At 51.6% G+C, this 138,582-nt stretch overlaps 7 protein-coding genes and 2 non-coding genes across 16 annotated transcripts in view; 5 read left to right on the forward strand and 4 right to left on the reverse strand.

Moving 5' to 3' along the window:
• Positions 1–42,778: 42,778 nt before the first annotated feature.
• On the forward strand, positions 42,779–47,171 carry SHFL (shiftless antiviral inhibitor of ribosomal frameshifting). The gene is made up of 8 exons (XM_047845934.1): positions 42,779–43,098; positions 43,594–43,717; positions 43,912–43,961; positions 45,222–45,260; positions 45,455–45,604; positions 45,934–46,037; positions 46,168–46,322; positions 46,896–47,171. The coding sequence occupies exons 1-8, from the start codon at positions 43,078–43,080 to the stop codon at positions 47,123–47,125; spliced, it is 873 nt and encodes a 290-aa protein (XP_047701890.1). The 5' UTR covers positions 42,779–43,077; the 3' UTR covers positions 47,126–47,171.
• ANGPTL6 (angiopoietin like 6) lies at positions 47,161–55,523 on the reverse strand. Of its 3 annotated transcripts, XM_047845903.1 has the most exons (8): positions 55,411–55,523; positions 54,475–54,554; positions 53,314–53,417; positions 50,090–50,672; positions 49,217–49,394; positions 48,473–48,660; positions 48,134–48,404; positions 47,161–47,602 (listed from the first exon to the last, which is right to left on the reverse strand). In XM_047845903.1, the coding sequence occupies exons 4-8, from the start codon at positions 50,663–50,665 to the stop codon at positions 47,412–47,414; spliced, it is 1,404 nt and encodes a 467-aa protein (XP_047701859.1). In that variant the 5' UTR covers positions 50,666–50,672; positions 53,314–53,417; positions 54,475–54,554; positions 55,411–55,523; the 3' UTR covers positions 47,161–47,411. The 3 variants fall into 3 exon arrangements, with proteins under 3 accessions (XP_047701859.1, XP_047701867.1, XP_047701852.1); XM_047845911.1 differs by lacking the exon at positions 53,314–53,417; XM_047845896.1 differs by lacking the exons at positions 54,475–54,554; positions 55,411–55,523 and having other exon boundaries at positions 53,314–53,621.
• Positions 52,674–59,777, forward strand: PPAN (peter pan homolog). The gene is made up of 16 exons (XM_047845869.1): positions 52,674–52,844; positions 53,321–53,400; positions 53,540–53,596; positions 53,799–53,921; positions 55,578–55,760; positions 55,890–56,060; positions 56,551–56,652; positions 56,856–56,906; positions 57,010–57,180; positions 58,080–58,156; positions 58,358–58,465; positions 58,567–58,690; positions 58,804–58,882; positions 58,993–59,122; positions 59,199–59,359; positions 59,442–59,777. The coding sequence occupies exons 3-16, from the start codon at positions 53,552–53,554 to the stop codon at positions 59,651–59,653; spliced, it is 1,737 nt and encodes a 578-aa protein (XP_047701825.1). The 5' UTR covers positions 52,674–52,844; positions 53,321–53,400; positions 53,540–53,551; the 3' UTR covers positions 59,654–59,777.
• On the forward strand, positions 56,700–56,786 carry LOC125161404 (small nucleolar RNA SNORD105). Its single transcript, XR_007150607.1, has one exon. It is a non-coding gene; the product is annotated as a small nucleolar RNA SNORD105 (small nucleolar RNA).
• Positions 58,204–58,283, forward strand: LOC125161410 (small nucleolar RNA U105B). Its single transcript, XR_007150613.1, has one exon. It is a non-coding gene; the product is annotated as a small nucleolar RNA U105B (small nucleolar RNA).
• On the forward strand, positions 59,678–62,920 carry P2RY11 (purinergic receptor P2Y11). The gene is made up of 2 exons (XM_047845880.1): positions 59,678–60,296; positions 61,578–62,920. The coding sequence occupies exons 1-2, from the start codon at positions 59,678–59,680 to the stop codon at positions 62,663–62,665; spliced, it is 1,707 nt and encodes a 568-aa protein (XP_047701836.1). The 3' UTR covers positions 62,666–62,920.
• Positions 62,915–67,025, reverse strand: EIF3G (eukaryotic translation initiation factor 3 subunit G). The gene is made up of 11 exons (XM_047845923.1): positions 66,938–67,025; positions 66,756–66,802; positions 66,183–66,266; positions 65,990–66,078; positions 65,782–65,841; positions 64,854–64,958; positions 64,571–64,760; positions 63,735–63,842; positions 63,495–63,631; positions 63,308–63,414; positions 62,915–63,018 (listed from the first exon to the last, which is right to left on the reverse strand). Exons 1-11 carry the CDS (start codon positions 66,955–66,957, stop codon positions 63,003–63,005), a joined length of 963 nt encoding a protein of 320 aa, XP_047701879.1. The 5' UTR covers positions 66,958–67,025; the 3' UTR covers positions 62,915–63,002.
• Positions 67,026–72,922: 5,897 nt separating this feature from the next.
• DNMT1 (DNA methyltransferase 1) lies at positions 72,923–119,938 on the reverse strand. Of its 6 annotated transcripts, XM_047843343.1 has the most exons (41): positions 118,581–118,598; positions 118,180–118,346; positions 110,202–110,238; positions 109,109–109,216; positions 108,696–108,915; positions 107,979–108,054; positions 106,390–106,465; positions 102,659–102,693; positions 102,197–102,281; positions 100,302–100,336; positions 99,204–99,288; positions 97,285–97,319; positions 96,725–96,806; positions 94,919–94,953; positions 94,543–94,588; positions 94,368–94,448; positions 94,175–94,284; positions 91,353–91,471; positions 90,981–91,073; positions 90,094–90,245; positions 89,747–89,934; positions 89,458–89,641; positions 87,342–87,439; positions 87,000–87,147; positions 85,852–85,967; positions 85,465–85,669; positions 85,251–85,384; positions 83,600–83,773; positions 81,912–82,133; positions 80,569–80,761; positions 79,544–79,628; positions 79,242–79,370; positions 78,811–79,093; positions 78,358–78,499; positions 77,015–77,181; positions 76,426–76,603; positions 75,538–75,733; positions 75,032–75,198; positions 74,666–74,782; positions 73,762–73,852; positions 72,923–73,280 (listed from the first exon to the last, which is right to left on the reverse strand). In XM_047843343.1, the coding sequence occupies exons 1-41, from the start codon at positions 118,581–118,583 to the stop codon at positions 73,246–73,248; spliced, it is 4,932 nt and encodes a 1,643-aa protein (XP_047699299.1). In that variant the 5' UTR covers positions 118,584–118,598; the 3' UTR covers positions 72,923–73,245. The 6 variants fall into 6 exon arrangements, with proteins under 6 accessions (XP_047699299.1, XP_047699310.1, XP_047699318.1 ...); XM_047843354.1 differs by lacking the exons at positions 118,180–118,346; positions 118,581–118,598 and adding an exon at positions 119,784–119,938; XM_047843362.1 differs by lacking the exons at positions 118,180–118,346; positions 118,581–118,598 and adding an exon at positions 119,218–119,566.
• A 16,451-nt stretch (positions 119,939–136,389) lies between these two features.
• S1PR2 (sphingosine-1-phosphate receptor 2) overlaps positions 136,390–138,582 on the reverse strand; it is a 7,589-nt gene continuing 5,396 nt past the window's right edge. Inside the window, exon 2 of the mRNA XM_047851000.1 lies at positions 136,390–138,582. This exon is cut by the window's right edge and continues 296 nt beyond it. Within this exon, the coding sequence (XP_047706956.1) occupies positions 137,778–138,582 (805 nt within the window). The 3' untranslated portion in view covers positions 136,390–137,777.

Here is a 138,582-nt window from a genome sequence, read left to right on the forward strand (position 1 = left end):
GGCTAAGAGCCAGCTCATTCTCTCACCGGAAAAACCACTTTATGAAGCAGGCATCCGTGATGGTAGGTGATAGGCCAGCATGGGTGGCCACAAAGGGAGGCTCTGGATCAGAAGCAAGGATGGAGAGGGGCAGGCTCTAGAGGGACTCCACACGAGGGACACTGGGGAATAGATGCGGGGTTTAGATAGACTTACTGCGCCTCATATGTCCTGTCCAGGTAGAAATCCAAAGTCCCCTGAGTCTGGGCTCCAAGAAGGGCAGTGATGAGCGCTGGTGGTGCCTCTGTGGGAATTAATGGGAGGCGCCCTCTGCTGGTGGCTTGAGGAGCTGAACATGGACTGGATTGCATCCTTCTCTTGGCTGGAAGTCCTTTGCCAGATGTCCTTGTGCAGGAGCAACGGCAGAGCCAGAGGGCCCCCATTCGATTGTTTTTCCAAGATCTGGCCCAGGGCTTTGCTCCCAGGGATGGAGACCTCAGCAGAGCCTGGGGAGCGTGGGCATCTCTCCCCAGATATCCAAGAGCCTGGTGTACCCCCCACAAGCAGGGCAGCAGTCCATCATCATCCGGGCAAGCTGGGCACCCATCTCGGACTCTTCATTCATGGAGGAGATAGTGCTGGGGGCTCCCCACGCTGGCTACATTCGCCCAGACAGACAAGACTATCTACACCCCTGAGCACTCGGGTACAGCCCCCGGGCACTCGGCCTAGGGCAGATGCTGACTCTCATTCCCAGTCTCCCCAGCAATGCCTGAGATGTCCCACCTCTCGAGGTCTCCCTCTATCCAAAGTCCCCCTGCTGCAAAAGATCTGATGGCTACCTCCCTTTCCAGATTCTATCCAACACTCAGGGTTTTCCCTCTTCCTCCAGTTCAATACCGGGTGTTTGCTGCGAACCACAAGATGAATCCTGTGACCGGGACATTCACTCTGGACATCAAGGTGGCCTCTCCTGATGGGAAGGTGGCTCCCAGACACTGAGGTCATATCATGTGCTAAAGGCCTGGGGCATGAACCACCCACCCCGTCTCCCCACAGAACCCAGAAGGGATCACCGTGATCAGCCAGAATCTGCGGGCCAAGGAAGGTTTCTTCGCGATCTCACCTCCCAGAGATCGTCAGGTGCCCTGCTGGGAGCCTTATGGATGGAGGCTCTCCTTCTCAGTCTCCCTCTCTCCTCATTCTCTGTGTCTCAGTCTTGGGACCTGGAGCATCGAAGCCAGTTACCAAAGTGCAGCCAAGCAGCAGTTCAAGGCGGCCGTTGACATCAGGGATGACGTAGGGTGAGTAGGATGTGATGGGCAGGGCAAGGAGGGACATGCAGGGAGCAGGATTGGAAATAGAAAGGAAGGCTCATGGTGCACCTACTGTGCACCAGGGCCTAAGCTGTATGCTGGTGAACAGGACATGTGTTCCAGTCCTTGGGGATTGCCAGAGCCACTGAGGAGAGAGTGGACAGGGCGGGGACAGGGGAGACAGCAAAATGCTGAGGGCATCCACTGCTTGTGCTCCACCCAGTGCTCCCATCATTTGAGGTCCAGCTGATGCCAAATAAGATTTTCTTCTAACTCAACAATGAGGCTCTGGGTGTGGACATCCAGGCCCGGTGAGTCCCCTTATCCCCACCCTGACCAGAGGACCAGGAATGTCAAGAAACTGAATGGGTGGAGAAGCAGGCCACTTCTGTAGCACTTAAGGATGGTAAAGGTACTCTTTGCTACCCGTGAGATGTTCTTGGCCAACTACGTTGTTCCATCAGGTTGTCCAGACCACATCTGCCACCTGTAGGTAGTAGAGACCATCCCTTCAGGTCTCTGGGGTTGTACAGGCCACCTTCCCTACCTAATGGAGTTGCACCATTTCTCACGGTTCGCACCCTTTCTGAAGGTCCACAAGATGGCACAGGCACATTTGTCACCTCGCGGGGTTTGCAGATTGGCAATGAAACCATCCAAGTGTGCAGGGGCCACCTCTGCCCCTCCCAAAGATTTACCGTCATCTCTGCAACCACATGAGGTTGTGTGGGTGCTTCAGAGCCAATGGGATGACCCTCCACCCCCCAGGTACATATTCAACAAGCCAGTGGATGGACATGCTCTGGCCATCTTCGGGGTGAAGGTGGATTCCCACCGGATGCCCATCCAGAGTTCCCTGCAGAGAGTGGAGGTAACTGAGTCTTGACCTCTCCCCACCAGCTTCCCCCTCCATCAACTCTCCTCTATTCCCCCCAAGAAACCATCTCCTCTTCTCTCCCTGGTTCTGAGAGCAAATCTCAGAAGGCCTGGGCCACGTCTCCCTTCAGAAGGACACGCTGATGTCCACATTCCAAGGCCCAGAAGAGGACTTCATTGGGGACTCAATCTTTGTCAATGTCACCGTGTTCTCCACCGGTGCCACCCTCCCCCAAGCCACTGGCTGAGGTCTGGACCCTGTCCTTACCCAACCTAGACATTCCACCCATGTGACAATGGGCTACCTCCCAGCCTCAGTTTCCTCATCAGAGAAATGCAAAAATGCTAGAAAGACTGGGAGGAGCTGAGATTGTGCTATCGTCTTTCCCTGTCCTCACAAAGATGGGCCTCCCGTACCAGCAGCCCTGCCACTCCCAAGAAACTGACCCTCATCCATAGACCTCACAGTCACCCTGTCTCTCCAGGGGGTGAGATGGTCCAGGTTGAGACCTCCGGGGTGAAGATCGTCCGGAGCCCATACAACATCAAGTTCACCAGGACCCGCCCCAGTATTTCAAGCCAGGGATGCCCTTCCGCTTTAGGGTCAGAGTCTGACTTCACTCCATCCAGGGACTCAGGGCCCCTTTTCCCTAACAGACCCCTCTCAGGAGACAAAAACCCACATTGGACTCGCCTGCTATCCACAATCTATCTGTTTGAGAACTGAATCCATCATGCTCTCAGACCAACCCCAAGGCTCTATCAAGTCTCAGCCTAGGTCCCCCCAAAGCACTGTGATGGCTCCATAGTTTCTCTGTGAGGGGTTTAGTGGCCACAGTCAGCCTAGAAGGTAATGCTCAAGGGAGTATCCCAAGGCTACATTTGCACAGCAAGCATGCTGTTTTTACATGCATTCCTTTTGGGTAAACTTAAGATGTCTGATGGACATTAGGAAAACTAAAGACACCCTTTGATGTCAATCCTACTAAAATTTTCCCCAAGCCCTCCACATCTCTCCATTCTAATTCCCTCCACCTCCACCCTACCAGCACACCAACACCCAGGGCCACCACGTATGGTTGCACACTGCAAGACTTGAGGGGGTGCCTTTCTCAAAGACTCTAATATGAATGGTGCCCCTGGTGTTGTTCAGTGCACAACCTGTACAGCTATACAAGGCAGTCCTGTCCAGATCAGATTCCCAGTACTCCACCTCTTGTGCCAGGCCACCCCCAGGTCTGTCCTTCATCTTGCCCCAGAGTCCACCTCAGGTCTTTGTCTCAAATCCTGATGTGTCCCCAGCCTCTAGAGTCCTTGTCCAATGCCAAAACCATAAAGCGTACACTTCAGCCAGTGGAGTGGCCACTTTGACCATCAACACAGATGTAGATCTGGAGCAGCTCCCTATCTTGGTACCGACCTAATGGGGCAGGGATGGTGGGGCTGTGTGAGCTAGAAGGGCTGGGAATTTACTTGCCCATCACACTTCCCAGCTAGAAACCCATGAGCCTCTCCAGCCAGAAGAGCAGGCTTCAGCCAGGGTGACGGCATGGCCTTACTTGACTCAGGATGGGTCCAGGAACTTCCTGTACATTGAGGTAAAGATGTTAAGCACAGAAGTTGGCAGCAGCATCCAGTTGAGCCTTAACACGAGACATCAGAATCCTGCAACCAAGAACCAGATCACTCACGTCACCATCCTGGTGACTGTCTTGGACTAAAACCTAGGCCAAGAAATTCCTTCCTTGGAACATCCCTGGCTAGCTGGTTTGGAGGAACTGTGAACAGTGATATGAAGGTGGGAACCATCTGGGGTGGCCTCAGATGAAGGGGCTGAAGCAAAGGGAATGTGGGTCTCCCTTGTGAGCTGGGACAGCCTCAAGAAAAGGTTGACCTTACCTTTCTCATTCTTGGCCTCCCTTGTCTCCAAAGTCCTGAGTAAGGGCCAGATTGTGTATGCCAAACATCAGTTAAAAAGGCATGGGAGTGTCTACACATCAGCCATTACTGATGTGACTTCAGAGACGCTGACCTCCTTCTGCATCCTGGCCTTCTATTTACTGCCCAGGGCAAAAGGTCAGGACCCTGAACTGGTGGCTGACTCCATATGGATCGACGTGAATGACAGATGCATGGGGACGGTGAGCCAAATTCCTTAAAGTTGTACATCACCATCATAAAGCATAGACAGAGAGTCTGTCCAAGCTGAAGGGCTCCCAGTCGGGGGGCAGGGGAGAGGAAGAGGGCATGTGCCCTTAAAAGCTCAACCTTGGGCATGTAGACTATGCAAGTTAAATGTGTGGAGTTGGGATTGGCCTGGTGAAGTTCCTGGATGTTCCATCAGAGCCATAAGGAGAATAAACTTGAAAATTGACTTGGGAAAGCCCCTTGGTAGCATATGAGCCCCTTTTCTCTCTTTTTCCTGGCTCAGCTGAAAGTTGGTTTGAAGAATGAAGGACCCTTCCAGCCTTTGGAGCCCAACTGCCAGGTGGAAGTGAAGGTGATAGGTGGTGCTGAGGCCACAGTGAGGCTGGTGGCCATGGACAAGGCTGTCTATGTCTTGAACAGCAAACACAGCCCACACAGAAGAAGGTGAGAGAATGTGTGGGCTTTGGGCAAAGAGGTTGCCTGGAGGCTCTAACTGGGGCCTCAGCTTCTACATCTGCAAAATGGGATGCATTGATGGTTGCAAGTATTCAAGGAGCTAGTGCACAGCATAGAGATTGGAAGGTAATAAGAGCTCGACAAATGTGAGATGGTGTGAGAATTATTATTTGAGCTAGCAATTACAGTGCACCATTGTTCCTTCCCTGAAATTCCTGTTCCTCTCTTAACCCCCAGGTCTGGGATGTGGTGGAGGAACATGACATTGGCTGTACAGCAGGCAGTGGGAAAGACAGACTTGCTGTGTTCAACGATGCTGGGTTGGACCTGAGGATGAGCAGGGGGATAGACGCCTTGGCAAGATCAGGTTTGGGAAGGGCAGTGGTGGGGAAGGGGTGGGCAGTGCTGTCTAGTGTTGAGAACATGGGATTTGCTGTCAGGCTAAAATCTAGGACTCTCCCACTTACTGTGAGCCAGTTATATTTCCTCTTGGAGGCTTAATTTCTCCATCCATAAAATGGGGATAATAATAGAAATAACAAACCAACAGTAGCTTAAACAAGGTAGAAGTTTATTTCTCACTCAGTAACAGTTCTGAGGTCATTCTGGGACTCAAGCTCCTTCTAGTTTGTTGCCCTGATACATTACAAGGTGGTACCTCATTAGGACCTCATGCCAGGCAAGAGTATGAAGGGACTTGGGAGAGGGAGATATTTTCTCATATCTCATTTGCCAGAACTCAGTCATGTAGCCCCACCTAGTTGCAAGGGAGGCTGGGAAACGTAGTCTTCATTCTGAGTGATATGCAACAGAGGGAGGTTTCGTTGCCACAGTTCCGGGGGGGGGGGGGGCGGGGAGTGGATACCAGGGACAACTAGGAGTGTCCTTTCAGCTATAAATGGTGATCTCAATAATAGTTCCTGTCTACTACAAGCTGGACACTGTGTTAAGTACTTTTATATGCATAGTCTCATGGATAGAACTATGATTATACCATTTTACATAGCTGGAGAAATTAATGCTTAGAGAGGTTAAGCGACTTGCTGAAGACTGCACAGCTTTTAAGTGGTGAATCTTGAACGTGAGGAAACTATGGGATTCAGTGAAATGATGCATAGAAAGCACTGAGAATTCAGTAAGCATCCAATAAATATCAAGGGTGTTTATAATGATCTTGACAATGGCTCCCTCATTCTTCTCTCTGACCGCTGGACTGGCACTGCCCTCAGAGCCCCACTGCCACATGCCATCGCTGCTCCCTGAAGAGGCTGGGGACCAAGAGGAATGCAGGTCAGAGCTAAAGCTGGACATGCCCCTCCTGGCTCCCTAACCTACTGCATTCAGAAAACAAAAACCACTCTAGGTACCAGGAAACAAAAACCACTCTAGGTACTTCAAGTAGAGAGGGAAGGATTTAATGATGGGAGTTTGGTGCTCTCAAAACAATTAGATGGACTACAGAAGTGGAGGTGAAAAGCTGATTGCTGGGACTCAACATCACCTCACTGCAGTTCTTGCAATGCATGAAATCTCAGGAAATGACTGGTGATATCTCTGATGATGCTGGTGGGTAGATAATGAAGTACAGAATTGTGCCAATAACAGAAACACACATAGACCAGGGCTCACCTATCAACTACCATTGTTGTAGGGAAGACAGTCTCCACTTCTCCCACCTTCCAAATTTTACACAAGAGCATCTCAGTGGCAGAATCTAATCCCATCCAGAATCCTAGCAGCAAGAGAATCTGGGAAATGTAGCTTCTAGATGTCTAGAATATCCCTATGATACAAGAGGGAACATAGGCAGGGGCGCCTGAGTGGCTCCATCGGGTGAGCGTCCAACTTCAGCTCAGGTCACGATCTCACGGTTCATGGGTTCAAGCCCCGCCTCGGGCTCTGTGCTGACGGCTCAGAGCCTGGAGCCTGCTTCGGATTCTGTGTGTCTCTCTCTGCCCCTCCCCTGCTCGTGCACTGTCTCTGTCTGTCAATAAGAAATAAACAATTAAAAATGTATAAAAAGAGGGCAAAAGAAGAGATGGGTGCTGAGTGCCAGGTAGATAATAGCTAGCAAGCCTTGCCATCCCCAAGGCCAAGGTGTTGACCAGACAAAGAGTTCTGAGCCTGCAGTTCAAGGAAGATGGGAGTCAGCACCGAGTGATGTTGGAAGCATGGATTATATGAATATTAGATTTTTCAGTCTCTTCGAGCAATGCTAATGACTTTGTGGTTCTTTTATTATCTTTTTAAGTGTTTTATTTATTTTTTGAGAGAGAGAGAGCAAGCACAAGCAGAGGAGGGGCAGAGAGAGAGGGGGACAGAGGATCTGAAGCAGGTTCTGCACCAACTGGCTGACGGCAACAAGCCCGATACGGGGCTTGAACTCACAAATCACGAGTTCATGCCCCGAGCCGAAGCCAGACGTTCAACCAACTGAACCACCCAGGCGCCTATGACTTTGTGGTTCAACATAAAGAGAAGGTAAGTGAAGCCTAATAAAAATTGAAGTAAAACCTTGACTCTAATTTGATATTTAAAAAAAATCATGCTAGGGGCGCCTCACTGGCTCAGTCGGTAGAACACACTACTCTTGATCCCGGGGTCGTGAGTTCAAGCTCCACATTAGTTGTGGAACCTACTTTTTAAAAAAATCATGCTCACCTCCTTCGAAAAGTTTATGATATAAAGTGTTGTGTTATTCACAGCAATGATAAGTTATATTGTGTAAGTATAATCATGGCATACGGTAGACAACAAGATTTTCGAATTGCTATATTTTCATCTTTAAGCACATTTCTTCATTTTGCTAACTTAGAAGCATTCAACTTGACATCATGCTTTACAACAAGTTTTAGGCTTTCATTGTTATTTTATTTGTTTTATTTTTTAATGTTTATTTATTTTTGAGAGAGACAGAGCATGAGCGGGGAGGGGCAGAGAGAGAGGGAGACACAGAATCCGTAGCAGGCTCCGGGCTCCGAGCTGTCAGCACAGAGCCCGACGCGGGGCTCGAACCCACGAACCATGAGATCGTGACCTGAGCCGAAGTCGGACACTCAACCGACTGAGCCACCCAGGTGCCCCATCATGTTTAAAAAATACAAGATGAAAATCAGAAATTTTAACTGGTGTCTCCAATACATAAACACGGCATTACCAACCCCTGTCAAGAAGAAGGAAGAGAGGGGGCGGGGAAGAAGGAGAAGCAGAAGCAACAGAAACATGGATTTTAGTCCCAGGTCTGCCACCTGGGAGCTGTGTGACCTTGGGCCAGTGAGTTAACCTCTCTGTTGCTTAGCTCCCTCATCAGAACCCACCGCATGGGTTCAATGTGAGGCTTCGGAGGGACAATACAGGCAAAGTGCCAGAACCAGCACCTGCCAGAGTTATGGCTAAATCGAGGCAGGCTGTGCATGGCATCGAGGCATATGGGTTCCAGCTTCCTCCGGTCCCGCTCAACCCTTCCTCTGTCCCCCTAACTCTGGCCCACAGGGAACAAGTTCAAGATGGAGCTGGCACGAAAGTGCCGTGAGGCGGGGCTCCTGGAGAGCCCGGCGGGGCTGGCATATGAGGAGAGGACCTGTCTGAGACCCGGACTTGGGAGGCCCCGGAGGAACAGCTGCTTTGGGGGACATGTGAGGAGGTCATGGCCGGAGGCAGGGGGCTGGGGCTTGCTTGAGGGGCACGAAGTGCCATGGGACAAGTCAAGGGATGATATGGGCCATGCGGGAATGGGGTGGGAGGACCCCACTGAGGAGTCTGGCGGGCCATGGGACAGACACGTGGGAGAGACGCTGCCCCACATCTACCCCCCGCAGCCGATGAAGATGAGGACTTTGGTGACATCTTCATGGAGGACCAGCCTGTCCGGACCTTGTTCCCTGAGAGTTGGCTCTGAAAGAAGTTTACACTGCCAAAAAGTAAGTCAGGGTAGGACCACAGCCTCCACGCCAGCATCTGGTTCCTGGTCCTTCCGTGCATCAGTGGGTGCCAGTCAGAGCCAGCGTCCCCAGTGGTGACACTGAGCTCTCAGTATAGTCCCATGACAGGCACCTCCCTGTATGACGATACAAATCCGATGGTTCCTCCCAAAAGATGGCCTTCTAGTGACGGTGGCCTCCAATGGGGTGACCCACCGGCCCCCGGACAGTGACCCTCCCAATGCAGAGGCTCTGTCCGGGCAGCACGAACTCACTGATGTCCACCCCCGACCCCTGCCACTTTCAGAAGCCTCTCTTACAACAGCACCCTTGTGACTGTGACAGATTCCATCACCACGTGGCAGTTTGTGGCTGTCAGCCTCAAGGCTGGACAAGGTGACCCCACAAGCCCAGCGCCGAGGAGTTGGGAGAACGGTGGCCCTGCTCAGCCCTGGGACAGCTGGCCTCTGCTTAATGCCAAGGTACTCCCTTGGCTGTAGGTCTCTGCGTCTCAGATCCCTCTGAGCTGACAGTTATGAAATCGCTCTTGGTGGATCTCAAGTTGCCCTCCTCCGTGGTCAGGGATGAGCAGGTCCAGATCCAAGCCGTGCGTGCTGTACAATTTCAGCAGCCGCCAGGTCAAGGTGAAGCCCGAGCCCTCTCCTGCCCACAGACCGTCTGTCAGTGTATTTTATAAAGGGGCTGGAGTGTGTCCATCATTCAAAGGGGCCAGCGAGGTGGTTGTCCTTTTGAAAAGCTTCTGAGGTATTTTTCTCATAGAAAATGCACAATCACCCCAGCAAACGGCTGCTATCATTGCTTTTCGTTTCGATGGGAGGAAATTGAGGCACAAAGAGGTTAAGGGGCTTTCCTGAGGCCACACAGCACATCAGTGTCAGGCTTGAGACTGGCAAAGTGGACGTGGAGGCCAGGGTTGTGGGCTATGGGGTCGAGGACCACGTGAAGAAGACACTCCTGGTCAAGGTAATGGGTGCCCCCACTCCTGTTATTAGTGCAGACAGTGGGGCTTCCCCTGGGCCCAGGCTATGATCACAGGACAGACAGACGCCTGGGTGGCTCAGTCGGTTGAGCTCCCGACTTCGGTTCAGGTCATGATCTCACAGCTTGTGGGTTCAAGCCCTACGTCGGGCTCTATGCTGACAGCTCAGAGCCCGGAGCCTGCTCCGGATTCTGTGTCTCCCTCTGTCTCTGACCCTCCCCCACTCACGCTCTGTCTCTCTCTCTCTCTCTCAAAAACAAATAAACATTAAAACAAATGTTATTTAAAAAAATTTTTTTTAACGTTTATTTTTGAGACAGAGAGAGACAGAGCGTGAACAGGGGAGGAGCAGAGAGGGAGGGAGACACAGAATCTGAAACGGGCTCCAGGCTCTGAGCTGTCAGCACAGAGCCCGACGCGGGGCTCGAACTCACAGACCATGAGATCATGACCTGAGCCGAAGTTGGACGCTTAACCGACCAAGCCACCCAGGCGCCCCAACAAATGTTATTTTAAAAAGCAACCAGGCCTCTTCAATGCGAGTGAGGTGCAAGGGAATGAATTTGAAAGTTCAGTCACCCAGCCCCCACTTTGGGACTTTGTTGTCAGACTTGGGCTCAAGCTTTGTCTCTGCCATGTGACCTTGGACAACTTACTCAACTTTTCTGAGGCTTCATGTCCTCATTTGCACGATGGGAATAATCATCACTCCCAGGAAGAATCAGAGAGCTGGGAAAATTATTTATATTTCACATAAAAAATTATTTATATTTAGATTTCACAACTGGGTGGCTCAGTCAGTTAAGCGTCCGGCTTCAGCTCAGGTCATGATCTCACCATTCATGGGCTCAAGCCCCGCGTCGGAGTCTGTGCTGACAGCTCAGAGCCTGGAGCCTCCTTCAGATTCTGTGTCTCCCTCTCTATGCCCCTTCTCCGCTCACGCTCTGTCTCTCAAAAATAAACTTAAAAACAATTAGCAACTCATTGAGCTGTTAGAACAACCATATGAGGTAGGCACCTTTTATGTATGAGAAAACCGAGGCACAGAGAAGTTAAGTAATTTGCCCAAGGCCACACAGCTAGGACACAGAAGGGTTGGGATTTGAACCCAGATATTTGGGATACAGAGTCTGTGCTCTTCATGGCTAACCAATGCCTCTTCCTACTGTCATTGTGATTGTCATTATTACTATCATTGCTGTTGTTTTTAACTTGCTTCGTCATTGTGTCTCACAGACAGGAGGGCAGATACAGCAAATATCCCATAGCATCCTTCTGAACCCCCAAGGTTTGTGGGTGGGGGCATGTGGGATCCTGGGGCCACACCAGGATGGAGGGAGGGGCTGAAAGACAGGACTTTTTTTTTTTTTCAACATTTTTTTATTTATTTTTGGGACAGAGAGAGACAGAGCATGAACGGGGGAGGGGCAGAGAGAGAGGGAGACACAGAATCGGAAACAGGCTCCAGGCTCTGAGCCATCAGCCCAGAGCCCGACGCGGGGCTCGAACTCCCGGACCGCGAGATCGTGACCTGGCTGAAGTCGGACGCTTAACCGACTGCGCCACCCAGGCGCCCCTGAAAGACAGGACTTTTTGAACAAGGTGCCCAATACAGAGGCAGAAATGTTTGTCAGTGTCCAAGGTGCTTAGGACAGAGGTGACTCCTAGGTGAGGGGGTGGGAGACCAGGGAGCTGGGCCTGCCCCGGCCTGCCCAGGCACAGGGAAAGGATGGGATGTCCGTGTGGGGTCATCAGGGAGCCACGTCGGCTTAAGTCATTCCTGAGATGACTCTGCCCACCAGACAGGTGACATCCTTGGTGAGAAAATCCTGGGCACCCTGACACCTAAAAGAACGTGGAGGCTGCTGAGGGTCCCGACTGGTTGCTCTGAGCAGATGCTGAGCTCCTTGGCACCTGTGATCATCCTGACCTGCTTTTTGGATGCCGCCGGCCAGTGGGGCAAGGTTGGAGTGGAACTCAAGGACAAGGTGATAGAGAACATCATCAGCGGTGAGACTGGGTTCCCTCCTGGGACCGCAGTGAGAGTGGGACTCTCTGGAAGGGTGGCTGGGGGCACCCCCAGGGCTGGGGGCGGTCCCCATGGGACTCTCCCAGACAAGAATATTCACACTCTGACTCAACTCCCAGATTATACCCTGTTACCAAGTCCCCCAGGTGACCCCCAACAGTGACCCCCACATTACTCCTTCATTTGGACCCCTCTTCCAGGCTATAGCCTGACAACAGACACCCTGCTTTACCCCAAAGCAGCCACCCCCAGAGTATACCCAGTCACTGTCCTAGGTTACACCCAATCAATGCCATGCCTTGGGTTGCACCCTTAGGGAACGCCAAGCAGAAAACTCCAGAATAATCCCAGGCGGTGGTCTCCCCATTACACCTTCCCAGGTTATAGCCAAACTTCCCAGGCAACAACCAGAGATTCACGTGCCTGCTTATACCCAGACAGAGACGCTCACGTTAGTTTGGGCACTGACCCCTCTTCCCAGTTACGCTCAGACGCCAACTTTCCATCCAGGTGCTCTCAACAATAACCCTCAGGTAACACGCAGACGCTGTCACCCCCAAAGTCACACCCAAACCATAAGCCCCCAAGCAACCTTCAGGTAATACTCAAGTAGCAGTGTTCACAATGCATCCGAGAGGTGCCCTTCCAAGATGACACCCAGGGGTAGACTCCCCTAAGCTAAAAAGACACGGTGACACCCCTAGTTTATAGCCAAGAAACAGCCCCCGAGGAAACCCCCAGGTAGTGGCCCCCAGGGTACCCCTTTTCCTGGGTTTCACCTTCCACAATCCCTCTGACAATTCCCAGTCACACCCTTCCCCAGAGTACCCCGATGGGGCGATTTCCCAGGCTCCTCCCAGATAACACAGCACACTGGCTCCCACGGTCGCACCTGGGCCCTGCGGCCACCTCCTGATATACCTAGACAAGTTCCCTTGTATGGTTACATCTAGACGTGATGCACCCCCAAGTCACACCCATACCTTGCCCCTCCCCCAGATTATGCCTGACAACTGCCCCCCCTTCATAGCCACACCCAAATGCCAAATCTCCCCGAAAGTTCTCCGCCACCTGTTTCTCCAGGTTACACCCGGATGCTGACCCACCGGAGTGCAGACGGCACCTACCACACCAGCAAGGGAAATCCGGGAGGCACCTGGTAAGGACGAGGAGGTTGGGAGTCCTGCCGGCACCGTCCTGAATGAAGCTCGGGGACCAGCCTGCGGCTTGATGACCCCAGGAGCACCCATACCACAGGTCTTGGGGCAGGCAGCCTTCGGGCCAGAGCTATTGCTACTTGGGTATTCCCTGAAGGTTACCTGGGAGTCTACGGTGTAGGGGTCACTTTGGGGATGACAGTGCCTGAGTGTTACTTGAAGGTTATTGTTGAACAGAGAGCTGGTGTCTGAATGTCAGAGAGAAAGGTTGTTAGTGCCCGTGCTGCAGACCTGGGGAGCAGCGAAGGAAGGGTCAGGCTGGAGCAGTGGGGTCCATTGTGCAGACTCCCCCTGGTGTAGAGGCCCCTGTCCTAGAATCCCCTTGGCTGTGATTCCCAGTCATCACCTGCCCTGCCTCCCCCCGCCCCCAACACGCTCACGAGCTACGTGCTCCGGGTCTTTGTCCTGGTCTACTCCACCATGACAACCCGTGTCTCTCTGTGCCACTGACAACTGGATCATCACCCAGAGGCAGGCGGAAGATGGGCACTTCTTGGGGAAGGGCCCTGTAACCGTGGTGCCCACTGCCCCCCTGCCTGGGCTGCCCCAATAAAACCCAGGGCTCTGTGCAGGGATAGGCAAATCTCAGGTCCCCGACCTGTTTATGGGTAAAACAAGAACAAGAAAAAGCCAGGGCCCGGCACCCAGCATCACTCCCTCTGCTCTGGACCACCCTGCGCTCTGTTACAATGTCCAAGAGGCTGGGCATGTCTGGGACGCCATCTCTCTCTCACCCCCACTTGCAGTAGGCTCCACTTCTTGGCTGTCTTCGCTCTGGGCTTGGGCCTTCGCAGCTCCCCAGCCAACACACCCATCCCTACCAGGCGTACCTCCACATCAGCCTCCAGAAGTAGCTTTCAAACAGCCTGGGATGTCTCGTCCCTGCTCAAACACCTTCCATGGCTCCCAAGTGTCTATGCCAACATCTCTCTATTATATCCTCTCTTCTGTGTCTCCTCCCAAGCCTTGCCCCTCACTACTCCCTGATCACAGATCCCTTTGCTTATGAGACCCTCTCTGCACGGAATAGCCACACTCCATCCCCTTTCTTTTCTTTGCCTGGCCAAATTCTGTTTTCTCTTTAGACTTAGCTCAGACTCACCTCCTCCAGAAGTCTTCCTTGAATACCAGCCCTGTGCCTGTCTCTATTATCATACCTATGACAGTAGGGTTATCATTCACTGATTGAACAGATATTTACCCAGCAACTGCTGTGTTCCAACCATGCTTTGTACTAGACACAGGGGAGATGTGGCAGTAAACAAGACATTTACAGCCTCTTCCTTGTAGTACTCACAAGCTGGGGTGTGGGAGGAAGACAGAAATTCACCAAATAATTATAACCAGTGATTGTTTTTTTTTTTTTTAACGTTTATTTATTTTTGAGACAGAGACAAAGCATGAACGGGGGAGGTCACAGAGAGAGGGAGACACAGAATCTGAAACAGGCTCCAGGCTCTGAGCTGTCAGCACAGAGCCCGACGCGGGGCTCGAACCCACGGACCGTGAGATCATGACCTGAGCCGAAGTCGGCCGCTTAACCGACCAAGCCACCCAGGCGCCCCTAACCGGTGATTGTTTAAATCACAATTGTGCTAAGTTCCATGGGAAAGAAATACCAGGAGAGGGGCCATTTCTGGTCAGGGAAACCTGCGAGAGGAAGTGACAACCAAGCAGCAAGCTGATGAAGGAACACAGTTGGTGGGAGAAGAATGGCAAAGAGAGCGCCAGGCAAAAGGAGCAGCATGTGCAAAGGCCCTGAGGCTCTGGCACGTTTGAGGAAAAGGAAGGGAACAGAACCCAAAGTTGGGGAAGGGGATAGCTTGTCCTGAGGCCTGAGAAGGAGGAGAGATGCCAGGCCCTGAAACCCACAGGGTCTTGGGGGGCCTTAGGATTTGAAATAGTCTGTTCAGGGTTTGCTTTCCCTGCTCTGTGAGCCCTTCCAGGGAGGTGAGCAGATCTGATTTATCACAGTTGGCAAATGTTTGCTGAACAAAACTCTGGGTGAATGCAGGAACTCAGCAAAGACAGATTGCGTCCCCAGATGAAACAGGGAGTTAGGGAGTGTGGAGGCCTGTGTGAGCAAGAGCCAGATGCTGTACAGGAAGGTGGTACAGAGGAGGGTTACACAGGTTTCACAGGCTCACAGATCAGAGTTTCTTTCCACCAGCAAACATTTCTCAGGCACCTGCAGTGTGCTGGGCACTGCTTTAAACACCGAGGACCTGGGGCAAACAAAATAGACAAAAATCTCTGCTCTCATGGTGTGGCGATAAGCATGATAGACACCTAAAAGACATGACTTGTTAAAAGTGATATGGGGAGGGGCACCTGGGTGGCTTGGTCGGTTAAGCGGCCGACTTCGGCTCAGGTCACGATCTCGTGGTCCGTGAGTTCGAGCCCCGCGTCGGGCTCTGTGCTGACAGCTCAGAGCCTGGAGCCTGTTTCGGATTCTGTGTCTCCCTCTCTCTGACCCTCCCCCATTCATGCTCTGTCTCTCTCTGTCTCAAAAATAAATAAACGTTAAAAAAATTAAAAAAGAAAAGAAAAGAAAAAAAGTGATATGGGGAAAGATGCGGGGGAAGGGGAACCAAGGTGGTGGGGCGGTAATTTTGGAAGGCTTCATGAAAAGATGATATTTGTATGGACCTGAGGAGGTGAGGAGGTGAGGGAGCAAGTCATGTGGATAATTAGGAAAACAGTGTTCCAAGCAGAGGGAACAGCAGGTGCCAAGGCCCTGAGACTGGAAGCGCCCAATATGTTTGAGGAATAGTGAGGAGTCCCCTGTGGCTGGGACAGAATGAGCAACAGGAGAGAAGGAGGAGAAGGTGAGGGAGGGGATGGGACAGATTGCACAGGGCCTTTTGGGCTGCAGGGAGGACTTGAGCTTTTCCTCCCAGTGAGATGGGAGCCATGGAAGGTTCCAAACTGAGGAGGGGCACAATCTGATTCAAGAGTCCACAGGCTTCTTTGGCCACTGTGGGGTGGGAATTAATTCCCTGGGACTCCTGTAAAAAGTACCACAAACTGGATGGCTCCAAACAACAGAAATGTATTTATTTTGTCACAGTTCTGAAGACCAGAAGTCCCAGATCAAGGCATCAGCAGGGCCATGCTCTTTCTGAAGGCTCTAAGGGGGAATGCTTCCTTGTCTCTTCTGGCTTGATGACTTCTGGCAGTCCTTAGCATTCCTTGACCGGTAGCTGCAACCCTCCCACCTCTGTCCATCCTTCTTTTTGTGTGTCTTCATATGGCCTTCTTATAAGTACACTAATCCCTGGATAGGGCCCACTCTGATAAGTATGACGTCTTCTTAGCTTAACCAATTACATCTGCAAAGACCCCATTTCCAAGTAAGATCATATTCTGAGGCTCTGAGTGGACATGAGTTTTTTTCAGGGGAGGGAGGGACACTATTCAACCCAGCACAGACGCTGAAGGTAGAGGTAGCAGACTAAAGAGGAACTCACACCTTAAGTCAGTCATTTACCACCAATGGGGAGACCACCTCTCTGACCGTCGCTTTCCTTATCAGGAAAATGGAGCTGCTGGAAGAGTGCTCTGAGATAGTGTAGAGTTTAGCGCATCACCTTCCGTGGCTGTTGGCTTTGGTTCATGATGCAGACCCCCACACAGGCAGATTTCTGGGTGGTTCCTCCTCCTCCTCTCTCCCTATCCTGTTTCCAGCATCCTTCAGCCCAGAGCCGAGCACCTGGGAGTTTGTCAAGGTCATGCGGGAGAGGTTGGGGAAAGTCTCTCCAAGACACTGGGGAGCATGGGTGTGATCCTGCGTCCACAGGGTGGCTACCGAGGCTCTGAAGCAGACATATCTCTCACAGCTCTTGTCCCGATTGCCCTAGATGAGGGAAAGGAACTGTGCAGCCGAAAGATAGAGGTAAGACCCAAAGAGGAGGTCAGGCTCTGCAGAGTCCTCTATACCCTCTGCCCACAGGAAGTTCCCCATCCTGATGTCCCTCTCAGTGCATCCCTCTCTTCTAACTCCTAGACCCCTCTCCTCCAATCTCTCCTATCTAGTTTCTTCTCTCTGACCTTCCAGAATTTGACCGCCAGCATGGAGCGAGCCCGTAGCTTCCTGGAGAAACGGCTTCCCAAAATTCAGACAACCTTTGCAGTAGCCATAGTCTCCTATGCTCTGGTCCTCACTGAGAGCCCCCAAGCCAATGATCGCCTGGACAGCTTTGCCAGCCGTAGTGAGTGTGGGCCACTTCTTAATCAACTGTGTGTTAACCACAGTCATGGGGGGCAGGGGGAGGGAGATTGTGTGATTTAAAATCCATCAATGTGTGATGAATCCCTTAGCATTTACTGAGCATCTATGGTGTGCCACCCCTTGAGCTCAGACGCCAAGAAACCAAGGTGAACAAGATTAATATGGTCCTTGCTCTCAAAGATCCCACCTTCCCTGAGGAAAAGAAAACAAAGACAAACAGATCAATAAAGAACTACAAATTGATACAAGCACTGAGATGATAACATGCAGGATGGGTGGGAGAGATGATGAGAGGAGAGGGGTATGGATTGGAGAACTGGGAACTGGCTCTGTGAAAAGGGCCTGTGTGAAAGGCCAAGGACGTTCCAAGCTAAGAGAATGGCATGTGCAAATACGCTGAACTGGGAAAATGCTGGACGTGGTCAAGGATAGAAAGGTCATAACATGTGGTTAACTGTGCATTCCATGGCCGTACCTATCTCATCTCCAAGGGCCCTTATCCCATCCTCTCCATTACTTGAGTCAAGAGGAATGGAGTTAGAAAAACTTGCTTGCAGTGGGACTGGTGGAACCTGGAAGAGCTTCTCTTAACCTTAATTTCCACATCTCTAAATAGCGTCCCTGTCTCCTAGAGTGTTCTGAAAATAAAATGTCCATATGCCTCCTCAAAGAGTTTCACATAAAGTAAGTGCTCAATAAAATAGCAGATGAGAACACTTGGGCCAGATGACACAAGGAGAGGACAGGTTTAGGTAGATGGACCCGGTTCTGGGAGACAAAGTGGCCATCCACCTCCCAGATAAAACCCACTGGCCAGTGGACCACCTGGATGAGAACTCCCTGTACACCACTGAGGCCACAGCCTATGCGCTGATGCAGAAACTGGAGTTAGGTCGCTACAGTGAGACGCACGCCATTGTCCAGTGGCTACTGGAGAAGCGGGAGCTATGCGGAGGCTTCAAGTCCACCCAGGTGACCCGGGCCCCGGAAAGAGGGGACTGGGGAGGGGCGCTAGCCGAGGTCCTGCCGAGGTTGGCCCACCGGAAGGAGCTGCCCGTGGTGCTGATTTGCCACACTGGGTGTTGCCCTGGGCGCTGTCAGTGGTGCTGATCCTCAGCCCCATCCCAACACCAAACCACTGTGGTGGCCCTTGAGGCCCTCACCGGCTTCCGCAAAGCTGTCCCTTTCGAGGATGTCCAGGATCTCTGCGTCCACATAAGCGTCCCCAAGAGAGCCTTGAACTTGGAGTGGATCATGGATCAGAACAATGCCTACCAGCAGCGGTCAGCAAAGGTAGCGCACTGAGGGGCAGACATGAAGTCTGCATTGGGGATGAGGCCAAGAGTCATGTCCCTGCCAGTCTCCCTCTCCAAGATTATCTCACAACCAATGTCTATACTGAAGGAATAATGTATGATGGAAACAAGAGTAGATGCAAAGATGCCAGGGAGAAAAGTCCTGTGGTGGTTCCATGCACAAGGAACTCTGGAGACACTGCAAAGTGGACACATTGAACAGACATACATTAGGACACAGCCCGAGTTGGCAGTTGTAGTTGATCTAGTGATAGTGTAGCCACCACAAATACTCTTCCAAAAAGGAAAAGTAGGGGCGCCTGGGTGTCTCAGTCAGTTAAGTGTCTGACTTCTGCTCGGGTCATGATCTCTCAGTCCATGAGTTCGAGCCCCGCATCAGGCTCTGTGCTGACAGCTCAGAGCCTGGAGCCTGATTCAGATTCTGTTCTCCTTCCCTCTGCCCCTCCTTCACTCATGCTCTGTCTCTCTCTGTCTTTCAAAAATGAATAAATGTTAAGGGGCGCCTGGGTGGCTCAGTCGGTTGGGCGTCCGACTTCGGCTCAGGTCATGATCTCACGGTCTGTGAGTTCGAGCCCCGCATCAGGGTCTGTGCTGACAGCTCAGAGCCTGGAGCCTGCTTAGGGCTCTGTGTCTCCTTCTCTCTCTGCCTCTCATGCTCTGTCTCTGTCTCTTTCAAAAATAAATAAACATTAAAAAAAATTTTAATGAATAAATGTTAAAAAAAGAAAAGAAAAGAAAAGAAAAACCATCTACATGGAGACAGGTGAGCAGTGAGTCACTAGGCCCCAAGATAGGGAAGTTACTGAGGCCTCAGTGCCCATGCATGCTTTCTTCCCCAACCCCACTGCATTTGAGCCATGGTTTGATGCTTCCTCCATGTTCAAATTCTCCTCACTTCCTTTCAGTTCTCTGCCCAGGATGACCTAGAGATCAAAGCCAGTGGCAGTGGGAGAGGCACAACCTCGGTAGGTCTGGTGTCCCACCCTGAGATCCTTAACTGGAGCCCAGCCCCGCACCCCCCTCCACCCCACCACTGGTAGAAACAGAGGCAATCTAGACTGCAAGACAAGATCAACATTAGCAATAATTTTAACTACAACTTAGGGCACTACTATTTGCTAGGAACCAAGTTAAGGACACCCCAAAGCCTGCCCATAGAAAGTTGGTAAAAATATGGACTCCATTCACAAGTTAGGGAAGGAGAGACTCAGAAAGGTCTTCACTTGTTATAATTCAAGAGTCAGGAGAGATAGAAGCCAGAGATCTTTGGACCTGTCTGCCCTCCCATGCTGAGTCCCTGAAGGGTGTCTCTTTGCTCTCCAAAGGAAGATTCTCCCTCCAGCATGCCTTCCAATGCCTGGAGGATAACTCTACCCTTTACCCAACATCTAGGGGCTCCATTATATCTTCTGGCTCCATGCCCTGTGGCCCAGAAGGACAGATGTCTTGTTCACTAAATTTGAGGCAGCCTGTTTTCATGTTTCTGGCAATGGAGTCACGGTTGAATCTCTGACTTCGTTGTGTGACTTTGGGCATGTCACACTCCCCCATGAGCCTCAGTGAAATTTAAATTAAGTAAAATTAAACATTCAGCTCCTCAGCTGCACTAGCCACATTTCAAGTGCTCAATAACTACATGTGGCTAGTGTTTACGACATGAACAGTGCAGGTAGGGACTATTTCCATTACTGAAGAAAGTCCTATTACACTGAGGTGGTCTAGAACCTAAAGAGTGTTCTGGTCACTGCACCCAGGAATTATGGGAAGGGGGCAGACTTTGAAGCGAATTATCCACAGGGGCAGAACCTGGGCAGGCGAGGACTGGGATGAGGAGGAAGGGAATGGTTGGGAATGGTCTCTGACACCTTTCCTGCCCCGGCAGATCCTGACCATGTACTACAGGTCCCCAGAGTCCTAGGAGGGCACGTGCACCCTGTATCACCTGAATGTGACTCTCCATAGTGCCCTGGAAGGTAAGCCTAGACCCAGGGACTCCCAGACCTTCTTTTTCATCACTTTATTTTAGCTATCATTCAGTAAGCACATTTATTGCCTTATTCAACTATTCAACAAATATTTGTTGAGAATTTACTGTGCCATGCCATGTTTCTGGACCCCGGGAACACAGGCGTGATCTTCTCCTGGGTCCCACATTCTAGTAGGGAGAGACAAATAGTAATACAACAATAAGTATATTATATTCCTGCTATTTATTTATAACAATATACACTATAAAAATAAATATGTAGAAGGTGATGATAGTACCATACCAAATAAAGCAGGAAAAGATAATACACACTTGGAGGAGGTCCAGGGGAAGCTCTCTGAGGAGGTGGCATTTGAGCTCAGACACGAAAGAAGGGAGAGAACGAGCCATGAAGGATCTGAGGGAATAGCATTCCAAGCAAGTGGAATGGCAGGTGCAAAGGCCTGGAGGCAAGAATGAGCTCACCTTGTTTGAAGAGGCCATTGTGCCCACAGAGGAGCAAAGAGTAGGGTTTTAGGAAAAAGAACTGGAGAGGTTATGGGGGCAGATGATGCCAGGACTTGCGGCCATAGTGAGATCACTGGTTTTTGCTGAGTGAAGTGGGAGCCATGGAGTGTTCTGAGAGAGAAGGCTTGCACAGGCTCCCTCTGGCACAGACTGTAGAAGACAATGGGAGAAACTGGGGGACAAGGGAGGAAGCGACTGCACCGGTCCTGTGGGAGACGATGGGGGCTGAACCGGGGTAGGGGATGTGGAGATGACCAGAAATGGGATTCTAGAGTTCCTAGTCTGGGTGGGGTACCAAGAAGGAAGAGACAGGACTCCGCCAGTGGGAACTCAATGTGGAGATGAGGGGAATGTGCCTCCCCAGCCCCAGGACTTTCAGGTACTAAGGTGACCAAGGATTTGGTTTGGGCTACACTTTTTAATAAAAATAAAATAACAATAACAATAATAATAATAGTGGCGGTAGCAATAGGAGTAGTGATGAGAATAATAGTAACTGACAGTTACCAAGAAGTGATAAAGCACGATGTTAAGACCTTTGCTCCTATTAGCTCATTAAATCCTTACAGGCTGGCTGGTCTGGGAATATTATGCTCCTCATTTACAGTTTAGGTAACTAAAGCACAGAGAGCTAAAGCACCTTGCCCAAAGTCACACAGCAGAGCCAGGATTTGAACCCAGGAAGCTGTGTTACCCAGCCTCTAAACTCCCGCCTTCTCTCTGCAGATAATAAAAAAGGGTAAGAGACCTTCCAGCTCTGGGCGGAGACAAGGTCAGGGCACCAGGATCTTGGGCTGGGCAGGAGGAAGGCCTCGCTTCCCAGCATCCAGACCCCTTGCCAGCTCTTCCTGCATACTGAATGGAGGGTGGGAACCAGCCAGGCTTGCTTTTCCGTGCATGCCCCCTCAGCCTGCCTCCCATCCTGCCCTCCCTTCCCCTCCCATGCTTGTCTACAATACTGCTGCCCAGTCGTGTCCCCCAGCCTTCCCTGTCCCGGGATGCTGGACTCCGCCACCGTGAACATGTTCCACGTCCCAGATGCCCAGAACTGGTTCCAAGCCTGCCGCCTCCCCATCCCCATCTTCTCCAGACACCCCAGCCCTCACCCCAGTCTTGCCCTTTCCCTCAAATGCCCTCACCCAGATCTGCCCCAGATAAAAACATGGGTTGAGCTCTGTTCTAGGAACTGAGGGCACAGCCATGAGCAAGGCAGCCCCTCTCTGCCTGATGGAGCTCACAGCCTATCAGGGGAGACAGACAATCACCATATAATCATCCAGAATCAATTTAGAATGACAGCTGTGATTAAATATGGCCAAGGAGAGGTCTACAGAGGTACAGGAGGGCAAATTAGGGAATGACAAGGTGCATGAGTTGGAGAAGGCTTCCTAGAGGGAGGGAGGGATCAGTGGAAATTGCAAAGATGGAAGAAGGATGTTTCAGGGCAGAGAGAGAGAGAGGAATGAGGACTCCAGGCTGAGAGAACAGCATATGCCAAGGTCCAGGGGCAGGAGAGAGATGCTTAAGAGCAATCACATGAAGGCTGGGGTGAGAGGGGGTGAAGTGGATGGATGAGACAAAGCGCCTGCTAAAATTGTTAAGCAAGGAGGCAACACACGAGACTCCTGTTCGCTAAACTGTATGCTGCTGGGGGCAGAGGAGTAGCGGGGAGACCCAGGAGGAGGCTACTGACTGCATTCATCCAGGCCTGAGATGATGGCAGGGGGAGCATGGGGGGAGAGGAAGGAGGAGAGTGAAGAAAGACTGGAGCTGTGAAATCCCCAGGTTCCAGGGAAATCGAGAGGCCACCATGAGCATCATGGAGGTCTCCCTGCTCACTGGCTTCTACCCCAACCAGAATGACCTCGAACAGGTAACGGAGGTCCCTCCTGCCCGCTGCCGAGCAGGGTGGGAATGCCCTAGCAACATCCCACAGTCCCCGTGTGGGCACGAGGGTCAAGGCCCCCAGGTTAGTGCCCCGTGGTCAGTAGCCATGGTCACTTCTGATTGTCTCCCTGCATGACCTTAGGCAAGGCCTTGCCCTGATGGGGCCTCCGTTTCCCTGACACTGGCGTTGATGGGACGAGGGCTGGGAGCTCTGAGAGTTACTTCACACTGACTAGAGCTCCTAGAGCTGGGGACCTCCGGGCAGCGGGAAGCGGGTTGGAGGGGGGGTGTCTCTGCCAACCTGCAGGCCTCACCCTGTGCCCCAGCTGACAAGCAACGTGGAGATGTACGCCTTCCAGTGTGAGACCAAGACGAGCTACAGCGACAGCACCGTTGTCCTCTACCTGGAGAAGGTGAGGAAGCCTGGGTGTCCTCCTCCAGGGGCCCGTGGGCCACCCGGTGGGCGGAGTATCCACGGTCAGCACCTTGGGTAGTGTTGCCAGAGAGCCATGCAGTCTGAGGTCAGCTCCTCAGGCCCCAAGGTCACGTCGTCAGTGGTTATGGCCAAGGCCCTGTGGTCAGTGCCCCGTGGTCAGTGGCTCAGACAGGATTCCCTTCCCCGGTTCCTGCAGGCCGCCCAGGTCACCGTATACGACTACTACCAGCCTTGTAAGCAGGGATCTGGGGGTGCACAGGTATCCCCCAAGAGGACTGAGAAGAACAGGGCCAGGAGGAAAGGATGAGGGGCGGGGCCAGGACGGGGGTTTGAGGCGTGGCCCAGAGGGGGCTGGGCACTGGGGCAGCAAGAAGGTTGCTAAAAGGGACCGAGAGGGATGTGGTGATAAGGGGCGTGGCCTTCCTGGGTAGTCAGAGCTGTGGGGAGTCTGGAAGGGGATGGGACGGAGAAGTGACCGGGCAAGGCCCGCAGGGCGAGAAGGGAGGCGTCTTCAAGGGGGAGGGGCCTGAGGAGAGAATGACTGGGCAGGGCCAGGTGGGGAGAGGGGCGGGGCTTAGGGGGCGGAGCCAGGCGGTGACCCGGCCCCCAGGAAGGCGAGCCCAAACCAACCCCACAACAGTTCGTCCCTCTTCCAGCTCGGAGGTGCGGCTCTCGCTTCAACCTGCCCACAGAGCATTCTTCCATGCGCAAGATCTGTCACCAAGATGTGTGCAGATGTGCGGAGGGTGAGGTCCTGGAGACGCCGAGGCCAGGGCTGCCAGGCTAAGGACCCAGGAGCCCTGCATCACCTCCTGGCTGTCTCTTAGGGCTGAGTTTAGACCGAGAGAGATGGTGAGATAGGAAGACAGAGAAAAGGAGACCCAGAGACAGAGACTGTCACATCCGCTCAGGCACAGCCAAAAATGGAGCGAGACATAAAGAGACTCAGATGGGAGAAAGAGACCAGAAGGAGAGCGGGAGGAAGACAGAGAGCACCCTACAGACCGGGGGGGGGGGGGGGAAGCCCCCTCCCTCAGCGCAGCCCGAGCCGCTGACCTTCCAGAACGGTGCCCATCTCTGAGGAAGGACAGCGCCCTACTGAGACAGGAGGAGCTCCAGGCGGCAGCCTGTGAGGCAGGCATGGACTTCGTGAGTGTGGGAAGTGGCGGGGGGACAGGAGGAGGTCCACCTGCGGGCCAGATGCCAACGGGACACCCTCCTGCCCTCGCTTTCCCAGTGTACAAGGTCAAGCTGGAGTCTGTGAAGGCCTCCACCTCCAATCCCTGCATCTACTACAACGTGAAACCCCAAGCCATCATCAAGAGTGTTGTAAGTCCGACGGGGCAGAAGAGGCAGGGTGGGGTTCTACCCCGAGGGTCCCAGTGGGGGAAGGAGCCAGGCCTGTGTACATTCTCACCCCGGGTTTTCTCTCCTCCAGGTACAGACTCTGCCCTGGCCCTCGCCGGGAGGAAATTCCTCTCCCATGCCACCTGCCGTGACTCCCTGGGGCTGCAAGAATGGGAGACATACATCATGGGCCACACATCAGACCTGTGGAGAGTCCAATCTCAGTACGTGGGCGACTCCTGCTGTCCCAGGACTCAGGCATGGTCCCCTTTCCCCATCCTGGCCCAGTCCCTGGTGTCAACACCTCCTATTAGCACCTGTCACCCAACAGCAGGAGTCCTGGGTTTCGAGGCTGCCCTGAAGGGAGGTGCAGACTGTGCACTGAACAATGCCGGGGAACACCATTCACAAGGAGATGTTGCAGATGTAGACATAGATTCAGCTTTCCAATAGGGGGCCATAAGGACTCAGAGGAAGGGGCGCCTTTTCTGATCCCCAGCCATGTGGAGGCTGGCGGACCCAAGAGGGCCTGCTGGAGTGGACATACAACCTGTGGCTGTGGGAGGCTGCCAATCAGGACAGAGGAGCAAGGCAGGGAGGGCTCCACGCCCCCAGGGCACCAGGCTCTCCTCACCCTCCTTGCCATGTCTCACCCACAGTTACATCTGTGTCCTGGGCAAGGAGACATTCCTCATGAATTGGCCACCGGAAGGGGATGTGGGCAAGAAGGAATTGCTGGACCAGCTGGGAGGATTTGCAGAATATATGAGCACACGTGGCCGTGAGTCCTAAGACTCTGAGGTGCCTGCTGCCCTCAGGTGGTTGTTCCAAGCAGGCCCAGGCCACTGGGCTTAACCCCAAATAAAGAGCATGGAGTATCACACCCAAATTCTATTCGTTTATCCCTGCTCAACATTCATCGGAGGCCCCGCACAACCTGCCCTACGATCGCGTGGACCCGCCTCTTCCCTCTCCCTCCTACTCCATTTCAATTACACTGGCCTCCTTTGTGTCCTTCCAACACCCACACTGATTCCCACCTCAGGGCCTTTGCACTCACTGTTCCCTCCACCAACTACACCCTTCCTCCAGATATCTGCATTGACTGAACCCTTCCCTTATTTGGACTCTGTTTAAATGGCACTTCTGGGGCACCTGAGTGGCTCAGGCGGTTAAGCTTCTGACTTGATTTCAGCTCGGGTCATGATCTCGTGGTTCATGAGTCCGAGCCCCGCTTCGGGCTCCACGCTGACAGTGCAGAGCCTGCTTGGGATTCTCTCCCCCTCTCCCTCTTTCTCTGCCTCTCTCCCACTCTCACGCACATGTTCTCTCTCTCTCTCTCAAAATAAACAAACTTTTTTAAAAAGTCACTTCCTCAAAGATACTTGCTTTCATGACGTATCTAAAATAGACCCCTTCTGTCACTCTCTCTCCGCTTACCCTGTTTCATTCTCTCAACAACACCTATAAATATATCGCATGTAACAGTTATTGGTTTGATTGTTAAATAGGCATTTCTCCTGCCTTACAGTGTCAGCTCCTTAAAACCAGGGGTCATGTCTGTCTTGTTCACTGCGATATTCTCAGTTCCTACAGCAAGTGCCGGAACAGAGTAGGTGCTCACGGAATGATTATCTGATGAATGCATGAGTTGATGGATGAATTTGGTGCCCATGCTGTACCTGGTCCTGACTGAAGGTTAGATGGGGAGCCCCAGGCAACTGGGGAGCTAAGACAAGGGGCAGGGGAAAGCGAATACGTTTTATCAATGTGGCCTGGGATGGGACTGAAAGCTCTGCCAAGCCAAGGCAGCAACCCACGTGGCTCCAGGAACCCCCAAGAGTGCCAGAGGGACTGCAGGGCCTCCAGAATGCCTTGGTCTTGGTGTGTCAATGAGGGACTGAGATGAGAAGGAGAACCAGAAAGGCGGGCCTGGGGGGCTGCTGGGTGAGCTGACTTCATAAAAGGTTTGAAATACCAGGCTAGAGGGCTTGGTCATTATCAAGGGTCGTAGGGAGTCATGGAAGATATTTGAGCAGGAGAGGAACTGACCAGCCCAGCTGGTTGATGGGTGAAAACTGAGTTGATGGCAGGAAATCTGGGGAGGAGGCTGGAGCTGTGGGGCCACAAGAGAGCATGGTGGCAACTGCCTGAGTTCAAATTCTGCTTCCACTTCTTCCTGACTGTGTGACCTTAGCATGATTACTCACCTCTCTTTGCTTTGGTTTCCTCATCTTTTTTTTTTTTAATGTTTATTTATTTTGAGAGAGAGAGAGAGAGCATGCGTGCGGGGGAGGGGCAGAGGGAGAGAGAGGGAGAGAGAAAATCCCAAGCAGGCTCCATGCTCAGCATGAGGCTCGATCTCACGACTGAGGCATGACCTGAGCCAAAATCAAGAGTCGGACATTCAACCGCCTGAGCCACCCAGGCACCCCGGGTTTCCTCATCTTTAATTACTTCCCAGAGAGTAATTGTGAGTGCCAGTGTACAGTTAACAGTCAATAAATGTCACTGGCCTTTCAGTGAGGAAGACAAGAGGCCATGGGAGAGAGTGGAGTTGCTAGAATCCACAGGTTAGAGAGAAAAGCAGGTCAAACAACTTCTGCTCAAAGCCCTCCCAAGCTCCTATCACTCAGACACCAAAGCCCTCAAGGCGCTGCATTGTGGCCCCATCACCTCCCTGACCCCCTGGCCCCCCACTCTCCACCCCACTCACCCCAGCCACACTGGCTTCCCCCATGGTTCCCCAAAACTCCTAGCTCTTCCTTGCCTCTGGGCTTTTGCATAAGCTGTTCCTTCTGCCCAAACACCTTTCCCATGACTTCTTTCTCTTCATCCTTCCAATCTCCACTCAGGCCTGCCCCAGCCACCCCGGCTAGCTGAAATTGGACCTTTATCTCTCCCCCCAACCTGCTCGGTTCCTTCGGGGTAGATGCTACAAGGCATAATGCAGGGGAGGGGCAGGGGAGGGGCAGGGGAGGGGCAGTGACACACCAAGATCAAGCCATTCTGGATGCCTTGCAGTCCCTCTAACACTGGGTTCTTAACTTACGGCTTTGTCGTCTGTCTCCCCTACTGGGCTGGGAGTCCCAAGAGAGCAGAAAGGATGTCTGTCCTAATCACAAATATAACTGCAGCAGCTCGCACAAGGCCCGGCACATAGTAGGTGCTCATTTTGCTGAATTAACGACTGAATACATGAAAGGGTGAGAGAGAAGAAAGGGAGGAGGGGGGAAGGGAGAAGGTAAAGGAAGGAAGAAGGAAAGAAGCCAGCAAGGAGGAAGCTCAGTTCATGGCTTGTTTCTGTACATCCCTCAAGCTAAGAATTTTTTTTTTTTACATTTTCAAAGAGTTAAAAGAAAAAGAAGAATGTATAACAGAGATTGTATGTGACCTGAACAGCCTAAAGTATTTATTATCTTGTCCTTTGGTGGGGGGGGGGGGGGGAAGTGCCTACCCCTGAATTAGTCCCTTAGTTATCTATTGCTATGAAACAAATTACCCCAAAGCTTAGAGGCTTAAATGGTAAGTATTATCATTCACAGTTTTGGTGGGTTGGGAATCCACAGGGAGCCAGTGAGCTGCACGATTTGGGCTTAGGGGTCTCTCACAAGATTGCAATTAAAATGTCAGGTGGGGCTGTTGTCATCTGAAAGTTCGGCCGAGGCTGGAGGAGCCACCTCCAAGGTAGCTCCCTCACGTAGCTGGCAAGCTGCTGGTGGCTCTTGATGGAAGGACTCAATCCCCGGCCGTGTGGACCTCTTCACAAGGTTGCTTGAGCGTCCTCATGATATGGCAGCTGGCTCTCCCCAGAGTGAGTGATCAGAGAGAAATCACAAGGAGGAAGCCACAGTGCCTTTAAAGATCCAGCCTCGGAAACTGTACAGCATCATTTCCACAACATTCTATTGGTCACACGAGCCAACACAATTCAGCGAGGACAAGGACTACAAAGGGCATGACTCTCAGGGGTCCCTGGAGGCCATCTTGCAGGCTACCAACCACCGACAATTAGTGACAGAGTTTGGGATTTGAGCCCAAGCAATCTGGTTCCAGAGTCTATGCACTCAACACCATGTGCAAAGGAATCTGGTTCCAGAGTCTATGCACTCAACACCATGCGCAGATGTCTCTTGGTGGCAAAGGATGGGCCCATTTTTTAAACAGGGTTCATTTTTTAGATAAGTGTTAAAGTTGCAGAATAATTGAGAAGACAGTACAGAGAGAGTTTCTATATACCTCTGCAGTTTTCCTATTATTAACACCTTACATTACTATGATACATTTGTTATAATTAACAAACCAAAATTGTTACATTTTTGTTCCCTGAAATCCACAGTTTAGATTTCCTTAGTTCTCCCCCAATGTCCATTTTCTGTTCCAAGATCTCATCCAGGACACCAGATTACATTTACCCATCATGGCTCCTTGGGCTCCTCTTGGTTGCGACAATATCTCTGGCTTCTTGGTTTTTGTGTCCCTAACAGCTTCGAGAGAACATTGGGCAGGGAGATTGCATGATGACCCCTTGATGGGATGTATCTGATGTTCTCTCATGATTAGAATTGTGGGGTTATAGGAGGAATATTGCAGAAGTGAAATGCCATTTTCACATATTAAGGGTATATAAACCAACATGATTCATGACTAATGATGTTGACCTTGATCAACTGGCTGAAGGAGTGTTTGTCAGGTTTCTCCACTTTATTATTTTTTTTTAATTTTTTTTAACGTTTATTTATTTTTGAGACAGAGAGAGACAGAGCATGAACGGGGGGGGGGGGGTGGTCAGAGAGAGGGAGACACAGAATCCGAAACAGGCTCCAGGCTCCGAGCTGTCAGCACAAAGCCCGACGCGGGGCCCGAACTCACGGACCGCGAGATCACGACCTGAGCCGAAGTCGGCCGCCCAACCGACTGAGCCACCCAGGCGCTCCAGGTTTCTCCACTTTAAAGTACTATCCCTGCTCCCTTTTCCATAAGGCAGTCTTTAGAGAAAAGCCTCTCTACCAGTCAATACTATGGGGAAGTTATGTTCCCCTTGCTTGAGAGCAGAATATCTACATAAATTATTTGGAGTTCTGCACAGGATACTAGTCTCTTCTCCCCCATGTATTAATTTATTCAATTGGACTAATTGGATTATAACCCAATACTACTCGATTTTTTTGCTCAAAGTATTCTCTTTGGGGCATGGGGAGATCTTTCAGGCGGCTCCTTGTAAGTAAATTTAAACTTTCACATGTACTACTAAATTAGATCCTCATAGCGTTGGCAGTATATATTTTCACTGCACCATAGATTGAGGTCTCTATTTTTTACTGAGCTGGAATTCACATAACATAAAATTAACCATTTTAAACTGTATAATTCAGTGGCACTTAATATATTTACAATATTTGGCAATCACCACCTCTCTCGAGTTTCAAAATGTTTTTCATCACTCCAGAGAAACACTCTGTTTCCATTAAGTACTCTCTCTCCATGTCTCTCTACCTCCCATCCCCTGGTAACCACTAATCTGCTTTCTGTCCCCATGGATTTGCCTATTCTGGATATATCATAAAAGGGAATCAGGCAATATGCAGCCTTTTATTTCTAGCTTCTTTCACTTGGCATGTTTCCAATGTTCTTTGTTCTTTGTCTCTTTTATGGCTGAATAATATTCCATTGTATGGATACACAGTATTTTGTTTGTCCATTCATCTGTCCGTAGACATTTGGGTCATTTCCACCTTTTGACTGTTGTAAATAATGCTGCTGTGAACACCGATGTGCAAATACCTGCTTGAGTCTTCTAATCCCTGAACATATCCTGGGATAGATCCCACTTGGCCATGGCATACAACCTACTTAATGTGAGGTTGGATTCAGTTTGCTAGTTTTATTTATCTACTAGCCCCTGTTCTCCTGGTTACCTGCCAGCTCCTGGGTGAGAGTTGCCCGGAAGGGCATTAACAGCTGCACATGCTGAGAACCAAGGAGATGCTGAAGGAGAGAATAGAAAAATTCATACGCCCTCTTGAGGGAGCAATTTGCATTGCATGGAATTGTCCATAACAGGTGCAATTGAAACCCACGTAGACCAAGGAAATGGAAAGCAGGGCACTAAAAGCTTACACATACGAGCATAACCTAGATACAGATACGTATCTACCTATGCGCGTATATAAATATGCAATTCCTCTCTCTGAGGCTGCATGAAGTTCCAACCCTACTTTTCTCTGCACATTTCTTTCATTCTTAAATCATGTCCGTCACACATGAACAGTGTAGATTTAAAAATTAGTAAAGGTTGTTAGCTTTATCACAGAAACCGAACAACTCTGGCTAATTTTTTTAAACAACTCTGGCTAATTTAGCGAGAAAGTTTTATTTAAGAGTACTCAGGAGCTGGGCGCCTGGCTGGCTCAGTAGATGGAGCATGGTGGCTCTTGATCTCACGGCTGTAAGTTCGAGCCCCACACTGGGTGTAGAGATTACTTGAAAATATATACAAAAAAATTTTTAAAAAGAATAAAAAAGAATGCCTAGGAGCAACAGCGGGCAAATTAGGCAAGAGACGCAGGCAAAGGAGGGGGCAACCCCTCCAAAAGCAAAGCCTACTGCGCGCTCCACTGCCCTGCAGAACGACCAGGACAAGGACCAAGGATGTGTATCCAGAACCCTCTCGCTGCAGACCTCGCTGCCCAACCCATCACCTACGTGACGAAGGCCTTTGACTTCCTCATGCACTGAACCGTGACCCTCCTGAGTCTGAGAGCCGCAGCATGCAAAGTACAGGTATTACCGCTTGCACGGGGAATTCTGCCGGGGGCGGGGCGGGGCTGAGTGCCATCAAAAGGACATCTGGTGCGCGTTTGAAGCAGGGATGTAATGGACAAGAAACTACCAGGTCAATCATGAAATTGACAACATCACCCACGAAAGGCTGGCAGCCTGTCCCCAGAGGGAAGGCGAGAGCTACAGGCAGAATTGTCCAAGCAGCTGAAGCAGTGCATCCGGGTGGCCCAAGCAAGGCCTCCCAGGGCGCCACCGCTACCTTGGGACCCATTATTCTGCCAGGAAGCGCCTGGCAAAGCAGAAGCAGGGCATGCTGGCAAAGGGGAAAGCAGCTAATAAGGCCGCTGCCGAAGGCAGCTCCTCCAGTGCCCCCAAATGACCATTACCATTACTGAAATAAAAAGTAATAAAGCCTGAAGAAAAAACAACAACGCGAGAGAAATAGACAAAATACCCATACAACGATACTATTCGGCGGTTAAAAAGAAAAGAAAAGGAAAAGGGGAAAAAAAAAAACCCTGCAGTACTGATACGCTACGTAGATGAACCTCGAAAATGTTCTGAGTGAGGGGCACCTGGGTGATTCAGTCCATTAAGCTCCAGACTTCAGCTCAGGTCATGATCCCGTGGTTCGTGAGTTCAAGCCCCACATCAGGCTCTGTGCTGACAACTCAGAGCCTGGAGCCTGCTTGGGATTCTGGGTGTGTGTCTCTCTCTGCCCCTCCCCCGCTCACGCTCTGTCTCTCCGTCTCTCTCAAAAATAAATAAACATTTTTAAAAATCAAAATAAATAAACAAATGAATGAATGAAAAGTGCTTATCTGTGGGGGCACCTGGCTGGCTCAGTTGGTGGAACATGTGACTCTTGATCTCAGGGTTATGAGGTCAAGTCATACATTGGGTGTGGAGATTACTTAAAAATAAAAATAAATAAATAACAAGTCCCTATATGTTACAGAGACATATGCAGTCAAATACTCTACCCCTGAGCTATACCCCCCTCAGTAGAGAAACATATGAAATATTGATAGATGAAATCATAGGATGACTTAGGATTTCTTTAAAATACTCCAGCCCATGGGGCACCTGGGTGGCTCAGTGGGTTAAGTGTCCCACTTTGGCTCAGGTCACGACCTCAAAGTTCATGAGTTCAAGCCCCGCGTAGGGCTCTGTGCTGACAGCTCAGAGCCTGGAGCCTGCTTTGGATTCTGTGTCTCCCTCTTTCTCTGCCCCTCCCCTTCTTGCTCTCTCTCTCTCTCTCTCTCAAAAATAAATAAACATTAAAATTTTTTTTTCCTAATACTCCAGCCCAGGGGTTCTGGCTCTCATCAGGCTCTCAGCAGTCTACCCCGTCTCACCCATGAATGTACAGAACACTACCTGAGGACTCTGAAGAAAAGATGGATGAAGAGAATGTAAGGACAAGCCACAAATGGGAGAAAATGTTCGCAAAACGCAACTCCAGTAAAGGACTTGTATCCGAAATATACAGAGGATCAAAGAATTCTTAAGATTCAATGATAAGAGGGGCGCCTGAGTGGCTCAGTCCATTAAGCTTCTGACTCTTGATTTAGGCTCAGGTCACGAGGTCACAGTTGTAAGATGAAGCCTGGAGGCAGGGTCCACGCTGGCAGCACGGACTCTCTCTCTCTCTCAAAAGAAATAAGTAAATAAACTTAAAACAAACAAAAAAAAAGAATGGGTAAAATCCAAACCACTGACAATAGCGGGGCGCCTGGGTGGCTCAGTCGGTTGAGCGTCTGACTTCGGCTCAGGTCATGATCTCGCGGCCCGTGAGTTCGAGCCCCGCGTCGGACTCTGTGCTGACAGCTTGGAGCCTGGAGCCTGCTTCAGATGCTGTGTCTTCCTCTCTCTCTGCCCCTCTCCTGCTCACACTCTGTCTGTCTCTCTCTCTTTCAAAGACAAATAAACATTTGAAAAAATTAAAAATAATATAAAATTTAAAAAGACGTGGAGGAAACAAGTGGAAGAAACCGTACGAAAAGGTTATGCACCGTATGATTCCAACGAGGTGACTTCCTGGAAAAGACGAAACTATAGAGACAGTGGAAAGATCATTGGCTGCCAGGGGTTGATGAGGGTAGATGGAAAGGGATGCCTAGGTGGAGCACAGGGTTTTTTTTAGGACAATGAAACTATTCTGCATGATCCTGTAGGGGTGGATACATGACATTATGCATTTGGCCAAACCCACAGAACTATACAACACGAATAGTGAAGCCTAATGTAAATCATGGACTTTACTTAATAATAATGCATTTGTATTGGGTCATCAATTATAACAAGTGTACCATAAAAATGCAAGATGTTAATAATAGGAGAAACTGGGGTAGGGGAAGGGTACATGGGAGGCCTCTGTATTCTCTGCCCAATTTTTCTGTAAACTATAAATGCTCTAAAAAAATTAAGTCTATTTTTTTGAGAAAGACAAGAGGGGCTTACCCAGGGCTCGTGTTGTTTTTTTTTTAACCCAAAGTGGGGCACATATTCACCCAAAGTGGGGCTCGAGCTCACCTGTTATGGGACTAGAACTCATGAACTGTGAAATCATGACCCGAGCGGAAGTCAATCACAACTGAGCCACCCAGGCGCCCAAGTCTTTTTTTTTTTTTTTTTTAAGTAAGTGGTAGCAGTCTGGATGAGGAAGGAAACCACAACTCAAAACTCAAATTGCCACTAAACCAGCAATGATTTTGTCATTATTTTCCTCTGGTATTTCCTAGCCTAGACTTAAAGGCAGCCCAAAACTCAGAACTACTCACTAGGAGAAGACAAAAAGAATTCTTTACACACACACACACACACACACACACACATGCAAAAAAAAAAAAAATTCCTGGTCTGATGAGTAGGCAAGGAAGACCTATAGGTCATAGAGAATGGGTGCTGCACACACAGGATAGATCCAAACAGCACTGCAATGGCTTTGAAAACCAGACTGATATTAGAACCACATCTTGGAGAAAGTGGGTTGAAACTTGCAACCTGAACCTGAATTGCTTGCCTGCCTGCCCAAACAAAATATCAACATTCTCCGTAGGATTTAAACAAGATCCAGCATATCACAATTTAACATCGTGTTATATATAATATCCAAAATTTCCAGCATTCAATCCAACATTACTCAACATATGAGCGCGTGCGACATCCCTAACCACGCACAAAGGAAAAGAAAATCATATGGCAACCCTAAAATGATGCAGATGTTAGAATTATCAAATACTTTATTTTTTAATTTTTTTAAGTTTATTTATTTACTTGAGAGAGAGAGAGAGAGAGAGAGAGAGAGTACAAGCAGAGGAAGGGCAGAGAGAAGGAGAGACAGAATCCCAAGCAGGTTCTGCACCATCAGCACAGAGCCCGACGTGGGGCTCAAACTCATGAACCGTGATATCACAACCTGAGCCGAGATCAAGAGTCAGACACTCAACCGACTGCAACACCCAGGCGCCCCTAGAATTATCAAATACTTTAAAGCAGTTGTTATAACTATACCTGAGAAGTAAGGGCAAACACTCTTGAACTAACAGAAACAGACTAAAGCCTCAATAGAGAAATAGTTGTTTAGAAAAAGAACCACATAAAAGAAAAGAAAAAGAACCACATGGAAATCTTGAAACCAACAATAACCAAAATCAATAATTCACTGGATGGGCTAAGTAGCAGGATGGAGATCGAAAAGGAAAGAGGCCATGAACTGGAGGGTAGGGCACTAGAGAGTAGCCAATCTCAACAACAGAGCTGTGGGATAATATTAAAAGGTCCAAGACTCCTGTCATCAGAGTTCCAGAAAAAGAGGGGAAAGAATTGTGGCGCAGAAAAAAATGTTTGAAGAAGTAAGGGCTGAAAACTCCCCAGAGGGGTGAAAGATACAAGCCTACAGCTCCTGGAGGGCAGAGATGTTTGTCTATGTTCCTCACTCCCAGAGCAACGCCTGGCATTCAGCATTTAGTGAATGGACAAGACCCCCATGATGTGCGGGAGCATCTCCAATAGACCCAGGGTGGGCACTTGGGAAATTGCCTTGGAATAAGCTGCCAGTGAGCTTCTGATGCTCCAGGAAGTTTGAGAACTCCTAGCTCAGCTCTTCCTCCTCCTCTCACCCAACTCCATGCTAAAGCTTCTTGCACCCCACATAACACCTCCTTCTGGAACATTGGCCAGATGCTCCCTCCTCCGCCAGCCTGGACGTACATATGGAGCATTATGGTAGTTTCTTGAGGCCCCTAGGGACCCCTTGAAGGCAGAGTGGGTATCTCCAGTGTGGCTCATTCTCTCATTTATTTATTAAACCCTACAATAGGCACGAGTGCCATGTTCCCATTTTATGGATGAGCAAACAAAGGGCTTCAGGAGGTTCAGCCATGGGCTCGGGGTCCCCCGTGAGTAAGTGGCAGAGAGCGAGAGGTCTTGGGCTCTGGTCTGAGACTGCATCTTGTAACAAGAGTCAAAACTTACTGAGCACCTGTTACGTGCAGGCTCTGTTCTAAGCACTGCACATGCACGTTAGCACGCACATTAACACATTTTCTTCTCCTTGCGACTCTTTGAGATGGGGACAGTCTTCTTCCTGTTTTGTGAGTGAGAAGACAGAGGCACTGAAAGGTTGCGTATCTTCCTGGAGTTCCTGGTCACAAAGTTCCGCTTTCAATCCCGAACACTGTTTGTTCAGATATCCAGACATGTCTGTTTAAGTTCCTGTTTTTCTTTGAATATCACCACGATGAAGTCAGATAGAAACATAAGTAGTTCATTGTTGTGATGCGCACCGAGTGCTGTATGGAGGTGTTCAATCACTATATTGTATACCTGAAGCTAATATGACACTGTATGTTAGCTAACTGGACTTTACATTTGAAAACTTAAAAAAAGAAAAAGAAATAGAAAAAGGAGTAGTTCAAAGGACAAAGATCTGGGGAAAATGCACATCAGATTTAATGGGAGTTATCCCGGGGCAAGGGCAATGAGTTACTGCCCCTTCTTGTAATATTGTTATTATTTTGAATGACACTTGAGGACATCCTAGCAAAAAGATTCCCCAAAAAGCAGACATATAGAAAAGAAAACGTAGGGGCCCCCCTCGGGAAGCCCCCACCCTTTTCTCCTCCCCAGGAGCCAGAACTAGCCAGTTTGCTTAAATGTCCTGATGGCTCCTTTCCTCCACGCTTATGGGTACCCCAATGGTCACAGACAAAATTATAACTTAAGGTTTTATTTTTCTGTGTAGACAGATTTCCTCTTTCCAAATCAAACACTTCTTAATGCTTAACTTTTTTTTTTTTTTTAGAACAAGCACACTATACTTTTGTAGTCAGGAAAAGAAAGGGCAAAGTGTCCTGTTTTGGTGCAGAGAGCTAGCCACAATTTCTGAAATTTCAAAATGGCAACTCTGACGAGGTGAAGTCATCTGGGATGGCCCAGAGCTCAGGGTCTGGTGCGGGTACTTCACACACTTTCCCAATACTTTCCCTGTCAGTTTCTGGAACATGGGGTCAATGACTAACCCTTGCGTGTTTCTGCTGCCAGGAACAGAGACAGGGCCACCAGGCAGAGGACTGTCTTCCCACAGCCCACACCTCAGGAAGAACAACATAAACCAAGGTGGAATGGAACTAAAAATAGCTACATGCCCCTTGGAAGGTTACTATTTGCTTTGTATCCTCTAAGCACAATCCCATGGCATTATAAAGCAAGTTGCATCTACATTTTCTAGCTGTCCCATTAACAAGGTAAAAAGGAAACAGGGAAATTAATTATGATAATTGTATGTAGCCCAGTATATCCAACACATTATCACTTTAACATGTAACAAGGTTAAAAAAAAAAAAAAAAGCCAGGAACAACATGGATGGAATAGAGGGTATTATACTAAGCGAAATAAGTCAGAGAGAGACAGATATCATATGATTTCACTCATATGTGGAATTGGAGAAACTCAACAGATGAACATAGGAGAAGGGAAGGAAAAGGAAGATAAAAACAGAGAAGGAGGCAAACCATAAGAGACTCTTTAAATACAGAGAACAAACTGAGGGTTGCCGGAGGGAGGTGGGTGGGGGGATGGGTTGGATGGGTGATGGGCATTAAGGAGGGCGCTTTTTGGGATGAGCACTGGGTGTCATATGTAAGCGATGAATCACCGGCTTCTACTCGTGAAGCCAAGAGTACACTGCGTCTAACTTGAATTAAAAAAAAAACAAAAAAAAACAGTGATGTGTTGTTTTACCTAAGTCTTCAAAATCAGTGTGCGTTCACCATTGATAGCACATCTGGATTAGGATCTGCCACATATCAAGAGCTCAGATGCCACATGTGGCCCATGGCAAAGGTCTACATGGCTTATCTAAACTAACTCGTGAAGGGGTGCCTGGGTGGCACAGTCGGTTAAGCGTCCGACTTCAGCCAGGTCACGATCTCGCGGTCCGTGAGTTCGAGCCCCGCGTCGGGCTCTGGGCTGATGGCTCAGAGCCTGGAGCCTGTTTCCGATTCTGTGTCTCCCTCTCTCTCTGCCCCTCCCCCGTTCATGCTCTGTCTCTCTCTGTCCCAAAAATAAATAAACGTTGAAAAAAAAAATTAAACTAACTCGTGAAAACTGTACAGCTCTATTCCCCTTTCAGAGATGGGGAAACAGAGTCCCAGAAAGCCTAAGGAAGAGTTAGCCATTGGCTCAAACCCAGACTGGTTCCAAAGCGTACCCCCCTTGCCCTTTCTACTCTCCGGCCTCAATCCCAGCTTGAAGGAGTGTTGTGGTCAGCAAGCCTGCACTCAAGTCCTGGCAATGTCGCCTACTAGCTGGGCGTCCTGCATATTCTGCTTAGCCACTCTGAAACTCAGATCCTTCAACTGAAAAAGGGACAGTGATGCTGAAGCCAGAAGGTAGAGGGAAGATTGAGTGGCTGAAAGCCCTGAAAATACCACCCCCACCCCCCGAGACCCTGGCACCCAGCGCACCCTGGGTACATCCAGGGAACCTTAGCCACTGCAATTTTTCCACTTCCTGAAGTCATTTGAGCAGAGCCCCAAGCAAGTTGCCCAACCTTCACACATAAAGCATTCTTGGAAATGTGTTTAAAGCTGATTTCGCAAAACTCAAACAATAGATTTCTGTGCTGTAAAGGACATCACATTTACTAAGGAGTCCGCAAATTATGAAATCTCAAGCTACTTTGCATCTCTTAGGTGTCATTGTCAAAGATGGACTTACATGTAATTTTTTAAAGTAATTGGATTTATCTTATTGTGTATTTTTTGGTTCTGCTTACATAAGTGATGAGTGCTTATTGCAAAAAAAAAAAAATGCAATTGTTACAGAAATATCCAATGTGGAGAGGCGCTTGGGTGGCTCAGTCGGTTGAGCGTCTGACTTCGGCTCAGGTCACAATCTCAAGGTTTGTGGGTTCAAGCCCTGCATTGGACTCTGTGCTCACAGCTCAGAGCCTGGAGGCTGCTTCGGATCCTGTGTCTCCCTCTCTCTCTGCCCCTCCCCTGCTTGTACTCTGTCTCTCTGTCTCTCTGTCTCTCTCTCTCTCCAAAGTAAATAAACATTAAAAAAATAATACAATAATAATTTAAAAAACAGCATGCATAATAATTGGGGTGCCTGGGTGGCTCAGTTAGTTAAGCATCCAACCCTTGATTTTGGCTGAGGTCATGATCTCATGGGTTCATGAGTTCGAGCCCCACATGAGTTCTGCACTGTCAGTGTGGAGCCTGCTTGGGGTTCTCTCTCTCTCTCTTCTCTCTCTCTCTGTCCCTCCCCCACTCAGGCTCTCTCTAACAAATAAACTGTAAAAAAAAAAAAAAAAAAAAAAAAAAAGGCATGCATAATGCTTTAGTATGTTTTGCCAAAGTGCCCTCCCCAAAGGTTTTACCAACAGATGCCTTCACTAACAGTTTGGAGAGTTCCTCCCCTCCCCCCCCCCCCCCCCCCCGCCCACCTCTGGGCACTGCTAAATTTCTTCATTTGGTAAAACTGGGGGGAAATTGACTAGATTATGAAAAGCACACACATTCTCCCAATAAGGAGGATGGAACTGGAGGGTATTATGCTAAGCGAAATAAGTCAGTCCGAGAAAGACAGACACCTGTGATCTTACTCGTATGTGGAATTTAAGAAACGCAACAGATGAACATAGGGGAAGGGAGGGAAAATAAGAAAAACACACCCATGCTCCAATTGTGTCCGTTTTCTCCACAATTGAACTGGTCACCCAGCTTATGCCTCAAAGGCTTACGCCTCAAAGGGTCCGGCTGAAAGTCAAGAGCTTCCCTTCCCTCCACTCCCCCCGCGGCTCACTAAGCCCTTGGCCATAGTGGCCTTTAGCTTCCTGTAATGGACAAACCCCTTCCCACCTCATGCGCACGTGCTCCATCTCTTCAAGTAGGAAACTTCTTCATGCTTCGGAGAGCCTCAAGTAAGTTCCCGAACCTGTTTTCCCATTGGTAATATCACCCACCCCCGCACCCCACCCCCACCCCACCCCCGCACCCCCCCTCACCAGGTTACCGAGAGGATCATATGAAATACATAGTTTCAAACACTTCTCACAGTGTTTCAAAGTGTTAGGACTTCAGCTCAAGAGGTACCTCCTCCGGGAAGCCCTCCCTGAACACCCTGCCCCAGGTCAGGTTCCCATGTTGTCCCCCTTTCTCATGGACCCTTCAGTTACTACTCTTTTTTTTTTTTTTGGTATAGATCATAAATATAATAATTACTTGTGATATTATCTGCTTCATGTTTCTCTTTATCATTAAGACCATGAGTTCTGGAAGGGCAGAAATGGTGCCCAGCACTTTCTGTCAAATTAACGACTGGATTGAACAGTAAGGACTCGGTCTTTTTTTTTTTTTTTTTAATGTGTATTTCTTTTTCACAGAGAGGAAGGGCAGAGAGAGAGGGAGACTGAGGATCCAAAGCGCAGAGCCAGACGTGGGGCTCGAACCCACAAACTGTGAGATCATGACCCGAGCCAAAGTCAGACACTTAACCAGCTGAGCCACCTAGGTGCCCCAGTTAATGGCTCAGTCTTTGACTCAATTATACCAACGTGTCAGAGGCTACACTTGTTATCAGTGTTATCCGCGCATGTATCTTCTCCCTTTCCACACCTTTTCACGGAGACAAAGGATGAAAGGCAGTAATGTTCCTACCACACTGTACAAACAAGCCACACTGTCAGCCGGGCCAAGATGGTCACAAAGCTCAGTGAACTGTTGGTGGGTAGACAGCGCCCCCATGTGATCGCTGGAAATGTTTGTTTTTCTGTCCATCTACCAATGCCCCAATTCTACAAATGCTCCGGTTGTATCGGCTGTTTGTCCTTCCAGATCGACTGTCTAATACTCTGCATCCTGAGAGACTGACAGAGTGACTGGCTCCCTGTTCTCCTTGCCTTCCGGTGCAGCCAGAGACGCTCCAGCAGGAGATGGGAGGATGGGAATGGGCAGAAGGTGGGGTCTTGATTCCCTCGCCCTGAATATAAACTGAATCTAGTGACTTGATTTTAACACACAGAGGGTAGCAGTGGAAGGGATGCTGCGTGACTTCCAACACTAGGTCATAAAAGATACACCTGGCTTTTCTTCTCTTGTTGGGTCACTTGCCCTGGGGAGGCCAGCAGCCAAGTTGGGGGCATACTCAAGCGACCCACATAGGGAGGAATTGAGGCATCAGGCCAACAAGCACCCACCAGCCAGCCATGTTGAATGAGCCATCTTGGAAGGAGACCCTCCAGCCCCAGTCAACCATTCAGGTGACTGCAGCGCCGGACCAAAATCTTGACTACGATATTTATGAGAGACCCGGAGCTAGAAAGCACAACAAAGCCACTCCTAGATTCTCTGATCCACAAAAAGCTATATGAGACAGTAAGTTTATTGTTTTAAGTCACTGATTCTGGGGATAATTTGTTATGCAGCAAATAGAGAACAACTACAACTGGTCACAACAGTCCCACGCTCCTACCTCAGGACTTTTGCACTTGCTGCTTATTCTGCCTACAACTCTCTTCACCCACCTCCTTTTAGGTCTCCCCTCAGAGGTTACTTGCTACCACCTTCCCTGATCCCCCGCCCTTTACCCATACTCTCACCCCAGTTCATTTTTCATTGTAGCACCTACTGTCTTCTGTCCTATTACATATAACTTTCTTGTCTGTCTCCTCCACTAGAATGTCAGCTCTAAGAGAGAAGGGATCTCTTTTGTTCGATGCTCAGTGCCTGGAACAGCGCCTGGTGTAGAGTAAGAGCACTGGCCATTAGGAGAATCTAACAGATCGGATTCATGTTGGAGCTGGATCAGCCTCCTACCTGTTTCCTGCCTGCTTGTCACCCACCCTGACTGTGACCTCTCTCTCCAGTGGGTAAGTAGTAATAATATACTGTACATAATATGTATATACTGTGTATATGTATAACAAGAGAGCCCCTCCATGCCTCCCCACTTCCCTCAGGATAAAATCCCAGGTCCTCTATGCAGACTACAGGCCCTGCCCCCTGCCTGAAATTCCACATCCAGTCGCAAAGAACCATGAACTGTTTATATTCACTAATAGTTTCCAGGTGGGGTGCACAGACCCAAAAACAAAGCTTCGGAGTTCAAGTAGAAGACATTAGAACACCTACACTTTTTAATCTCCATTTTTGCTTGTTTGTTAAACAATATCTTTATATAATAGGGGCCCCTGGCTGGCTCCGTTGCTGGAGCATGCGGCTCTTGATCTCAGGGTCGAGAGTTCAAGCCCCACCTTGGGCGTGAAGCCTACTTAAAAAAAAAAGAAAAGAAAAGAAAAAAGTTCTGGCCAAGAGCATTCTCAACCTTCCGATTTACAATGCAGATTCCTGGGAACCCCTAAACAGTCGACTGCTGCCGCACTCCTAGGGACCAGCAACCTGTATTTTTAACAAGCATCTTCCCCTTTGTCCAACTACCTGCTCCTTTGGCAGAGGCACATAGTAGGTGGCCCAGTGACTAGTTTGCCTACCCCACGCCAGGTGCTACTAAGCGCCCTACCCGGGGTCTCCAAGCCTGGCAAACACACATACCCAGGATGTAGCCATTGTATCAACCCATTTTACAGAGGAGTAAACTGAGGTTCAGAAAGGGGATGTAGCCCCGTTAAGAGACTCAGAGCTGGTAGGGGGCCCAGGTCCTAATTAGCGCCTGGTTCCTGCGGGAGGAGAGGAGAGGGTTATCAAGTGGGGGAGCGCGAACTGAGGGGGACACGGAGATCCAAGGCGGCGTTCCGATGCGGCCCCGCCCCCACGAGGGACGTGAAGACGCGGACCCCGCGCAGCGTGGGGACATGTGACCGACTGCAGAGGCCGCGCCGCCTCCACCGCCCGAGGTGCGCGCGCTCCGCCGCAGGGTGCAGACCCCTGGCGCCCGCCTGGGTCTGGGGCGCAAGAGCAGAGGCGGAGCCAGGGCGGAGCCAGAGCGCCCCGTCCACCCCCCCCCCCACCCCCCGCAATCGAAAGCGAAAGAGGGGGCCGGGAAGGAAGGGCGGGGCCGCCCGGAGGCCCCGCCCCCTGCCCTGCGCGGCTGCTGGACCGACGGGCGCGCCCGGGTAGGGGGCTCTGAACGCGCAGTGCAGACCCTCGCGGGAACCTGCGCCGCCGCCACCATGTCTCAAGAAGGTGTGGAGGTAGGAGATGGCTACGGCTGGGCCGGGGTCTCTCAGGAGACTGGGGAGGGGTCGGGGGCGCGGAGGGGGCTTCGCAATTTCTGGAGACTCCATCCGAAGCCTAGACCTTCACCCTGGCTGGCATTGGCTCCCCTCAGAAAGGAGAATGACCGCCACATCCCCCAGAGTGAAATGCGGCCTCCTCGAGGAAAAGCGGGGGCTGCAGGGTCAAGGGTCAGGAGCCAGAGGTTACCTGGCCGGCCTCCTCCCTTAGTCTGGGACGCTCGCCCCAGTCCGCTCCCTCCCCCAATGCCCTGTGGGGACTTTGGCTTTTTCCAGGAAATGCCGTAGAGGGATGGCGGGGGGAGGGGGAGGGATTGGGCCGGGGGGGGGGGGGCGGGGGGGAGAGGCCAAAACCGAGGGTCAAGTTCGGGCTGGGAGAAGGATGCCTAGAGATGGGGGAGGGGCGATTGTTCCTCTCCTTACCCTATCGGAACCCCCCTGTGCCCACCCCAGCTGGAGAAAAGCGTCCGGCGCCTCCAGGAGAAGTTTCATGGGAAGGTATCCTCCAAGAAGGCGGGGACTCTGATGAGGAAATTTGGCAGCGACCACACCGGCGTGGGGCGATCCATCGTGTACGGTGAGCAGGCTGGGGTCCCGGTCCTGGTAGGGGTTGGGCGTGGGGAGCACGCAGGAGAGGTGTGGTCTGTGTTAAGGGTGGGAAGAGGCGCGGAGATCATCTCCTGGGGAGGGTCTATACTGGGACTCTGGGGACCCTGAAACTCCCACAAGGTCCTTGAAGGACCTTTTACTTACACTTACTCTCCCCACCAGGGGTAAAGCAGAGAGATGGACAGGAACTGAGTAATGATCTGGATGCCCAGGTAAACTGCCCCCTTCCCTTCAAAGGATGGGGTGACTGGGGAGGGGGAACAGAAGGGACCTGGCCTGTCCATGATGAGCCCCTTCTGTGCACCACCAGTCCCCAACTCACGATCCACATTGACTTATTCACCTTTCAGTAATGTGTTAGACCAGGGAGACTCAAGCTGTAGGCACTCATTACATGTTGATGACGTTAAGTAGGGGAGAGAGACATGAAACTAGGCAGTGAAATGAATCAGGATTAATGTCATTGTAGAGGACCCCTGGAGGTCAGGAAAGGCTTCCTGCAAGAGGGAATAGAGTAAGCAAAGGACACACATTCAGGCTGGGATAAACAGGAGATGGGAAGGAGAGAGGGGCTGGGAACCCCATGTAACGGATGGATGGATGGATGGATGGATGGATGGATGAAAGGCTTTGAGGCACAGGTGCAACACGGTCACTTGACCCCTTAAATGACTTTGGTGGCTAGTACAGTGTGGATTCCACCTCTTAGAGTTGCTAAAGAGTGTTAACAAAGTACACTATATTCTTTACAGTTACACATGTAAAGGGTATGTTAAAAATAATAGGAGGGGCCTCTGGGGGGTGTGGCTGGTTCAGTCACTGGAGCATGTGACTCTTGATCTCAGGGTCATGGATTTAAGGCCCACGTTGCGTCTGGAGCCTTCTTAAAAATTTTAAAAATGAAAACAAACAATACTAGGAAAGACCGCTGCAGTGGGACTTCCACATGTTGTTTTGAATTTCATCACCCTATTGATCCATTGAGACAAGTCCTATTATTTACCACGTCCATTTTACAGATGAGGAAACTGAGAGAGTGACTAAGTCACTTGCCAGGGTGACAAGAGCAAGCAGGCAGCAGCTGGGATTTAAACCTTGGCCACCTAGGATCAGAGCTGGGCTCTGAGATGCCCCTCATCAGGGATGCGGCTCGTTCTGCCGCGCTCCCTCAGGGTGATCTCGGGCAACCCCTCCGGCTCAGAGCCTCGGTTTCCTCATCTGAGCAGTGGGGATAATAGGTGTGCCTCCTCCCCTCCCCCTGCTCTCAAGGCTACTCTAAGGATAACTGAGGTCATGCGCCTGGCCCTCTAAAAGTGGACACTGGTCAGTCAGCACCTCCTGAGCTAAGGACACCCTAATCACATGGGGCCAGGACCCTGCCTCCCCACGCAGGAGCCCCGCCCCCAAGACACATTGGTAAAAAAGAGGTCTGAGCTGCATCCCCAGTTTCTGTCCCTGATGTCTCCACCCAGGACCCACCAGAGGATATGAAGCAGGACCAGGACATCCAGGTGAGTCCAGGCTATGGGACGGGGGGCGGAGGCAGAGTGAGGAGGACATTCCCAGGGGATGGTGGGGGATGTCCACGGACAAGAGGGAGAGATGTTACAGGGGCGGGAGAGGCGACATATCTGTAGAGGAAAGAGGGCTGACGTGTTTATGTTAGTGGAACAGGCGTGACCATCCTCTTGTCCCCATCCTGCAGGCCGTGGCGACCTCCCTGCTGCCACTAACAGAAGCCAACCTCCGCATGTTCCAGCGTGCGCAGGAAGACCTCATTCCGGCCGTGGATCGGCAGTTTGCCTGCTCTTCCTGTGACCATGTCTGGTGGCGGCGCGTACCCCAGCGGAAGGAGGTGATAACCCGATCCCCATCCTCAGTATCTGAACTTCTGACCTAAGAATATCGACCCTTGACCCTTGACCTGCAGTCTCAGAGCTCAACCTCCATCTCAGACCCCGCCCCCCAACCCTGAGTTGGACTTCTGAGCTCCTCCCCGACCCCAGAGCCTGTCCTCTGACTCCACAGTTCGACATCTACCACAGAAATCAAACCTGACCTCGAAACCACAACCCCAAGTCGGGCTTCTGAACCCCCCCTGATCAGTGGTGTGCACTGTGGCCAGGGTCAAGCTACCGGGGCTCACCTCTGACCGCAAGCCTGCCCCCCACTCTGCACACCCAGGTGTCCCGGTGCAGAAAATGCCGAAAGCGCTATGAGCCGGTGCCTTGTGACAAGATGTGGGGCGTGGCTGAGTTCCACTGCCCGAAGTGTCGGCACAACTTCCGGTGAGGGTGCTGACCCCCACCCCACCCTCCACGCCCCCTCCCCCCCACCCCCAGCCCTGCCCTTCCCTTCCCTGGTCCCACCCTGGCCCGGGCCTCACCTTTGGACCCTCACGGCCCTGCCCGCCCCCAGGGGCTGGGCACAGATGGGGTCCTCGTCCCCCTGCTACGGGTGCGGCTTCCCCGTGTATCCAACACGGATCCTCCCTCCACGCTGGGACCGGGACACGGACCGCCGCAGCACCCATACCCACTCCTGCTCGGCCGCCGACTGCTACAACCGGCGAGGTGAGGGCCTGCCACGTCCCCGTGACCTCCCTCACTCTGGGCGGTCTATGTGACCTTGACTCCTGGGACATCCGCCTCCCGGGCCTTAAGTACCAAGGTCTCTGCCTGCTTCTTCCATGTGCCTCCTAAGGCCTCAGTCCCCAAAGCCACGTAGCTCATCCCGTGACATCAGCCTCTCCTTTCACATCTTCCACGCACCGGCCCCCCCATCGATCTCCAGGCTCCAACACCAGACCCTCCCCCTTCTAATACCCATCTCCCATGGCGTCAGCCACATTCCGTGCTCTTGCCCCTGAGACTGAGTGGTTCCCCCTGTGTCCTCGTGACCTCTGCCACGGTCTCTGTGTCCTTGGTTCCTGTTTTGTCTTCTGTAGTCTCAGGTGATGCCCATGTCCCTGGGTCTCTAGTGGCTTCAACACCTGCGACTTTCGTCTCTGAATTTCCTGTAGGTCTGGCCCTACGGCCTGTAGCCTCCGCCCCTCCCCTCCCGAGTCCCCATGGCTGCAGCCCCTTTGCCCCCAGAGTCTTACGTGGGCCTCAAGCTCCATGACCTCAGAACCTCTTCCTCCCCAGAGCCCCACGTGCCTGGGACATCCTGCGCTCACCCCAAGAGCCGGAAGCAGAACCACCTGCCTAAAGTCTTGCACCCCAGCAACCCCCACATCAGTAGTGGCTCCACTGTGGCCACCTGCCTGAGCCAGGGGGGCCTCCTGGAAGACCTGGACAACCTCATCCTGGAGGACCTGAAGGTGGAGGAGGAGGAGGAAGAGGAGGAGGAGGGCGAGGGTGGGCATGGGGAGTGACCCCGGACAGGTGCAGATGCAAACCGGACACAGTCTGTGGATATTTTGTGTTGTTATAAAATATGAGCTCAAACTGAGATCTAAATGCCCTCGAGGAGCCATTTGGGTCTGCGACATTGGCAGGGGGATTCCTGGGTCCCGTTTTCAGGACCCCGGGGAGCAGATTCACAACAGGAGAGTGTGTGGCACGTGGCCCGCACTAAGTCACAAAGCAGGAGTAGCCAGGACGACTTGGGCTCCTGCTGACAAACATCCTCTGGGACCTGGGGGACAGATGGACAGATGGTCACAGCCTCAGGGGCCGGATCAGCATGGCAGCCTTCTTGAGAGAGTAAGCCCCGCCACGAAACTCAGCCCAGTAGACCCCATCTTGGTAGCGGCTGCGGTAATGGCCACCACGGTGCCACACGCCATTGAGGTTGGAGTGGGCACAGGCATGGTACCACCAGCCTCCCCGCTGGTACAAGGCACAGTTACCTGAGGAGAGAGAAAACCCATGTCCTCTTACCAGAATAAAAACCTCTACGAGCATCTCAGCGCAAGGCTTTTGCCACGCATCCCCTGGCCCTTCCCGCTCTTAGTGAATGCAACCCTGATCCTCTCTCCTCACCAGATTAAGAGCCCTGGCCCCTTTCTTTTTTTAGAGTAATAACTTTAATTCCTTCCCCATCCCCCTACCAAAGTACACGTTATACCTTTTCCACTCTTTCTGAAAACTAGAAGCTCTACCTTTATCAAGGGAAAAATCTTCCCTACTTCCTTTCTGGAATAAGACTGCTAGCTCTCCTTGCCTTTCACCAGAACAGGGGGAAGCAACTGCCTCATGAAAGAAGGAATCTAGGCTCTCCGTCCCCTCACCAGAATAAAAGTCCTCCCCTCTGTTCTCTTGCTTACCCTGATCCTTACCAGAGGGAAGTGTCACTCCACTCTTTTCATTCTTTGCATTCCCTCCCTAGGAGTCCCTCCTCCCCTGTCCCCACTCCCCACCAGAATAAGAGCTCTGCTTACCAGAATAGGAGTCTCGATCCCTATCCACGGTGCTGAAAGGCTTGTCATTGTGCCAGGAAAGAGAGTCTCCAGCATCTCCATGGTACTGGCCAAGCCGTAGGCGATAGTGGTCACTCTCAGGCTCCAGGGAGAAACCATCATAGTGGGCACGTGCACTACGCCCTCCCCAATCCTCCAGGAGCACCAATAACTCATGGTCCCCACGGCTGGTCAGCTGATGCACAGGTTCCAGACCCAGCCAGTATTCTCCATCAGGCTGCCCGAAGCCCACCTGGCAGGACAGGAAAGTCAGCAGGTCCCCTCCTCGACACAGCCCTGCCCCTGCCCGCCCACGCCCACCTTGTAGTGCTGCCAGGTGGTGAAGAAGTTGACAGAGCCATCTTGCCGCCTTTGGATCACAGTCCAGCCTCCACCCTCCAGCTGCTGCTCACACCACGCCGACCCCACGTGCCGACCCAGTCGCAGTTCATACACACCACTCTGCCTGTGGCCTGACCGGTGGGCCTCTGCACAATCCTGCCATGGGCCTGTGGGTACAGAGATAAGGGGAAGGCACAGCCTGGACCAACCAACCCCTTGTTGGTATATAGATCTGCATTCTTCTCTCATCCCCTCACCAGAACAGCAGTCCTGCCTCTCCCATTCCCTGGCCAAAATAAGAGCCCCAGTACCCATGTCCTTACCTGAGTTAATACTCTGGGTCATTCTTTTCTCACTACAGCAAATGTGGAGCCTGGGGTATTTAAATCCTGGTTCTAAAGCCTCACCAGAGTACAAATCCTGAACATGACCCTCTGAGCTCACTTAAATTCTTACCAATAAGCAGCCCTAAATTCCCTGTCCCCTCACCGAAAGAAAAGCCTTTCCTTTCCTATTTTCATACCACAGTAAAGATCTTGGTCTTTATCAGGATGAGAGCCATGGCTCCTTGTTCGATCACCAGAATAAAAGCATCCTTTCTTCCAGTCCTCTTACCATGAGAGAAATCTGCCATTAAAATCCTGGCTCCTATTTCCATCTCCTCACAATGCACTGGGAACTCCCTAGCTTCTCACATCCCCAACATTCCTGCCCTCATCTTACCTGTCGGTTTGGTGGGGACAGCAGGGTGCCCTGCAGGCACGGGAGAAGCCAAGGGCCCCTGCTGTCTCAGGGTCTGGTCTCTCAGGGGCTCTGGAGCCGGGTCCAGCCTCCTGCTGGTATCATTAATGCCACCCACCAGACTGACAGGAACCACAGGCACCAGGGGCGGTGGCAGGACCTGGGGTGACCGAGAGACTCAGATGTGATTGCACTAGCCTTCAGTTGAAAAGACACTGGGCCCCTAAATCTCCCAACACCCAGATGGGTGGATCAGGCAGGGGCACGTCCCAGCCCTAGAATGGATACTTCCCAAAGCCTAACTCTAGCTGTCAAGAGCAGCGCTGAGCTTAAATTCCTGTCTGGTGTTCACAGCTTAACTTCTCTGACTCTGACTCTCCTTTTCTGTAAAGTATTGATGGTAAGAGTACCTCCAACAATGAGTATTAGCTTACTGAATGCTCCCAACAGCCTTGTGAGGTATGGGTTGTCACGGAGCAACAATCTTATTCAAAATTAGGGCCAGCCATGTTCCAGAATTAAAAATAATATAACAGAAGTTAGAACAGTAGCACAGGGTCTATATTTATATCACATAACACCTCCCTAACATGGATCCTTGGTCTTTACGTAATAATATGCTTGATTACAGGCACTATGAATATTTATATTAAGTGGATAAGTAAAGACTTTAGGTAGTCGCCAGTCGCGTTCTGATCCAAATGAGCTGTGGAAGGAGAAGTAGGAATCTGGTATTTGGAGCTTTTCGGATTTCAAAACTGCGTTTCAGAGATCGTGCGTGGGGTTGCAAGAGCCCCATCTTACAAATGATGCAAACAGGAAGTGGCTACGATTCCTGGCCAGCTTTAAGGTTACCTGCTGCTGCCCACCCGTGCCCCCCGGGCACAGGCGCTCCAGGCGGGCGATGAGGCCACTCTGCTGGGTGACCAGCTGCGCCAGCTCCCGGAACTTGACATCCAGCTGGTGGAAGCGGGCGGCGGCGCGCTGCGCCTCGGCTGACACGTTGAGCACGCGCTCCCCAAGCAGCGCCAGCAGAGCAGCGGGCTCCGCCCCCGGTCCTGGACCCGCCCCCGGCCCCGCCTCGTGCTGCAGCTGCGCGCGCAACTGGCCCAGGCGCGCGCTCAGGCCGCGGCTCTCTTTGCGCAGCGCGCGCACCTCGCCGGCCACGGCGCCATCCGCCGCCGCCAGCCGCTGAAGTTCGCGCAGCAGCTCCTCGTGGCGGCCCACGCGCATGCGCAGCGCTGCCACCTCGCTGGCGTTCACGGCCTCCGCGGCCGGGCGCGCGGCGGACGGCCCGCTCCAGCACACGGCGCCCGTGAACTTCTGCTGCGGCAGCACGAAGGTGTAGGTGCAGCGCGGGGCGCCCGCCCGCGCCCACGTCGCGCCCAGCAGGAGCAGCAGCTGCAACGTGCGCAGCTGAGGCGCCGACATGGCAGACCTGAAGGCAGAGGACGAACAGGAAGGAGGGGAGTCCCAGGAGCCTAGCCGGGCCCCCAACTCTCGGGTTGCGCCAAACCCGCGTTGCTCCAGGTCCCCGCCCCCTGGCTGAGATGCCCCAGGGATCCCACCCTGGCCTTTCCACTTGGTTCCCGGCGCCCTGCGGGACAGCATGTCATGCATTCATTCATTGAGTGCTTGCTGTGTGCCAGCCACGGTTCTAGGGACTACGGTATGGAACAAAACACAAAACTTCCTGCCCTGATGGGCAAGAAACAAATAAGCAATAGGGATTAATAGAGTGTATTAGCCGGTGTTAAGATAACAGGAAAACAGAGAGATGCGGAGATCTGGGCCCTGGCAATTTGAAAGGAGGGAAGACCTCCTGGGGGAGGTAAGGGAGGAAGTAATGAGGATATCTGGGGAAGAACCATCCCTGGCAGGGGGAACAGCAAAGGCAAAAGCCCTGAGGCTAGACCGTGCCTGATGTATTAAAGGAACTTATGGGGAGGCCGGAGCAGAAGGAGAACGGGTGAGAGGAGTGAGGTGGGGTGAGAGATAAAGTCTCACTAACTCAGTCTAGTAGCAGAGGCCCCATCTCCCCAAATCCCAGAGTCATTCCTGTCTCCTCTTTTTTCACAACAGATCCAACCTATCAGCCAGGCCTGTCAGCTCTTCTGTTTGGACCCTGAATTCCTCCACATTCCCCCATGCTCACCCCCCACCATGATCCCAGCTCAAGACACCATCTGGATTTCCTTACATCAGCTGCCCCCCAGGCCTCCAGTTGTCTGCCATCAGCCTCTGTTCTGTTTCTCCCACAGCTGCCAAAGAATCAGGTCATGTCTCTCCTTTTCCTAGAGAACCTTTGTGGCTCCCAGCTCACTCAGAGCAAAAGTCCAAGTCTTCCCGCGCCCCCACAAGGCCCTGCACCCTCTTCCTGTCCCCTCCCTGCCCTCCTCTCCCACTCACCCCTCACTCAGTGTGTTCGAGGCACACTGGCCTCCTTGTTGCTCCTCAAACACACCAGGCACAGTCCTGCCTCAGGGCCTTTGTACTTGCCCTTTCCTCGGTCTGGAACATTCTTCCCGGAATTTTAACATGGCCTCCTCTCTCTCCTTACTCAGGTCTTAGCTCAGATGACCCCTCCTCAGAAGCCCTCCCTGACCACCCCCATTTAGCGTTGCTCCTCCTGGGCACTCTCTATCACAGTCCCGCTTTGTCATTTTAGCATTTGTCTCTCTCTGGAATTGCCTCGTTTGTTTGCCGGTGTTTATTATCTGAATTCCTCCACCAAAATATCCGCTCGCAGAGGCTGAGCCTGGGTTTTGTTCAGTGCACGCCCCTCAACACTCACATGCCCCAGCTCTGTCGTACCCTCCCAAGTGTTGCCCTGCTCACACAGGTGAGCTCCTACGCATGTACTGTGGCCACCTCCCTGGCTCCCCTTGTCTTCTCTCTCGGGGTTCAGCCGCTTGCAGCCTCTCAGAAGAGGACACACAGGCCTCTCACACGCACTTGCCAGTACTCAGAACACGTCCCCCACGTCCACACGTCACCCCGGTCTGCCCCAGGTTCCACTGTGTCCAAACCCACATGTCCGGGTGGCCACACGCACGGGCAGGTGCCTCGAGGTCTTCGAGGTCACACACATCACCTTGTTCACACATTCAGCAGACGCTCCTTTCGTGCCTATTGTGTGCCAAGAGCTGGTCCAGGCAGCGGACCCGCCCAGGACCAACACAGACAAAATCCCTGCCCCCAGGCAGCTGACGTCTGGATGGGAAGACGGATGGTGGGTAGGTCAGAGGGTGGTAAGTTGTTAGGAGAACACTTAAGTGGGGATGCGGATGGGGGTTCTGGGATGAGAGGCCTTTTTTTTTTTTTTAAGATTTTTTTAAATTTTGAGACCGCAGGCACGCGAGCAGGGGAGGTGCAGAGAGAGAGGGACAGAGGGAGAGACAGGATCCCAAGTTGGCCCTGTGCTGTCAGTGCACAGCCCGACGAGGGGCTCGATCCCATGAACTGTGAGATGGTGACCTGAGCTGAAATCAAGGCGAGGATGTTCAACTGACTGAGCCACCCAGGTGCCCAGAGGGGCCGTTTGAAACAGAGGGGTCAGAACTTACTAAGAAGAGGACACTTGAGCCAAGACCTGAAGGAAGAGACAAGGGTAAGAGCATTCCAGGCACAGGGAGAAGCAAGCCCTGAGCTAGAGCCTTTGAGGTGCCCAAGGAATAGCAGGGAGGCCCGTAAGACTGGAACAGAGTGAGCAAGGGGGAGAGCAGGAGGAATGAGAACAGGGAGGGGACGGGGCCAAGCGTGCAGGGTCTCGTGGGCCCCAGAAGGACTTGGGCTTTCACTCTGAGTGAGGTGCGAGCTCCAGAAGGTTCTGAGCTGGAGAAAGGCATATTTGCTATCATATATGCACACCAAGCCGGAGCTCTCCTTGCCCCCTCCTCGACGACACCAGGCCCCCCCATGACAGGGATGGACCACACCCCTTGGAGCCAGACTACATGTGTAACATCCACCACCTTCCAGGAGCTCAACCTGGGGTGCGAAGGAGGCCTGGAGAAGCCCGGGTCGCCAAACGGGTAAAATCGGCCTCCCCCTGTCCTCATGCCCTCCTTCCCTCTCACCTCTCAGGACCAAGACCCTGAGTCCAGCAAGTCCTGCAGCAGACGAGAAGTCCCAGGAGGAGCTGAGGGTCCAGGAGGAGCCTCTGAGTGAGGAAGGGGAGAGGCTGGTGGGAGAGCAGGAGGGAGGAGGCTTGGTAACCACCCCTGTCCTCCAGAGCTTGGAACCAGAGCCGTGGTGCTGAGACCAGGAGCTCCAACTGTAAATATTTATCATTTCTTGCATGAGAACCGAGGCAGAATGGCCAGACCCCCTTGCCCAGGCCACCAGGGCCTGATAACACAGGTCAGTGCTCCGGATGTTCCCCCCACAGCAGAGCACAGAGCGTGGGAGGCTGCAGGCCCCGTGAGGCCGGGGCGGGGGGGGGGGGGCGGGGGGGGGGGACAGGGGGAGGACACAGACACACCACAGAGAAAGACAACAGGAAACGTTGGCACCTGCTGCCGCCAGGCGTGCCTCTAAAATCCACGCCTTCTATCTCATTTAGCCTTTGCCTTCACAACCTTTGTTCCTACGAAGCCTCGTTTTACAAGAGGGAAAACTGAGCCTGAGGGAGGGTGAGTGGTTTGCCCACAGCCACACAGCTGGAGAATGGTGGAACTCAGCCCAGGTAACTTGGCTCCCGCACTCACACACATATAGCCTGACCTGCCACACACCGTGTGCCCACAACAGGGCAGAAATCAAGACACACGGGTCCCCAGTGAGACAAACCACCGCACGGAGCCACAAAGGTAGACATGGAATCTGTGTGTGTGTCTGCGGATTTGCCCGGCACAGGCACATATGAAGACACGGCTGGAAACATAGCACAGATTCTGGCAGCAACACACACACACACACACACACACACACACACACACACTCACACACACTCACACACACCACGACTTAAAGGAAAATACCCTGTGGGCAGAGTGGGGTCTCACACTGGCAAGCACAGAGGCGCTAACCAGGTAGACAGTGAAACCCTGGTCCCTGCCCACTTGCCCACCACAGTGTACATGTTCCCATTTGTCTCCCATGCACACTGTCACATCCTCAGGTCAAATCATGCAGGGACAGAAAACATGCGGTCATTCCTCAGAGGTACAAAGGGACCCCCATAGAGCCCCCCCAGAGCCTGGTCTAGGGTCTCCCACCTGCACAAAGGCCTCACTGACCTGCAGACACACTCTCAGGGAGCAGCCTCCTTCGCCTGGTTCCTACTGTCCTGAACTCGTAACCCGAGTGGACTCCCGGGCTGAAAGAGGAAATGGTCGTCCCAGATCTGAGAGAGGCTGCCAGGCTGGGCTCCAGGCCTGGGCTGGGCCCCCCCCCCCCACACTGGGCCCCTCGGCCCCCCACCCGCAGCCCCCTCCAGCTTCCTCCATTGGCAGCAGAGAAGAAACCTCATAAGTCACAGAGAGGGACTGACAGATGAGAGAGAGAGAGAGTACAAGAGACAGAGAAGGGGAGAGACATGGGAGGAGATGGACAGAGACGGTGGGGGGGGGGAGTCAGGAAGAGGGATGAGAAGAGAGAGATGGGGATAGAGACATAAGAGAGATGGAAACTTGAAGGCAATGAAAGAGACAATTGATGGCAGAGACAAAGTGGGGCAGAGGGAGACAGATAGGAAGAAGACAAGGATGGGGAAGGGGAGACGGAGGAGGGGAAGAGGAGAAAGAATTGGGAAGGAGAGACAGGAGAGAGGAAGCAAATGGGGGAGGGGAAGCAGATGGTGGAAGGAAACCTATGGGACAGGGAAAGAGACGTTGGGGGCGTCCCTTTTCCCCACCCCAAGGTTCTGGGGAAGAAGCCAGAGGCCTGAGGCCAAGACTGGGGCTTTGAGCGGAAACCGGGAGGGGGTGAGTTATTCACAAAGCGCCCGCCTTGCCCTAAGTTTCCAGAAGGTGATGTGGAGTTTCCATCTCTCCATCTCTCCGCCGCAGACAGGGCCCCCGGGGAAGACCGCTGGCCCTCAGGAGCTGGGGGCCTCTATACGTAATTGCTATGCTCTACCCATTTCTCTGGTTGTTCCCCAAGTGCCTGGTGCCTTTGTGCCAAGCATTGTGCATCATCTTTCTTAGTAAGTGGATCAGAGGAGAAATGAGTACCATTCTCTCTTTAGAGGAGCCTCTTGTAGGAGCCTCAGAGCGGATAAAATGGCTGTCAAAATCGCCCAGCTGGTATAAATGAGCCGAAGTAGGATTCGAACCCACAACTTATTTCTCCGAAGCCGGCGCCGCTTCGCTGAGACACTGGCCCCGCCCGGTTTCCATAGAAACAAGCACCAGGTGTCTCCGTAGCAACCCCTCTGTGGCTTTCTGCTCGCCTGGTGACGTCACCGCGCGGATCCGCCTCAAGTCGTCACCTCGCCGGCGCCGGAAGTGAGCGGCGCGGCGCCGGAAGCACCCGGCAGAAGCGTCCCAGCGGAGGAGTCGGCGGCATGGGGCAGTCGGGGCGGGTGAGGCGCGGCGGCCTGGGGGCGGGGGCGCGGGCAGGGCCGGTGGGGGGCCGGTGGGGGGCCGGTGGGGGGGCGGGTGGGGTCCCTGCGGAGGCCGTGGCGCTGACCGCTCGCCTTTCGCCCCTGCAGTCCCGTCACCAGAAGCGTGCTCGCGCCCAGGCGCAGCTCCGCAACCTCGAGGCCTACGCCGCGCAGCCGCACTCGTTCGTGTTCGCTCGGGGTCGCGCGGGTCGCGGCGTCCGGCAGCTCAGCCTGGACCTTCGTCGGGTCATGGAGCCCCTCACCGCCACCCGCCTGCAGGTCTGCACCTCCCACCCCGCCTCCATCAGCCTATGGCCCCGTCTTCGCCGCTACGGAGGTGGCTCCAACCGCAGAACCGCGCGAGCCTTCAGTCTCTCTGGCAGGAGAAGGGGACCTTTATGGGGACCATCTTCGGATTTTGTGGGGCAGCTGCGAGGGGGCGCAGATGAACCCGCTTTGGCTGAATGTCTAAGACTGGAGGTTAAAAAGGGACTAGAGTTAGCAAAGCTAGAGTGGAAACTCGGGTTCTCTCAAAGGCCTGGAGAAAGTTAATTAACGTCGCAGGGCCCAGGTGGCTCATCTGCAAAATGGGCCAGGCACAGTAAACGAGCAAATTTAAGTCGGGTTAGGTCCAGAGGTCAAGAACATTCCACTCCTTTCTTTCTGCGACAGGTTAAATGCAAGAAAGGGCATAAGAGCTTCAGCTTATAGCCCTTGCTCGGGGAGAGGATACCTAGCGATCTTTCCATTTTGTGTTTGTAATTCTCAGATACGAAAGAAAAACACTCTGAAGGATTGTGTGGCAGTGGCGGGGCCCCTTGGGGTCACACACTTTCTGATCTTGAGTAAAACGGAGACAAACATCTACTTTGTGAGTTAACACACCCACACCCCTCATCTTCCCCCTGCCCTCCTCCTCCCCCAACTCTCACGATGAACCCATATGCCTCTGAGTTGCCATGATTCTGGCTTCAAAGTAAACGCTCTGAAGAGATGGGGCGGAGGTTCCCACTCCCTGCTGCCTAGCTGGACACCTTGACTCTGACCAATCCTTTTGTTTTGTTTTTCCCGTAGAAGCTGATGCGCCTCCCAGGAGGCCCCACCTTGACCTTCCGGATCAATAAGGTAAGGGTCAGAGGTAGTGAGGCCCATGTTGGGTAGAGGACGAATTCAGGAGGGCGCCAGCCATGTGTGGCTGTCAGGCCTCACTCCTCCCCCCGTCCTGCAGTACACACTAGTGCGCGACGTGGTCTCCTCCTTGCGCCGACACCGCATGCACGAGCAGCAGTTTGCCCATCCGCCCCTCCTGGTGCTCAACAGCTTCGGCCCCCACGGCATGCATGTGAAGCTCATGGCCACCATGTTCCAGAACCTGTTCCCCTCCATCAATGTGCACAAGGTAGGCTGGGCCTGGGGCGGTGGCAGGTGAGGGTGGAAGGGCGGACAGTAGGTGCCACACGCAGGCCCTTGGCTTGTTTGCTCGGTCCTTGCCTCTCAGCGCGGAGGCAGAGCACTCTGGCTCCTGAGGTCACGTCTCCCTCACGTGTTCGTGACCCTGGGGTAACAGACTTCCTCGTAAGCTTTCTTCCTCTCTGAAAGGTGGAGAATGATCCTGATTGTCCTTTATTTATTTATTTTTTTTAATCTTTTTTTTTTTAACGTTTATTTATTTTTGAGACAGAGACAGAGCATGAACGGGGGAGGGTCAGAGAGAGAGGGAGACACAGAATCCGAAACAGGCTCCAGGCTCTGAGCTGTCAGCACAGAGCTGGACATGCGGGGCTCGAACCCATGAACCATGAGATCATGACCTGAGCCGAAGTCAGCCGCTTAACCGACTGAGCCACCCAGGCGCCCCTGTCCTTTATTTCTTGAGTGGGGATTGAGTATTAGCCTGAGCAGCGTGCCAGGTACTTGGGACACCAGTTGACGGATGGGGAGACAGACTGACAGAGGGGAAGTCATTAGTCAGAGGTTAGACGCAGAGGGCAGGACTGGGTTTTCTAAGCTGTCTGGCTCCAGAGCCCTAGTTCCTAATCCCTGGCACCAGCTGGTCTCAGGTTAGGCTTGTTAGACACTGATCATCAGGGAGCAGTCCACCCACGGTGTGGACGGCTTCGGTGGGCCTCAGAACCAAGAACTCTAGCCAGTGCGCCTGCCACTCCATTAGTCCCCCTCAGTGCCACATCTCCCTGCTGAGAGATTTCTGGAACAGGGCCAGGGCCTGCTGTGGCTCCAGCACACAGGGAAGCCCGTGGGCAGTTGACATGTTGCTGTGCCCTCGCCTCTCCCTTCCAGGTGAACCTAAACACCATCAAGCGCTGCCTGCTCATCAACTACAATCCTGACTCCCAGGAGCTAGATTTCCGTCATTAGTGAGTACTCTTGTTGAGGGGTGGGGGGAGGGGAGGAGGCAGGGCTTCCACGTGTGGCTGATGACAACGCTCCTGCTGAGGCTCTGTGATTGTCCAGTTTCAAAGTAAACGCCCTGACGCACTGTGGAAAGGGGAGGGGGGCAGAGCTGACCTCCAGTCTCAGGATCCCTAACCCCCCTTCTCACACCCTGGGTGCTGCAGTAGCATCAAAGTCGTTCCTGTGGGCGCAAGTCGTGGTATGAAGAAGCTTCTACAGGAGAAGTTCCCCAACATGAGCCGTCTACAGGACATCAGCGAGCTATTGGCCACGTGAGGAGGGCACTGGGTGGGGAGATCACTACCGCGCCGGAGACCCCGGAGCTTTTCCAGGAGCCTGGGATCCCCTACTGACCAGTGTGTCCTCTGCACAGGGGCGCCGGGCTGTCCGAGAGTGAGGCAGAGCCCGATGGGGAGCACAACATCACGGAGCTGCCCCAAGCCGTCGCGGGACGCGGCAACATGCGGGCCCAGCAGAGTGCCGTGCGGCTCACTGAGGTGAGGCCCAGCCCAGGGCAGGCCCAGGGTCAGAAGTGACTTCCTCTGGCAGTACCCCCCCCCCTTCCCCCCGGCCCTGAAGAAGGACTGACTCGTCCCCTATGTCCCTCCAGATTGGGCCCCGGATGACACTGCAGCTCATCAAAATCCAGGAGGGTGTTGGGGAGGGGAACGTGCTGTTCCACAGTTTCGGTGAGAACGGGGCTGGGGAAGCAAGGGGCTGGGAGTCCAAGGCCCTCACGGGTGGGTCGCGAGGTGCACTGACGCATCTAGGTCTCCGTGACCCATCTCTTCCTGCTCAGTGCACAAGACTGAAGAGGAGCTTCAGGCCATCCTGGCGGCCAAGGAGGAGAAGCTACGGCTCAAGGCCCAGAGGCAGGACCAGCAGGCCCAGAATGTTCTGCGCAAGCGGGAGCAGCGGGAGGCACACAGGTGTGTGGCCGTGGGCCGTGCAGGTGAGGCAGGGTCTCAGGTGCAGGCCGCCACCCTAAATGATCTCTCCCTCCAGGAAGAAGAGCCTGGCAGGCATGAAGCGGGCGCGGGCAGAGGCCAGTGGGGATAGCGATGCCGAGGACCCCGGCGCCCCCCCAGAGGGGACCGGCCAGCGAGAGGAAGAGGAGGATGAAGCTGAGTATTTCCGCCAGGCAGTGGGAGAGGAGCCTGATGAGGGTATGTGGCAGGGGTTGGTGCAGCTGGGCACCTTGAGCCCATCCCTGTGGCCTGGTGGCCTTGACGTGGTCTCTCCCCACAGACATGTTTCCGAAGACAGCCAAACGAAGACGGCCTGCCGGGCCCCCCGGCAAGAAGCAGCGAGGAAGGGGGCAGAGGCCAGATCGAGGCACTGACCGGAGGCCTCCAAAGGCCAAGGGCAGGCCCCAGCGGGCCCAGGCCAAGCTGGAACGCAGAGGAGCTGCCTGGGAGCACAGGCGGGGCCGAGCACGGCCACCTAAGAAAGCAGTCTGAGGCCAGGCTGGTGCAGTGGATGGAATGCCCCAAATTGGGGCCCAAGAGCCTTTGCCCTGGGCTTCCACCTGGGCCTCCAGGGGCAGCCCTCGGTTTCCTTTCATAAAGGAGCGGTTTTCTCCAACCTCCCACGCTGGTGAATGCTTGATTTCCCGTGAGTCTTGCGTCTGCATTGGGAATGGGGAGAGCTGGAGTCCCGTGGTAGAAAGCCCAGAGGCTCGGGGCCAGGAGCTTCTGGGAACTGGGCTAGGTTCGCGCCCACATCCTGAGCAGTGGACACGCAGGAACTGTTTTGCAGGTGAGGGCGATGGGCAGATTCAGTCTGGTGCCTCGGGGTGTCCTGGGCCTGCCCCCAGCCTAACCCCCCAGGCCCCCGTTACCTGCAAGCCAGTGACTGGGCTGCTTTGGAGGGCAAAGTGTGAGGAGGAAGGAAGCCGGGGGTGGAAGCGAAGCTGGCTGGTGTTGGCAGTGGGCGGAGCTGAGCTGCCAGCGCTGAGAGAAAGAGGGTGGGGCTGCTGGGAAGGAAGGGGCCCGCCACGCCGCTGGTTAGCTCGGCACGGCTCGGCACCAGTGCTCCTGGTGGCGCGGCTTCGGCGCTGGACCCGGAGGCAGGGCACGTGGGCCATGGCTGCCGCCACATCAGGTGAGGGTCCTGGCCCCTGTGGCGCTGCCCAGGACCGAGGCTGGGGGTGGCCGGCTCCTGGGAGGCAGACGGGAGGGACTTAATCGCGTCTGGACAGGGACTTCCTCCCAGGGCGGAGATGGGACGAGGAGGCAGAAGCGTGGTTGGGGAAGCAGTCGCGTGGGGGAGGGAGGGCCGCTGGCACCTTGCACGGAACTCGTGGCCAGCCTGCTGGACAGACTGGGAGCAGGCCGCGCACCCAAAGCTGAGGCCAAGTTGGGTACACGAGAGGGAATCCATTCCAGATCTCTGTTCTGGTCCACGCTGCTGGTCCTAGGCCTTGTTCTGGGCTCTGGGAAGCCAGCTGTGGGGCACTCCCTGCCCTCAGGAGAGGTCTTCTGGGTTGGGTTTGGTTTTTGTTTGTTTGTTTTTTTCCTCTCAACAGTGGTCAGGTGGAAGCACAGGATTTGCAGAAATAAGGGGGACAGGGTGCAGTTGTGATAATAGAGGGTCAGAATATGCCTCTCAAACCCTCTCAGGGCTAAAGACCAGGAGGTGAGTGGGGGCACTGGTGACTCAGGAAGAGAGAATCAGTGCAAAGGCCCTGAGGTGGAATGTGCCTTAAGGAATAGAAAGCCAGTGTGGGAAGAAGAAAACAAAGCTAGTGTGGGAAAGACATAGGGAATGAGTCACAGGGAGATGAGAGGGAGCAGCTGGACGGAGGTTTGCTCCTGGGGCCCCTCCGTGGCAGAGGTGAGCACTGCCTTTTCCTCCCAGTGAGGAGGGAGCCTCAAAGGTGAAAGCCGCCTGATTCGGGTGTCTTTGGGTGCCCCCTGGAGGCCGTGGGGGGAACACGTAGGGAGGTCGTTGGGAGCTGGGAGGCCAGTGCCTGTGGCACTGAGAAAGTGACTGACTGAAGGTGGAGGCAGCAAGGCTTGCTGGATTTGGGAGGGCTACGGTGGGGTTGGGGACTCCCCCGGACTCCCCCTCCTCCACGCAGGCCTGGTTGTTGTGGATTGTCATTGCTGGCTTATGGCTGTCACGTGAAGGCAATGACTACCTAGTTCTGGAATTCAGGACCCAGAGCAAGCCTAGTAGATATCACCTGGGCCCGATTTCCTCCGTAAGAAGTTGCTGTGGCTGGTGTCCCCTCCTGGGCATGGGAAGGACTCCGAGAAAGTGTGTCCCCAAAGGGCTGGTGCAGCCCGCCACGTGGTACGTAATCTGAAGGACTGGGCTCTGAAGGCATCAAAAGCCACGCGAGGAGGACCGCGCTCACTTGGTGACACCATCTGCCCACAGGTGCCATACCCTGCCCGACCAACTTCTCGGCCGCTGCCGATCGCGTCCTCGGTCGTTTCCAGGAAGACTTTCTGTGGCCCGTGCTGGTGGTTGAGTTCCTGGTGGCCGCGGCCAGCAACGGCTTCGCCTTATACCGCTTCGGCACGCAGGAGCGGCGCCCGTGGCACCCGGCTGTGGTCTTCTCGGCACAGCTGGCCGTCAGCGACCTGCTCTACGCCCTGACGCTGCTCCCGCTGGCCGCCTACCTCTACCCCCCCAAAAACTGGCAGTACGGGGAGCTGGCATGCCGCCTGGAGCGCTTCCTCTTCACCTGCAACCTGCTGGGCAGCGTCCTCTTCATCACCTGCATCAGCCTAAACCGCTACCTGGGCATCGTCCACCCCTTCTTCACCCGCAGCAGCCTGCGCGCCAAGCACGCCTGGGCCGTCAGCGCTGCTGGCTGGGTGCTGGCCGCCGTGCTGGCCGCGCCCACACTCGGCTTTTCCCACCTGAAGCGGCCGCAGCAGGAGGGGGACTGCTCTGTGGCCAGGCCGGGGGCCTGCACCAAGTGCCTGGGGACGGCAGACCAGCGCCTCGAGGCCTACAGAGCCTACAGCCTGGCGCTGGCCACGGCGGGCTGCGGCCTGCCGCTGTTGCTCACCCTGACGGCCTACGGCGCCCTCGGGTGGGCGGTGCTGCGCAGCCACGGCATGACGGCGGCCGAGAAGCTGCGTGTGGCGGTGCTGGTGGCCAGCGGCATGGCCCTCTACGCCGGCTCCTACGTGCCCTACTACGTGACGCTGGTGCTCAACGTGTCCGCCCGACAGCACTGGAGAGCCCGCTGCCCGGGCTTCGCTAACTCGGCCGAGGCCGAGGCGGCGCTGGATTGGAGGACCTACGTGAGCCACCAGGTGATGCGGGGCCTCATGCCCGTGGCCATCTGTATCCACCCTCTGCTTTACATGGCTGTGGCACCCAGCCTCGGCTGCCGCCCCGGTCCAGGAGGCTGCCTCAGCTGCGGGGAGAGCCAACCCCCCGAGGACGCCGGGAGCTCTGGCCAAGTCCTGCCCCTCAATGTCACAGCCACCCCCAAAACCTCGGGGTCCTAGTCCCCCGAGCTGAGCCGACGACCTGGCCTATTTTGAGCCACTGCCGCCTGCCCTGGAATCCATCCGAGAGCATGGCAGGCCCCAAACCACCACTTCCTCCGTGGTCTACAGAAAGACCTGATGGGGGACTGAAGGTGCCCAGGCCAGGGAGGGCAGGAACTTCTGCCTGAAGCCCTGATCCCGGAGAGGGCTGGCCCCCACTAGCCACAGAGCAGGTGACTAGACAAGGTGAATAAACAAGACAGCACGTGACAACCGCAACCTCTTTATTGCCGGGAGCCCCGCGCTCGGAGGAGCTGCCTTCCATGGGGGCCCTGGGAGCCGGGTGGCTGCTGGCTTAGTTGGTTGACGGCCTGAAGAGAGAAATGGGTGGTGAGAACAGCCTGTGGGGGAGGAGTTCAGATCCCAAAGGGAATTCCAAGACTCCTTGCTACATACAACTGGGGCCTCCGTGGCAATGGGGGGGGGGGGGGGGGGAACAGGGTACACAAGGCACAGTGGGGCCTCCTTAAGAAAAGGACAGTAAATGATCTGTCCCTCGGAACAAGCTTGGTGGCTATTAAGCTGGCGCAGGGCCTACGGTCTGCCTGAGTGTTGGCTGTGACAAGGGGGCGGGAGGCAGGGGTGCAGCAGTGGTCTTACTTGGCCCACTCGACATTGAGGATGAGGTGGTCATATCCAAAGCCAGACACCCCGGCGATGGCACGTGCGGCATCCTCACGGCGGTGGAAGCTAATGAAGGCAAAGCCCTGCGGGGGCGGGGGGGCAGAGTCAGGGGCACAACCAGGCCAGGCGACCCCTTCCCCAACCCCCACAGCCACCAGCCCACCTTGGACTGGCCAGTGGTCTTGTCCTTTGCCAAGTAGATGCGAGATATGGAGCCAAAGGGCCTGAAGAGTTCCTGCAGGTCGGTCTCGCGAGTGTCCTCGGACAGGTTGGTGACACGGATGGTGGCGTTGTCGTCAGCTGGACAGGCAAGGAGAGGCAGTTGGTAAGAGAACAGCCCTCACCGGGCCCCGGACAAAGGATCGTCACGGGGGGAACGGGAGGCGCCCTCCCGCCGGCTCACCTCTGCGGTTGGGCTGCATAGACTCCCCGCGGCGGCTGGCCCCATCCCGCAGGCTCGGGGGCACGTACTTCCCGGTCTTGTTCTGGGCGGCCTGCACCGGCTCCAGCTCTGGAGGCCAAAGCGGTTGGGTCAGGGCTCCACCTGGCGCAGATGAGGGACAGGCCCGCCCCAGGATGCTGGCAGTTCTGGCCCCAAGCCGGGCCAGGCACCATCTATCAAACTGCATGCATCTGGCCGGTTCTCAGGCCCCATGGCCACATGGACATAAAGGTCACATCCAGGAAGTCCGAAGAAGCCACAGACGCTGATGCAACCCAAGGCAATCTTAGCTGAGGGCCAGAGGACCGCTCAGCTTCACAACACACAGGAACACGGCAGGGACAGTCCCCAGGTCCCACACACTCAGGCAAGTGCCACGTATGCTGCATATCAAGTCACAGGTGTAGAACTGTCTAACACACACACACACACGCACGCACGCACGCAGAGCCGTGGTCGTGTCTGTGGCAGACACGGCACACTCGAGTCCACAACAGAATCACAGCTGGCAAGTCTCAAGCATGTGCGGTGTAGACACAGCCGTGGAAAGCAACGGTCTGCCAGCCCCAACCAGAAAGGATGCGCGACATCACCAGCAGTCACCAACCCAGCCACGCTCTCTCACGCACACCCAGGCTGCAGCCAGCCTCGCGGTGCTGATGTGAGAGGACAACTGGCGAGGGGGATGGCCCCATCCCCAGACGGCAGGTGAAGACCAAGGACCCTCCCGGAGGTGCACGCGGTCCTCCCCACCCCCGCCCCACAGACCGCCAAGCCGCATCCCCAGACACGGGCACCTCCAGGAAGCTTCTCCTTCTCGCCGGTGGACAGGCCCAGCTGCTCCGCCAACTCCTTCTGCATAGGCCCCAGAGTGTCCTTGTAGGGACAGCGGGTAGTCCAGTGGTCACCCTTGCAGATGCGGCAGGACACAATCTTCTGGCCCTTGAGCTTGTTCATTGGGTCCTCCTCTTCCTGGCAGTTCAGATCCTAGGCGGGCAGTCAGGGGACGCTCAGAGCAGGACTGCCACACCCCGGCCACCACCATCACGGCCACTGGCCCTGCCGTGTTGCCCCACTCACCTCTTTGCTAGTGATGAATGTCATGGACACATCGTCACTGACTGTGGTGGTGGCCACGTTGGGCCCCGGTGGGTCAAACTCTGAGTTCCCAAACTTCTTCCAGTTCTGGGCTCGGGGCGGGATGAGGGACAGGTTAAGGCCACGTGGGACCCCTTCGCTGACATCCCAGACCACAGTAGCCTGTCGGGGCCTGAACCACATTCTTCGCCCTCCCCCAAAGCCCCCCCGAGCGGTGACACTGACAGTTCCTGTTTCCTAGTGTGTACCACTCCTGGCATGTGCCGGGCCTCAACCTCATGCCGGCTCCAGGAGGCAGGTAGGGACAGCTCTCAGCCCCAAGTTCCAGATGAGAGAGCCAAGGCCCGGCAGGAAGCAGCCGCACAGCCAACCATTCCCGGGGACCCGTGACAGTAGGTGGGCCAGCTCCCACAGGAAGCGATGCTCAGGGGCGTGCAGGGGTCACCCAGACCATGAGGGGCCTTGAGCTAGTTAAACAAGCTAGGCCTCGGCCTCCTCCCCTAGAAGACGGGGACCACAAATGCTCCCCGCCTCCCAGGGTTGCTAGGGGGATCTGATGAGAGAACACTTCCCGCAGAGCACTTGGCACGGGGTCTGGCACAGAGAAAGGGCACAGAAAGTTGTGCCAAACGTATTTATCGTTACTGCTTCCCCAAGCGTGCAGCCCAGTCGATCAGGAACTGCTGTGACCACCTCAGGGGAGGGCTTGGCTCCGTTCCTCCTGGTGGACAAGCTGAGAGGACTGAGAATCTAACCCCACTGACTTTCCAGTGCCCCAGCAGAACACACACCGACCTCAGCCGTGCTCCAACACAATAGGTGCCTAAAACTAAAGGCACCAGAAAAAAGGGATTCCTAATTCCTCTGAGCCAGCCCCGGGGGAGCCCCCGAGACAGGAGCAGGGTCTCACCTTCCTCCTCGCAACAGCCTTTGAGGCCTTCCGAGTCTCAATTCTGAAGGTACGAACGATCTGAGGACGGGAAGGGAGAGGCTCGGACTTCCCGTGTCTCTGAGGCACCTGGAGCCAGCCAGCCCAACCCACCCAACACCCACACGCCGTCCCCTCCCGGCGCAAGTCCCCCAAGAGCAAGGGCACCCACCTCCTCCCCCAGCCTCACCTTGAACTTCTTGCCGTCCTCATCTATCTTGTACTCCGTCACCGTCTTGATGTTTCCATTGATGACCTCCTTGGGAGGCGGCAGCGGAGCTGGGAGAGAGGAGAGGTGAGGGAGCTGGCCCCGGGGAATGGGGACCAGGAGGGAACGCCGCTGGGGAGAGGCAGCCCCGAATGGAGCAGAGGTCGCCACTCACCTCCCGGCACTAACTCGGGTTCCGGGCTGGTGTCGCCAGTGGCCAGAGGGATGCCCTTGAGGAGCTCGCTGGTGACACATTTGTCTACAAAAGGGAGTGTGGGGAGGAAGGGTGAGCTGGGAGGAGCGGGGGCGCCCGAGACAAAATGAAGGGCCCTTTGGGTGAAGGCCCACACCAGGAGCCCGGGAAGGCGGAACAAGGGCTGGGCGCTGGCGAAGAACTGCCCCGGGACAGCCATGCCCGGACGTGGGGCTGGCTGGAGTAACCTCGAGCAACCGCAAGGATGGAAGCGGGGGCAGCCCATAAAGCCCTCCCGGCGCAGGCATAAAGGCAGGAGGCGGGCTGCTACAACTTCCTCCCCGGAGCAGCTACGAGGGCTGGGCGGTGGCACGGGAGGAGGGCCCGGCCAGCGATCATCTGGAACTGGCGATAGGCTGGCCCGGAGGATGGCGCGGGACAGAGGCCGCCGCGATGGGGCCTACGGGATCGGACCGCGGTGGCAGGGTCGGAGCAGGCGGCAGCGACCGGCCCGGGGGCTGGCTGAGGTGACCGGGGACGACCAGGCATACTCACCGTCCTCGCCCTCCTCCTCCACCTGGTCGGCCCAGCTGGGCTTCGAACTGCAAGAAGTTTGCGGAGGGGAGGGCTGGGTCAGCGAGGCCAGGCCCACGCCGCCTCGACGTACCCAGGCCCCGTGGTGCTCCCTAGGCCCCCCAGCCCCCCTCCCAGGGTTCGCTCCGGGACCCCCGACTCACTCAAAGTCTCCAGTCGGCATTTCACGAGCCTCTCCACGCAGCCCAATCCCGGGCCAGAGACCGGAAGTGAAGGGAGCACGAGACTTCCCGTGCCGCCTAGAGCGGCCCGGCCGCAGCGCCCACAGCGCCCTCTGCGGACGGAGGTGGAGATGCCGGCTGGGTGAGCCGCTGGGCGCGGGCCCCCAGTCTGAGCAGAGGAGCGATCCATTTACCTTTGAGAAAAGTTTTTAAAAAACGTAATAACTATAAAGCTCACTTACTGAGAGCTTACTGTAGGCCAGGCACCGTGAGGAGGAAATTATCATTTTCGTTTTGCCGCTGAAGAAATCAAGGCTGGTCTTCCTAAGTCTGGGAAGAGTTTTCCTGATTCCAACGATCAAGATGTTCTCTCCCTCCTTTTCCATTTCATTCTCCCTCCTAACATTCTTGGCTCTCCGATGTGACCTTTTCCACTTATTTGTTTACTGCCCAACTCTCCCTTTAGAGTATTATTCTCAGTGGGAGCCACATGGCTCCCAAGGGGGCCAACAATAATTCTTGGCCTTAGGTATTACAATGGCTTGTGGCCCTCCAAAACCAACTCTTCTAGACAAGTCTTTATTTATTTTTTTAAGTTTATTTATTTATTATGAGAGAGAGAGAGAGAGCAAGAGCGAGCAGGGGAGGGGCAGAGAGAGAGAGAGAGAGAGAGGAGAGAGAGAGAGAGAGAGAGAGAGAGAGAATCCCAAGCAGGCTCCACAATGTCAGCCCATAGCCCAACTCGGGGCTCTATCCTACGACTCTGGGACCATGACCCGAGCCGGAATCAAGAATCAGATGCTCAACCAACTGAGCCACCCAGGCGCCCCAATGCAAACTTTCTGGGTGGCAACTCGACAGACAACATCCACTAAAACTTGAAATGAACATACATGTATTTTGTTTTATGGTGGCACAGACCTACAATATTCTATCAGTTTTAGGTGTGCACTATAGCGATTTGACAATTGCAAAAATCATGCCGCATTCACAAGCAGTGCGGTCACCATCTGTCATCATACCACGTTATTCCAATATTATTGACTGCCTTCCTTATGTTTTCACCACCATGACTTGGTTACTTTAAAACTGGAACTTTCTACCTCTCAATCACCTTCACCCATCTCACCCATATCTGTTTCTTTAGAGCAAGCAAGTCATTCAACTTGTGAGAAAACTTGTAAATGCATGTGAAGATGTAAAAATTAGATACATGTGCAGTCTCGTTCGTGATAGAAAAAACTGGAAATGCTATCTGCTCATAGGTTAAGTAGATTACAGTATATTATGCCACAATCTGTGTAATGCTCTGCAGTCTTCAAAGAACCGGATCCATTTGTGGTTATGTTTAAAGTTTATCTAAGTAATCTCTGCCCCCAACATGGGGCTCGAACTCATGACCCCGAGACCAAGAGCCGCATGCTCTACTGACCGAGGCAGCCAGGCACTCCCGATTTGTGGCTTAAAAAAAATCTCCAAGACACGAGGAGGGAGCAAGATGTAAAATGGCAGATGATATTGGGACCCATTCGTGTAAATGTTTAGTAGCACATACAGGTAGACACATGCGAACTATTTTCCGAAAAGAAATCTCAAACTGTGTCTGAGGGATGCTTCAAGAGGAAGGCATCAGGGGAGGAAAGCTTGTTTTTGTTTGGACTTTTCTCCTATAGTTAACATTTTTTTACCATGTGTATATGTTATTTTGGTTTAAATAAAGGTATACACATAAAATTACGCACTTTATGCTTTTTTGGTTTTTTTGTTTTGTTTTGTTTTGTTTTTGAGAGAGAGCATGAGCACGGGAGGGACAGAGGGAGAGGGAAAGAGAAATTTAGGAAGGCTCTATGCCCAGCACAGGGCCAGACATGGGACTCAGTCCCGTGACTATGAGAGCATGACCTGAGCTGAAATCAAGAGTCGGACACTTAATCGACTGAGCCACACAGGCGCCCCGGAATAGTTCTTGGGGCACCTGGGTGGCTCAGTCAGTTGAGCGTCTGACTTCGGCTCAGGTCATGATCTCACGGTCCGTGAGTTAAGCCCCACATCAGGCTCTGTGCTGACAGCTCAGAGCCCGGAGCCTGCTTCGGATCCTGTGGCTCCCTCTCTCTCTGTCCCTCCCCCGCTCACTCTGTCTCTCTCTCAAAAATAAACACCGAAAAAATATTTTTTTTAAATAAGCGAAATGCTTATTTCTCAAACATCATGTATCACTTTTACAAAAAGTCAGGTATCTCCCAAGGAAAAACAAGAGGCCCCAAGGGAGCACAGGGACGTAGGGAGAAGCTGGAGTCCGAGGGTGGATGGATAACAAAAAAAGCCCCCGAGTCCCTCTCCTCCAGCCCTCCCTTGTAGCACCAACATGCTTCCCACGCCCGGAATCTCCACAGGACAGCAGCAAACCAGCTGTGCGAAGCGCACGAGGAGGGGAGTGAGGACACGCACACACGGAATGCATCCTCCGGGGATTCCGCGGCAGCTTCGGGGCGATCCGCTAGATCTCCCCGTGTAGACCGAATTCCACTTCTTGGTATTTTCCATAAGAAACAAACGCACGTCCACGAGGACCCGCGTGTTAGGATGTGCACACGAACGTCCGTAGCCACTGTATTCACAATGGCCAAGCACCGCTTGGCTTAGTGGGCTAGGGCTACCACCACAAAAGCACCACAGGCTGGGGGTCAAGGACATTCCTGCAGGTTGGAAGTCCAAGGTCAAGGCGTCGCGCAGGCTGGTTCCTCCTGAAGCCTCTCTCCTTGGCTTGGGGACGGCCATCTTCTCCCTGTGTCATCACATGGTCCTTATATTGGAGTAGGGTCTACCTTAATGACCTCATTTTAACTCCATTATTTCTGTAAAGGCCTCATCTCCAAAGACACTCACATTCTGAGGTCCTAGGGGTCAGGGCTGAAACACAAGTTTTGGGGGCACACGATGGAGCCCATAATACAAGTCAAAAGTCCATCGGCAGATGAATGAGCAGCCAGAGGCAACTGTGTGCTTCTCTACAGCGGGCACAATGTAGCCATAAAGGAGCAAACTAATACCCACGGTGACGTGAATCCGCATCAGAGACACAAAGGAAGTGGCCCCACACGATAGCACTTGTGTGAAATCCTCAAACCACTACCTGAAGTCAGAACTGAGAGGCTCTCTGAGGGTGGAGGGAGGGGTGCCAGGCATCCTCCCAGGGTGATGAGAGTTTCTAACACGTCCACCTGAGCAGGGGTGATGACACAGGCAGGCACACGCGTAAAAAGTAATTCAGCTGAGGGGGCGCCTGGGTGGCTCAGTCGGTGAAGCACCCGACTTCGGCTCAGGTCATGATCTCGCCGTTCGCGGGTTCGAGCCCCGCGTCGGGCTCCGTGCTGACGGCTCGGAGCCTGGAGCCGGCTTCGGATTCTGTGTCTCCCTCTCTCTCTGCCCCTCCCCTGCTCATGCTCTGTCGCTCTCTGTCTCAAAAATAATAAATAAACGTTAAAAAAAAAAAAAAAAGTAATTCAACTGCGCTTAGAAGATCTACACACCTTAATGAAATCCAGAGGGGAAGAAAGCAAGGTTCAGCCACAGGAAGAAGACCCCCAAGCACAGCCATGATTCTTGACTGAGTCCATTAGATCAGAGGCCACAAAAGGATCATCGAAATCCATTCTCTCACCTGCATTTATCAACTGCCATTCTACTGCAGACAGAGCTTTCTCCTCACCGGTGGGCACCACCTGCGTACTAAATACAGTTCGTGCCACAAGGAAGGCCTGAGTTCCCCCTCTGAATGATCTCGAAGTGCAGCCATTGTGTTTAATGAGTCACCTCAAATGGTCACGAGGCTTTGAGCCATCAGGGGATTTCATTGATCAAATGTACCGCAATCTACTACAATCACTATTCTTGTCACGTCCCCAATTCCACTAGGGTTTCCTTCCCACGAAAAGGCTGAACTAAACTCTGACAGAAGGAAGAACATTCTCTGCCAGGCAGGCAGGGCAGCGGAAGCTGCTGGAAGCCAGGTCCCCTCCCTCTGCCCCACACCAGCACAGCAGCGCCCCCTTGGTCCACAGCCTGGCTCAGGCTAGTGCTCTCGGGGTACTCGGAGGCAGGTGTGCCTCAAAAGGCAGTCACTCACCTGGGCCACCCCTCGAGGGACAGCCCGCTGCCCAGCTGAGACCTAATGGCTGAACCACAGCGGAAAACAGCTTCTACCACTTACGCTAAAGTGAATCCTCAAGTTCTTGGTTAGCGTGTTGCACACCCGAAACACAGACTCCAACTGGAAAAAAAAAAAAAATCACGAAAATAAGGGAATTCAGGTTGGCTAGGTAAAACGAAACAAAACAACCACCTAGTACACAAAGTCAATAATCAATACGAGTCAATCTTTCTGTAGAAGCAAAGAACCACTGCTTAAGAAAGGAGCCTCTTCCCTGCCTCCCACCAGAAAACAAAAAAGAAATCCCATTTACGGTAGGAATGAAAGGATTAAATACCTAGGAATCCAGTTAAGAAATCCGTAGTACATGGGATGCCTGGGTGGTTCAGTCTAGTTGAGCCTCCGACTGCAGCTCAGGTCATGATCTCACCGCTTGTGAGTTCGAGCCCCGCACTGGGCTCTGTGCTGATGGCTCAGAGCCTGGAGCCTGCTTTGGAGTCTGTGTCTCCCTCTCTCTCTGCCCCTCCCCTGCTCATGCTCTGTCTCTCTCTGTCTCAAAAATAAATTAACATTACAAAAAAAAAGTTTTCAAAGAAATATGCAGTACCTAGGAGTGACTGGGTGGCTCAGTCAGTTGAGCCCCTGACTCTCGATTTCGGCTCAGGTCACCTTCCCAGGGTTGTGGGATGGAGCCCTGTGTCCGGCTCGGCGCTGGGCGTGGGGAGCCAGCTTACGATTCTCTCTCCCTCCCCACCACCCGTGTGCTCTCGCTTCCCCCCACCCCAAAAAAAGGCAGTATCTAGATGGAAGACTTTGAAATTTTGAAACGTTGAGGGACATAAAAGAATATCTGAATAATCAGGGCTGACCCTATACTTCGAAAGGCAGGCTTGTCCTTAAGGTAAGTTTTCCCCAGAAGTCTGTACAACTCAGGCAGCCGCTGTAAGAGTACCCACTAGGCTTTTACATGTGCCAAGTCCAAAGTCTGACCCAGTCGTGTGCTGGTGACTGACACTTCTTTGTCTGCTTCTGCTTTGTTGGCATTTTACAGGAAGTCCTTTCCCAAAGACAAACCAAAGAGGTTTGATGGTTTTAGAATTTAGTAGGATTGAAGAAAAAAAAGGGGGGGGGGGCGGAGGGCCTGGATGGCTCAGTCGGTTGAGCTTCCGACTTTGGCTCAGGTCATGATCTCTTGGTTCATGGGTTCAAGCCCCGTGTTGGGCTCTGTGCTGACAGCTCAGAACCTGCAGCCTGATTCGGATTCTGTCTCCGGCTCTCTCTGCCCCTCCCCCACTTGTGCTTTCTCTGCCTCTAAAATAAATAAACATTACACACAAAAAAATTTAGAATTCAGTAGGATTGAATTAGGCTGAAAGGATGGAAAAAGCCTACCTAACAGACTCTTAAATAAAGGGTCTGTCTGGGGGGACCAGGCCAGGGCTCCGAGGGACTCCTGTCTTCTTCCCCCCTCACCCACTACACGGGCTTCCACGCTCATGGTCACAGATGGCTGCTGCACCACCAGGCATCACAGTCCATTCCAGAGCACAGAAGGGCTACAATGGGGAAGGCCAACTAAGACCGTTCCTTTAAAAGGCTCTCCTGGAAGCCACACTAAGCGACATTCACTTGGGTCTCAGCCAGAACTGAAACAAGTTAACCTTCAGCCCCAAACACAGGCATAGCACATGCGGAATGATCTAACTTCGGACAAACACGTCTATGGGATCACCTGCAGCTCTGAGAGCCCATTCTCACCCGGGCTCAGCCAAGAGTCAGCCAGAAGCCCTTCGTAAATCACAAGTCACCAGCCAGGGTGATTTATAGGAGAGATTTATTTGAAGAAATATTACAACATATAAAAACTACATAAAGTCTTAATTCCCACTCATACGGTGGTAGATTTGATATAACGCATAATAAAAAACTTTTAAAATCCAGAATGCACAAAGTACGGCACAGTTTGATCACTAAGTCATTAGTTGATAAGCAAACCTCACAGAACAGCTTCATGTCAGCCAAGGCCACAAACACCGTGTACAACACATTTGAACTGACAGATTTTGACATGTTAAAAATACAACATCAGTGCATGTTGGGGATCCCTGGTGCCAGAAACAAGGGTGACGGGAGGGCAAAACTAGTCCTTGGTAGCTTCCTCCTCCTTGATTTTCACTAAAGAGAAATAAAAGGTAGAGTCATCGCAGAGAACACGCACGACCCTGCACGACGCAACAGGCAAGTGTAACGAACAGAACTAGGGGCCCCTGGGTGGCTCAGTCGATTAAGCATCCAACTCTTGATTTCGGCTCCGGTCATGGTCCCACGGTTCGTGGGTTCGAGCCCATGTCGGGCTCTGTGCTGACAGCGCAGGCCCTGCTTACAATTCTCTCTCCCCCTCCCCACTCCCTGTCTCTCGCAAAAGAAACATACTTAAAAAAAAAGAGAAAAATCGAGAACTAGGTTAGCAGCCAGGTGTCGATGTTAATGGCCCTCCAAGTGAGACGTGCAGCAGCTCTGAGTGAACAGAGGGAGACCGCGCCCTGCTCCCAGGGGTTCCCTAGGTTCCCAGCCTGGGTTGGCATCTGAGCCAGGCCGCGCAGCCTGAGGAAAGGGCCCCGGGCCCCGACCTGCACGCCAGCGGCTCCCACCGTACCTGAGGCACTCTCTCGAGCTTTGGCCAACATACAGCGCTTGATCTCCAAGCCAATGGCTTTGGCCAGAGGTGGCGGCACAGCGTTCCCCACCTGAAGGAGGGAAGGAGGGCGGTGTGTGGCTTGGCACGGCCGGGGTCAGTGGCAGCCTTTTCTCAATGACGTGAGCCCCGTTCACGTGGGCCTCCGGAGCCGGTTCCACCATGACGGCTCAGGGACCCTCCAACCGCCCTACCTCCCCACCCTGAACCCCGTGTCCAGGCCCACCCACAGAAAAGGGACCTTTAGCGGGCTTTAGAAAACTCAGATCGACATGGAGGTCACCATGCTTCACTTTCAGCCAAGAGGGATTCTTTCCAGAGAACAGGAAGGGGGGGGGGGGGGGAGGGGTGTTGCTAGAACCCCTGGGGTATTGTTGCTTTGTAAGCCATGAACAGGCATTCCTTAGATGGAAATACATGTAATTAAGAAATAGTAAACTTAACACCCTGAGTATCAGTGAGGAACTGTGGGTTCGTTCCCACCCTGAGCCCATTTTGTCTGCTCCTTCACTCAAGTTCAGTGCCCTGGAACTTTCCTTTGGGCTAAACCTGCCTCAGAGCTGTGAAGTGACAACCAATGTGCTTAATTAACCACAGCCTGACCCGCAAGCACTCTGGGTCCCAGTGACAGGCTCTCTCCTTCCGGGCGTCCCCTTCCTGGCAATACTGAGGCCAATCGGCCAATAATCTCCAGGGGCTCCGTGTCCCCTCATAAGTGACCCCGTGAGCCCTGCTTTCCCCCGGAACACCTGCACCCTGGGTCGGACAGAGGGGCCTCTCTCCCGTCGGGGCCGCTTGGAGGAGGGGCTCAGCGGCGCCTCACACAGGGACAGAGGAAGAGCCGGCCCTGCTCCCCTCGGCTGACCTGCCGGTGCTTGTCCAGGATGTTGCCGAACAGCCGGTAGGTGTCCGGGAAGCCCTGGGAGCGGGCGCACTCCCGCACGCTCACGACGCGGTGCTGCTCAGGGTGGAGAACGCGGCCCTGGAAGGGAGAGGGGAGGTGGGAAGGGGAACGGGACTGGGCCCGCCCGCCATTCGGGGCAGGAGGAGGGAAACTGAACCATGGAGAAGAACTGCAGCCTCGGGCCTCAATGGCCGAGCCGGTCTCCATGGGCAGAGGCTGGGGGGCGGGGGGAGGGGGGGTGAGGAGTGCAGGCTCCCCAGGGGCTGCCCCCACCGTGAGCCCCTGCCTCCGTCCCCTCCCTGGCACCACCGCGGCCTGCAGACCCACCTGCTTGCCCATGGGCTCGGGGTTGGTGACGGTCGTGCTGAAGAAGCCATCCCACTCGAGCCGTCCGTAGAGGCCGGCCCAGTGGTTGTGCCTGTTCCCGGTGTGGGGCAGGCACCAGGGGATGAGGGTGTTGAACTGTCTAGCCGCGGAGTCACAGGCTTTGCCCGCTGGAAGAGAGGGCTGCCATGAGACTGTGGTTACAGAACGGGAGGGACCGAGCAGCCGACAATCCCTGTCCCCAAAGCTCTTATCACTTAAATGCTCTCAGCAGCTATTTAAAGCCAGGACGTCCGTGCCCAGCCCAGGTCCTCAGGTCAGTGAGCGGCAGCCCCCAGTACCTCCTGCTAGGAGACCCCAGGCAACAGTGCTCCCTCCAAGCCCCCTGGACCGCTGCAGGGGATCAGGATCCAGGGGGCTGGGGCTGGGGGGCTGCGGGGGATCAGGATCCAGGGGGCTGGGGCCGGGAAGCACCCCCACCCCCGGCCGCGGCACAGCAGGGCCCCCACCTTCCACACAGGAGCAGACCCCGCGGAGGGCCCCGGTGCTGCTGCAGCCGTTCTTCTTGTCGTGGTACGTGTATCGCAGCTTCCGGGCCATGGTGCCATCGGACAGCCGCACCTCGATGTTCGGCAGGTCGCGCCAGTCTGAGCCCGGGGCCAGAGGGATGTGCCGCATGCGGGCGGCCACCAGCGCGCTCATGTCCTGAAAAGTCACAGCAGGCCCCGGCCGTCACATCATTCATGGAGTGTCTAAGCACCCACGGTAGGCTGGGCGCCACCATCCCAGGAACCGGAAACAGCACGGTGACCAGGAATCACCAAGGAGGGGCTCGTATCCCATCGGGGGAGACCAAGAGCAGCCCAACCCGACGACCTGCAGACTGCACGTGCCTTGAAGATAACCAAGCACGGACGTGGCAGAGAATGGGGGGAAACGGGTGAGAGGACAGCTTGGGGCAAGCCGATAGGGCTTCTCGGAGGAGGGGGAGACGTGCGGGCTGAGCCCCGCAGGATGAGAGGAGAACCGGATGGGGAAGAGCGGGTTTGGCGTATCTGGGAGAACACACAGAGAGCAGGACTGGCAAGAGACGAGGGGAGTCAGAGGCAGCGGGGACCAGACACCGATTCCGGGAGGAGCAGACGCTCCCCGTGACTGTGCTGCTGCAGCTGCTGCGGGGGGGGGGGGGGGGGGGTGCACAGACAGCGGTGGCAAGAAGAGAAGCAGGAGGAGGAGGGGGAGGTCTGGGCTCAGGGCCACGAGCAGAGTAGGAGCTGGACGGGGCCTGGATCAGGTCCCGCTTCCCACCCCCAGCCCTGGCTGGGCTCCAACCACACGTTCTTGCTCACGAGGCCGCCGGCCCGACCACACCGGCGCTGCCGGCAGGGCGCCATTACCTTACAGATGTGGTCCCTGAGGATGGGCTGGTACTGTGAGCCCCGGAGCTGCCTCTGGAACCAGGACTGAGGCTCCCCGTTGTACAAGATCTCCAGCGCCGAAGCTCCGTTCCGGACCTCGGGGAGGTCGGACATCGTGTCCCGCACGGTGATGGTTCGGAACGGGCCCGAGCTCAACCTGCGAGAGCACAGCACGCAGCTGACACCTCTGGGGACCCAGGAGGCTGCTGTCCCGCACATTACAGGTGCCACGTCCCGACGGCCGATGCCGCCCTCTCCAGGGGGGCAACCTAGCTCCCAGGTCAAAGGGCCACCCGAGGCCACACGGGCGGCGTTCTTCTCAGAGCCGGTCTACGCAGGGATGGCCCGGAGGTGTGGGCCCTGCTCTCGACTACAGCCAGGTCCAGCCACGGCCTGCGTGCGGCTCACTCAAAGGTCAGAAGCACTCGTGTGGCAGGCCAAGCGCTGCGCCGTCCGCGCCAACACGTTCTCCGCCGTTCAGGTCTCCCGACAGACCCGCCACCAACACGCCTCCCGGGTAACAAGCACCGTGACACGGCGGGGCAGGCGGGGCGAGTGGGGCTCCTACCTGGTTATGTTGCTGACAAACTTCTTGTCGTCCACCACGACGCTCAGCTGGCAGGCCCGGGGCGCGAACACGTGCAGTGGCTCTGGGAACAGGGGAAGCTTCTCTCCGGGGGCTGCAGCCAGGATGATGGCCCGCCTCCGGGTCTGGGCCACGCCATACTGACCAGCCTGTGGAAAGGGCCAGACACGCACAGTCAAGCCCCTAGTTAAGTCTGCAGATTTACTTTTTAATGTTGATTTTTTGGGGGGAGGGGCAGAGAGAGAGGGGGACGTGGACCCGAAGCAGGCTCCAGGCTGACAGCAGAGAGCCCGACGCGGGGTTTGAACTCATGAACTGTGAGACTGTGACCTGAGCCGACGCTGGACGCTCAACCAACTGAGCCACCCAGACGCCCCTCGGCAGGATTACTCTTAACGAGTAAGAGGGACAAAAGATCCCACGTGAGGGCCACAAGCCTCTGGAGACGATGGAGTAAGCCCTGCTGGCAATTCCAGCCGGCTCTTTCCAGAGCCCTGCGAAGGACCCTGTGGTCTCAGCACTCGGGAGACAAGAGGGAGCAGAGAGGCCACGGAGCCCTGCCGCCTACCTAGCAGTAGGCGGTCACAAGAGCTGCCAACAAGGTTTGGCTGGTGAGCCCCAGACCCAGGGAGGCTGGACCGGGTAGGGGGCAGACGCTCCCTCACTGCCTTCCAGCCAGGCTTCGTGTCAGAGCGCCGTCTCAGCTCTAGTTATGCTGTTAATTACTGAACAGGCACGTACACGGTAGCTGCTTTTCAGGTCAAGCCTAGTTCCCTCTGGTCACCCCAGATCTCCGTCCTTGCAGACAAAGCTCCCAGTAGCTCCTGGAGGGCGGTCTCCCACCTCCTCCTGAGGTTTGTACACGTGTACATTCACCCAGGAGAGAACCGTTAACCCGCGACGGTTTAGTCTGTGCATCCTTCTGCCATTCTTGCTTCACCCGCCCCCCACCGCAGGGATCAAATTGCTACTAGAGTTCCACAGCTGGCCACCACCCTGGCCTCTCGAGAGGAAGGGGCCGGAAACACACGGCCCCTCCTCAGGCACGAGGATGGGACTCTTGAGAAGAGGCAGGTGGCCTTACTGGCACACGAGTTCTGTGCTCCCCAGACCCAGATGCCGCGAGCTTCACGGCAGGGCGTGCGGGCCCACTTGCCGTCTCCCCCCACCCGCACCGGCACCCCCACAGCTCACGGCACTGCACGCCCGTCCTTTTCAACTCTACCTTCAGGTAGAGACCATCTGCTGCGGTGCAGGGACCACCGAGCCCCCCTCCTGTCCACACCTGTCAGCCCACCTTTGCCCCCTTCCCCAAGAGAGCCTACCTGCAACACGCCGAAGGTGCACTGATAGCCCATACGGACAAGGCAGCGGAGAGTGAGCTTCAGGACCATGGAGCGTTTGAAGGAAACGAAATTCCGGACATTCTCCAAGAGGAAGTAGCGGGGCCGGTAGTAGTCACAGTAGCTGTGGGAGGCGGGAGAGACTACGAGGGTCATCTGCACGCACCAAGTGAAGAGAAAGACCTACTCTACCCGAAGCTACACCCAAATCCTTGATATCTGCTTGCTGGGAAGCTGCACCTGCTGACTCTCCGTCTCCCTGGCAAGAAGCCAGCTGCGAATGCCCTGGAAGCAAAGGCCGGGCGCCTCCCCTCCACACGTGGCCTTCAGCAGGTACAGCGGCTAAGCCAGCTGCTGCTACCCCGGCACACCCCAGGGCCGGCAGTCTAATCACCGCCAGGCAGTCCTGAGCACAGGGGCTGCTACTCTGTTTACCTGAGAAAGGAAACCACCAAGGAGTTCTTGAACTTGGAGTAGGTGCGAGAGTTGAAGCGGTTCATGCCGCTAAACCCTTGGCAAGGCGGCCCACCGCACAGCATCTCCACATCTCCCTTCTGAGGCAGCTTCTGACCGCGGGAGTTGGTGGCCTCCCCGGCCATGACCAGCTTCAGCAGCACGTTGCAGTCCTCCGTGAACACCGTGGACCCGGGATTGTTCAGCCGGAACGCCTGGGCCGCAGGGTCCCACATCTCAATGGCCCACAGTGTTTCCGAGATGCCTGGCAGATACGAGGACAGATACGTGCTAAGAACCCCCTCGAATTACGCTCAAGGCAGAACCGGGACCAGAGCCAGGAAGGCCTTCCAGGTAGAACCTGCCTGATCCGGTTTTACTAGCTCTGCAGAGAAAAACCCCCTGGCATTTACCTGCTTGGTGGAATCCTTCCGACAACCCTCCACAGCCAGAAAACACGTCCAGGGTCCGCAGCTTAGGCAGCTGAATTTCGGTCTCTGGTTCACTTGGCTCGCATGTTTGAGACTTTGCCTTGCCCTTCCCTGGAGACAGGCCAAAAGTCAAGTCTGACCCCTAACCTGCTGTCCCTAAACCCTCATTCTGAATTAACAGCAAAGAATGAGGTAACATCAGAGGCATTTCATACCAAATGACTCATCAGTAGCCTGAATTACGTAAGGCAGACTTGAAAAGAACCCTGCGGACAACGACTTACCTTTCCCCTTCCCCTTCCCTTTATTTCCAGGGCTACGGGCATGGTTAGGAGGATCTTCAAAGCTTTTGTTCTTGGCATTATAGGCCTGAGAAGGAAAGAACGACAATAGTCTGGGAGAGAAACACACCGGTCTCTTCTCTAACAAGGACAATTTAAATTAACTTGCTGAAGATCCACTTGATTTCTCCCTAAATTTGGCCACAAGCAATTAGCCATCAGTGAAAATACTCTGATTTGATTACACTGGCAACAGGGAAAAAAAGTTCTAGAATGTAAGTATTTTATGTGCCCAACATTAGAATTCCTGCTGTTCAAAGCCCCTGGACTACTCGTTCTAAAAACTGGAAAAAGTGATATATTAGGCCATCCACAGTGGAACCTGGGGAAACCCAGGCATGTATCAACTTCAGAGAACGTAACACAGAAAAGCCACGCTCAAACAATTTAAAAGTGATCAGCTTAAATCGACAGACTCCCGGATCCTTTCTCCATCACCAGGGCCACTGCCCCGGTGTATAGACCTCACCTGGCCGCAGATGCCTCGGTGAAGGGACTGGGACTGCCTGGGGCAGGGCCTCACGAGTCCGCCAGGGAAAGGGGCATCTTTCCCTAACTCACCCTAAAAGAATCAGTAGGGCTGGTGGAGGCCGCCTAAATAGTCTCCAAATAAACCGCGGAAGCAGAAGGATGCTCCTATGTTTATATTCTGCGTTATAGAGTCTTTTTATTTAACAGAGAGAGTGTGTGCACGCCCACAAGCAGGGGAGAGGGGCAGGGGGAAAGTAGGCTCCGTGCTCAGTGCTGAGCCTAACGCGCGGCTTGATCCCGCAACCCTGGGATCATGACCCGAGTTGGATGCTCAGTTGACAGAGCCACCAAGGCACCCCTCCGTTCTTTTAAAGGCAAGTGTCTCGTTCCAGAGGAATTTGAATGCCACCGATTCATACTCTGGGTAAGTCAACTGCTTTCGTAGGGGCTGTGACTGTGACCTGAAGCCTCTCCCTGCGATAAGCCCGGAGTCCCACCTCGAGGAAGTAGAAGCGGTCTGGGCCACCCGCAGAGAAGTCCTGGAGGCCGCCTGGCAGGTCCTCCCCGTACTCCACGGTACAGCGGCCCTGCACGGCCTTGAAGTCCACCACCACCTCCTCGTCACTCCAGTAAAGCAGGTTGATGTCCGCGTGGTAACTGGCCGGCGTAGACTTGTGGGTGTTCTCTGGCCTGAGCGTGGAAGACTCTTTGTTAACAATCTCCTTTGTTGCGAACGGGACAATTAAACGGCCCCCCATTTCTGGGGGTGCTCAGAAAACCCATGGGTAAAGACCACAACCCCCCAGTTAAGGGGATCGGTTACTACCCCCCCTAAGCCGGCACCGCCGCCAGAGTGGGCCTCCTTGCCACGAACTCAGCGGCTGGTCTGCTTGTCTGCTTGCTCTTCACACCCACGACTGCGGTGCAAACAGCCCCGCCCTGCGTCCAGAGCAGCAGCCGCCTGCTGCCCAGTAAGGATCTAGACCTTCCTCCTCTTGCCTACACTAGCCAGCCTGGTTTCTTTTCTGTAGACACAAATGACTGTTGCAGAGACTGTAATAATCTTTCACGTATATTAGTTAAGAAGTGAAGCAACCTTACACCCATCTCTACCAGTTAGCTCCTGATCAGTACGAGTTCCTAAGGTCCCCAAAAAAAGAGTGAAGCCAAGACCTTAGGAAAAGTGTAGACAGACAGAAAGCCCAGAAACAGGAAGAGGCACCTAGGAAGAACAGGAAGAGAGAATGGGGGGGAACCGGGGGGGAGGGGACACAACTCAGACAATCATAAACAGAACTTGAGGTTCTCTGAGGGTGTCTTAGGCAGAGCCCAGGACGTTCCACTCCTGATTTTGTCATACTCTTTTTTGTTTTTTAATTTTTTTTAATGTTTGTTTATTTCTGAGACAGAGCATGAGTGGGGAGGGGCAGAGAGAGAGGGAGACACAGAATCCGAAGCAGGCTCCGGGCTCTGAGCTGTCAGCACGGAGCCCGACGCGGAGCTTGAACCCACAAACCGTGAGATCATGGCCTAAGCCGAAGTCGGTCGCTCGACCGACTGAGCCACTCAGGTGCCCCACGATCTTGTCATACTCTTGACTTCTGCTTAAGGATTTCTTTGGGGGAGACAACTCTGCGGCTCTAAAACAAAGGTCTAAACAAAGCTATGAAATATAATTACAATTCTAGTCCCTGTCAGCACCCACCAGATAATTAGAAACACTTAGAAAAACAGCTACCTCTACCGAAGTCTTAAAATACCACCGTGTGTGCTGTTACAACCCCATTTCAGACTTCCAGAAGTCTGCCGCCATCCTGGAAGAGCAGAGGCCTTCACTGACCTGTAGAACTTGTTGATTCTGATCTTGATGTCGGTCTCATTGGGCCTGCCATTGCTCTTCTTGATACAGAAGATTTCTTTGATTCGGCCAATTCGATACGGCTCGGGGGCATCCAGGTTGCTGCCTTTGATGTAATCGGAGTATTTCCGGTAGTGTTCTGGGTAGAGGTCTTCGTCCACAGGCTCCTTCCGCGGGCGCTTCACGGGACTGGACAGCTTGATGCTGCAGAGAAGCCAGTGTTACGCATAACTGAATACGAAGCCATAAAAAGGAATCACCTCAGTGTGACCGGCCAGTAACACTACTACTTAAATCCAAACACCTTCTAAACCAGTGCAGCTAAGCGCCTGGAGATTTACGGAGAAAGATGAAACCTCATCCAGTTTAAAGCGGGTTTCTCCATCTGTGTGCCGCTGGCTTCGGTAGCTGCTGACGCTGTTTGAATAGGCCCAGCTCCCAGCTCCCAGCCGCGGGACAGGACGGCACTTCCCGGCATGTGCCTCGTTCTGCCCAGCGAGTGCGAGAAAGGACGCACAGCGGTGCTGGCAGGAATGCCGAGCTGCCTCCTGTACGCTCTCCCTCGGCTCAGACCGGCAGCCCCGAGAAGCCACTGCTCCCACCAGCCCCAGCCCCCGAGTGACCCAACAGGCCAAGTGCCCTGCTGAACCACTAAGGACACGCAGTCCAGGCAGGAAGGCAACTTCCACAGCTGTGGGGCTGTCACCAAGCATGACCTAGGCTCTCCCGACTGGGGTGCTGACCTAGAGGGAATGCTGAAAGGGCATGGGTGGGGACTCACAGTCTGGGCAAGTTGAACCTGGCCTGACTACGGGGGTAAAACCGGTCATCGGATTCGGCTGCAGGCTTGAAGCCTGCTGTTCAGGAAAGCAGCTGCCATGTTTTCCCACCAGGCCTCCTTAGTCCACTGGGCTCCGAAGGTACCTGTGAGCACCTGTGTGGACACGTCTTCTGTGCAGGGAGCACCTGGGCAGACAGCACTACGGGCGTCCTCCCCTCCACACTGAGGACAGCCGGGGCTAAAGCGGGTACTCGCACCAGCTGCACAGGCTGAGAGGACCCTGACCTCCGTGCTCTGTAATTCGTAATGACTGAACTGAGGTTGGGAACTGGGACTTTACGAACTGCAAGTCGGGAAACTGAGAAGTTCTGGAAATGTTGGTTGGAATTCAACCACGTGCTAGTTCTGAGAACAAAGACTGGATCGAGTGTGGAGACTCGGCCGATTTCTCCCTGAAGAGCCCCAATCCTCTGATACACAAAGAGATCTTGATACTTCTTGGCAAATGGGATTACAACTCACGTTCATTCAATCTTTCCTTTAGGCCCTTTAACACACTTCATCCCAAGAGCCTGGCAGGTGAAATACTCCTCCCACGTGACAGACCAGAACAACAGGAGATGGTCTCTGCCCCAAAGCCTCAGGGCTGGGTGGGGCCAGGCCCCCACCACAGACACTTGTGCCTGGCCAGCACACGCTCTGACTTCTTTCAGACTTACTATAGTCACTCTACCATGGAGGGCGGGATACTGCTGATCACCACACATACTAAGGCCAACAGTCCAGGCAGCGGCTAGTCCTGGGGGTACAGGGAGGGGGACAGACCACAGGGCCAACCCTGCACTAGCCCAGCGCTCATGGCCCTGACCTGGGCCAAAGGGGCACTCACTTGAACGTGAAGGCCTCGGGCAGCAGGTATACGCCGTCCCCGACGCGATACTGGATGCCGTTCTTAGTGGCTGAGCCGTAGAGAACCCGGCTGTCCAGGTCCTCAAGCTGTTCCATGACCCTGGGAATCTCTTTTTGCCTCATTTCAGCCAGACGGGCACAGCTTACACAGAACCTGAAGGAGCGAGGGACAGAAACAAGGGGCCCTGAGCTGGCTTCATCCGAAGCTTCTGGTGACCAGTAGAGGATGTCTGCAGACACTTGAAGAAACCGGCTTCCTGCAGTTTGTGTTCACACTCTGAAAACACTTATTTGGGACCAAAGACCAGAGATGAAACACAAGAGAATGCCAAGCTGATTCCACTTTTGAGAATTTGATGTGAAAACCCTAAGACAAACAGAACGCAGAATAAGGAAAAGAATACGCCACAAGCAAGAATGCAGAGAGTGGTTCGGTCACAGCTCGATGTCAGAGGAGTCTCCTACTGTTACCTCTAAAGGCTGAAAAGCTAATTGGTAAAATTCAACATTTCTGATTAGTAAGTCCTTAAAGGAGAGCTAGAAATGGCCTTCACCAGAGATCAAATCAAGAGGCAGCACCAGGCTGACTGGAGAAACACTGGGGGCACGTAAGCCAGCCCTCCCAGCCCCACCCCATCGGCCGAACTACTGCCTCAGAGGTGCCAATGCGACTTTAGTTTGAACAAGTGAGGTACGGGGGTTACAAAGGAAGGCACAGGGCACTAAACATCGAAAGAGAATTTAAAAAGCAAGCCTCCTGGGTCACCTGGGGGGCTTGGTTGGTTGGGAGTTTGACTTTTTTTTCCCCCCTTAACATTTATTTATTTTTGAGAGAGAGAGAGAGACAGAGACAGAGAGAGAGAAAGAGAGAATATGAGAAAGAGAGAATATGAGAATATGAGGAGCAGAGAGAGAGGGAGACACAGAATCAGAAGCAGGCTCCAAGGCTCTGAGCTCTCAGCACAGAGACCGACGCAGGGCTGGGACTCACAAACTGTGAGACCATGACCTGAGCCGAAGTCGGAGGACGCTTAACCGACTGAGCCACCCAGGCACCCCTGTGGGGGTTGACTCTTGATATTGGCTCAGGTCATGGTCTCCTAATTCATGGAATCGAGCCCTGTGTCAGGCTCTGCACTGACAGCATGGAACCTGCCTGGGATTCGCTCTCTGCCCCTGCCCCACTTGCTCTCTCTCAAAATAAACATTTTTTTTTAAAAAGACAAAAACAACCAAGCCTCCCTAAAAGCAGTCACTCATCAGCTAGAATGACATGGAATCAAAGATACCACTCATGAAAGAAAATATCTAAAAAACAGAAGGAAACATGCAAGATACGTAGCAGAAACACTGAGCCACACGCAAAGAGGCTGAAGACAGAAAGCTGCATACTGCTCCTGGATAGGAGAGCTTCTCATAAAGGCAACTCCGTGCCCAGGCTGTCCACACACTTAAAGCAACTGCAACCAAGTCAGGCTGGTCTTTGATTAGCAGGGGAAAGAAACCCCACCAGAGAGAAGCACGTGAAAGGCCAGAGTGATGCACAGATAAGCACACGGCCCTGGAGCACCACAGAGGCGGCCCCACAGAGGGGACCCGGGGCCCGGGCCCGGCCCGGGCCCAGCACTCACTTGTACTTGTTGTCCTCCGTTGGCTGGGTTTTCGGAGGGGACTCGAACCTTGCGTAGTCCTGATCATACCACAGCTGGTAGAAGTAGGTCTTTCCATCGTCCTCCGCCATCAGAGGCTCAGGATCCATGCCTCCCTTTGAGGACAAGGACCCGGTGTCAGCCAGGAGCCCACGCAGGGAGGGGAAGGGCACGCCAAGGGGCGCCGGGCACTCACCTCCATGGCCCAGTTCTCTGACGGAGCTTTATAGACGACCTTCACCTTGCTGTGAATGTAGGAAAGCTGCATGTCCTCACATTCGTCTACCAGGAACAGCTCCAAGGGGTCCGACGTGGCTCCAAGGACTGTGTCTGTCCCCGCGCAGAACCAGTGGGCATGAAACATCTGCCCGTTGCTGCTGTCCTCCCACAGCGCAGTGACTCTGGAGTCAGAAGAAAGTTGCTAACCCGACTGGCAAACCTGGACCGGGTCTACTTAGGGGAACTTGTATTTGCAGTGTGTCTAGCCCAGGGCAAAGAGCCACTGCTGTATTCACACATAAGCATCTCCTAGGTGTTCAAGAGAAAGTGTGTGCTGAGGTCAAGCGAAGGAAAAGGTACAAACCTGGCTAAATACAGCGGTTTGGAGGAGTCATCTGGAATAACAGAGACGCAGTCCCCCACTTCCAGGGTTTCTGAGTCAATGCACACCTTCTTAAAGTAACTCTTCTTTCCATCAGTCTGGAAACGAGAGCTTCGTTTCAGGTGAGGATGGGTTCAAAGGTCTATGCTAGGCTTGACCCCCCTGTTCCTCTTATTTTGTACAAAAGCCTAATTCCTGACAATTTGGTAAGCCCTGAGCTCTACTGCCCTGGCTACTACAGAAAACCTTCGCTCCCTTGGCTGGAAACCTGCAACTAAGAGCACACACATCCCCTCCTCGTCAGCCCCGCGCTTCAGTGTCAGTAGCAAATCAGATTCCAGCATTTAATTTTGAACAGCGCCGGTCCCAACCCCTCCCAGTGGTCCTAATGCCACATCCCGCCCCCAACTCTGTCAGCCACAAGGACCTACTTCTCCCACAAGGAAAGCTAGTTTCCACCTGAGGGCCTCTGCCCTGACTGGCCCGCAGGTCTCTGAGGCTGGTTCCTCACCAACCTTCTGGGTCTCAACTCAGATGCGCTGCCTCCTCGGGAGCCTCCAAGGTCCCCACCTCCCTCCAGCCCTCCACTCATTGGACAGAACACGCGCCTGTCCTCCTGTACGAGGGGCTCAGCCCCACAGGACAGGGGCTCAGCCCCATTCAGGCCTACAGCAGCATCTGGCAGGGGCAGGCCTCACGCTACAGACCAGATCTTTGGCTTCCAGACATCAAGGAAGCAGCGCGGAGAGATTACTTGCTCTCCGGCTTTGGTAAAGGAGTTGTGCCTTAGATGGACCGTCACAGGACGGCAGGGAGGCCATGTGCGAGTGTCACAAAAACACCCACTGCCAGGCCGGGGTGGATGGGGCAGTGAAGGCTCTCTTCGAAACAAGCTTTGAAGGGGAACCAGCCTGACCCCTCCTAGGACAGTGTCAAAGGCCCATTTTGGAAGGATAGGAAAACAGGAGTCTGTGGGCACACAACCAAAAACACATTTTCTGGCCTCTCGCTGGCCCTGCTCCTCACAGGCAAATGAGCAGGTTTCTCTGCTTGGGGCTCAGGCTGCTTAACACCGGGCGTGACTTGATGCTCAGAGGTGCGGCAGGAGGCTAGGTCTTCTCCAGGATTACCTTGACAGCTTCTCCAATCCAAGAGATCCGATTCTTGTTCTGTTTCTTTTTCTTCCCCTGATGCATTTTTTTGGGGGACGGCATCTCTGGAATATTGTCGTCAACTTCTTCATCGTCATCGGCCTCCTTCATGGCCATATTGGGACACCTATAGAGTCAGTGGTTATAGGCAAGTCCCCTCGGGTAAGTAAAACCTACTGGGGCTGTTTTAGTTGGGTAATGGGGACAGGCCTGGCGACAACACCAGAAGAGGGAGCGCTGCCTTCCCTGCACGTCTCAGCCCACCTGCCCCGAACAAAGCTCACGTTCCTCTGCCAGGAGAGCGGCGTCGGCCAAACCTACCTCCTCTCTTGGCAAGCCTGTTTGCTCCGTCCGCTACCACCAAACTTAACCATGTCTTTACAGGCTTTACACTTTCCACATTCGGGCTGTTGACACACCTAAAAAAGTATTCAGGAAGGGAATGGAATGGCCATTAGTAACCGTTGGTAACCAGTTTTTTGTTTTGGGTGAATTACCAATTTAAAAAATTGTATTTGGCCTCATCAGGGAAGGGGGAAAAAGAAGTTCAGAACAAGATCCCATTCGTACCCTCCAGGTTAGTGAGAATTAAGCAGGACACATGTTGGGACAAGTGTGGAGAACTGAGAATTCGCCATGCTCACAGGGTCGGGGGGGGGGGGGGGGCACTACCGCTCTGGAGACTTTTCCAGACCAAAGTTAAGCATAAACCCACACCCCAGCAATTCTGCTTCTATGTAGAGACCATCCCAAGAAGCCTCATTCAAGGATGTCGCCACTGCATTATTTATAACAGAGGAAGAAGCTGGAATACTCATATAATGAAATACTGTGGAATAATCGGAATGAGTCCACCAGATTACTTGTATCAACACGTAACAGTGGCAAACACCAGTTGTGCGTATTCAGGAAGCTCTGGACAGTGCATGTACATGTGCTAGGTGAAAAACTAAAACCAAAAGAATGGGGAGAACACGTGAATTCCTGTTAATAAAACAAAGGGAAAGACAGAGTCCAGCCGACGGTGTGAACGCAGGTTCTGAAGGCAGTTGTGGTATTTTTGCATTTCAGTTTTTGTCCAAAGTCAGTCAAATACGGTATACCTCCGATATTACAGGTGCAGTTCCAATAAAGCTAGTCAAATTAATTTCTTGGCTTTCCAGTACATACACAAGTTATATTTATTCTATAGTCTATTAAATTGTTAAATGTGTCATTAAATAGCATGAAATCTAAAAAAAAGTATATTTTTTAATTTAAAAATTCTTGGGGCGCCTGGGTGGCTCAGTCAGTTGGGCGTCTGACTTCAGCTCGGGTCATGATCTCGTGGTCCGTGGGCTTGGGCCCCACATCAGGCTCTGTGCTGACAGCTCGGAACCTGGAGCCTGCTTGGGATTCTGTGTCTCCCTCTCTTTCTGTTCCTCCCCCGCTTGCTCGCGTGCTCTCTCTCTCTCTCTCTCAAAAACAAATATTTAAAAAATTTAAAAAAAATTATTTATTGATAGGGCGCCTGAGTGGCTCAGTTGGTTAAGCATCCGATTCTTGATATTGGCTCAGGTCTTGAGCTCAGGGTCATGAGTTCAAGCCCTGTGTTTGGCTCCATGCTGGGCATGGAACCTACTTAAAAAAAGAAAAAAAACTGCTAAAAGCATGCTAACCATCATCTGAGCTTTCAGCAAGCTATAATCACCGGTCACAGATCACCATAAATACAGTAAGTAAGTTTGAAATATTCCAAGAATTACTAAAACGTGATAGAGAGTCTCAAAGTGAGCAAATGCTGTTGGAAAAATGGCACCAATTGACTTGCTCGATGCAGGGTTGCCACAGACCTTCAGTTTGTTTAAAAAAATAAAAAACAAAACGAAAAACCCAGTATCTGCAAAGTGCAGTGAGACAAGATATGCCTGTAGCAGATACCAAAGTATCTCTTCTCTAGGTGACTGGAGAAATTAATCCCCCTAATACTGAGTGAAGTAAATCTAAAGAATTCCACAGGAAGAGAGGGCTTTTAAAAGCCCTCCAATCCATCCTGGACAGAGTCCCCACTGTCCTGGGAAAGTTACACCATGAGACGAGGCAGGCCTGCGGGGATGTCCTCCCCCTCGGAGAGGGCAGCACCTCTGTGGGGTAATCCCTTCCTCTGCACTCACACCGAGGCCTCTAGACAGTGCTATGCAGGTAGAGCGAATGCCACCCAGGCGGCCAGGCTAGTCAGTAACAGTGGATCAATAGCGCGGTGCCCAAGCACACCTCTTTCCACAGCTGTCCGGCCAATCTGCTTGTCCCATGAGGCATGCAATCCTCTCCCTCCCCGCCCCCGCCCCGATAACTTTCTCCCAGCTTCCATGTTAGGGGTCACATTTGAGCAGGGAGAGTCTCAGCCAGGAGAAAAGTTCTTCAGATTGCGCGGGGAGCCCGGCCCAGGTGAGGTTACCTCACAGACGCCACACCGTCGGCGTTTGAAGGCGTTCTCCTTGTCTTCTCGGTCATCCTTTTCGATTTGCTCTGCGAAGAAAGTGTCAAAGATCTGGTAGACCAGCTTGGTAGTGGTGGCTTTAGTGGGGCCTTTGTCCTTCTCTTTGGCAGAATGCCCGATGGTCTGACGTCTTTCAGCTCGCCTGGGACAGAGGTTTCCATCGTGTTAGCAGGCTGGGGAGGAGTGCACAGGACACTCTACCTTCTCTGGTCTCCGGTCTTCGGTTTTATGCCTGCTGCGTCCTTACCTTTTTCCTAGGGTGACCCCAGCCAACTTGATCAGGTCCCTCATGCAGGGGGTCAGAAAGATGGGCTGCTCGTCACTGTCCCCAGCCTCATCATAACTCTCTACTTGTTCTACCACAAACTGGGCGTGCCGAAGGAGAGAATCCTCTGTGAATCGATTCAGGTTGAGCACAGAAGGAGGAACAGTGGTCTTTAAGAAAAAGATCAGAAGTTTCTCTTAGGCTTAAGAAAAACCGTTCTAATCAAACTGAAAAGCGGTTTCTGATTTTAGACAGGAGTTTTCTAGCAACATCTGTGCCGCATGTAAATAGGCATGAATCTCGGGTTGCGGAGACCCTGAGCCCCTCACCTCGATCTTATTGATCAAGTCTTCATAGGTGGAGTCTGGGTTGCTCTGCAGGAACTCAACCACAATCTTACTTATGTAGATCTTCTCCTGCATCACACTAAACAGCGGCGCGTACTCTGGGTTGGGATCCATCAGAATGTATTCGGCAAAAGCTGAAGTAAACCGCAATTTTAAAAAGTGGTCTGAATCTGATGGCAGCTATGATGGCCAGAGGGCAGGGATGAGTCTACGAAGACTATGGGATAGTCTAAAAGTCATTCCATATGCACAAGTCAACAAAACGCAAAGGACATTCAGAGTTAACCCATTCAGAAGTGGCCTAAGACAGCTAGGGAACGGAGGAGCCTGGCTGGCTCAGTCGGTGGAACATGGGACTCTTGATCTCAGGGTTTTGAGTTCGAGCCCCACACTGGGTGCAAATATTACTTAAATAAAATCTTAAAGAAGGCAGCTAAAGGGGCGCCTGGCTGGCTCAACCAGTGGAGCACATGACTTGTGATCTCAGGGTCAGGAGTTTGAGCCCCACAGTGTGTAAGATAAACAAAAATTTTAAAAAAGGAAGAAGACAGCTAGAGAATGGGAGACTGGCCAAGTGGCCTTATTTGGGCTCCTCTCTTGTTTTTGGAATTCAGTCGGTGTTTGAGCTGTAAGAATAGGACTGGCACTTCTAACTGGAGGGCCAGCTGTAACCCCTACAAAAAAGTCATCCTGATGGCTTCGTAATGGAAACCATCCTAATGACATGGTTCCCAAATAGTCACAAGTTAGTCACGTGCCATTCACGGGAGGCTGAAACATCCCACCCAAGCCCAACCAAGCCCAGGGTAGGACAGGAACAAGGGCCCCTTTCCGATTCCATCACGGTCCACAACTGGCCACACACTTACAGGTGCTGAAGCCAATGAGCGCCTTTTCACCTCCGTCAAAGCCAGTGATCCACCATTCATTTATGGGGCCAAGATTTTTGCCATTAACACCACCTAGGAAAAAGAAAGTTTCCTGAAAAGAAATGGACTAAGAACTATGACTCCCATCAAACCCCAGAAGGGCCAGTGGCACTCTGAGTGCCCCCGAGGTGACTTCTCTTGTCAGCCAAACTGGGCAGTCCTCAGAGCCACCAGAGCAAGTTTGCTAATAGCTGTTCACAACAGTCTCAAGCCCTAACTTTAAGGGACAGTCGTTCCAACTGAATAGTGCTTTGCAGGTAAGCTTTGTTTTTAAGATCTTTGCCCAAACATAACCTGGAACGTTCCACTGACCTTCAAGAGACGGGTCATCATCGTAGATTGGTTTTGCTGAACCGGAAAAGAAGAGCTCAACGTTCTTCTCAATGAGACCAGTGTCGATCGGGCACAGGTGACCACGCTTACAGTACACGCTAGACAGGCGACAGACAGCAGTTACCAGCCGACCAGTGAAGGCAGGCAGAAGTACACAATCAAGCTCAGACCCAAGGTGACGAGACCACGTGCAAGTCCTAGACTCTTAACCTCCTCAGCTGTCAGAACACTTCATTGGCACAGTGTCCTCACCCAGTTTCTACCCAATTCTCCCACCTATGCATCAAGAGGATCTTGATGTCTGCAGACCTAGGCATCTACAAAGGTGACACCAAGAAATCAGGGAGTCTTACAGTGGGGTGACAGGAAACCTCACAAGGGAACAACGCACTACTGCGTCTTCCCTCGGCACACTGCTATCAGACAAGCACTGGCTTCTCAGACACATGCTGCTTACGGCTGTGGCCACCACCTCGATCTAGCTCCAAAATGCTTTTTCACTGCCCACAAAGAAAACCTTCTCTCCATTAACCAGTCACTACTTCCTATTGCATCCCCGCCCCTGGCAATCCCCACTCTGCTTTCTCTGCATTTACGCATTCAGTGTTTCATACATGCTTAATGTTATAGGAACTTCACCTTAATAAGAAGCACAGTAAGACCTATTACCTAACAGCATGAAAACAGATGTAAAGATATGGGAAGGACATACTTCCACCTCATTTGGAGGGTTAAATCTGGAGTTTGAGGGCATCCATCCACAGTCCTACCACCCAAATGTCAAACTTCAGAAGAACATGAAATCAGGGTGTGTATGTGTGTGTTGGGGGTGGGGGGGGGGGGGGGCTTTCTGCTTATGGAACCGCTCGTGTTGGCCTCAAAGAGCATCTTCCGGGCAAGAAGTACCATCCCGTGGTGCAAAGGCCCAGGCGGGCGACACAGAATCCGCAGGTCTTGAGAGCACCACCCCCCATCACATTCCCACAGCCTAGGCCCTTGGAAGCCAGAAATCCTCATCCTGAAACCGCACAGAACTTCAGAAATGCAAACACAGACACCCTGAACTGAAACCCCCACCATGTGCCAGGCATGGTGGACAGACACGAACATCCTGAATTGAAACCCCTACTACGTGTCAGGTATGGTAGATAGACACGGGTCATCTCTCTGCCCTCGGGACTTAAGTCCAGCGGGAAAGATGGACACATAGCCAGGGAGGGGAGGATATGGAGGACCCACAGAAGGGGAGGATACAGTGCCCAGCCCGGCAAGCTATCCACGACGACAGGGAGAAGTTCTAAGTCCTAGGCAGAGGCAGGACCCACTAGTTCACAAAATGGACCCTGCTCAAGACTGCTTTCACCTGCCACTTTCAGCCCAAGTACCAGAGGTAAACAGAGTCCTTAAATAACTCCGGCAGTCCGGCTACAATGACACTATCCCTGCGAAGCGTGTCCTTAGTGCCGCCTCCCCACCCTACGGGAAAGGGTCTACAGCAGACCCTCTCTCAAGGAGGAAGCCAAGAGACTCCCAAGCTCTGACATTCCTGACTACAGCAGCCCGGGCTCCAGCTGCTGCTCCTCTCCCGAGCCTCTGTCCTGAGACACGCAACAGGGCGGCACGAGGGCATGAGCATCAGCCGCATCAACACAGTAGATTTCACTTGCACCACCAGGCAGAGGTTGGGCCAGGCCCTGGGGGTCACTGGTAGGTGGACAGCATCTTGACACAGATCAGGATCCTGACGGTGTTCGATTCTAGAGGGGGATACAGCCAACCACCAACCACAGGGAGTATGAAGTGTGCTGCAGAAGAAACACACTGGGGATCTTGTCTCGGGGCAAGAGAACCCCTAACCTGCTGTAGGGCAGGGGTGTTAGGAAAGTGATGCCCACAACAGGTATGGTAGAAGAGATCCACCCCCACATTTTCCTCAGGGAGGGAAAAAGCACCTGCTAAAGCAGGTGAAAGAAACAGTGGGCGCATCCTGGAGCCAAGCCATTCCCCACGAAGAAATAAAGTGAAGCCGCAGAGTAACTGCAGCCCCAGCGAGGAGCAGAATGGGGCACAGGGTGCAGAACACGGGACTGCGTACTCACAGGCTTGTTTGAGCCTTGCCAAAGGCGCAGTCCAGACGCCAGGACCTTCAATCCAGAACCTCAAGGGCCACTGCCACAACCTGTGCAGCCCTGCTTGGTCTAGCCCCCTCCCGGGCCCTCTGCTCCCGCAACTCTGGCCACACCAGCCTCATCACTGAGTCCTGCACAGCCAACAGGAGCCCACCTCGGGGTCTCTGTACCTGCTGTTCCCTCCAGCTGGGGTGTCCTTCCCCAGCTGTCCCCTCGACTTACGCTCTATGCCACGAAGGGTTCTGCTCGAGTCACTTCCCTCTGTCCCAAACACACTCTCCCGGCCCCTCTCTGCTCACCATGCCTTTCGCATGTGCCGCGGTTACTACCACCTGACACGCAGAACTTAGCTTCTGCCCCCAGGAAAGCAGGGACCCACGGTGTTGTACCCATAACACCTAAGTCAGTACCTACCTAGCACATGGTTGGCCCTCATCTGGATCAATGAGCTTCAGGATGCGTACAGACTGAAGATTAGACGTGTACGGTTTTAACAACCCACACAGCGGAGATCTACTACACTCCCACCATCTTTGGGGCTCTGATCCAGGAGGCGTTAGGAACTTGAGAAAGGCTACGGGTCAAACGCTAAAGAACCTCAAGAGGACATCAAGAACTTCGGCGCCTTCAGGAAAGTGCTCTATTACAATGAAGCAGAAGCATATGCGTTACCTAAAGCAGGTCAGTTTGTGTTGGGGAAGGGCCTCATAACTCTCGAAGCCAGACTCGTTGGCATCGAAGATGGAGAGTCTCTCATTTGTCAACAGCTGTGGCTCATCCACCTGAGAGACAGCGACCGTTAGGCCGAGGCCGAGGCCGAGGCCGAGGCAGGAAAGAGAAGGCGGGAAGTAGAGCCGGAACTTACTGCGTCGGGGGGATGCTGTTCGTACTTCAGCTCGGCATCGTCCAGGTACTGCCCACACTGAACACACCGCAGAGGATTGGGCTGGGGGCACGAACACAAACAGCACTCAGAGGGCCGGCTCTGGGCAACCCCACCAGCGCCACAGCACCCGTTTTACTCCCAGTTGTGGGTTTACCTTGGAGGACACCACGGTTTTGGTTCGAGCCATTTTTTTCTCCGTTCTGAGAATAAAGCAGAACATAGTTTGTGTGTTTTTAATCCTATAGGAACATGTGAGAAGCTACCCAAGTTACACCTAATCTACTGACACAGGTGAGCACCAGCTGCTGCCTTGGAGGGAGAAGTGCCAGGTCCTCGGTGTCTCCGTACCACAAGGAGGGGACCTGCCTCACGCAGAATTGGAGCGTTTGGGTCCTGAGCTCACAGACTCCATAAGAAATAAAGCTAAGCTAAGGCTGCTCTAGCAATTCATTAAAACCCCTTCATCTTTTTTTCTAGAATGAGAATCTTAATATGATTCGCTTTGTACCAAGACAACAATAAGTGCTTACGGTTCTTTGGACGTAGTTTTGCGTCTCTTCTCTTCCTAAATGGAGAGAACAAAAGAGGGTACAAAAGTATTTTACATCTGGACAATGCTCCAGAATTTTATTTTTTACATTTTTTAAAATATTTATTTATTTTTGAGAGAGAGAGAGAGAGAGAGAGAGAGAGAGAGAGAGAGACCGAGCGCGAGCAAGGGAGGGGCAGAGAAGGAGACACAGAATCTGAAGCAGACTCCAGGCTCTAAGCTGTCAGCACAGAGCCTGACACGGGGCTCAAACTCACGGACCATGAGATCATGACCTGAGCCGAAGTCAGATGCTTAACTGACTGAGTCACCCAGGCGCACCAATGTTCCACAATTTTATATACACAGTTATCACAAAACCTAGTCAGAGGCAGAGAGGAAGAAAGTCAAGGGACCAGCGAGGTCCAAGCCATCTCCAGTGTCTAGAGTCTTCTATTCAAAATTCTTGTAACTAAAGACTTCCTTAAGAGACTCCTAACAAAAACCATTAAAAACAAAAATAAAGCTTAGCTTACCCGTACAAGCAGTAACTCAAGTCAAATAAAGAACTGATGAGGGGTCTGTGGACTGAATTAAGTCCCTCTAAAGTTCATGTTGAAGCCCTAACCCCGAATGTGGCTGTATTTGGAGAAGAGGCTTTTAAGGAGGTGACCAAGGTTCTAAGGGTGGCCCTAATCCAACAGGGCTGGTGTCCTCTTCAGAAGGGGAAGAGACACCAGGCTCCCTCTTCTCCCTCCACACTCACACAGGAAAGAGCCTGGGAGGACGCAGTGAGAAGGCAGCCGTCGGCAAGCCAGGAAGAAAGGCCTCACCAGGAACTAACCCTGGCGGCACTCTGATCTTGGACTCTGAATCTCCAGAACTGTGGAAAAATAAACGTCTGTTGTTTAAACCACCCAGAGTGCACCACTGGATTAGTCTACCATTAAAAAAAGAGGAAACTTCTTTCTGGAGTTATGTTCAGCGAGTGAAGGAATGAGAGAACTGTGGACTATCACCACTTCGCAGCTCCCAGTGAAACAGATTTAAGCAATGACTGTTACAAACATTAGGTAAGAAGCAGAGAGAAGCTTTACAATGGATGGATCAGTCTTAACACCATAAATAGACAACTGTGCCTTCCGGTGTGACATGACAGGAAGCACCTGGCACCCCCTCAGAGTCCACTGGGCAACAAAGGACCTGCATCTGGTCGAGCCCCCAGACCTAACCATCAGTCTGTAGGAGACAGGGCTGGAGAGAGGTTTAACTCAAGAGGGGTGCAACAACAAAACACCAGGACCCAGAAACTCTATGGGTAAGCCAGATCCCTTCATAAATTGCAAGGCAGATGAGGGGGTAAGACTCTGGAGGAGACAGGACAAATAGAAACCAAATTCACCGTATAGGCCTTGTTTGGGTCCTGATTCAGAGTCCCCGTTGTTTCTTTTTTCTAGGCAGGGAAATCTGAACAGACTAGACCTTTGACATTGTATTAATGATGACCTTGTGGGATATTTAAGAAGAGAGTCCTTTTATAGGAAGTTCTTCTGTAACTGTCTCAGTAATGTCAGGGATTTGTTCAGCATCACCCAGGGGTGAGGGAGGCTGGGAGAACAGGCAGGGACCGACTCAAACACTTGGCCATGAGCAGAGAGCTGTTGCAGGCCGATGAGAACACGAGGCCCTGCTGCCCTATTCGGCCTACTTCGGGGTATGCTCGAATGTCTCCAGAACAAAAAGTTTACTTAAAAAAAAAAGTCACTTTGGGATGTAGGAAACAAAGGATTAAAAAACAAGAGCTTACCTTTTCATCCTCATCTTTTTCTTCAGAAACTTGTGGTTTTACTCTTTCAGGTTCTTTTTCTTCAGGTCTCCGTTTGGCAGCTCTGTTAGGTAAATAAACATATGCCAAATCTTTGCTCAGAATAACCCTACTGCCAACTCACATCGAAAACAAAAACTAATGCCTCCATATTGAAAAGCAAAATATTCAGAATATATCTGGGCAAGATTCTTTCTTCCGATCCAATAAAGAAAGCCCCTTGTCACGGTGGCTCTAAAAGGAGCACTGATAAGTTGTTTGAACTCCAAAAGCAGCCTCCGTGACCCCTCCAACGCGGGCCAAGCGAGAAGTGCCGGGAGGGAAGGGACCCACAAGACGTGCAGGGGTGGCACGGCCACCCAAGTGGCAGAGGAGGCCCAGTTTAATTTCTTATCCAACCCCGCCCGAGCGGATCCAGTCTTCTGAGCGCATCAGCACCTCCGTGTAAACCTCTACATCAGCACCGATCTCTAGAATGGTAATTTCAGTAACGAAAATTACACAAAGCACAGCACAAAGGCACAAGCATTTCAACCACTTACAGATCTTTGGGTTGACTTCTGGGTCTCCTTTCATCCTGCGAGGGTGAAACAGGGGTGGAGAGAGATAGAGGGGAAAAGTTAGTTTCTGAGAAAAGACCAAGACCAAACTGAAAGTACCAGTTAATGATCACAGCACCGTGAAACTGGAGAACAGGAAAATCTACACAGGCCTACAGGGTACAGAGGAGACTTCACATTTTTAACTCCATTCCCTAACCCCCTACAAGCAAGAGTTGGCCGGGACTGGGCAGGCGGTTTCTATAAAGAGCTAGAAAACATTCTCAGATTTTGTAAGGCTCGTGGTCTGTGTCACAACTACTCAATCCCACCATTGTAACATAAAAGCAACCAGAGAAAACACAGAAGTGAAAAGGCACGACTGTGTTCCAAAAAAATTTATAAAAATGGGCAAAGGGCCAGATTTGGGCCATAATTTGCCAACTCTGTCCCAGGAAACCTCGTTGTAAAAGGGATTATACCCATGTACCTTAAGTTGGCCAAATGCCTATACTTCCATTTGTCATCTGGTCAGAGGTAAAGATGTCATATAGAAAGGTATCGGGACAGAAGGAAAAACAAGGACAAAACTTAGCAATCTAGCATGGAAAATTAAGAAATAAAAGAATTCCCAACTCCGTCACCAACTCCTTGTTATATATAAACAATCTAGTGTCTTGTCAGATTAAATAACTTTCTGATAAATTTATTGATCTAATCTTCATAGATTAACAAGTCTGTTAGGTTTATTAAAATAGGAGAGCCAGGGCGCCTGGGTGGCTCAGTCAGTTGGGCGTCCGACTTCGGCTCAGGTCATGATCTCACGCTCCGTGAGTTCGAGCCCCGCGTCGGGCTCTGTGCTGACAGCTCGGAGCCTGGAGCCCATTTCAGATTCTGTGTCTCCCTCTCTCTCTGCCCCTCCCCTGTTCATGCTCTGTCTCAAAAATAAATAAACGTAAAAAAAAAAAAAAAAATAGGAGAGCCAACAATATTAGAAAGGGTCAAATGTTTGATCCTTCCATCTCTTTCTACCATGAGGCAAGAGCTCCCGCCAGTTTGTGTCTGCAGAGAATGAGCGGTCTGACACCATCACTAGGATCTCTCCAGGGGGCCTGGCAGGGATTCCAGGCAAGTGCCGACAGCAAGATAACCAATATCTGGACAGAAAAGGTGAGAGACAGCTAAGATGGCAGAGCATGCTGGAAGTGACACCAAAAGGGTCAAACGCCACGGAACAAGAATGGATGCCTGTTGCCAGCCAGGTCAGAAGTAAGGAAGTGCATGACCCAGCAAGTCCGTGACCATGGGCTCCACCATCTAAATCTCAAGAGACAGAAGAACCACAGACAATCCTGGGATTACCCCAGTTGGACTTCTCTTAGACAGGGACCACACGGCTTATAGAGCTGGGGAGTCCCGTGCTGCGGCCCCCCAGTGCACGAACCTCCCCTCCCTGGAGTTCAGTCAGCAGGACCGCCCTGCAGATGACCTTGCCATCCTGCACTTGTACGAAGGCCCAGCCCCACTCCATGCATAAAGTTGCAGAGTTTAAATATGTTCACTTAGCTGAACGGGGGAGGCTGGCAGGACGGGGAGACCTAGACTCGGAACTTAGGAGGCTGGCAGAGCAACACAGGTGTGGCTGGCGCGTCCGAGGGGAGGATCAAGTGCAACCAAACGCGCACACACCTTCGTCAAGGTGCACACAGGCCCTGTCCACCGTTACAGGGAAGCAGACCACTGTACACACAGACATGAGACAACCACCAACCCCCATGAGGGGCATTAGGGAACTTTCCCAGAGTCGCCCTGTGGGGAGGTAGGGCTGGATTTGAACCCAGAGCCCTGCCCCACACCATGTGTCCCGACCAAATGGGAATAGAAGAAAAGCGGAATCTAAGAAGCAAAGATTCAGTCTTTACCCTCTCGTCTCCTTCATCCGTTTCGGCCTGCACTCCTGTTCTTCCTTCTCGGTCCAGCTCCTCCTTCGACTTCAGTTTAGGTGTTCTGTCACACAAAACCGGACACATCCACGCGATCAGCTTGGGGAGGCGGATACCACGCAAGCACCCCCAGTGATGGCTTACGGTCTCCTCCCCGGACCCAGAGCATGGACTGCCTTTCCCAGCTGAAGGGCAAGTCTTCCCTATAGGAAGCCCGAAAGCCATTTATGACTTCAGAACTTATGATCTTCAGAGATGCCATCAACATTTCATATAAATGAAACAAACAGCTTAAATGAACAGTTTAAAACAAAATAACCTCCACCCCCCGCCCACACACACACAAATAGGACTCCATCGATTTCCTGTAACCTGATGGGAATTCTGCCCACAGAGGCAGAAGGCAAGTGTCTGGCCCAGAGGTGAACCCCGTGTGGGTTCACGACAGCCGGTCGGATGTGTGACCTGCATCAGTAACCGTGGAAAGCCGACTAGCCACACAGGATCTTCACTTCCGGGCTCTGCCCCTCCGTTTGGGTGCTCTACCCACCCCTAGACAGAGGCCCGGTCTCGACATTTCCTCCAGCCAACTGGATGTCAACAGAGACTTGAAATGCTCTTGACCTCTGCCCTCGCACTCCGCCACCGCCACAAAAGCACACCCGGGCCGGCCAGGTCGTCCCCATCATCTCCACCAAGCCTGGCCAAGATCAGTCAACAGACACCAGGAGGCAGACTTGCAAGCTCAGTAAATGAGGTCTTAAGTCACTGAGCTTCGGCAACCATAATTACCCGGCATCCTCACGGCCAACGGGGGAGGAATGCAGCAGCTCATTTGATGCCCTTTCTCACCACCTCACAAACTACGTGTTGAATGACCACCACTGAGGAAGGGCCTCTGGTCAAGATCAGCTGAGCTCAGCCTTCACTCCGGTACTCCGACCTTCCCCAAGTGGAACCACCCACACACATATAACTTACATACTTAATGCTCTGCCTAACCCGTTATTTTTACCAGAACACTTATTTTAACGACTTTCACACTAGGAAGTACAAAGGCATGTTAACTATACTTACGGTTCTTTGGTTTGACTTCTGAGCCTCTTTTCTTCCTAAGAAGGGGGGTAAAAAAGAAACTAGTTAATTTTCCCCCATTTAGCCCTGATCTTTCCATTGTTCTGTGGAAACAATACCTAAACTGATCCTACAGTCTAGCTGGTGGGAGTAAATACGATCTATCTTCAAGATAGCAAGGTTTTTTGTTTTTTTTTTTGGGGGGGGGGGGTGGTAAGTAAGCAGGAAGTTGCAGGATCTAAGAGTTCTGTAATCTAAGTGCTTTGCCCCCAAACCCCTCTATCACACGTCATGAGTACGTGTGGACGACCTCACAGACAACTGGCTAACAGAACCAGGAATCTATAATAAAAGCATGAAACAGGATGGCCCACTCTCAACAAGTGCTCCGCCTCAAACACTGATGACGATCGTTCTGAACCCAAGTTTAAAAGAGCTAAACACACCTTTGTGGAAAAGGTCCGAGTGAATTCGGCCCCAAACTCCACATTTTGTGAAGAGACCACAAGGGTTAGTGATGTTAAGAGAAGAAACACACTGAAGACCCATCTACTGCAAGAAGAGGTACTGGGAGTCTGACCACAGGCAAGGAATTTCAATCCTGCCCAACGTGCCCTGAGGGTAGTTGAGCAAGCCCACTAGAACTGCCTGTTCCCAAATGAGCTGGACTATAACTGCTATCTAACTAGTATTAGGGTAGGAGAGGTGATCAATTGAAGGCTAGCTTTATACCAAATGGTTCTTCAAGAATGGTCACTCACTTAGTTGATCCCCAACTAGAGCAATAACAGACACCCATCCTTTACCCTCCATCCAAGTTTGTAAGAAACTTCTACATATTTTGAGAGAGAGAGAGAGAGAGAGAGAGAGAGAGAGAGAGAGAGGCACATGCATGCGGGGGAGGGACAGAGAGAGAGGGAGAGAATCTTAAGCAGGCTCCATGCTCAGCACAGAGCCCAACTTGGGGTTCAGTCTCATGAACCATGAGATCATGACCTGAGCTGAATTCAGGAGTCAGACACTGAACCACCTGAACCAGCCAGACGCCCCAAAACAGGACCCAATGTTGCCCTGTCGCCGGTGGCTGCCCAACGTTAGCCTTTCTGTCATATAGGACAACACTGCCCAATGGTAAGCTTCCCATTATCAAACCCCCATTCCCTCCCCTATCCTCTCCTCGAGGGGGTTCAGGTGGCACATCGGTCTTTCACAGAACCTTAAATTCGGATTGTACAAAGAAACTGGAGGTCCGAGGAAGACCTGGGGAGATCTGGTCTGATCGCCATGAAGAATGCAACTTTAGGGGCACCTGGGTGACTCGGTTGGCTGAGTGGCTGATTCTTGATTTCAGGTCAGGTCATAATCTCACAGCTGGGGAGATCAAGCCCCACGTGGGCTCTGTGCTGACAGCGTGGAACCTGATTGGGATTCTCTCTCTGTCCCTCCCCTGCTCGCATGCTTGCTCTCTTTCAAAATAAATAAACTTAAAAAAAAAAAAAAAAGAATGCAACTTTATATCTGGATGATGCCATAGAATTTCAGCACCCCTTGTGTTTGAAAGTCAGATTCCCACAAAGACTTGGTGAGCAAGGGAGGCAGATGGGCAGGGGCACAGACTGAAGTTCTGTCACTGATGGAATAGCAGCAGAAGGTCCAGCTGCTCCCCAAGCCTAACGCAGTGTCCTTATCACGAAAGCCACACAACCCCCCTTCTGGGTAGAGAATCACAGAAAAAGAAGTCTGGAAAGCATTTTGGCTAAAGTCAAGGTCATTTTGATCAGGAGACAAAGTCCTTTTGTTCCTACACGTGGCCCCCCTCCCGGTGACCCCTTTCCTGAAACCGAACGGGGACTCCAAGTAAAGTACAATGGACAAACTCGGATGTGACCAGGCTTTACTTTTTCGTCTCTTTCCTCCTCTTCTTCCATGTGTGTTCCAGGTCCTACTCTCTCCGGTTCTTCTGCAGGGAGCGGTCTAGCAACTCTGTCAAGCAAAGTAACACACACCCCAAGGGTGACTTTCCCCAACCCCTCCCCTGCCAGCAGTTTTCCTAAGGTCCTCCTCTTCCTACCCCAGAGAGCAATCTCCATCTCAGAGGCCCTGAAAGGCACATACTACTTTAATATTTAATCAGACCTTTAAATCTGGTTCTGACAACGGCCGGTTCCCCTCAATTCATTCTTTGCAATGAGAATTCTACATGAATTAAAGTCTAATAATCTGACCCCAAATTCAGCATTCTTGAGCCATCTATGGTCGCCACGGCAACTCACAATAAAGCTCTTTAAAACTTTGCAGAAAAGTAATTTCGGTAATGAAGATTGCACATTGTACAGAACAGGTATATTAATCGTTCTTACTGTTCTCTGGATGTAACTCTCCGCCTCTTTTCCTCCTGTGTGGAGAGAAGGAAGACAAGAACATTCATTTCAAAGAAGATCAACATGAAAAGCATGAGTGACAGTATTAAATACATTTGGCACAGTTAAAAATGGGGGGGGGGGGGCCTGGGTTTAAGGAAAAGATCTGGGGAATCAGCATCAGTCTGGTAGTGCCGTCCCACTACCCTCAAAACGAAGGAGGCCCAGGAGTTGGCCCAGCACATGCCCGCGTACCAGAGGTTTCCAGTGACGCTCTATAAAAGAATCAAAGATCCTCCACCCCCAGTCAGGAAGTCTTTAATATTAGGAAAAAACAAAATAGTAATTTGGGATTCACAGCAGGAAGTGAGGACACTAGCTCTTCCCGGACGAACACCCTGGTGTACCATTTCACACCGTCTGCCGTCTCCAGGGTATCTACGTGTATTTAAGAGGGATAGATCTATTGCAGTGACGAAACAGATCTGGATCCTGTTTGGGGTAGAGGTGACAAGACTCCATACACGTGAGTGCATATACACACATGCGAAAACTGGTAAAATCTGAATAAAGTCTAGATTGTACAGCGAGGTCACTTTCCTGGTTTTGCTGAGGTATTACAGTTCTAGATGTTACCATTGGAGAAATTTAGGGAAGTACACAGAACCTTGTTGTATTCTATTATAAGCAACACATACACAAAAATCTGTGGTATATGTAGGTGCAGATGGAAAACTCTGCCTCCAGGCTGCCTTCAGACTGGATCTACACCAGCTCTTCCCTGAGTCTCCAGCCTGTTGGCCTGTCCTGCATGCTTTAGTCTTGCCAGCCTTAACCGCAGGAGCCAAGTTTAAAATTAATCTTACACATACATCTTGTTTCTCTAGAGAACTCTAATGGTAGATTTCATACTAAGTCTCTTTCTCGCTCTCTCTCAGACAACATAGAGGAAACTAATAAATCCTTGCCTCTTCCCCGCTCTGGAAGGTCAGGAGGAAGGGAGATCTATGCACCAAACATCCTTTTATACTATTTAGAAGTTTTACTAAATGCTTGTAATACCCATTTTTAAAACATAATAAGTTCTCGTAACTTTATTTTTTTTTAATTATTTTTTTTCTTTTAATGTTTATTTATTTTTGAGACAGAGAGAGACAGAGCATGAATGGGGGAGGGTCAGAGAGAGAGGGAGACACAGAATCGGAAACAGGCTCCAGGCTCCGAGCCGCCAGCCCAGAGCCTGACACGGGGCTCGAACTCACGAACCATGAGATCGTGACCTGAGCTGAAGTCAGATGCTCAACCGACTGAGCCACCCAGGCGCCCCAAGTTCTCGTAACTTTAAATGGACTAAAAAAGATGATCCCTGTATGAGGACTTATGTGACAAAACTATCTGACACTGCTGGCTGGATACACCAAGTCTTATCTAGCATATTGCGACAATGTTTTTACAAGCCTTCATAAACAAAGCCTCCCAGGCCTCACACAAACTGCCAGTGAAATGGTAGGTTTCTTGAAAAGCCAGATGAAAAGGCTACACAAGCCTTCTAAAAGGTTAGGGTGCAAGAAACCACTCTAAAACAGGTGCATGTGGAAGAGAGCTATTGATATTACAAGAGCAAGCCTGTTTTGTCTGTAATGCTTTCTCCTAAGAGACAAGAGACTTGGCCACTGATCTGAACACATGGTTCCCTCTGTACCTCAGTTTCCCACTTAAAAGCAGGTAACCTAAACTTAACTATAGACATCAGAATAAAGGTCATGGACAGTAACATGTGGTTTCTAAAAACAGAATCCATGGGTCTTACAATAGGTTGTCAAGCCTACCTCAAGGAGAGTGGTAGCCCGGTGACACTTGACACCCCTTAGCCCAGTGCTTCTCAGCCAGAGTAATTTTACCCCTCCCCCCAAGTTGGAAGTGTCTGACGATGATTTTTGGTGGTGACAACTGAGAGGGGAGAGGGGGATTACTACTGGTATCTAGTGAGTAGAGGTCGGGACGCCGCTACATGCGATAAACCACAGGACCTCCCCACCGCCTCCACAGCAAAGGATTATCTAGCCCCAAAAGTCAATAATGCCACGGCTGCTCTATCAGTAGCAGTAAGGCATTTACTACCCACACATAAACCTATAGACTTCCCTTCAACGTACATAGCTAATCCTGCAGCAAAATCAAAAAGAAAATTGATGTGCGACCATCTGGTATTATCTAGGTTTGGGCCTCAAGTCACAAGGGAAAGCACCATCACAGACTAACATCTTCTGTATCACAGACCTTCAGTAAGCCACTGGTTTTCTAACCTATGAGGTCTAAGTAGCATTATTACACTACATACAGCAACTCTAATGCTCTGCTGTTAGACACGTTAGATGTGGAAAAGGAGCTAAGGATGACAGAAGCAAATGCTTTAAACATGTCACAGCTGGGGGTGCCTGGGTGGCTCGGTCAGTTAAGCGCCAGACTCTGGATTTTGGCTCAGGTCATGATCTCACAGCTTGTCAGATCGAGCCCCACATTGGGCTCTGCGCTGATAACACAGAGCCTGCTTGGGATTCTCGCTCTCTCCTGCTCTCTACCCCCTCCCTGCTCTCAGTCTCTCAAAATTAATTAATTAATTAATTAAAGTTTCGGGGGTACCTGGATGACTCAGTTGGTTAAACATCCGACTCTTGAGCTTGGCTCCAGGTCATGATCTCATGGTTCGTGAGTTCAACCTCTGCATCGGGCTCTACGCTGACAGTGCAGAGCCTGCTTGGGATTCCCTCTCCCCCCTCACTCTCTGCCCTCCTTCACTCTCTCTCTCTCTCTCTCTCAAAAATAAACATTTGGGGCACCTAGGTGGCTCACTTGGTTAAGCATCCAACTCTTGGTTTCAGCTCAAGTCATGATCTCATGGTTCATGGATTCAAGCCCCAAGTCAGGCTCCACAGCAGGCAGCGCATATCCTGCTTAGGATTCTCTCTCTTTCTCTCTGCTCCTACCCGGCTCACACTTTCTGTCTCTCTCAAAAATAAATAAACTTAAGGAAAATAAGTAGCACCTGAGTGGCTCAGTTGGTTGGGTGTCCGACTCTTGATTTTAGCTAGGGTCATGGTCTTGTGGTTTGTGAGTTCGAGCCCCGTGTCAGGCTGTTCTGGCAGTGCAGAGCCTGCTTGGGATTCTCTCTATGCCCCTCCCCTGCTCGCTCTCGCTCTCTCTCTCTCTCTCAAAATAAAGAAAACTTTAAAAAAAAATACATTTTTTTAAAAAAGCTTTAAAAAATAAACAGGGGCGCCTGGGTTGCTCAGTCGGTTGAGCATCTGACTCTTGGTTTCAGCTCAGGTCATGATCTCACGGTTCCTGGGTTCGAGCCCGCATCAGGCTCTGCGTGGACAACATGCAGCCTGCTTGGGATTCACTTTCTCCTCTCCATCTCTCTCAAAATAAATAAGCCCAAAGAATAAAATGTCACAGTTGATGGCCAATCTTATCAGCTAGAGAAGTAAGAAAGCAGACATAGGAAGTAACAGATTCTGAAGTTATGGGGCTGCCTTGTGAGTAGCAGGGGCCTGTGGAGCCCTCAGGCCTAACTGACATACTTCATACTACCCGGGTCCAGGGACAGAAGGTCCTAACACCTTCTTGGTCACTTCAAGTCCATTTAGATAGGTCAAGTGTAAAGTCAGGGCTACCAGCAAAATACCAAAAGAAGACAGAGTGAAGAAACTTGATAATGTCAGCCCTACCTGGTCTTTTTCTTCCTCAACATGATCATCCGATTTCGCTTTTTCACGCTCTTCCTCAGGTTTCCGTTTGGCAGGGCTGACACAAACAGGAAAGCCGACCGTTAGCTTCGCCAGACCCCAGACCTCTACCAGGCATGAGAGGACTTGTATTCCTCCCTACCAAAGGCGGCCTCTTTAAGACAGACTCAGGGCATGGGTGCCTTCTTCCCTCCAAGGAAATGCCCTCACTGCCAGGATATCGAAAGAGGCTTTAACTCTTGAGTGACGGGTTAGAAGCGCACCACTTTGCAAACCTAAGAAATCATGGAGCTAGACATCGATCAACAGCCGCTGGCATCACAGAAGAGACATCACATGCCTCTGATGGAAAGACGGCACCATCTGTGAAGAAGTCTCAGAAAATGATAGAGCTGGAATCTGATCCAACTTCTAAACCTAACTACCAGTTTACGAGAAACAAGACAAGGAAGACATTAACCACCAAAGGATGCAGTCAGCGAGACCTAGAAACTCTATTGGACAAGTGAACTAATTTCTTCAAATAAATGGCAAGAAAAAAGGAATCTATAATTTGAAGGGCTTCAAAACAAATCAAGTAAACACAATTTGCCACACATGGGAAAATACAAACACTGGTTACATACTTGATAGTAAGGAATTGTTATGCTTTATAAAGTATGAAAATATTAGAGTTAGTCTTTTTAAAAAGATAAAACATGTTTGCTAAACATTAGTAATTCTAGAAAAATATGAATAAAAGGTTAAAAAAATATTTTATCATCTAGAAATCTACATTTCTGAGATGGGTTTCAAATGACATCTGAGGGGGTGCCTGGGTGGCTCATTCAGTTAAGCGTCTGACTTCGGCCCAAGTCATGATCTCACAGTTCATGAGTTCAAGCCCCGCATTGGGCTCTGTGCTGACAGCTCAGAGCCTGAGGCCTACTTCGGATTCTGTCTCTCTTCCTCTCTCTCTCTGCACCTCCCCCACTCGTGCTCTGTCTCTCTCACTCTCAAAAATCAATAAACATTAAAAAAAAAATTCAAAGGACATATCTGAGATGGGTTTCAAAGCAATCCAGTTGGGGGAGAGTTTACAGGGGTACAGACGAAAAGATGGCCAGCTGGTAACTATGGCCACTGGGGGACAGGTACTTGGTGTTCATTTTACTGTCCTGGCTAGTTTTGTGTATATTTGAAGGTTCCTATAAGAGTAAGTAGACAGGAGATCTTGAGAAATGCTCTTCGTGAATATTTAATAAAAAAAACTGCAAGATGAAAACCTATGCAATGTGGAAGTCAGAATTGCTAAATTAGGGGCACCTGGGTGGCTCAATCAGCTAAGTGTCCAACTCTCGATTTTGGTTCGGGTCATAATCTCATTGAGCCTCACATCAGGCTCTGCAGACAGCATGGAGCCTGCTCAGGATTCTCGCTCTCCCTCTCTCACTCTGCCCCTCCCCCACTGTCTCTAAATAAAACTTAAAAAAAAAAAAAAAAATTGCTACATTATACCCTAATTCCATTCCTGTTTTACCAGAAACAGTTGGCCCCAAGAAAAGGTGGTGGTCGATTCATTATATACTGACCCCCTTGAGAAATGAGATAGGATGGTGGTCTGCCTGGTAGTTTGCCTTGTAATCCTGGGGCTAGATGAAACTTCAGCTGTTTAAAGAAAAAAGAAACAAAAAAAGCCACTATGAATAAAAAAGTTCACAGAAAAGGTGCAGTTCTTTGGCATTACCAAGATAGCACAGAGAATCAGGTTCTGAAGATTAAGTACCCTTCTCTTGTTCTAACCAGGAACAGTCTTGATAAAGGTAGCAATTAGCACCTGCCAGTTTGCTGAGCCATGTTACTGGAGCTCTTATTGGAGGGGCCAAACCCTGAACCAGACAAGGAAACAAACTCTCAGATCATCAAAAGATAAAGTGGCCAAGAACCCAACCTGCACTCAAGTCCCATGCTCTTTGAGTTTTAAAAATTCCAGAAGAGTTACTTTGACTACAAATTGGGAAGGAGTCTATACATTTAGCTTCAATAGGCATAGAACTTAGAAACAATAAGTATTAATAACTCCTGTTACCTTATACAGCATAAGTGTAGCTGTTTTGGGATCTAATGCTCGATATTTGGTTACAGAAACAAATCTGAAGAAGTACAGCATATACATCTAAGCTAGTTAGGAAGTATAGACAAGAAACAAACGAGGAAGTACCACCCCAGGGGACCTATGGCTCCAAGTCTGGTACCGTGTAAGGGGACAGCCAGTCTCCACCAAGATGAAAGGAGTCAAGGGGTCTTACACTTTGTCTCTCCGTCCGATTTGCTTCTTCTGGGTGTGTAAAGTTTGGAAACAGGTTTGGGGGATTTGTTTTCCTCTGCCATTCCCACTCTGCGGTCCTCACCACTTGTCTGGCTCCCGTTTTCTAGACATCCATTCACTTCCCGACTGAGAGCATGAGCTCCATTCTCCAAGGATAAATCTTTATTTAAAAGGGATTTGACTTTAGCCAGGTAGCCCTCCTATAGCAGGAAAGGATAATTTAAGTAGCAGTGAATGCAAACACGTGGCAATAAGAGAATAAGGAAACACGCATTTCCTTTATAACTATTGGGTAACAGGGAGAGCCGGGGAGGATTCTGCCTCCCTGGTCACACAGGAGTTAACACGGGAGGGGATGTTTCCTAGACGCCAGGATGTCAAGAAGTGACTTACCTCTGATAATTCTTCTTTATGTAATTTGGTTTCCAAGTCACATAACTGATTCTTTATTTCTGTTTGCAGAAATTCATGCAAGAGATTCAATTTCTCCTTCACACATTCCTAAGGAAGGAATATAGGTTTAGATGTCCTCAAACTCTCGAGTTACTAATTAATGGACTAATACACAGATAATTAAGCTGCCTGATCACAAAATAACCGAATGGCAGGCAATGCTGATTCAGCCTTAAAAAACTGAATATTCACAAGACACGTTTGTGATGGTACAATGTGATCTTAACAAATGTATCTCCAGAGTGGTGAAAAACGAAAGGCTAGATGTGGGACAGAGACCTAGAACAGTGTTGTAGGAAAAACTGCGCTTTTGAGGAATAAGACCAGGATAAGTTACAATTCAGAACTGATGGTGTGGAACCTAGACTGGGAAACTTGTCAATGAGTTACCAAAAATGAACCAAATTAGCAGCACATTAAGAATAATATCTAAGGGCGCCTGGGTGGCTCAGTCGGTGAAGCGTCCGACTTCAGCTCAGGTCATGATCTCGCGGTTCATGAACTCAAGCCCCGCATCGGGCTCTGTGCTGACAGCTCAGAGCCTGGAGCCTGTTTCAGATTCTGTGTCTCCCTCTCTCTCTGACCCTCCCCCATTCACGCTCTGTCTCTCTCTGTCTCAAAAATAAATAAACGTTAAAAAAAAATTTTAAGAAAAAGAATATTTAGGTTATCCTTGAAACTATGGGGATAAGCCAACTCCAACTTAAACTTTTTATGAGCCACAGGGGCACCTGGGTGGCTCATTCAGTTGAGTGTCTGACTTTGGCTCAGGTCATGATCTCCTGGTTCAGGAGTTCAAGCCCCACATCAAGCTCTGTGCTGACAGCTCAGAGCCTGGAGCCCGTTTTGGATTCTCTGTCTCTGTCTGTCTGTCCCTCTCCCACTTGGGTGCTCTTGCGTGCACGCTCTCTCTCTGTCTCTCTCTCTCTCTCTCTCTCTCAAAAACAAACGTACGTGAAAAAAAAAAATGCTTGAGCCACAAAGTGTCCATCAAATAATCACATTTGGTAATAAAATTTAAGGTGGGGATTACCTTTTCTGTAAGGCTATCTCTTTCCAAATCTTTGAGCCTGTGGGAAGAAAACAGGGGAGAAAGAAAGGCTGTTAAGCAACTTTGTTTACTTTAAGAATACCACAGTTTTAAAGAACTTTGGAACTAAACTGGATATACATGAGTGTTAGAAAATATATATATACGTGGTGGTTTTCTCCTCCTCCTGAGGTCCTCAAGTCCTGCTAGAATGCCTACAAAGTCATTAAGAAGGCACATGCAACCTGAAGGAGGTCCCCCTCTTTAGTTTTTCAGTTTTTCTTCTTCACTTTTTCTGAAGCTGAGGGGCTAGAGGAGTTTGAGAGAACAGGTGCTATTTCCAAAGGAACTGGGACAGTGGAAGCAGCCCGCACAGTTGGGGTCCTCCTGTTCACTGACTTACAGGTGGTCTCCCTCCAGTTCTTCTGGCAAGACCCCAAGGAAGGGCACACCACAGGGTGGCCAGCGTTGGAGTGAGTAGACCAAGGCCACAAGATGCTGTGGGGAACAGCCAGCTAACATTCCCAAAGGCTGGGGGGATGTGGGGAGGGGGGGTAGGCAGCATTCTAATGAGGAACGTAAGCATTGGGGAAGTAAAGGCATCTGGGGCAGCAGGGGCGCCCACACTCAGGGGCAACAGATGGGAGTGAGAAGACTGGCTGGCACCTCACCAAAGATCTCTCCGTTTCGAGTGACTGTACCTAATCTCTTAGGAGTGCACACTGGTCAGGAGTTTGGCTGGAAAAGCACAACCTGATTTGATTATTGAGGATTAGCGTCTTGCCTTTTTTTTTTTTGGGGGGGGGGGCGGGGGGCAGTGGCAGGAGAGAAGAGGAAAGGAGCAAGAGCAGAAGACACCAAGGAAAGAGAGAGGAAGAAACAAGCTGTGGTTCCTAGCCCGGGTGCCAGCTGTAGACATGGGAGGAGAACAGGTCTAACCAGCTTGGTTAGCATCTGTCACTGGAGAAGAAGTACCCTGTGCAGGGACCAGGCCTTCATCATCTCTGAACCCTCCCACTCAGCACCTGTACAGATGGCATAACCCGTTATCTATCACCGGCTGAAAGGGCAAGAACAGGGCTCTCCCAGGCTGGTTTTTCCAAGGGCAAGTGTGAGCAGCAAAACCAGGAAGGCAAGCAACAGGCTTTGCTGGACTAAGGTCATACAGTGGCTGCTCCAAGTGCATGTGGACCTCGCCTCTAGCTTTGATCCCCAACACATCTATGGGTCCCTGTTATGCCAAGCCCTATTCCAGGCAGTGAGTTGGGTAACTGGATGCAGGGACTGCTGGGCAGGGACCTCCTGACCTGGGTGGGTCAGGAAAGGTCTTTCTATAGTATAGACAAGACTGACTGCAGATATGGTGACAGTATATACTATATATATTATACACACACACACACACACACACACACACACACACACACACACTCCTTGCATGTAACCCCTTCCAGGCCAAGTCATTCTACTTTCTTTTTTTTTTTAATATGAAATTTATTGTCAAATTGGTTTCCATACAACACCCAGTGCTCATCCCAACAGGTGCCCTCCTCAATGCCCATCACCCACCCTTCCCTCCCTCTCACCCCCCATCAACCCTCAGTTTATTCTCCGTTTTTAAGAGTCTCTTATGGTTTGGCTCTCTCCCTCTCTAACTTTTTTTTTTTTTTAACATTTATTTATTTTTGAGACAGAGAGAGACAGAGCATGATCGGGGGAGGGTCAGAGGGAGGGAGACAGAATCTGAAACAGGCTCCAGGCTCTGAGCTGTCAGCACAGAGCCCGACGCGGAGCTCGAACTCACAGACCGCGAGATCATGACCTGAGCCAAAGTCAGCTGCTTAACCGACTGAGCCACCCAGGCGCCCCTCTAACTTTTTTTTTTCCTTCCCCTCCCCCATGGTCTTCTGTTAGGTTTCTCAGGATCCACATAAAAGTGAAAACGCATGGTATCTGTCTTTCTCTGTATGACTTATTTCACTTAGCATAACACTCTCCAGTTCCATCCATGTTGCTACAAAAGGCCATAATCCGGCGCCTGGGTGGCGCAGTCGGTTAAGCGTCCGACTTCAGCCAGGTCACGATCTCGCGGTCCGTGAGTTCGAGCCCCGCGTCTGGCTCTGGGCTGATGGCTCAGAGCCTGGAGCGTGTTTCCGATTCTGTGTCTCCCTCTCTCTGCCCCTCCCCCGTTCATGCTCTGTCTCTCTCTGTCCCAAAAATAAATAAACGTTGAAAAAAAAAAATTTAAAAAAATAAAAAAATAAAAAAAACAAAAGGCCATAATCCATTCTTTCTGATTGCCAAGTAGTATTCCATTATGCATAGAAACCACAATTTCTTTATCCATTCATCAGTTGATGGACATTTAGGCTCTTTCCATCATTTGGCTATTGTTGAAAGTGCTGCTATAAACATTGGGGTACAAGTGCCCCTATGCATCAGCACTCCTGTATCCCTTGGGTAAATTCCTACAGTGCTATTGCTGGGTCATAGGGTAGATCTTAAAAATTTTTAATTTTTTGAGGAACCTCCACACTGTTTTCCAGAGTGGCTGTACCAGTTTGCATTCCCAAGTCATTCCACTTTCAAAGTAACCCAGGTTCTGGGAGAGCCAGATGAGAATAGCTACACGACTCTGTATGCACAGCCAGAGGTACACATCCCGCTACAGGAATGGAACATTGGACTTCCCAGTCATCCCACTCACAAAACTGTGGCAACACACAGCCCCTTGATCCTCAAGTCAGGCATTAAGAGCAATGCTCAGCTGCCTGTGAAGCCCATCAAAGTACCCTCTTCACCAATGCTGACAACCCCTACATCTGGGCACGAGACAGATCTGTGGGTCTAAATGCTGTTGACCTCTCCTATGAACTGGGATTGTCTAGCTTGGCAGAGAAAAACCAAAAAATCTTCAGAATACCAAAAATGTCATGCCCTGCGAAGACTGGATTTAACCTGTGTCTGGCCCCAGACAGGAAGGTTAAGAGCCCAGGGCAGGCACTGAGGAGCCAGAGTGGGGCAAGGAGGAAGCTGGTCAGCGCACCGCCCCTGACACCCAGACTGCCACCGGAGAGTCCATCCCTTCCCCGGCAAAACCGATGACGCCACCACACATCTGCTTTACATTCAGGGCCAGGAGGATCAGAAAGACGTGAAGGACCAGGTAGAATACTCAGAACGGCAGCCATGTTATGAGATAAAACTTTAGGTCCCTTCCAGCCCAAGATCCCATGATTCATTTCTAGTTGCTTCCCTCATGCAGTAGTCCTAGAAGGGAAATAAAAACATATCCGGGTCCCTGGGTGGCTCAGTCAGCTAAGCGTCCAGCTATTGACTTTGGTTCAGGTTGTGATCTCACGGTTCAGGAGATCGAGCCCCACGTCGGGCTCCACACTGACAGAGTGGAACCTGCTTGAGACTTTCTCTCTCCCTCTCTCTCTGTCCTTCCCCTGCTTGCACAAGCACAGTCGTAAATAAATAAATACATTTTTAAAATGTATATCAACAACTGAAGGAATAAAGCAAATACAGTTCCGAGGGCTTCTGAAGAGCAAAGGTCTAAGAACACCATCAGGAAGGACTGGCCCAGGGGAGTGGAGAGGGCTCAGTGGGAACGGAGCAGGGAGACCTGCCCAAACAGGGAGCTGGCTCAGGGTACACCCAAGAAACCCACACAAGTCAGGCTAGTGCCAGTCTGAGGGAGGTAGGCAACACCAGGCTAAAAAACTGATTTTCTTCCATAGTTACACCACTGAAGGAACCATTGGGGGAGGAGGAACCCAAGACATCAGAGCCACGTTTTAAGAAAATTAATCTGGCAAAAAATACATGATGTAGATTAGACAGGAAGAGATTACAAGATATTAAATCACTCCCTAACACCCTGAAACTAGAAATGCTGGTCTGAAACAGGATTTAGCAGCAGGAATGGAGAGCACGCTAGAGAAGTTACAAGAGGCAGAATTAACGGAGTTTTGTAACTGTCTACGTGGCAGTTGGGGTAGGGCCATCTGAGACAGTATCTGTGGTAGGCAGGATAGTGACCCCTCCCAAGAGAGATGTCCATGCCCTAATCCCCCAGAACCTATTAATATGTTGTCTTACCTGGCAAAAGGGACTCTGCAGATGTGATTAAGGTTAGAGCCTTTGAGATGGGCAGATTATCCTGGATTAGCCAGGTGGGCCCAAACTAATCACTTAAATCCTTAAAAGCAGAAAAAAATCCCAGCTGCATTTCGAAAGATGTGACTACAGAAGGTTCAGAGAGAGATGTGACAGGAGAACCGGCTTTAAATATGGGAGGAAGTGGGCCATGAGCCAAAGGATACATCACCTCCAGAAGCTGGGCATGGTTAGAGCCAGCAAGAGAAGAACGACCTCAGTCTTACAACCACAAGGAACTGAATTCTGCCAACTTGAAAGAGGAAGCAACAGATTCTCCCCTAGAGCCTGCAAGAAAGGAATGCAGCCTGTGGACACTTTTGCATCCAGGGAGACCCAAACCAGATTTCAGACCTATAGAACTGTTAAAACAGATGTATGGGTTATTTAAGCCACTGAGATAACTGGTTATGGCTGCAACTGAAAACGAATACTGTATCAGAAATTCAGGACATTTTGGTAGGGAAAAAGTAAAAAGGCCAGGAGTTTGAAGAGTGATGGTTCAATGAATAGCAGCTCTCTAGATGGCTATTCAGCAGCTAGAGATTAAAAGTGGCTCTCCTGAGAGAGATATCAAAACTGGAGGTAGTCCTGTCCTGCTGACAGGCCCAACTGCTACACAGAAGTCCTAGGACTAGGGGAGCCTGGGTGGCTCAGTCGGTTAAACAGCCAACTTCGGCTCAGGTCATGATCTCAAGGTTTGTGGGTTCGAGCCCCGCGTCAGGCTCTGTGCTGACAGCTCAGAGCCTGGAACCTGCTTCAGATTCTGTGTCTCCCTCTTTCTCTGCCCCTCCCCTTTTCGCATGCTGTCTCTCTCTCCCTCTCAAAAGTAAATAAACATTAAAAAACAAATTAAGGGGTGCCTGGGTGGCGCAGTTGGTTGGGTGACCAACTTCCGCTCAGGTCATCATCTCGTGGTTTGAGTTCGAGCCCCGCGTCAAGCTCTGTGCTGACAGCTCAGAGCCTGGAGCCTGTTTCAGATTCTGTGTCTCCCCCTCTCTCTACCCCTCCTCTGCTCACGCTCTGTGTGTCTCTGTCTCTCGATAATAAATGTTAAAAAATAAAATCATTTAAATAAATAAATAAATAAGTAAGTAACAACGACAACAACAAAAAAGTCCTAGGACTAGAAGAGATAAGGGTCCAAGAATGAAAGAAAAATGATTAAGGGGGTTGGCGGGGGGATTGATGAAGAAAGAGCATCCCTGGTAGTAAACAGCATCACAAAAGCCAAGGATAGAAAGGATTAAAAAGCAAGATACTGAGAGATGAAAAAGGATAGATCACCACCTCAATCCTTAATAAAAGAATGCCTGATCAAGGGTAGAACTGGGGGTGCCTGGGTGACTCAGCGGGTTAAGAGTCCGACTCTTCATTTCGGCTCAGGTCATGATCTCACGGTTCAGGAGATCAAGCCCCGCATCAGGCTCCGTGCTACTGGCACGGAGCCTGCTTGGGATTCTTGCTCTTCCTCTCTGTCTGCCTCTGCCCCCCTCTCTCCAAATAAACACACTTAAGAAAAAAAAAAAAAAAAAAAAAAGAAGTAGGACTGGATACCTGGCGCAAAAGCTAAGGTGGCAGAAGGAACAAGTCCAGACCACCAGACAATTCTATAAGCAGCCAAGCCAAGATGAAGGTTGGAATGATTAGCAGGAATTTACATCATCTCTGAATGGCACTCACCACCACATGAGCATCTGCCTCAGTATCAGATGTGCATGTTGCTGCACTAAATTATGCTCCCCTGATGGAAATGACACACACAGGTGACCTTGTGATAAGCAGCACGGGTCTTCTTGCAGGTGCTACCCCGCCACATTTACACCTATCAGCCGGGCGAGTCTTCATAACGCCCAGGGGCAGCGGGTAGCGCCACACCATTTTACAGATAGAGCACCAAGAGGTTAAACAACTTAGTCCTACAGCTATGGTAGGAAGGATTTGAACCCCAGCAGTCTGCACCTCTAGAATACTCCTGCAGAGGAGAACTAGAAAAGAGAAGTCCCGGGGCATCTGGGTGGCTCAGTCGGTTGAGTGCCTGACTTCAGCTCAGATCATGATCTCAACAGTTCGTGGGTTTGATCTCACAGTTCAGCTCAGATCATGATCTCACAGTTCGTGCATCAGGCTTGTGCCAACAGCTGGGAGCCTGGAGCCTGCTTCGGATTCTCCCTCCGTCTGCCCCTCTGCGCACGCGCTCTCTCAAAAATAAATAAACATAAAAAAAAAAAAAAAGGTAAGTCCATTCAATACCCACTTAGTGGGAGCCATGGAACTAGAGCTAAGAAGTTGAAGGGTGCCTGGGTGGCTCAGTCAGTTGAGCATTCGACTTCGGCTCAGGTCATGCTCTCATGGTTTGTGAGTTTGAGCCTGATATCGGGCTTGCTGCTGTCGACACAGAACTCACTTCGGATCCCTCTGTCCCCCTCTCTCTCGGTCCTTCCCCCGCTTGTGCTCTCAAAAAACATTAAAAACAAACAAATAAATAAATAACATTTTTTAAAACCTGAAAAACAGCTTAATCTAATCACAGAATGGCTAGCAGTTAAAAGAGCTGTCACAATTACAAAAGCTAATCAGAGTTGTGCAAAGGAGGTTGCTATAATCAATGTGTGAATCCAGGCTTCATAAAAGGGGAAAGTCTGGCATGCATGCCTTTCAGAGTCTACACAAGCTACAGATACAGTGAACAAGGCAAACGAATCACCATCAGCTCCAGGTTTGGAAAGGCAGCATGCGGGTGCACAGACAGAATTCAACACCCTTCCTATTATGGGGAAAAGGGATGGTCTTTCTGAGGACGGTCTTAAGGATGAATGGACAGTAGCCAGCCTAGGGAAGGAGTAGCTAGAGCTCAGCCTCACACCAGCTGCTCTGCAAGGTCTCAGGCCCTGAGAACCTAAAAGGAGGTCTGTATGGCTTGTGAGATGAACACAGGATGAGTGACGCAAGTGGACAGGGATTCTGAACTTCAGGACCAGTGCACCAGGCAGTGTGTGGGGCAAGGAAACCATCAGATCCAACTTTTTTAAGAGGATCACAGTTTCCGCTGCTAGAAAAGCCTTGAGTGGCAACAGGAAGACCAGTGAAAGAATTCTCGCTTTTCCTGTGCAAATGGTGGTTTCGACAGAGTAAGAAAAATAAGTAGAAGAATGTGGCTTGTCCTAAAAAGGCAACATTTTTAGACTTGGGGCATAGTATACTTCAAAAAAGAAGTTAAAGACTTAAAAACCCAGACATTGAAAATTCTTTCTGATACATATCTAATGGAACTGCGGGTTTAAAAAAAGCAGCTGACATGGGGCACCCGGGTGGCTCAATCAGTTAAGCATCAGGCTCTTGATTTTGGCTCAGTTCACGATCTCAGGGTTGTGAGATCGAGCCCCGCGTTCTGAGAGTGGAGCCTGCTTAAAATTCTCTCTGCCCCTCCCATGCTCACCCTCTAAAAAAAAAGAAGCTGATATATATATATACAAGTAGAAGTGACAAATGCAGGAGGACCAGGCCTAACTTTGTTCTTAGAGTATTCTACTGGACTTAGAGACCTCCTGTGTTATAAATCATACTTCTAATTCTCATAGATAAAGAAGTCGTACCTCTATTTACAAGTCTTTTAAGGGAGTGTTGAATGCCATGTTTATGTGTGGATTTTGTACACTGAAATTCAAAATGTAACAAAAGCTGTTGAGAGTCACATGAGACCATTTCAACGTCCACCACGTGGTCTAAGACAGAAACACCAAACCACACCTACAGTAAGCAATTCTAGTTCAAAGTAATATGGAACCTAGGGTGAATGGTGGATTGTAAAACTCACCTAAGAGCATTCAAATTCAGCCAAGCACTTGCACTGGCCCAAGACAACCCCCAAGCCAGTGGCCTGTTCAAAGACCCTAGTTGAAAGGAACGGTTTTGGCAAAAAGCAGACAGCAGGAATCCTTGCTTCCTCTTGATGAACTCCTGCAGCACCCACTCTAAAGAACTCTTGAGGATTAAATGAGAATATGTCAAGTTTTGTATACAATTGACTGGCAGAACTGGAAAAAAAAAAAAGTTGGCTTAGCCAATAACAATGCTAACAGGTGGGCCTTTATGTCTCGGCACATTCTCATTTCATCCACTATCCATTTCGAGCCCATGTCAATCTAGTCCACACCGATAGCTTGTTCATGACACTCGCCCCAGGTCAAACCAGCCAGTGGAGACGGGAGGTCTCACCATCAGAGTAAAGAAGATCGGGCCCAAACGCCTCTAGGTTGGGTCCAACATCATGAAGCCAGGGACTTCCACAATTCTGTTTACATTCTAAGTCATATCCCTGGAGACTACAGGTAAGGCTTCTTGGGCAAGACACACCCCCTCTTGTGCTTAAGAAGTGGCCTCGACCTTAAATACCTGGTAGGGAGTCCCAAACACCTCCCCCACATACACACACACATACACACCTCCAACTCCAAAATACCCCATCCGACTGGCCAGGCTCGACCATAGGAAACCGGCACAGGGAAATCGGGCAAAGGCTCAACCAGGCTCACAAATCCGGCTGAAGTGTTCAGGCCTGGGCGAGGTTCCCGGGACTCGTGTTCCAAGGGGTGCAAGTTTTCAGGAGTGAAATTGGAGCCCTTTCACAAAGGGGAGCCCAGTGTTCTGACCCCCCCAACCCCCGTGCACAGAAGCCTAGCAAGGCTTCCTTGATGCCCGCTCCCAGGCACAGATTTACTGGGAAAGGCTCTTACAGCCTTCACGCTGCCCGAGCCCCGCTTCTGCGCTGCGTGGTGGGGGTTCCTTCCAGAACTTGACTTCCCCGGCAGGCCGAGATGGAGGAAGCCCCCCAAGAAAGACGGGGCTCGCAAACCTGAGCCGGCCGCGCCCGGGCCCCGAGCGGCGACGTCTGTCTCTGGAGGCCGCCATCGGGATGCGCTGCGCCGGGTGCCAAGGGGGGGCCCCCCGAAACGCCCCCCGGGGACCGGACCAGCTCGACCCCCCAAGCGGGCCGGGCACCGGAAGTGGAGGCCGAAGTGCCCGGGCCGAGGGGTGTCCTGAGGCCGCGGGCTGCCCACTTCCTGCGCGAGCCGGCCGGCGGCAGGAGCCAGGCCCGTGGCTCCTCTGGGCTGGCGATCCCCAAGGAGAACCCAAAGCTCGCTCTACTTTGAAATCAGGAAGGACCCCCAAGTTACTAGTCACCAGGGAACTGTGAAGGGCCTCGGCCCATTTTGGCGCCAAACGGCCAGGGGTGCGCGCGACCGGAAGTGCCACCCTGCCCGCGCCAACCGCCGCCGAGCCGTCCCGCGCATGCGCGCCCGTCTGTCAGCGGCAGCCAAGGGCTACCTACAGGGGAAGCAACCCCCCCCCCACCCCCAACGCCGTGCCACTTCCCCCTCACCCCCGATCCGAGTTCACGGACCCCCCCACAGCACCTACCGCCTACGGACATCATCGGGCAGCGAGATGGCCCGGGAAGCCAGCGTGGGCACCCGGGCCGGGGCGGTGCGGGCAGGCATCTTGGAAACTGCAGCAGAGACCGCGGCGGCAGAGGCAGCCCTGGCTTTTCGCGCGGAAACCAACGGGGAGGGGCGGCGAGCAGAGGCGGGGCGTACCATCTCGGCCCGGGCGTGGGGGAAGGCGGGACATACCATAGGGATAGAGGCCATACCATGTGCCGGCAGATGGAGCGGAGCGGGTCGTGCACAGGGGCCGCGCATGCGCGAGACCGGCGCACACCCCCATATGGAGCAGTGGGCTCGTCCAAACTCCGCTGTTTGCTGGGAGCCTTGCTTGAGAGGTTCGTTCATTCATTCTTCCTAGCATGCTGGGGATAAAGCAGGGAGCGTCGGGGTTCCAGCATGTGGGCTCTTGGGATTGTAACTGAGGACTTGAACTCAATTCCATCTATATGCTCACTATAACGACCTTGGACAAGTCTCCATTTCCTCATCTTTAAAAAGGTGCTAATCGCAGAAAATCTTGAGAATGCACAAACTATGTAGGATCTCCCGGCGTGGGGCGGCTCAGGCCACTTCCACAGCCTGTGTGTTTAAAAAAAGCACCAGAACTTGAGATAGTCTCTTCAACAAATGGTGTTGGGAAAATTGGGTATCAATATGCAAACAAGTAAAGTTGGATCCTTACCTTACACCATTTAAAAATTAACTCAAAATGGATTAAAGATCTAAATGCAGATTTAAAACCATAGAACTCTTAGGAGCAGGGGGGAGGGGAGGAACAAAAGGGGAGGGAAGACAGCTTCACAACATTGGATTTAGCAATGATTTATTAGGTCACCAAAGCACAGGCAACAAAAGCTAAAATAGATGGGACTGCATCAGATTTCATTTATGCACAATAAGGGAGTCAACAAAGTGAACAGGCAACCTACAGAATGGGGAAAAAAATATTTGCAGACCATGTATCTGATCAGGTGTTAATATCCGGAATAAAGAGCTACAACTCAACAACAAAAAAAGACAAACTGATTTTCGAAATGGGCAAAACAGGGGCACCTGCGTGGCTCGGTTGAGCGTCCAACTCTGGATTTCAGCTCAGGTCATAATCCCAGGGTCGTGGGTTCTGTGCCGAGTGTGGAGTCTGCCTAAGACCCTCCCTCCCTCCCTCCCTCTCTCTCTTCCCATCCCTCTCTACCTCTCTCTCTAATAAAAAACATTAGGCATCCAACTTCAGCTGAGGTCTTGATCTTACAGTCCTTGGGTTAGAGCCCAGCATTGCACTCTGCACTGACAGCTCGGAGACTACTTTGGATCCTGTCTCCCTCTCTCTCTGCCCCTCTCCCATGCTCTCAAAAATTAAAAAAAAAAAAAAAAAAAATTAAATTAAAAAAAATTTTAATGGGCAAGGGAGGAGCACCTGGTTTAGTTAAGCATCCAACTTCAGCTCAGGTCATGATCTCACTCAGCTCAGGTCATGTGAGTTCGAGCCCTGTATCAGACTGTGTGCCCACAGCTCAGAGCCTAGAGCCTGCTTCGGATTCTGTGTCTCCCCCTCTCTCTGCCCCTTCACCGCTCACGCTCTCTCTCTCTCAAAAATAAAACAAAAACACTAAGAAAAAAATTTTTTAACGGACAAGGGGAGCCTGGGTGGCTCAGTTTGTTGAGCGTCCAACTCTTAATTTCAGCTCAGGTCATGATCTCAGGGTTCACAGGATGGAGTCCTGCGTCAGGATCTGTCCCGACAGCATGGAACCTGCTTGGGATTCTCTCTCTGCCTCTCTCTCTCAAAATAGACATTTTTTTTTTTAAATGGGCAAAAAATTTGAATAAACCACTACCTAAAAGTACACAAATGGCCAACAGACTTTGTGAAAAGACACCCAACTTCACTAATCCAGGAAATCTAAATCAAAACCACACTGAGAAGTCACCTCATTCCCATTAGAATGACCACTATAAAAATTATATATATATATATATATGTATATGTATATGTATATGTATATGTATATGTATACACACACACACACACACACACACACACACACATACACACACACACACAACAGCAACAACAACAACAAAAGCAAATAAATGCTGGCAAGAATGTAGAAATTAGGACCCATGTGTTCTATTGGTGGGGATGTAAAAATACTACAGCCACCAAGGAAAAGAATGGAGGTTCCACAAAAGATTAAAAATAGAATTATGAGGAAGTGCCTGGGTGGTTCAATCAGTTAAGCATCCGACTCTTGATTTCGGCTTAGGTCGTGATCTCCCAGTTCATGAGTTTGAGCCCCATGTTGGGCTCTGTGCTGCAGGGGCAGAACCTGTTTCAGATTCTCTATCTCCCTCTCTCTCTGCTCCTTCCCTGCTTGTGCTCTCTCTCTCTCTCTCTCAAAATAAACAAACATTAAAAAAAATAGGATTACCATATGATCCAGCAATCCCACTTCTGAGTATATATTCAAAGGAATTGAAAGCACGATCTTGAAGAGATATTTGCACGCTCACCTTCACTGCAGCCTTATTCAGAGGAGGCAAAAGGTGGAAGTAACCCAAATGCCCCAGAAAGATGTAGGGGTGAAGAAAATTTGGTATCTACATACAATGGATTATTCAGCCTTTAAAAAAAGGAAACCCTGCCCTTTGTGACAACCTGCACAAACCTTGAGATCATCAGGACAAGTGAAGGAAGCCAGTCATGAAAAGACCAATGTTGCATGATTCCACTTATTTGAAGTATCTGAAGTCGTCAAACGCTCAGAAAGAAAAAGAACAAGGGGTGCCTGGCTGACTCAGTAGAGTGGAGGACTCTTGATCTTGGGGTTGTGGGTTCGAGCCCCACACTGGGTTGGGAGATTACTTAAAATATATATATAAAGTAAAAAAAAAAAAAAAGACATCAAAACTAAACAAACAAAAAAACAGTGGTGTTACCAAGGACTGGTGAGGAGGAAAAGGGAAGTAGTTCAGTGGGAACAGAATCTCTTTTAAACAAGATGAGAAAGTTCCAGAGATCTGCAGCACAACGGTGTGCATGTAGTTAACATTATCATACACTTAAAAAATAGGAAGGGGGCACCTGGGTGGCTTAGGTGGCTGAGCATCCAACTTCAGCTCAGGTCATGATCTCATGGTTTGGGGATTCGAGCCCCGCAACCAGCTCTGTGCTGACAGCTCAGAGCCCAGAGCCTGCTTTGGATTCTTTGTCTCTCTCTCTCTCTCTCTCTCTCTCTCTCTCTCTGCCCCTCCCCACTCATGCTCTGTCTCTCTCTCTCTCTCAAAAATAAATAAACGTTAAAAAAAGTACTTAAGGGTCGCCTGGGTGGCTCAGTCGGTTGGGCGTCCGACTTCAGCTCAGGTCACGGTCTCACAGTCCGTGAGTTCAAGCCCCGCGTCGTGCTCTGAGCTGACAGCTCAGAGCCTGGAGCCTGCTTCAGAGTCTGTGTCTCCCTCCCTCTCTCTCTGCCCCTACCCTGCTCATGCTCTGTCTCTGTCTCAAAAATAAATAAAAACATTAAAAAAAAACCTTAAGATGGTCAATGCTATGTGTTTCTTGCCACAATAAAAATAAGCCATTAATAATATAGGGCTGAGTTAAAAAAAAAAAATGTATCTGCCACAGCAAAGGAAAAAGCACCAGAACAGAGTTACAAACTATGGTACAAATAATGGTACATTTTTACTTTTTTATGTTACAGAATTTACAAGTGAATTTATTTGTAAACATACACATAAACTAGGTTTACTAGTTACATGTAAACTAGATTCCCCCAACAGCCGGTCGGAAGGGGTCAGCCTGGCCAGACGTGGACCTCAGACTCTGGTTGCTATGGGTTACCCACACATGGCAGGATTCAGGAAGACTGAAATATTAATAAGACTAAAATTCATAGCTATCAGTTTAATAGTTAATCAACACTTATACACTATACTATGCTCTTTAGAGAAATTATTTTTTTCTTTTAAAGTTTATTTATTATTATTTTGAGAGAGAGAGAGAGAGAGAACGAGCAGGGGAGGGGCAGACAGAGAGGGGGACAGAGGATCCAAAGTGGGCTTTGCTCGGACAGAAGGGAGCCCGCCCGATGCAGCCATGAGATCATGGTCTGAGCCAACGTCGGACTCTTAACGGACTGAGCCACCAAGGTGCCCCTAGAGAATTATTTTAATTCTTAACCGTAAAGGGAAAGATCAGGACCCCTTTTCTTTCTTTCTTTCTTTCTTTCTTTCTTTCTTTCTTTCTTTCTTTCTTTGTCTTTTTTTTTTTAATGTTTATTTTTAAGAGAGAGAGAGAGACTGTGAGGGCAGGGAAGGGGTAGAGAGAGAGAGGGAGACAGAAGATCCCAAGCAGGCTCTCTGCTCTCAGCACAGAGAGAGCCCAATGTGGGGCTAAACTCATGAACTGTGAGATCATGACCTGAGCCAAATTCAGACACTCAACCGACTGAGCCACCCAGGTGCCCCAGGACCCCATTTCCCATGGCCTGGGAGACTTGTCAGAAAGGAGTCCGGCTCAGAGGCTGCTTATCCAAGATCATAGACTCCGTAAGCAGCAGGACCATGAATCCAAAGGGTCTTTAGCTCCAGAACCTGAATGCAAAATTCTGGCCCCCACCAGTTGTCAGGCCCCGGGGAGGCCCAGGAGCAGTGCTGGGGGGAGTACATTAATGAGCAGGAAGGGTGTAGTTGATGGAAGACCATCTCACCAAAAGGTGAATCGGGCCATGTAAACCGGCCAGAAGCCAGCATCTGGGCCCCTAACACTCCTTAGGAAACAGGGTGCTCACAGGGCAGGGGAAAGAGAGAAGATAGACCGTGAGTCTTTGTCGGGGACCTCAGCTCACAGGAGAGCAGCTGCATTAGTGGAGGCCCCCTCTCAGAGGATTCTTTTCACAATCCCTTTGCCGAGGGAGGATTCAACTTGCCTTACAGACCAGGCAATGGCTCAGGGACATAGATTTGCCCAAGTGCTACTTATGGCTTTGAAGCACCTCCAGAGTGACCTGGAGACCCTTCTTGCACCTAAAAATGGGCTCCTCCCTTGGGAGAAGCAAATGGAACTTCCAGAAGAAACCAGGTTCAGCTCTTGCTGGCATTCAGCCACCTCCACCTCTCAACCTCCAAAGTAGCGTTCATAAACACCTCAAGAGAAAGACTTAACAGGCCTGAACTCCCTGCTTTCCAGGCCACATTCCAGCCGTCAGCGGGAGGGCCACACTCCAGAAGCCGGGAGAGGCTAGGTGTCAGCCCAACCAAGGTCAGGGCAGCCCCGAGTGCCAGGGCTGCTGGAGGGACGGCCACATGCCTTGAGCCACATGCCTTCTGAGCCAGAAGGCCAGAGCTGAGTCACCCCACATGCTGGGGAATTAGTCACGGCTGCTGAGCTCTCACTTGGTGCCAGGCCCAGCAAGAGCCTCAGGCGGTGACACTGACGCTCCAGGTTTCAAAAGGGACACTCTGCCACTCACCCCAGACAGGGGCCAGGCAGGAAGAGACCCACAGGGTACGTCTCTCAAGCATGCTCTCTGGGCTCAAGTGGCCGGGAATCTGAGCTGGGGAAACCAACTCGGGAGTGTGCCGGACGGACCCACTTGCTCCTTGCAGGGACCTTGAACAGGCAGACGGCTTTCTGTTTGGGGTCACAGGAGGCCTGCCACCGAGCTCAGCAGGTTTTTCCTTCCAACAGCTCTTGAATCAGTGTGCCGATCTGCTCCTCCAAGGCCACCGCCTCCAACCTAGGTCATCCTCACCTCTCTCCCGGATGCCTGCCGGCCTCTTTCCCGGGCTGCCACTCAGCCCTCCCACCACAGAGTCAGCTCTTGCATCCACAGCAGTGGGAGGGCTCTTCTCAGAATCCATCTGATCAGGTCACCTCCTCCCTACCCCATGGCGTGTCTGTGCTCTTAGGGCCAACCCCACCCCATGCACTTAGCCCCACCCACGTCAGCTGTTGCCATACATAACTCCTTGGCTCACCCTGGCTGAGCCACATCTGGTCATTCCCAGCCCTTTCCTGCCAGTCTCCAGTGGTAGCCAGTCTCCAAGAGGGCCCCCAACATCCTTTGCCTTTTTGGTATGCATCCTCTTGGGGGGGGGGGGGTTCCTCTCCCACTTGGAGCCAGGGCCAAAGGAATGTAGAACTGAACATACAGGACCTCTGAGGCTAGGTCATAAGATGCATTGCAGCAACACTTTCTTCTTGCAGGGGAAGCCAACAGCCATATTGTCAGGAGGCTCAAGCAGCCTTGTGGGGGTGGAGGGGGGGGCGGGGGCAGGGCAAGAAGAACCAATCAGCCAGCCATGTGAGCAGGCCATTTCCAGAAGTGGCTATTCCAGCCCCAGAAATACCTGACAGTAACGTAGGAGAGCCCTCAAGCTGCAACGACTCACTTTGCTGCCCAATTCCTAACTCACAGTTGGGTTGAGAAGGATAATACATGGGTGTTGTTCTAAGCCACTAGACTGTGGGGGTTTTGTGATACAACCATAGGCCATTGTTGCAAGGTTTCTGCATTTGCTGTTCCCTTGGTCTGGAAAGCCCTGCTGCTCCACACACCCACCTCTCCTGCTTGGAAAATCTTTAATCCATTCTTTCTACTTTGGCTCAACCATCACCTCCTTCGAGGAGCCTTTCCTGATCTCCCCCAGCCCAACAGATGTCTGTGAGGCTCTGAGAACCACAGCTCTTTTAGAGCCCTTGCCTTAGCTGGTGGTCACATATTTTGGGGGTGATGGTTTAGGTCAGTCATACCCCCCTATGCCCAATACCTAGCAAAGTGCCCAGGATATAGTTAGCACACAATAGAGACTCATGGAGGGGCACGTGGCTGGCTCACTCAGTAGAGCATGCTACTGGATCTCAGGGTGAGTTGAGCCCCACGCTGGGCATGGAGATTACTTTAAAAAGGGGTGTGGAAGGGTGCCCAGGTGAATAAGTCAATTAAGCATCCAACTTCAGCTCAGGTCATGATCTCACAGCTCAGAAGTTCAAGCCCTGAGTTGGGCTCTGTGCTGACAGCGCTGAGCCTGCTCTGGGTCTTCCATACCCCCCTCTGCCCCTCCCTTACCTCCCCTCCCCTCCCCTCCCCTCTCTCTTTCTCAAAAATAAATAAACATGCTTAAAAAGGGGAGCACTGTGGTGGCTCAGTCAGTTGAGTGTCCAACTCTTGATTTTGGCTCAGGTCATGATCTTACCGCCAGGAGATGGAGCCCCATGTCAGGCGCAGCACAGAGCCTGCTTGGAATTTTCTCTCTCCTTCTCTAGCTCTCTCTGCCCCTCCCCCACTTGTGCTGTCTCTCAAAATAAAAAAAACTTAAAAAAAAAAAAAAGGGTTCATAGAACCCTGCATAGGTGAAGGTGTGATGCCTTTCCCCCCTTCCCCCAAACATTAAATGTTTAGTCTGCAAACATTCAGCAAAATGACAAATGTATACACCCTTTTATTCAGCTATTCTAGTTCCAGGAATTTCTCACAAGATTCACTCACATGTGCAAAATGAGAAGTGGACACAGCTATTCACTAAGCTTTGTCTGTAGCCAAGGACTGGAAAAAACCTAGTTCTCCATCAGTGAAATCAAGCTAAAGACGTATTCTATTCACACAGTGACAGATCTCAGCAACAACAACAACAAAAGGGATATTTTTCCATTTAATACTTTAGAGTTTTCTGTTTAATTGCTACTAGGAAAAAAAAATATGTAGAACAGAATGCATAGTGTGATACGGCTTATGCAAAAAAGTGGCGAGAATTCTGTGTACTTACTTGTTTATACATAAAACCTTGGGAAAGAAACAAGAAATGGTTAACTTCCTGGAGATAAGGAATGTTAACTAGCAGGGTAGGAGCTTTGGGCAGGAAAAGGAGTTTTTCTGAAGATTTTTTTTCATTTTGCTTTTTCTGGAATGCATGTGGTTATTTATGTCAAATAAAAACAACTGGGAAAGCAGCAAGGAAAGGCTCGTGTTTTCAGTACACGATGCGGGACCCATTGGATGGTTAAATGGAAGAAGGTAAATCTTGATCCCTACCTCACACCATATACACAACTCAATTCCGGATGACTTCCAGGTCTAAATAGGAAAGCAAAGTCAAGAAAGTTTTTAAAATAAAACATACAACATCTTTGGGACTTGGGGATAGGCAATTGTTTAACAGGACATAAAGTGCATTAATCATAAAAGAAAATTTTAGGCTGGATTAAGAGGATTTTTTTGTCCATCAAAAGATATCACTAGAAGACAAGCCATAGATAGATGTTCACCAACCAAGGATTCCTATCTGCTATACACACAGAATGCCTTCAAATTAATAAAAAATAATGGTCTGGAGCTTTAAGTGGACAAGAGCTGAATAGGCACTTCACAAAAGAGGATATCCAAATGGCCAAGACTCCTGTGAAAAGCTGCCCAACATGAGTCATCAGGGAAATGCAAAATAAAACCTCAATGCAATGTTAGCTTACACTCACACACACACACACACACACACACACACACACACCAGGATGACTAATATGAAAAGAAAGGAAAAAGTTGCAAGTGTTAGCAAGACCAAAACTCTCTACTAGAGAAGTCCAAAATGGTATGGCCACTTTGCAAAATCATTTTCCAATGTCTGCTAAAGCTAAATGTACTCCTGCCCTATGACCCAGTAATTCCTCTCCTGGAGTAAATGCTTCTTCTATCCACCAAAGGAAACGTACAGAAATATTCATAGGAACTTTATTCGCATTAGCTAAGACCTGAAGACCACATCAACATCTAATGATAATAAAACAGACAGTTACGTATTATGCGATGGAATACTAAACCTAGGGGTCACAATTTTTTTTCTGGGAAGGGTCAGATAGTAAATATTTTAGGACAAGTGGGTCATAGTCTCTGCTGCGACAACTCAATTCATCCGTTGCAAAGAACAGCCCTCGGCAATTATGTAACAGAGTGAGCACAGCTATATTCCAATAAAACTTTATTTATGGACACTCTGAAATTTCAATGATCTCCTACTATTTTCACATGTCCCAAAATATTGTTCTTTTTCTCCCCAACAATCAAACGTTGTAAGAACCATTCTTAGCTTATAGTTTCCGCAAAAACAGACTGGGGGGGTGGGGTGTGGATTTGGCCTGCAAACTACAGTTTACAGAACCCTGCTCTTCAGTATTGAGAATAAGCACTCTTACTCCATGCAAAAATACAGACAAGTTTCAAAAACATGTGAGAGAAATCAGGCATAGAGGAGGACGTACCGCATGATTCTATTTATGTAAATCACTAGAGTACTTCTCCCCACTTCTCTAACCCACTTCAAGCTTGGGCCTCCTTCCTTCCTTCCTTCCTTCTAAGACACTCAAATCCTGCCTTGCCTCCCTCAGTCCACCGCAGCCTTCTTTAGCCTGCCTGAGTCCCATGGCTATCACCCATTATAGCCCACCAGACCCTAAAGGAAAACAGCGGACAGACCCTGGGGAATGACCCACCTCGTGGCGCACAAAGTGAAAGCACACAGTGTCCGCTCTAGAACTGCAAAGAAAATCTTCCTCACCACACTGAGCAGGGATGAGAATTGGGCCTGCCCTGGCCATTAAATCAGAGGGACTTCACGTGAAACAGCTCCTTCCTGGAAATGACCACTAATTAACCGCAACTGCCTCTCCAAAGGCAATCGCTAAGTCATTGAAACTACCTGGCAAAGAGAGGTGACCAGACAGTCTCCAATTAGGGCACTGGGGGTGCCTCTAGAAGTTTTCTCACACCGGAGTGCCACGGTGGCTCAGTCAGTTAAGCATCGACTTCAGGTCATGGCCTCGCAGTTTGTGAGTTCGAGCGCTGCGTCGGGGCTCCATGCTGACAGCTCGGAGCCTGGAGCCTGCTTCGGATTCTCTGTCTCCCTCTCCTGACCCTTCTCTCTCTCTCTCTCTCTCTCTCTCTCTCTCTCTCTCTCTCTCTCTCAAATAAACCAAACATTTTTTTTTTTTTTTAAGTTTCCTCACACTCCCAACTGTAGCCTAGGAGTCTTGAACCAGCTCATCAAGCAGAAGGAGCGAGGAGAGCATTTGCTTCAATCCGGGCACTGCTGATATTTGGGGCCGAATGATCCTTCGTTACAGGAGACTGTCCTATACGTTGCAGGAAGACCAGCGACATCCCTGACCTCTACCCACCAGACGCCAGTAGCACCTCCGCCCTCAGGTAGGGGGCAACCAAAAATGTCTCCAGACTTTGTCATACATCCCCTGGGGGTGTGGAACCACCCTGGATGAGAACAGGACAAAGTAATGGCCTTGTCTGAGCCGTATCTCCTCCGGGGCGGGGGGGGGGGGGGGGGGGGGGGGTATCTTACAGCCTCCAAACCAGCATTTTGAAAATTGGAAGTCACGGATGGGTCACATCAGGAGCAGCACAGGGTAAAAATGTAGAGTCCTGGGCCCTGGCATCAGATTCTTCCAGACCTGGTAGGTCCCAGGAAACTGTATTTTTCACAAGCTCCCCACTTGTGAAAGTTTAAGAAGCAAAAGTTTTCCCCAGCTTTATCGTGGCATCATCAATAATCAAAAATCGCATATATTTGAAGCGCACGACGTGAGGATTTGATACACGTACACACTGTGAAATGATTACCACAATCCAGCTAATTAGCATGTCCAGCCCCTCACTTAGTTATTATTTTGGGGTGTAATGAGAACACTGCTGTCCTAGCAAATTCCAACTGTACGATACAGTATTAACTACAATCACCATTCTGTACATCAGATCCTCAGAACTTGTTCATCTTATAACTGAAAGTTTGTACCCTTTGACCAGTATCTCCCCATTTCCCCCACTCCCCAGCCCCCGGAAGCCACAATTCTACTTTCTGCTTCTGTGAGTTCCATTCTTTCAGATTCCACATATACACAAGATCATACGGTATTTGTCTGTGTCAGGCTTATTTCACTCAGCATGGTGTCCTGCGGGTTCATCCATATTGTTGCAAGTGGCAGGATCCTCTCCTTCTTAATTTTTGAGAGAGAGAGCATGAGCAGGGGAGGGGCAGAGAGAGGGGGGTGGACAGAGTATCTGAAGCGGGCTCTGCGCTGACAGCAGCAAGCCCGATGTGGGGCTCGGATTCACAAACCAGGAGATCGTGACCTGAGCCAAAGTCATGCGCTCAACCGACTGAGCCCCTCAGGCCCCCCCGGATTCCCTTCCTGATGGCTGAATAATATTCCATTGTGATTATGTATGTGTGAATGTATTTCTCTCACATTTTATATTATGTAATTCATATTTATAGATATATATGTAACACATATTTAGTACACACACAAACATATGTATATCTCTCACATTCTCTTTATTCATTCATCCTTTGACAAACACTTAGGATGTTTCCATATCTTAGCTGCTGTGAATAAGGCTACAATAAACATGGGAGTGCAGATATCTCTTCGAGGTAGTGATTTCATTTCCATTGGATATATACCCAGAACTGCAATTGTTAGACCATATGGTAGTTCTATTTTTAATCTTATAAGGGACCTGCATACTCTTTTCCATAATGGAAACTTTCTAACATTGGATTATATATTTATTTTTATGGACTGTCTCCCCTCCTAGAATGTAAGATCTCTGAAGGCAGGAATAAAAAAGAACACTCAACATTTATTTTGAGAAGTTGAGTTTCTTTCTCTCTTCTTTTTTTTAAGTGTCTTTTTTTTTACATTTTATTTATTTTTGATAGAGAGAACAGAGCACAAGTGGGGAAGGGGCAGAGAGAGAGAGGGAGACACAGAATCTGAAGCAGGCTCCAGGCTCCAAGCCGTCAGCACAGAACCTGATGCGGGGCTCGAACTCACAAACCGCGAGATCATGACCTGAGCTGAAGTCAGACGCTTAATCGACTGAGCCACCCAGGCGTCCCCAAACTGTGTTCTCAAGTGGCAGTACCATTTTACATTCGAAGTTGGGATTATTAATATATCCATTTTACAAATGAAGAAACCAGTGGAGGCTTGCCAGGTGATTTGTCCAAAGTCTGCTTGTGCTTTCAGTTGTTGCATTTGAGACTGAAATCTGATTTTTCTGATTTTGTAGTTTGCATCCTTAATACTTATGCCACAATCACCACTGAAAGTGAAACCTACCCACCCAACTTCATTTCCCTTTTTTTGATAGCTTTAACTATTCCAGACAAGATATTCAGGGAAAGATCGTGACATCTTTTTTTTTCAAGTTTTCATTTATTTATCTTGAGAGAGAGGGAGAGAATCTCAAGCAGACTCCATGCTCAGGGCGGAGCCGGATGCAGGGCTTGATCCCAGGACCATAAGATCATGACCTGATGGGACATCAAGAGTGGGAGCTCGGGGCGCCTGGGTGGCGCAGTCGGTTAAGCGTCCGACTTCAGCCAGGTCACGATCTCGCGGTCCGTGAGTTCGAGCCCCGCGTCGGGCTCTTGGCTGATGGCTCAGAGCCTGGAGCCTGTTTCCGATACTGTGTCTCCCTCTCTCTCTGCCCCTCCCCCGTTCATGCTCTGTCTCTCTCTGTCCCAAAAATAAATAAACGTTGAAAAAAAAAATTAAAAAAAAAAAAAAAAAAAAAAAAAAGAGTGGGAGCTCAACCAACTGAGCCACCCACGTGCCCCTGGTTGGGGAACTGATAAAGGTAGGATCAGGCTGATGGCATCTGAACACCCCATCAGTCTTTGTTACCAGCAAAAGAGAGAGACAGCTAGACATCATGTCTTCCTAATGGAAGTTTCCAGCTACCTATCAAAATTGAAACCAAAATACCAATCTTGAATCCGACAAGGAAACATATTAAATGACATAAGGGGCTGCCATCAACCCATACCAAACTACGGGAAACTCTCCAGGACTCCAGGACAAACAACCTGGTTTCTTCAACAAATGAGTTAGGAAGGGAGGGAGGGAGAAAAGAAAGAAGGAAGGAAAGAAGTAAGGTGGGGAGGAGAAAGGGGGGAGGAAAGAAGGAAGGCAGGAAGGAAAGAAGGAAAGAAACGGGAAAGAAAGGAAACTGTTAAACCTGGTTAAACAAGGTTAAATTGGTTTCACAAGGAAAGCTTGTTAAAAGCATTATGGAGATTCATTACCCAAAGGTCATGAGGGGACTTTGTTTGGATTCTGATTCAAACAAGTAAAATGTTAAAAAAGAAAGCTGAGGGGCGCCCGGATGGCTCAGTCAATTAAGTATCAGACTTCGGCTCAGGTCATGGTCTTGCGGTCCGTGGGTTCCAGCCCCACATTGAACTCTGTGCTCACAGTTCAGAGCCTGGAGCCTGCTTTGGATTCTGTGTCTTCCTCTCTTTCTACCTGCCCCCTCCCCGCCTCCGATCATACTCTGTCTCTCTCTCTCAAAAATAAATAAAACATCAAAAAAAAAAAAAAAAAAAGCTGTGACAGGGAAATTTTAACGCTGATTAATACTTTTGATAAGTACAACCATGGTATTGTGGTTAAGTTAAAAAAAAAAGTGTTGCTTTCTTCTAAAGATAAAAAGTGGAGTATATACGAAGAAAATGATGTGATATCCTCCGATATTCTTAAAAATCTTCAGTGATGGGGCACCTGGGTGGCTCAGTTGGTTAAGCATCCAACTTTGGCTCATGAGATAACTGACCTATATTTTTCAAAAATGTCAAGGTCACAAAAGACAAAGAAAGGTTCAGAAACTGTTCCAGTTGAAGGAAACTAAAAAGACAACCAAATATAACAAGTGATCTGGGATTTTCTTCTGCTTTATAGGTCAGTAATAGGACAATTGGTGAAATCTGATCAACATGTATAGATTCCTGATTTTGATTATTTTACTAAGGTTATATAAGAGAATGCTTTGTTCTTAGGAAACACGGTGAGGTATTTAGGTAGGTCAATGGACGCATGGATGGATGGAGAGAGAGAGAGAGAGAGAGAGAGAGAGAGGTAGATAGGAGGAGCCTAGACTGCTGGTAAGTGGGCATCTGTCCTTATTCAGGACCAATTTCCAAATCCTTTTATATGAGAGAAATCAATTTCTCTCTCTCAATTTAAGTTACTAATATTCTGTGTTTTCTGTCATTTGCAGCTGAGCCTAATAACTTGATATCATAATTAAAAGAAATATTCCAGGAGCGCCTGGGTGGCTCAGTCAGCTAAGCACCCAGCATCCCACTCTTGATTTCTGCTCAGGTCATGATCCCATGGTTCGTGGGATCAAGCCCTATGTTGGGCTCCCCGCTGAGCATGGAGTCTGCTTAAGATTCTCTCTCCCTCTCCCCCGTCCCTCTCCCTCCCTCGTGCGAGCACATGCTCTCTCTCTAAATTAAAAAATAAAATAAAATAAAATAAAATCACTTTTCTAAAAAGTTAAAATTCAGCCCCTGCATCACGCTGGCCACATTCCATGTGCTAGTAGCTTAAGGATCTGCATTTTACCAGGTTGTTCCAGGTAATTCTGATGCCCCCTAATATCCAACAGCCTCGGGAAGGAGAGAGGAGGTGAACATCATTATGCATCCCTGTGAGTTGGTCTGTTCTGTCCTAGGCTCCAAGATTTGAGAGATATCAGTAAATTAGATCTTCAGATCAGGAGGATCAGATGTGACTACATTTTTCAATCAAGGACCGCATGGGTTCAAATCCCTGCCCCTCCACTCCCATGCCGCGTGACCCTGGTCAGATTACTTGACCTCTCTGGTGCCTCAGGGTTTTTCACCTGTCAGAGCACCAATACCAGTCTATTCTACAGAGTACCTGAAGCCGTTGCTTCCCCTATTTTAGTTTCTTCACAGAAAATAAACTTGACACTACGTGAAATGGCCAGCATTTGTTTTGGCTTCAACTCATTTGACAAACATTTCTTGAGCACCTGCTGTGTCCTCACCACCGTTCTGAGCACCGGGGCCAAGCAGTGAACAAGACCTATATGAGTCCCTGCTGTCACAGAACGGGCATCCTAAAGGGCAGGTAGAAAATTAACAGGATAAAGAAGCAAAATGTGCTCCATGTCGGAGATTAGCAAAGGAAGCAGGCAGGACAAGAAATGTTCGCGTGGCCAGGGGCCTCACCCAAGGTGGTATTTTATGGTAGACCAGAAGGAGCAGAGAGGAGTCCCGGGCATATGTGGGGGAAGATGGGAAGATCATTCCAGGCAGAGGGACCAGCAGGTGGAAAAGCCCTGCAGTGGGAACATGCCAAGTACTGTTTAAGATGTGAGAGACACGGGGGCGCCTGGGCGGCTCAGTCGGTTAAGCATCTGACTTCAGCTCAGTTCATGATCTCATAGTTCGTGAGTTTGAGTCCTGCGTCGGATCCTCTGTCCCCCTCTCTGCTCCTCCTCTGCTCATTCTCTCTCTCTCTCAAAAATAGATAAACTCAAAAACAAGTTCTAGAGACACAGTAATAAGACAGATGCAGTCTTATCTTCAAATGCTCACATTTTCCTGGGGGAGACAGATAAACTGACCTATAATCTCCTCCCAGGGGATAAGCTGGAGAGGGACTCAAAAGAGAAAAAAGATGGTCAAGACAGGCCTCTCTGATGACGTGGTAGTTGAACAGAGGCCTGAAGAAGGTAGAGAAAGCAGGTATATATCTGGGGGAAATCTTTGGACTGACTCTGGCCTGGCCTGTGCCTCTTTCTCCTCCCAGTTTTAGCTGGGGCTTGGGTTTCCAAAGGGAGGTTGTCCCCAAACTGTTAGAGGAGGGGAATCCTGATAGGAAGTGCAGACCTCAGCCTCTGGCTGCCGTCTGCCCCACTCCTTCCCCCCCGGGGCTGCCCCAGTGTTTGCGCTGGTGCTGGGGCGACCTAGGTGGGGCTCTAGCTTAGGGACTGGGTTCCCCCATCAAAGTTCCAAATCTATCTCCAAAGGAGCCGCTGGGCCTGGTGCCTCTGGGCAGAGGGGAGTGTCACCCTGGAGCTGAGCTAGGAAGCCACCTCCCAGCTGTGTCCCATCTGGGTTTCTCCTGGTTCTGGGTGCGGCTGGCAGCCTGCACTCCCCACTCCCTCGGTGGCAAAGAGGGGGTTGAGGATACTCTCTGTGGCCCAGTGGTGGAGCTGGGAGGATCATATGCAGACAGGCACTGCCCTAACTTGCTGTGTGACCCTGAGCAGGTCACGTACCTTCTCTGAACCCACATCGCCACGATCGTGCCTAGTAACTCCCACCTCCTGAGGATTCACGTCTTGGAAAGTGCTTGATGAAAAGTTACCCGTTCCTTTGGGGAATACTGAGGCCTGGAAGGTTATCTGGGCCCGTGTCCCCCAAGACCATCCCTCAGGGAGGAACATGTACTTGGGATGAAGTAGGGGACCTCCCTAAACACGCCAGGCTATCTTTAAAGGGAAGCAAGAAGGCCTGGAGTCTAATTAACCACTGGGAGGGGCCAGACAGATGCCTTAGGGAAAGGTCAGCATTTACCCGAAGCCACTGTAATCCTGGTTTGGGTGGGGTTAGGGGTTGGGGCACAGAATAGGAAAGCCGGCAAAGTAGGAGTGGCCTGGATGGCAGCCACCCCCCCATCCCATCCCCCCTCCAGCCACGGGGTGCTAGTGGGATGCTGCCTTAGCCCTAAAAAGACAACCACCACCAGAATGAGAGATTGAACCGTTTATTGGCCTGGGCCTGGATCTCAGGCATGGGGGGCATCTGGGGAGCTGTACGAGGGGAGACAAGCCCCCAACTGGCTCCTTGCCCCCCGAGACCCCCTCCCCAGCCTTTGCATTCACGAGAAATCACTTTGAGGCGTGAGGTTTCCTTCCCCGAGGAGAGCTGTACCCCAGCTCTCAAGTGGGGAGATGAGCCATTAATTACAAAGGGGTCTGTGCAGGGCCAGATCCCTCTTTGGCAGCTTCAAAACAGACACGAGACGACAACAGCATCCATTCGGGGGGAACATGGTGGGGAGAGCGGGTCACAGATACCACACACGCACACAGACACACATAAATATACATTTGTACCGCAATGTCCCTTCCATCTATCCATGGAATTTAGTAAAGTCCTTCTGGGGCAGGTGAGGGGAGAGCATCCCACAAATGTCCTCGGCATGCCCACCCCCGTGCTCCTCCGTACGAGACAACTCGAAAGGAGGCATAGTGGGTTCAAGGTTGCCCCGCCCCAGGAGATCCAGTACCTCCGCTGGGCTGGAGGTGGGAGTAGTTCTGGGTGGTTGTTTTTTCTTTTTTTTTTTTTTGGGGGGGGGGATCCTGTGCAAACAGTTCCCCTAGAACTTTCTCAAGTTCCACCCTTTCCCACCAGGAGGCCCAAAGCCCTCCTCAGCTCCCCCAGACCAGTTTTTCCAGCCCTCGGTGATTCCTCTGTGCCCCAAATAGTGCAATTGGCCGATGAGGTCTGAGAACGGCATCCAGCCCCCCCTCTCCACCCCATGGTTTCCCAGCATGTCATGGAGAGAGAGAGGAGAAAAGAAGAAGAGGCCAAAGTGGCAGCTGGTGACATTTGGGGAAGCTGTGGATTTGGGCTTTGCAACTGTCAGCCGGGGCCACCCAGGACGGTCAAGGAGGAGGCCTCCGGCCCCTGGGGCAATGGTTCTGGGGGAAGTGGCCTAAGGTTGCCAGGAGGTGACAAGGGGGCTAGATTCAGAGAGGGGAGCCCTGTACAGGGCAGAGGGTCAGATGGTCATGAAATGTTGAAATCCCTTGTAAGGGGTTATAAGTGGCTCCTGCCCTGAGCTCCCCCTGAGTGCTTGCCTGCTGTCACCCAGGCCCCTTCCAGGTCCCCCAGTCCTCCCCACGATCCAGTTCTGAAGGGGCCACACCAGTTACTGCACTAGCCTCTGACCCTGCAGCTCTGCCATCCGACTGGCTGGTGTCTCAGCCGGCCAGCCCTGGCGTGAAGTATTTTCAATACCACCCAGGTCTGTGGAGTGGGGGTATCTTGCTTGGCAACCCCACGTCTCTGTCCAAGGTCACCCGGTGTCTCTCCACGGAGCCCTCTGCCATGGCCTCGTGGCCCACTTTACCCCTCAGACCATCGTGTTGCCCTCCAGAAACGTGGGCGACGTGGGCATGTGTGTGCCCCTCTCTAGCGAGCTGGAGCTGCGGAGAGGCAGGAGGCGATGGCCCGGGGTCCCGCCCCGCCGCCCTTGAACGCCCGCCGCCCGCCGGCAGCACTGCAGCGGCCGCAGTACCTCCCGCCGCAGGTCCCGGCTGCGCCATGTGTAGATGATGGGGTTGAGCAGCGAGTTCAGGGTGGCAAAGGCAAAGAAGTAGTGGGCCTTGTAGAGGACGGGGCAGGACCGGACGGGACAGGCATAGTCCAGGAGCAGGATGCTAAAGGCAGGCAGCCAGCAGACGATGAAGACACCCAGCACGATGGTGACCGTCTTGAGCAGGGCCAGCGTCTGTGGGCCGGTCACGTCGACGTGGCTGGAGCGGACCACGCAGTAGATGCGGACGTACAGAGCGACGATGGCCAGTAAGATGACGGAGAAGATGGTCACCACGCAGAGCACATAGTGCTTGGTATAAAGCGGCAGCACGGTGGAACAGGCCTCGAGATGGCCCAGGCAGTTCCAGCCCAGGATGGGCAGGCCTCCGAGAACAAGCGAGATGAGCCACGAGGCCACGATGAGCAGCAGCATGCGGCAGCTCTTGTCGCTGCCGTAGAGCTTGACCTTGGCGATGGCCACGTGCCGCTCAATGGCAATGGCCAGGAGGCTGAAGACGGAGGCGGAAAGCGTGATGAAGGCAGAGCCCTCTCGGGCAAACCACTCCAAAGGGGTCAGCCCCAGCGTGACGGGGCCTGAGAGCAAGGTATTGGCTACAAAG

Source organism: Prionailurus viverrinus, chromosome A2 (genome assembly GCF_022837055.1).
Source record: "Prionailurus viverrinus isolate Anna chromosome A2, UM_Priviv_1.0, whole genome shotgun sequence".
Classification (NCBI taxonomy): Eukaryota; Metazoa; Chordata; class Mammalia; order Carnivora; family Felidae; genus Prionailurus; species Prionailurus viverrinus.

Bases quoted from the DNA above. Each gene is read 5' to 3' on its own strand.
- P2RY11 (XM_047845880.1), top strand. From the start codon at position 59,678: ATGCCCCAAATTGGGGCCCAAGAGCCTTTGCCCTGGGCTTCCACCTGG. The intron at 60,297-61,577 runs GTGAGGGTCCTG...ATCTGCCCACAG, and splicing joins CATGGCTGCCGCCACATCAG to GTGCCATACCCTGCCCGACC.
- EIF3G (XM_047845923.1), bottom strand. From the start codon at position 66,957: ATGCCGACTGGAGACTTTGA. The intron at 64,761-64,853 runs GTGAGTGGGGCA...CTGCCCGCCTAG, and splicing joins CATTCATCACTAGCAAAGAG to GATCTGAACTGCCAGGAAGA. The intron at 63,632-63,734 runs GTGAGCCGGCGG...TTGCCTGTCCAG, and splicing joins TATGCAGCCCAACCGCAGAG to CTGACGACAACGCCACCATC.
- ANGPTL6 (XM_047845911.1), bottom strand. From the start codon at position 50,665: ATGTCGGCGCCTCAGCTGCGCACGTTGCAGCTGCTGCTCCTGCTGGGC. The intron at 48,405-48,472 runs GTGGGCGTGGGC...CTGTCCTGCCAG, and splicing joins CCACCTGGCAGCACTACAAG to GTGGGCTTCGGGCAGCCTGA. The intron at 47,603-48,133 runs GTAAGCAGAGCT...CTCTCTCCTCAG, and splicing joins GGATCGAGACTCCTATTCTG to GTAACTGTGCCTTGTACCAG.
- SHFL (XM_047845934.1), top strand. From the start codon at position 43,078: ATGTCTCAAGAAGGTGTGGAG. The intron at 43,718-43,911 runs GTGAGCAGGCTG...TCTCCCCACCAG, and splicing joins GGGGCGATCCATCGTGTACG to GGGTAAAGCAGAGAGATGGA. The intron at 43,962-45,221 runs GTAAACTGCCCC...GTCTCCACCCAG, and splicing joins GTAATGATCTGGATGCCCAG to GACCCACCAGAGGATATGAA.
- PPAN (XM_047845869.1), top strand. From the start codon at position 53,552: ATGGCCAGACCCCCTTGCCCAGGCCACCAGGGCCTGATAACACAG. The intron at 57,181-58,079 runs GTAGGCTGGGCC...TCTCCCTTCCAG, and splicing joins CCTCCATCAATGTGCACAAG to GTGAACCTAAACACCATCAA. The intron at 58,466-58,566 runs GTGAGGAGGGCA...TCCTCTGCACAG, and splicing joins ATCAGCGAGCTATTGGCCAC to GGGCGCCGGGCTGTCCGAGA.
- DNMT1 (XM_047843343.1), bottom strand. The intron at 89,935-90,093 runs GTGAGGGGCTCA...TTTTTCTTAAAG, and splicing joins ACTTGATCAATAAGATCGAG to ACCACTGTTCCTCCTTCTGT. The intron at 85,670-85,851 runs GTTTGTACCTTT...TTCTGACTCCAG, and splicing joins AAACCGCTGTATTTAGCCAG to AGTCACTGCGCTGTGGGAGG.